This window comes from Populus nigra, chromosome 8 (genome assembly GCF_951802175.1).
Source record: "Populus nigra chromosome 8, ddPopNigr1.1, whole genome shotgun sequence".
Classification (NCBI taxonomy): Eukaryota; Viridiplantae; Streptophyta; class Magnoliopsida; order Malpighiales; family Salicaceae; genus Populus; species Populus nigra.
In genome coordinates, this window is record NC_084859.1 from 11,240,551 (window position 1) to 11,381,801 (window position 141,251).

At 33.0% G+C, this 141,251-nt stretch overlaps 14 protein-coding genes and 1 pseudogene across 27 annotated transcripts; 9 read left to right on the forward strand and 6 right to left on the reverse strand.

Annotated features, from left to right (window-relative positions):
- Window positions 1-2,489: 2,489 nt before the first annotated feature.
- Window positions 2,490-15,033, reverse strand: LOC133702156 (serine/threonine-protein kinase SRK2A-like). 3 transcript variants are annotated; one of them, XM_062126400.1, is made up of 10 exons: window positions 14,926-15,033; window positions 7,313-7,459; window positions 6,480-6,554; window positions 5,234-5,335; window positions 5,046-5,099; window positions 4,881-4,973; window positions 4,703-4,795; window positions 4,213-4,317; window positions 3,978-4,076; window positions 2,490-3,103 (listed from the first exon to the last, which is right to left on the reverse strand). In XM_062126400.1, the coding sequence occupies exons 2-10, from the start codon at window positions 7,433-7,435 to the stop codon at window positions 2,831-2,833; spliced, it is 1,017 nt and encodes a 338-aa protein (XP_061982384.1). In that variant the 5' UTR covers window positions 7,436-7,459; window positions 14,926-15,033; the 3' UTR covers window positions 2,490-2,830. The 3 variants fall into 3 exon arrangements, with proteins under 3 accessions (XP_061982384.1, XP_061982383.1, XP_061982382.1); XM_062126399.1 differs by lacking the exon at window positions 14,926-15,033 and adding an exon at window positions 14,780-14,919; XM_062126398.1 differs by lacking the exon at window positions 14,926-15,033 and having other exon boundaries at window positions 7,313-7,678.
- Window positions 15,034-27,542: 12,509 nt separating this feature from the next.
- On the forward strand, window positions 27,543-32,408 carry LOC133700477 (calcineurin B-like protein 9). Of its 4 annotated transcripts, none has more exons than XM_062124014.1 (9): window positions 27,550-27,767; window positions 28,335-28,518; window positions 28,996-29,078; window positions 29,830-29,889; window positions 30,252-30,360; window positions 30,487-30,539; window positions 31,389-31,469; window positions 31,865-31,977; window positions 32,079-32,408. In XM_062124014.1, exons 2-9 carry the CDS (start codon window positions 28,440-28,442, stop codon window positions 32,140-32,142), a joined length of 642 nt encoding a protein of 213 aa, XP_061979998.1. In that variant the 5' UTR covers window positions 27,550-27,767; window positions 28,335-28,439; the 3' UTR covers window positions 32,143-32,408. The 4 variants fall into 4 exon arrangements, with proteins under 4 accessions (XP_061979999.1, XP_061979998.1, XP_061979995.1 ...); XM_062124011.1 differs by having other exon boundaries at window positions 27,551-27,767; window positions 28,317-28,518; XM_062124012.1 differs by having other exon boundaries at window positions 27,551-27,767; window positions 28,367-28,518.
- A 205-nt stretch (window positions 32,409-32,613) lies between these two features.
- Window positions 32,614-35,954, forward strand: LOC133700475 (disease resistance protein RPV1-like; annotated as a pseudogene).
- Window positions 35,947-37,344, forward strand: LOC133700476 (disease resistance protein RPV1-like). Its single transcript, XM_062124010.1, has 2 exons — window positions 35,947-36,100; window positions 36,210-37,344. Exons 1-2 carry the CDS (start codon window positions 35,948-35,950, stop codon window positions 37,164-37,166), a joined length of 1,110 nt encoding a protein of 369 aa, XP_061979994.1. The 5' UTR covers window position 35,947; the 3' UTR covers window positions 37,167-37,344.
- A 3,586-nt stretch (window positions 37,345-40,930) lies between these two features.
- On the forward strand, window positions 40,931-43,933 carry LOC133700708 (pentatricopeptide repeat-containing protein At4g17616-like). Its single transcript, XM_062124335.1, has 2 exons — window positions 40,931-41,067; window positions 41,502-43,933. The coding sequence occupies exon 2, from the start codon at window positions 41,600-41,602 to the stop codon at window positions 43,703-43,705; it is 2,106 nt and encodes a 701-aa protein (XP_061980319.1). The 5' UTR covers window positions 40,931-41,067; window positions 41,502-41,599; the 3' UTR covers window positions 43,706-43,933.
- Window positions 43,934-44,457: 524 nt separating this feature from the next.
- LOC133701238 (uncharacterized) lies at window positions 44,458-51,142 on the reverse strand. 5 transcript variants are annotated; one of them, XM_062125084.1, is made up of 12 exons: window positions 50,965-51,142; window positions 50,318-50,833; window positions 48,973-50,154; window positions 47,807-48,212; window positions 46,875-47,263; window positions 46,495-46,770; window positions 46,303-46,410; window positions 45,644-46,220; window positions 45,484-45,520; window positions 45,337-45,394; window positions 45,033-45,169; window positions 44,458-44,943 (listed from the first exon to the last, which is right to left on the reverse strand). In XM_062125084.1, the coding sequence occupies exons 2-3, from the start codon at window positions 50,826-50,828 to the stop codon at window positions 49,112-49,114; spliced, it is 1,554 nt and encodes a 517-aa protein (XP_061981068.1). In that variant the 5' UTR covers window positions 50,829-50,833; window positions 50,965-51,142; the 3' UTR covers window positions 44,458-44,943; window positions 45,033-45,169; window positions 45,337-45,394; window positions 45,484-45,520; window positions 45,644-46,220; window positions 46,303-46,410; window positions 46,495-46,770; window positions 46,875-47,263; window positions 47,807-48,212; window positions 48,973-49,111. The 5 variants fall into 5 exon arrangements, with proteins under 5 accessions (XP_061981068.1, XP_061981065.1, XP_061981064.1 ...); XM_062125081.1 differs by having other exon boundaries at window positions 44,458-44,932; window positions 46,875-47,580; XM_062125080.1 differs by having other exon boundaries at window positions 46,875-47,580.
- A 5,742-nt stretch (window positions 51,143-56,884) lies between these two features.
- Window positions 56,885-60,147, forward strand: LOC133702059 (casein kinase II subunit beta-2-like). 4 transcript variants are annotated; one of them, XM_062126236.1, is made up of 6 exons: window positions 56,885-57,408; window positions 57,495-57,713; window positions 57,906-58,015; window positions 58,113-58,278; window positions 59,198-59,274; window positions 59,869-60,147. In XM_062126236.1, exons 1-6 carry the CDS (start codon window positions 57,192-57,194, stop codon window positions 59,923-59,925), a joined length of 846 nt encoding a protein of 281 aa, XP_061982220.1. In that variant the 5' UTR covers window positions 56,885-57,191; the 3' UTR covers window positions 59,926-60,147. The 4 variants fall into 4 exon arrangements, with proteins under 4 accessions (XP_061982220.1, XP_061982222.1, XP_061982221.1 ...); XM_062126238.1 differs by having other exon boundaries at window positions 57,921-58,015; XM_062126237.1 differs by lacking the exon at window positions 59,869-60,147 and having other exon boundaries at window positions 56,886-57,408; window positions 59,198-59,805.
- A 3,947-nt stretch (window positions 60,148-64,094) lies between these two features.
- On the forward strand, window positions 64,095-67,899 carry LOC133702058 (uncharacterized). The gene is made up of 3 exons (XM_062126235.1): window positions 64,095-65,452; window positions 66,237-66,495; window positions 67,303-67,899. Exons 1-3 carry the CDS (start codon window positions 64,611-64,613, stop codon window positions 67,477-67,479), a joined length of 1,278 nt encoding a protein of 425 aa, XP_061982219.1. The 5' UTR covers window positions 64,095-64,610; the 3' UTR covers window positions 67,480-67,899.
- Window positions 67,900-68,654: 755 nt separating this feature from the next.
- LOC133702060 (large ribosomal subunit protein eL43) lies at window positions 68,655-70,618 on the reverse strand. The gene is made up of 4 exons (XM_062126240.1): window positions 70,475-70,618; window positions 69,956-69,995; window positions 69,359-69,447; window positions 68,655-68,998 (listed from the first exon to the last, which is right to left on the reverse strand). Exons 1-4 carry the CDS (start codon window positions 70,475-70,477, stop codon window positions 68,852-68,854), a joined length of 279 nt encoding a protein of 92 aa, XP_061982224.1. The 5' UTR covers window positions 70,478-70,618; the 3' UTR covers window positions 68,655-68,851.
- A 3,415-nt stretch (window positions 70,619-74,033) lies between these two features.
- LOC133700339 (novel plant SNARE 11-like) lies at window positions 74,034-82,942 on the forward strand. Its single transcript, XM_062123837.1, has 10 exons — window positions 74,034-74,569; window positions 74,841-74,933; window positions 75,746-75,839; window positions 75,928-75,965; window positions 77,042-77,133; window positions 78,839-78,918; window positions 80,930-80,986; window positions 81,140-81,232; window positions 81,321-81,395; window positions 82,505-82,942. Exons 1-10 carry the CDS (start codon window positions 74,493-74,495, stop codon window positions 82,604-82,606), a joined length of 801 nt encoding a protein of 266 aa, XP_061979821.1. The 5' UTR covers window positions 74,034-74,492; the 3' UTR covers window positions 82,607-82,942.
- Window positions 82,943-90,876: 7,934 nt separating this feature from the next.
- Window positions 90,877-95,189, forward strand: LOC133700852 (probable serine/threonine-protein kinase PBL19). Its single transcript, XM_062124552.1, has 5 exons — window positions 90,877-91,791; window positions 92,755-93,015; window positions 93,818-93,940; window positions 94,383-94,814; window positions 94,904-95,189. The coding sequence occupies exons 1-5, from the start codon at window positions 91,444-91,446 to the stop codon at window positions 94,907-94,909; spliced, it is 1,170 nt and encodes a 389-aa protein (XP_061980536.1). The 5' UTR covers window positions 90,877-91,443; the 3' UTR covers window positions 94,910-95,189.
- Window positions 95,190-97,878: 2,689 nt separating this feature from the next.
- LOC133701801 (uncharacterized) lies at window positions 97,879-98,571 on the forward strand. Its single transcript, XM_062125894.1, has 2 exons — window positions 97,879-98,109; window positions 98,183-98,571. The coding sequence occupies exons 1-2, from the start codon at window positions 98,042-98,044 to the stop codon at window positions 98,304-98,306; spliced, it is 192 nt and encodes a 63-aa protein (XP_061981878.1). The 5' UTR covers window positions 97,879-98,041; the 3' UTR covers window positions 98,307-98,571.
- A 1,468-nt stretch (window positions 98,572-100,039) lies between these two features.
- Window positions 100,040-103,432, reverse strand: LOC133701800 (beta-amylase 3, chloroplastic-like). Its single transcript, XM_062125893.1, has 4 exons — window positions 102,824-103,432; window positions 102,285-102,495; window positions 101,331-101,441; window positions 100,040-101,104 (listed from the first exon to the last, which is right to left on the reverse strand). The coding sequence occupies exons 1-4, from the start codon at window positions 103,354-103,356 to the stop codon at window positions 100,313-100,315; spliced, it is 1,647 nt and encodes a 548-aa protein (XP_061981877.1). The 5' UTR covers window positions 103,357-103,432; the 3' UTR covers window positions 100,040-100,312.
- A 7,232-nt stretch (window positions 103,433-110,664) lies between these two features.
- Window positions 110,665-115,086, reverse strand: LOC133701668 (uncharacterized). Of its 2 annotated transcripts, XM_062125679.1 has the most exons (8): window positions 114,886-115,086; window positions 114,696-114,767; window positions 114,538-114,594; window positions 114,072-114,149; window positions 113,913-113,981; window positions 112,786-113,394; window positions 111,859-111,930; window positions 110,665-111,109 (listed from the first exon to the last, which is right to left on the reverse strand). In XM_062125679.1, exons 1-8 carry the CDS (start codon window positions 114,985-114,987, stop codon window positions 110,882-110,884), a joined length of 1,287 nt encoding a protein of 428 aa, XP_061981663.1. In that variant the 5' UTR covers window positions 114,988-115,086; the 3' UTR covers window positions 110,665-110,881. The 2 variants fall into 2 exon arrangements, with proteins under 2 accessions (XP_061981663.1, XP_061981664.1); XM_062125680.1 differs by lacking the exons at window positions 114,538-114,594; window positions 114,696-114,767; window positions 114,886-115,086 and having other exon boundaries at window positions 113,897-113,981; window positions 114,072-114,125.
- Window positions 115,087-121,090: 6,004 nt separating this feature from the next.
- LOC133700524 (FCS-Like Zinc finger 2-like) lies at window positions 121,091-122,499 on the reverse strand. Its single transcript, XM_062124088.1, has 2 exons — window positions 121,957-122,499; window positions 121,091-121,689 (listed from the first exon to the last, which is right to left on the reverse strand). Exons 1-2 carry the CDS (start codon window positions 122,241-122,243, stop codon window positions 121,503-121,505), a joined length of 474 nt encoding a protein of 157 aa, XP_061980072.1. The 5' UTR covers window positions 122,244-122,499; the 3' UTR covers window positions 121,091-121,502.
- Between the last annotated feature and the right edge of the window lie 18,752 nt (window positions 122,500-141,251).

Sequence of the window (141,251 nt, forward strand, 5' to 3'; positions counted from 1 at the left end):
GTGAGATCCATAATGTTCCATCTACATCTAGGTAAGATGACACCTACACTCTAGAACATAGATGTTCTTCTTGGCCTATTCCTTAATGGACTACATATGTTATCAGGGGGTCGATACACAAGGTAGAGTTATGCTTAGGTCTATTGGGATAATTCCTCCTTTATAATGAAATGACATGTCATCAAGTTAAAGTGGCTTGAGGATAGTTTTTCAACTCCATTACTTGATGATGTGAGTGAGGAGATATTGCATAGGTATGTTAGAGTGCACTTCTTATATATATTAAGTAGCATTCTTTTTACATGTTTAATTGGCAATGTAATGCTAGTGACATATTTGTCGTTAACCACCATTATAAGTTTCACAATGGTGTTAAGGTAAGAACCCTAAAAAAAATATTATTTGAATGCATTTACAATTGAAAAATAATTTTGCACAAGCACTCTACATTGCATTCCCAAATACACACTAGACTGAAGGGTTGTGGCCTAATTTTTCACTTTATGGGTTGCGATGTCAGAACAACAAAACCTATAAAGTATAGTTTTTTTCCTAAACTTTTTTTGACATGTATCATCTGAAAGATTTTAACGAAACAAATTTAATGATATCAAAAAAAGTGATAAACGGTTACAAGAGTGGGTAGCATGTGTTGTCCAAAAAATATTAATTTTTTTAAAAAAATCTTGAAATAGTGCTGTTGTGGAAAGAAAAGAAAAGAAAAAGTAAAAATGGTTTTTATATTTTGGATGGATATGGACTAGGTAATGTATTTATGCACAACTATAACTACAAGAATGAAATATGAAGAATTCTAAAAAATCAGTACCAAAATGTATATTTCCGTGCCCAAAATAGACAAGATTAGAATCCCACCCTTTTTTTTTTTTTTTTTTTTTTTACAAAGAACTCTTTTTTATCAGTCGATCACACTGTAATTTGCTTTTCTGAGTATTAAAATCAACGGTCTATGGTTTCCCAATTACCATATTCCAAAACAACGGCAGAGAAACGAGTAAAAATAAATAAAGTTTTGAAAAGCCTACGCCCACCTAACATGCCAAAACGCGCTCCTCCAAGAAAGGTAGAATTTCCACTGACAAGGAAGCTTCTTCAGCACACGTCCTTCATCTCTTTCTACAAATCAATCAAATTCAAAACGGTGGGCCCGATTAGATTATCTGTGCGGCCCAGCCATGCTTTTTAAATTATTTATAATAATTAAATTTTAAAATATTATAAAACAACATTTACTGCAACAACAAATATTATCTTAGATTGCAATGCATACCATTAAATTCTATTTATGAGATCATGATTATTTGATGATAATAAAATAAATATTTTTTTAATTTTTATATCATTTTATCAAATTAATTATTTTTTACACGCTCTTAAAAAATATTGAGTTATGATTTTTTTTATTAAAACTTTTTATTTATATATTTTTATTTAAACAACAATGTTTTTAATAAAAAAAATTATTTGTCAAAACAAAAGAAAGGAGGTTTTGGTGTAAAGGGTTACCTTTTTTTCCTCTTCAAATAATTTAAGTTTTTTAAAATATTTATTTTAATTATCTTTTATTTTTATTTGAAAAGTCACCGTGCCAATAAGAAAACATGTATATATATAATTCCATAAGTACATGAAAAAAACTGGAGTTTTTTTTATGATACTTTACTATTTATATGAAAAATAAAACAGCTTAATATATTTTCTTAATCAAATGATAACAAATCTACACCTTATCTCTACCGGTTGGCACGTGTGGAAGCCAAAGTTGATCAGCGCAATTCTTTTCACAAGTGTGTCAAACAAACACTTGACAACATGTCGTCTACACTCTTCATAGAAAAATGCTTTAGGGGGGACTTGGTCCTTTGCTGGCTTTTTTTTATTATTGTTTTTTTTTCTTTTTTTATTTAATTTTTTTTTACACTTCAAAAATATTTTATCATATTCATTTACTTTTCAGTTTTCACATCGTTCTTAAATATTGATCATTTTTTTCAATTATTATGTATGTAGTAATAATAATAATAATAATAATAATAATAATAAATTGTTAGATTAAAATAGGTTTTCTATTATTAAAATTTTTTTATAATTTTTTAACATAATTATATCACATTTATAATTATTTTAGTTTTCAATCAAAGAAAATATCAACATACTATTTTGATATTTTTTTTGTTAACTTACTTTTACAATCATAAAATATTTTTTTTAAAAAAAATAATTATTTCAATTAAAAATACTATGGTGTACATTTTAAAAAAAATTATCTAGATGAAAAAAAACCTTCAGAATGACATGTTTTTTTGACTTTAGGTTAACGGGAAGGCCTGTAACGAGCTTGCGAGGGAGGGAGGGGGCCACAGCTGATCGGCCGAAGAAAGTTCTCTATTGATTTATTTGCTAAGGTCCGAGGACGCCACACAAACAGGAAATAAAAAATGGCAACACGAAGAATCAACTAATGCATGTTTCCGGAACCAGAGCATGGTTTATAAAACCATATAGTCGTAGATCATCATCTTCATTTGTTTCGAGCAGGATAAACATTATAAGAATAAATATATGCATGATATGTGCTTGAAGGCAACTTCTTCAAATCCCTTAACTGGGAAATCTACAGGCGGTGCATGCTTCAAACAGTACGCGCTTCACCTCAAAACGCATTCCACATGTTTTAGCACTGCCCAGGTGACACTGGTTCAGGATAATTTACAGTGTAGATAACATGGCATGCATATGGAAATTCATGCCACCAAAATCACTAGAATCTGGATACGCACATTCTCTGTATGCAATTTGTGGGTGATGACTAGAAAGAGGGCATGATGTCGCCACTGACATCAACCTCAGAATCCAGATCAACATCCAAGTCATCAGAGGTTCCTGCAAAAGCATGCTCAGCAACTTTGCCACCTTCACCAGGCGCCTTCGCCTCTTGTATGATACTCATAATCTCCTCGACACTTTGGGCAGGTTGGTCACGTTCTGATTTTGTGAAGTTTGTTTTCTCAATTTCAACGAGCTCTTTAGACAAATTCTTAAGAAACCAAGGGTGCTGCTTAATCTCTGGAATGGTAATCCTCTTTGCCAAGGATCAGACAACATCAGAATAGGACCATTATATCATATGAAGGCGCATTGCACACCACTGAGAGCATTCATGAAAATGAAGAATATCTACTGCTCTAGATGAAAATACATTAGAATGTAATGAAAGGCCATCTCCTTAAATTTAAGTTGTGGCTATGTCAGATTCCCTTGTTTCCTAGAAAAACCTGGTTGTCGAATTCGAATTTCTAACTCGGGTTGTTGATTAATTCTGGGATGGGTAGGTAGCTTTTAGGGGCTCCTCACTTTGTATACAAATGCCTAGTTATCCTCCTAATAAACCTATACATACATATAACTTGTGTACATGCCTAGCCGATTATAACCCACAATACAAAGTTTTAATGAAAAGGGAAATTAAAAATAAAATTATCAAATTTCTTAAACTATGCTTCAAACTGTAGGTTCACACTGGACCCTTCAAGGCTCGCTGAATTAGCATAACCTTATTGTTTGTTTACTAATTTTGGTTGCATTATTATTATATTTAGAATCAATGAGAATTAAATCTCAGTTTATGGTTGAACTTTTGTTGTATCTTAGAACTGAGTCCATTTACTCTTGTTGGTTTAAATTTAGGAATCAATGTTCTTATGAGTGCTTACAGAGTTAAGAAACCATATGCATGCAGTCTTTCTCAGTAAACAATTAAACTTGATATAGATTTGCTTTTTAGAAGCTTTTAATTCACTTTGAGATTGAACAATAAAAGCATACGACCAAAGAGCATGATTTTTAAATGCTTTGTTAGATTGATGGACTATTAAAAAAGTGAGAGGTCAAAGAGGAGATATAGAGAAAATGTTGAAAGAAAGATAACATAACACAAATCATGAATAGGGCACTACCTTTGCGGGATTGGCAACAAAAATACGAGAAAGGAGATGCTTGCAATCTGCAGATACACGTACATAGTCTGGTATGGAGTACTGAACACTCATTATTCTCTGTGGAGAGTGAACAGTGGAGTTAACTTTGGTGATATGATTGTGAATTTAAGATAAAAGTTTAAGTATTTCAAAAAAAAAAACAATAGGACACTCTTCATCTAGCTATACTATTAAGTGTTTAGAAGAAACTCACACCAATGGTCTTGCGGAAATTTCTAGGATCTTCAGGATCCTCGAAGGGGTATGCTCCAACCAACATCACATATAGTGTTACACCACATGACCAAACATCTGAAATCTAAAAAAAAAACTATCAAATTAACAAGAAAACAGTAAGAGGTCTCCCCTTTTTCTACTTTTGATAGGTAACATCAGTTTTATTGCTTAATTAAAAAAGTGGCCAGGTAACGGAACGCACTACTGACTCAGGTATATGACACAAATCAAGACTATGAAAGACCCTACCAATGAACCTAGAGCAACTGAGATTTGATATACCTTCATTACTTTTTCCTGATGATTCAATTACCGAAAAACATCCAATCCACAGGCTTGATAAATACCAAGGTATATCTTCTGATTGGATGACAAAAATACTAAGTGATGCCCCATAAAAATAAGACAGCATAAGCTGAGGGTGTCCTTTCAGCTATGTTTGGTGAAAAATATAAAACACCAAGTACCTTGCCATCGTATTCCTTGCGTGACAGGACTTCTGGGGCAATATATGCTGGTGTTCCAACTGTTGATTTCGGTTGTGAGTGCAGTAGAGCAGACTGCAATTACAGAAAAAAAATCAGTAGGAAACACCTTAAGAACATCATCATAGAAGAAGAATTTGAAGAGCCAAGAAAAATTAACCTTGGAGTAACCAAAGTCACATATTTTAAGGCGTGGTGCGGGGCTTCCATCCAAAAGTGTGTTTTCAAGTTTCAGATCTCTGTGACAAATTTCCTGGAAAAAAAATTCATAAACAACAAAAGACAAGAGTGACAGAAATGAAAATTAAAAACGCAGATAACATACCATGGAATGACAGTAACTGACACCAGATATCAGCTGCTGGAAGAAAAATCTTGTCTGTGGTGGCATAAATTTGCAAAAAAATTAAATAATCACCAAGCAAAATACAGTTTATACAAGTACACATGCAATGATTATTGGAGGAAGATCACTCAAGGTGCCAACAGAATTACAAGCTACAGCTTGACAACCTCATCTTCGCTAAATCGACCAGCACTGCATATCCTTGCGAAAAGTTCACCACCTGCTGCATATTCCATGACAATTGCAAGATGTGTTGGAGTCAACAAGACCTACGAGAAAAAATAAGACATTACAGCATGCTTTGTTTTGGTACAACTCAAGAGAAAGCCTTGTCTGTTCCCTTTTATCTTGTTCTGAGGTTCACTGTTTAATTGTGAAGCAGGAAGAAAAGACATGAATGTTTAACTTGAGATTGCAGATATGCAAACACACCCACATAAGAGAAGCTTGGAAAGATTTGCCTAAAGCACTTGTGTGATGGGTCCAGGTTAAAAAAAGTTATGAATTTCACTGTTGGAAAACCAAGGAGAAAGCTGCTATGTTGCTGTAACTTGAGACTAATGTGTTCACCAGCTTAATGAATAAAAACATTGAAAACAGATGAGAAGACCACAATAATTGATGAGTTACGACTGTGCTAGAAAAGATAAAGGAAACAGAGAGTTTCAGATTGCCCTATACTTGTTGGGGAGCAGGCTATGGCGCCAAAATATAAAAGTCCAGAATCAGTCAGCTTGAAATCACTTTCTTTTTATAACAAGTCCCAGGTGCAAACAGGCTTTAAACATAGTAAGTTACTCGTAGAACTAAACTAAAAGACATTACTTGTAAGGCCAACCTACCAAGAGCTGCCACTGGTATGAGAATGATGCATAATTATTTTCGTATCGGAGGAGTAGCAGCTGATCTACCTCATGGCTGGCTAGATAAATGTTTGGATTTCTGCTATTATTTTTTAACAGGAGTTGCTGAATATCAAAAACTCATTACGCGAAATCCTATTTTTTTAGAACGCGTTGAAGGAATAGGTATTGTTAGTGCGGAGGAAGCAATAAATTGGGGTTTATCAGGACCAATGCTACGAGCTTCCAGAGTATGATGGGATCTTTGTAAAGTTGATCATTATGAGTGTTATGACGAATTTGATTGGGGAGTCCAGTGGCAAAAAGAAGGGGGTTCGTTAGCTCGTTATTTAGTCTGAATTGGTGAAATGACAGAATCTGTAAAAATTATTCAACAGGCTTTGGAAGGGATTCCAGGGGAGCCTTATGAAAATTTAGAAACTCGAAGTTTTGATAGAGAAAGGAATCGAGAACGGAATGATTTTGAATATCGATTTATTAGTAAAAAAACTTCACCCGCCCTTGAATTGCCGAAACAAGAACATAAGCATACAAGGAATTAGTCTCTTACCTCTTTGAACCTGACAATATTTGGATGCCTTAAAGACCTGTGATTGATGATCTCTCTCTGAACATTCTCATCAATCTGAAACCAGAAACAGGTTAGTGTAGCATAATCATTGGCTAAGGCGTATATCTATAGCTAACTCATAACTTGTCAAAGAGCTTTAGTACCATCACATCCAGTCACAACAAAAACCATGCTACCAAAAACAATAAGAACAGTGAATAGAAATAAAATGGAGAAATAAAATGGAAATTTATGGTGCTTGACTAGCAGTCATTGAGCAAATATATCTGCTCTGAGCATAGAACTGCTCTTAAGATGGTAAAGAAATGGTTAGGATAATATTAAATATCCTCGGTTAATTTACCCCTCTGCTTCTGGGAATGTGCCATCTAAAAGGTGTCTCCCCTAGAAATGCAAAAAAGAGCAACATGACTCTTCAAACTCCCCCATCAAATTATCTGAAAATCTTCCTTAACATTCAATTTACAATTCTTTCTTTCTAGGATTTAACAGAACAAATTAGCAACTTCGACTTTCCAAGAAATGTTGCCTGAAAAGGCAGTGGCAATAATTAACCATAAAAAAAAACGGAAATTAAACTAAGCCCAATCCACCTTTTTTCCCTTTTTTGTGTGTGTTTTTTGGACGACAGGCCAATCCATAATTCAAAAAGCTCCTTTGTAAATAAAATCGATTCTCAATATCAAGCTGTCCAAGAAGGCAAGCATGAGAAATGGAAAAGAGAAAAATTACCAGAAGTACTTTTTATCACTACTGCAAGGAGAAAGCAGAGATTACGATGCATGATTATGACATTTTTAAAGAAAGCTTACCTTCTTTCCTCTTTCAATGTATTTAACAGCAACAAGCTCCATTGTCTTTTTATCCCTGACTAGCCTTGCTACTCCAAAATTCCCTGAACCAATCTCCTTAATCGTCTCATACCTCTCCTCCATCCCTAACCGCCAAAAATTACACCACTACCGAAAGAAAGAAAAAGAAAACAAATTTAGAAATCACCACGTCCGAAAGTGAAAATGAAGAAGAAATATCAAGAGAATAAACACCCAGATGATGAACTTGAAAGTGAAAGGAAACCAAAGAGAGACAGACAGAGCCCCAAACCCAACAAACAAATATAGTAATTTTGAAATGAAATAAAATAAAAAGCAAAGAGCGACCCCGTACAAAGAACCACTTAGGGTGTGTTTGGGAAAGTGGTAGCTTTTGTGTTTGTGGTTGGTAAAAGTAGGTTTTGAAAAATCACTTTTTCTTGTGGTGTGTATATGAAAAGATGTGTTTGGTTAAAACTGTGGTTTAAAGTATTGTTGTCTAATAAGCAATTGATATGTGTTTGGTTAAGTTGCTTTTGAAAGTACTTTTGTTAATAAAATTACCAAGAAGGACATGTGTTAATTTGCAAGTTGTTAGTAGCATTTGTGAGCATTTTTTCATACATAAAGGAAACAAGAATGTTACATTATTGTTGTTCTTCAATCAGCTCATTAAACTATCTGTTATTCCATCACGGACATAATTCATTCGAGAAGATCGCTGGTTGCCTTGGCTTTGTGAACATGGAAAAACATCGGCTAAAATATCATCAGGAATAAAATTAGGATTGCGATCATATTCTGTAAATGCAAAATCTTCTTGTGACTTCCTCCTAATATAGTTATGTAGTGCCATTGATGCCACTACAATCTGCACTTGCGATTTGTATGGATATGCCGGCATGTTCTGTAAAATTCTCCACCTTTGTTTCCACACTCCAAATGCACGTTCAATGACATTGCGAAGTGACGAGTGTTCACGATTGAATCGCTCTTCTCGGCTGGTTGGTTGCCCTCGACGCCGAAACTCTTGGAAGTGATATCTCTCACCTTTATATGGACCGAGATATCCATACTCATTTGGGTACCCAGCATCAACTAAATAATATTTTCCTAATAACAAGGAAGAAAATTATAACAAATTTAATAACAAAAAATATAGAATACACATTTTAAATTTAATTAACAATTAATTATTTTAATATATTTACCTTCAGGAGGTTTTGGAAATTTGATATTTGGATTGTCAATAGCCTCCAGAAAAATACGAGTATCATGAGCGCTACCTTCCCATCCTGCCCAAACAAACGTGAATTGCATATCAAAACTACATGCGGCCATTACATTCTGTGTCGGCACACCTTTTCTACCAATGAAAGGCACTTGATTTTCCTGAGAAACAGAAGCACGAACATGTGTGCCGTCTATCGCACCAATGCAATTCTACAAAATATGACAAAACACAACATTAACCAACATGTCATAAATAATGACTAGCAAAATCTTAAATAATTTTTTTTTGTCATTGGTTGCAATAAACAACATCTGGCTCACCTTAAAATGAGGCATAAATCTCGGATTCATTGCAATTTCTCGTGGAGTGTTTAAAAATTCAGAGTCCTGTGGTTTAATTATATCTACCGCAAGCAAACAAATTATCTTCAACACCTCATTAAAATTTCGACTCACAGTTTCACCAGAATGTTGAAATCTTTCTTGTACTTGTCTATTTGTTGCACCTAATGCAATTGTGTACAAAAACATTGCAACCTTCTCAATAACACTTGTCCTTCTTGATGGTTTCAGCCCATACTGTGTTTCCAAGTCATAACAAAGGGTTTGTAACGTCGTTGCATCCATCCTAAACATGTTAACACATCTTTTCCGGTGTCCTCGTACGACTTCATTCAACCATCTCATCCCTGTGTTATATGAAACCATACAAGGTTCCTTATGCACATAAGTAACATAATACAAGTGTAAAGCACCAGCAGTGCATAACAATAGCTTTTTACGATCATTTTCTCGTAGCCAAAATGAATCACCCTCATCATCAGAACAATTTTCGTCTTCATTTTCATCACTATCATCATCACTGTCACCATCATTATCTGTTCCGTTCGAATCATCCCCATCATCCCCACCATCATTAACTCCACCATTACCACCACCATTATCATCGTTGGCAGCTCCACCACTACCACCGGTACCACTACCATGGTAATTAATACTATCAATTACATGATTCATAACGGTATCATAATTGTCGTCATAGTTAACACCAAACATAGCATCAACCCATTCATCTGCCATATCTACCTACACAAATTCAATTACAAACATTTGCCTTCATACCAATTCGTACCATAAATGAGTAACACGATATAATTACTATATCTTGATTAACAACAATTCAAATTTGTTTATTATTATAATATTATGGCATATGCCTGTTATGAATTGTACAAAAACAATGAGCGTGTTTGATTATTTGTTATAACACACATGGAGCAAAAGTTTTTTAAAATGCTACTTTGTTAAAGTGTAATAATCAAGTACAATCATATGAGGAAATGAAGAGGGAAGCAGCCTGGAAAAATTCATTGCATAATACCAGAAAGGAAGCAGCCTGGAAAAAAGTAACTGCACAATTCCAGGAAGAATTATTTGCCAAATTCTTGGCAAAAGCAACAGAAATGTTTACAGGTGAAACTTTCCACAAAAACACATCTAAGGGGTCATTTGAATATTCAGTAAATATTACACAAGGGATGTTGATTGAAAAAAATACACCTTGCTGTATGAGAGTTGTTAAAATAATTAATCTATTCAAAAAGTTGATTCAAATAAGAGTAACTTACTGCAAAGTGTGATTTTTTGTAGAAGCTCCCAAGACTGAATATTTTTCTTGCTGTAGTGTTTAAAGTTATGCCTCATATTGCACACAACATTATTATATAGGGGGCTACAAGTATTGTGGGACAAAAAACTAACCTCTATACACTCACCAGTTTGCTATACCAAACTGTAACAAGTTGACAGAATGCCCATACAATATGCCTGACATATTCTCTTCCAAACTGTAACAATATGCCTGACATATTCTCTTCCAAACTGTAACAATATGCCTGACATATTCTCTTCATGTTATGTTTTTCCTACTTTTCCTGCATTATATATACTGTGCAAGTGTCTTTATTGTGATGTTTTTATGTAGTTTGACTTGCTTTTCAGTTGTATGTACCCAATATCCTTTCAACCTGCAGCATTATATAATTATTATCAAGAAAACAAAAGCAACTAGAATAGTATTGTGCTGAACACTTACAAATATATAATTATATCTAACGTTGGGAGCCATAGCAATTGACAGTAATTATTTTGTTTGTTTCGGCCAACAAGAACACAGTTCATCTACCATTTTTGAATAATGCACACAATAAGGAAAAACAAAAGTCTGATATATGTTTCTCTTAAGATGTTGCAATCCGATTGGTCTAGGAAGAAAACTAACATAATATTCAGTAAATATAGCACAATTTTCTATATATTAACAGCAAACCAATTACCCAGGACAACAATTCACCATCAACATTTATAATAATTCACTATCAACATCACAATATAAATCACAAGAAGTTTACCAATATTTCATTACATGTAAAACATGTTACATTGGCAATCCATAAACACAATAAAGACCATTGATAATAATTATCCTTAAACATAACAGCAGACAACACAATAAGTGTTACCAATATTCCATTAAATTGTAAACAAGTTAGATTAGCAATCCGCAAACATAAATAAGAAAGGTTGTTCTCTACCAAAATCAGCACTACTCTTCATGCTTCAATACATCAGCCTTAAGAGTATATCCCATTATTGCAAACCTGCACATCATTTGGCAGCACAACAAAACTCTCATAACATGCAGTTGTATGTTGCAATTTATAGTAAGAATTTTAATTAACCGCTATATCATTCTTTAAGAAACAACAAAAACTGAAAGCATCATTAAAGCAATACTAACCTTCATTTAGTGCTTTTGACTTCTCTGATGCATTTTTTGCAGCCATTGGTACTTCCTATCAAGATCTCCTATTGCTGCCCACATCTCTCTTTTATTCCTCCTAGACAAGTACTCCGTAGCAAAGCAATATAAGTCATCACCAAAAATAATATCGGGTATGGAATGAATCTCTGTCATCACCTCACTAATGCTACACCCTATCTTATCCCTACTATCATTCCTTGTTGAAACATCATCAACTAGTTTATCCCAACGTGTAAGCATTTGAGCTCCAACTCCATGAGGTTTTTTGCTTTTCTTTGTACTTTGCCCACCGCATTGCTCTCTTGCTTTTCTCTTTCCACTGCTATTTGTGGTACTGCTATTTCCCATATTAACTCCAGCAACTAAATTGCAAACATCATCTGTGTAATTGGGAATGACATCCTCCTCGGAATCACCACTCCCTTCCTCTAGATTTTCTTCTTCATTAACATTAACATCCTGAGTGTTTTGATTCACAGTATCATCATCAAATAATACTCCGGAAGATGGAGCCCAAGCATAGTGTCCAGTCGCCACAACATTGCTGAACATTCTATCAAACTTACTGCAAAGTGAAGGTTCAATCCCAGCATGTCTAAACTTTTTAGACCCTCTGATTTCCTGTATGGAACAAATATGAAAGAGCACATGTATAAACCATATAAAATGTGCTCAATAGTTTAAGAAATAGGACAAGATAAAGAAAAATCCAGGAAACAAGGGTATCAATAACTAACCTGAGTTTTTTTATTCCACCACTCATCACTAGCACTAATAGTTCCAAGTTCATTATTCCATCCTACTCCTGTTTCAGAAATCAGTTTTTTCCAAATCCTCCACTCCTTTTTTGCACCATCCCATTTGTTTTTTAGTTGAGTCTTAGTAAAAGCAAGACCAGTTTTCTCTTTGAAGACAGCCATAACAAATTTCCATCCGGCCTTATCAAAATGAGTGCTTGGCCTCATTCCTTTCTCAATAGCGACAATACAAATATCACAAAATGTATGCAGCATCTCTTTACTCCAAGATGCTTTATCCGAGCTTTCAGCACCTTCCATTGAATGTTTTTTTCTAGCCAAATGTTATATGCATAGGAATTTCATCAAAATTGCAATTTTAAAAAATAGGAGCATGCTACCAGCAATGCAATTGATTCAAATAACTATCCGTATATTCATTGTACACAAGACATAACCACATCTTCAAATTCATACCTACTATATAATCAATAAACTGCAGTTCATTAATCAACAATAAAAAACACATAACCTATCCAGATATACCATACACTGACAAATTGAAAAGAACTTCATAAATAATGAAATATTATCATTAAAAATCTGAGTACAAGCTACTTGGTTATATGACAAAACAAGCACCAATTTTATTGTAAACAACATAGCTGAGCCAAGTAAATTAATAAATAAAACCATTGCCACTAATATCATTATAGTATAACAACAACTATTTACACAACAATGGGTGGTCTCATATCACTTGGTAACCTTATATTTTTTTGTTTCTTTTATACTTTTCTAACTACAAAACTTTTAGGCCTGCGACAAATAAGTAGAACATAACAAATAAGTAGAGAAAAGTACAAAGAACAGGGAGGGGGGGTTTACTCGAACTAAAATACGAGTTTGCAAGGGTACATGACAGTTTTGGCTGACCTACAATTTCTTTTCTGATCGTTTTGTAATTAACAAATAAGTGTTTTGAACCACAGTTTAAGTTCAAAAGAAAACTCTTATTAGCTTTACAATTTGGAACGTTGATTGATATAACATGGTGTTAAATAGTAAACAAAGCACACTAGTAGCAAATTCTCAATTCAACACCTCAAGACTCGCTTAAACAAAATTCCACACAACAACCAGTGTATTCTCAAAAATTGAAAATATGTCTCAGAAATGTAGAGTGAGCAGTAAAAATATACACATTCAACTTTATTGATCGAGTATCAACCTGAAACACACAAACACACAATTATACTGGGAAATGATTCTAATCCTTCACCCCCTTCACTCCCCCACCCCTCTCTTCCCCTTTCTCTCTTTTCAAAGTACCAGCATTGGAATCAGCATGAAGCCCACGTTTTTTATTTTAAAATACCAATTAATATCAGTTTTCTTTGATCCCTGAGAGCACTGAGATCTTATTCATGCAGGTGCTGAATTCTCCTCAAAAGACTAAGGCCACACAAGTCTCTTATTTAATCACATACATACTACTATTGGCATTTAGAAATATCTTCCTATATTTGTGATACCAATCTTAAAAACTCTTTGCTGCACAACCTTAGAGCAGCTAATTAAGCAAATAAAAAAAATGAGATCATGCTAATAAGCACAGTACAATGAACTAACAAATCACTGTAGTAATTTTTTAAATAACAATTAACAAACTGTTATCACAACTCACTTTTTATGCAAGGTAGAGGGGAAGAAGAAAAAACACGGTCCTCAAATGCTTAAGTGTGATATTAGTCGTTAGAGCTCAGGATATTTTTCAGGAGATTCATCCCCCAACGTAACCAAATAAAAAAAAAAAAAAAAAAAGAAAGCTTACCAGATCAGTCGTTATATGAAGGGGGTGTGAGATGGTGAGCAAACGGGAGTGAGCGAGCTTTTGGTACCAAAAATAGTAGGATCTGTTAATCTAGACAAAAGGCAACTAGATCTCTAAGGAGAGCTTAGCCTTAGAGATCTGTCGGCTATGATGAAGAAAAAAGGAAAGTGATGGCTTCTTGTTTGGCTCCATGATGGCTTAATGGTCTGGCACAGAAATGGGTTTTAGGGATCTGACTACAAACGTGGAGTAATAGCTTAGTAATCTTCTTGTGGCTTTTACAGATCTGGGGTATGGTGACAAAAATCTTTTGCGTTCTGGGTATTTGGATTTGGAGGAGTGATGACTTTTAGGGATTTTTCAGTCTCCAGTGAAGAAAAACAAAGTGAATCAAAATCTTTGGAGCAACGGTTACAGTGTTGTGTTTGTAAGGGGAGGATAATGTTGTCTAATTTTTTCAACGGTCTTAAGCACCACAACTTTGTCAAAATTTGATTGTTTGTTTACTGTCTTCAGACCAGCTTTTCACGTGAAAAGCTGGCTAAAACTACTTCATATTAACTGTGGTCATACCTCAAAAATTCATGTGGGGTCCACAGATTAATATCAGCTTCCTGTTGTTACCAAACAATAAAAACTTATGTTTGGACTAACCGTAAAAGCCACCACGGAGCCAAACACCATCTTAAAGAAAGATTGTTTAAAAGCAAGAAGACCACCTACCCCCCCAATCAACCCCACCACTCCTACCCCAAAAACAATATATATTATGCTTCTTCAAGGAAAGAAAGAAAGATAGAAAGAACAGTGTTTGTAACAAGATCAAATCAGAGGCTGACTTTTTAGTAGTATAAAGTAGAAACTAAAAAAACATGAACAACGGGCAAGGTTCACTGATAATGTCAATTCTTCTGCAAATCATTTATCTTCCCAAGCTTATCTAACTGGGCTGTTCATTCCTTTGCTGATATTTTTTTTTATGTACCTATTTTGATGGCCATTAATTGCATTGCATCCTGTATTATTATTATAAATAGTGCTTTAGATGAACCCTTTTGTTAAATACTTGACCATCTTGCACATCAATTTTCAACTTTAGCCAATTGGATACGTAACAAAACTCTAGACATTGCGGGTAAAATACTGTTGAAGAAAATTTTATACTGGTGATTTTTTTTATTTTGATCCTTCAATCTTTTTTTCATCAATTACATTTTTACGAGGCTAAATTAAAGCTTAATTGCTTTAAATTTACTGAGCAATGGCATGATTGAAAGCAGGGGAACAAAAGTGAAAAGAGTGGAGGAAATGGGCCGTAGTTTCAAAAGTCATGTAAAAAGTTCACTTTGGCCCTCATACTTTTTATTTTATAAACTTATGGTTCCTATAATTTTTGACAATTAAATTTTAATCCAAAAAATTATTTTTCTTATTTTTAAGTTCCTGGTTTGAGAAAGGGTAGATAAATTAGCTGAATTATGATGATAAAGAGAGAAAATCTCGGTTGACACTGATTATAAACACTAAAAGAGATGATTTTGATATAAATAGGTTTTATTCAATTAAAAGAGTTTATCTTAGATGTTATCTGCATTAAACTTTACTTGTAATTGTAAATACAAGCTCAATAATATTTTTTATTTCAAGTTGATTTTAGGTTTTTTGATGGATTTTCAAGTTGTTTTAGGTATATACAAGTTTATCAAGATTTTTAGGATATATTTTTAGATGTTTTGAGTCAAAACTAGGTTGAAATAAGTTTTTAGACAAAAAAAAAAACCTTAACTTTTCAGTCATCGTTATGATCGTAACCCAGAGAAATTATGTTATTAAATTAAATCAAGATTATAGTTATTGTTCTGAAATTATATTATTAAATAAAAAACATATAAATTTAGCTTTGCATTATTATATTTGATGGTGTAGAAATGCAAGAAAATGTAGAAACTTTTTATCTCCATGGAGGGTTAGATCTGTTTTACCTGGCTTGTTTGGGCATAAAAATACCTCATCCCTGGCTCGCCTGCGAAGACGAAGAGGTATAGTTGCTCGCCACTGCAAGGTGACAGTGCCGTTGTAGCTCCCCTCTGTAATTGTGACTGTCAGTCTTAGCTTTTTATACAAGTAATTTATGCGTTGAAGATTTACATATGAAACAAGGTCAGAACGATAGTGCACGCAGACACCCAAACGGCTGGAAAATTCCTCTTATATTATTTATTTATTTTCAATCTTGACGATAAAATTGGATTCAATTCAACTGCCTTAGCTTAAATCTTGATGACAACGACATCTTTAAAATCACCAGAAAGAGGTACTTAGTGCTATGCTACTGGTAGGGGATTGACGAAATATATATATATAAAAATATATCATTTTCTAGGGTTTTCTGATATATATATATATATATATATATATATTATATTATATTATGGTGCCGGGTGCTATGCTACTGGGCAGGGGATGTAAGAAAAAGGTAAAAGTGGAGAGGAGAGGATCTATTTGGCATGGAAAACAGGATTGAAGGACACGAATGATGTTAAGGTTTACTTCCAAGTGTCGCTTGTGCAGACGCTGACTAAAGACAACAGGCATTACGTGTTCTCATGTAATCCCACACGCGGTTTTTTTTTCTTTTTTCTTTTTTTTTTTCTTTTTTTTGTAAGGTGAGCGTTGGGCAACAGAAGTCAATGCTGGGGGCGCCCGACGAGTGGCTTTCACTTTTCCCTAAAAAATATATGGTCAGTTTAACTATTTATATAATTAATGAACCGACTAAATATATTATGTTAAATATTTACTTAATAGAAGTTCAATGGTTGGAGCGCACAAGTCTTAAGTTGAGGCCATGAGTTTGAATCCTAGTAGAGGTAATAAACTGTGTATTTGTTAATATAGTGAATAATATTTTTAAAAAAATATTTTTTAATTAAAAATATATTAAAAAAATATTTTATATATATATTTTTTTATTTCTGATATTAGCACATCAAGAAGCATCTCATACAAAAAGAAATTTGAAAAGCAGGTTAGACCATAAAAACAAGATATTAAATCCTTTTAGGCAACAAACGACTTGTTGTTCGTGTATTTTTTTAAAAAAATAGACAAACAATATGTTATTTGTTTTTTATAAAAATAAAAAATAAAAAATAGCTAGGCATGGAGACCTCTCTTAGCCAGGTGTTATTTGCCCTTTCTTTTTTAAAATAAAATAGAAAATAAAAATTGTAGACGACATGTTATTTACTTGCTAAATTGCAGCCATGAGGATGGTGACTTGAAAATTGTGTTATGATGTTTTAGATTCCAAAAACCATTTTCAATATATTCTTGCTTAAAAACATTTAAGAAACACCGTTTGAGTGTTAATAAACCATTTTCAACTCAAAAATATTTATAAAATCAATTTAAAAAATGTAATTAAATTGATAAAAAAATTCTTTTCTCAACTTTGATCCATGTTTCCCTGTAAGATGAGGGCTAAAAAAACACCTTAATATAACTCTTCTCGTTAAATGGAACTTATTGACACCATGAATGATTTTTTTTTGTTGTAGAAATATGATCAACTAATAATTTTATTTTTTTTCATTCTTTTTCTAATGAGTTCATCTCCTCTTGTATAAAAACTGAAAAATAAACAAAATAAAATTTTGATTCACAACTAAATTTTAGAAACTAAATGAATTGTAAAAGAAGAAAAAGAGAATTTCCACATGAATTAAAGTTTGGCAACGCGTTTTACTTGATTATTTGTTTAGTTTGGCCTTCTTGTGCCTTTTGTACTATAAATTCAAACTATATATTATTAAATTGACCTCCAGTCATGTTTTAGAATATAATAAAACCTTTAAATCTCTTAAAATACAAAGATAGGAGATTACAAACTCCCAGAACATCAACAACATCTCACCAAAGAATGCAATAAAAAATAATGACCAAAAAATATACATGAACTACTGTAATCCACAATGATGGAAGAACAATAAACGTTCACTGTAGAAAAATCATGTTTCTTTAATTTATGCTGTAACACTACCAAAAATAATTTTAAAAATATAACATTTTAATTTAAATCCCCCGATTTAGTCAACAGTCAATCGAATCAAGGCTTTAGTTGGTAGAGGGACTTTGGACCTAAATCAAGGATGCAATCAATTTGGGTTGAAATGAAAGGGAGATGGTCCCAGTCTAAGAAGGTTGATGGCGTCTTCCAAGAACGGTGGAACCTGGTAAAGTCACTGCTAAAGCCTAATCCGCTTTGGATGAAGGAAACCTCCTGGCTCGGGCCTTTACAAACTTCACTGCACCAGCAAAAACGAAAAAGACGATAGCCCAACCCAAGTGGTTGTCACCTGGTTTTGACTCGGCAAGCCTCTCTCCCGTCCAAATGGAGTTTATTGCAAAGAAGACCGTAAACAAAAAGTTTTTGAAATTACAGTAGTGTTGGTTTTCTAAAGTAATTTAATTTAAAAATATATTAAATTTTTATCGAAAATGGATATATAAGTGCTTTATTATACCAACAAAATATTATGGAATGAAACCATATAATCTCTCCTTTTTATTTGTTTTGTTTTTTTTATTTTTTAATTATTGTTTTTTTAATTTTATCCTTTTAAAATTATTTTATTTAGGATTGCGATCAGTAATTTATTTTGATTGGCTTGGCAAGGGTTTCTTGCAATGTTGAAAAAAATCATCGCATTAAATCGATATTCAATTTGATAAAATTAATTTTTTTTTATTAAACATAATTAAAACTCCTAAGATAAAAATTGACTCTAAAACAAATTCTCTCTCTTTTTTTTAATACTATAGATGAGGCGTCTTTTTAGCTTTTTAGATCCCAAAGTTTGTTTTCTAGATTTTTTCATTTTTAATCCCTGTTTATTGAAATTTTTATTTTTTTAATCTAGGACTTCATTTCTTTATATTTTAATCCTTGAATTGAAGAGAAGAGAGAGTGAAGAGAGGGAATTTAGAAACTAGAGAGGAGAGAAAAGGTGTTAGCTGGCCTAATTAGTGCACAATCCAAATTTTTAGTGTCAATTGATTACATTCGATGAGAAAAGTTTTATTAGAAATTTTTTGGCTGAATTATAAAATTTTAACTAGTCTCATAGGTCTCACATAACCCTACCAATCCAAGCCCTAGAAAGTTCCAAGTTGAAGAAAAATAAAAGGAGTGGCCTGGCTTGATCCAATCCAAAATTAGGGAAATTCAAGGTAAAATCTAACCCTCAACTCGTTGGTTTTTTTTATTAAAACAACTTTGTTTTGATTTTTTTTAAAAAAATCTAGATTAACCTTTCAGAGCCGTGACCCGGGTTGGGCTTTATAACCATGTTCTTTAACCTTTATATTGCTTACGAAAATAAATATGAGCTTGGAATGTTTTTGAAATTTAAGTTGATTTTTATTTTTAAATGATCTTTGATTAATGAGTTTATCTTAGTTTTTATGATGATTTTTTAGATGTTTTTGTGTTAAAAGATAGTTAAAAATAAAGTTTTTTTTAATCTTAAAAAATCAGAGATATTACTTTTCAATCACATGATATGATTAGAGATCGAACCAAAGATACATCGTCTAGTTGTTAAAAAGAACTCTAAAATAAATAAATAAAACAAAATAAAAAGACATGCACGCCTGCCCTTTTATTTTGGGTCAAGAGCAATTCTAGATCTCTAAGCTATTTTTAAAGGGATTTAATTGTTAAGATGATTTTTATTAAAATTTATTTAAATAAAATATCTAAATTTATTTTTCAGAAGATTATTCTATTAATACCACTTGACTTGAGTTTGTTTTCATACGATATTATGGATTATATATATATATATTAACAACTTATTATTTTTTTTATAAACAATCAAAGTTAATGATAATTGAATGAATGAAATTATGTTTGATATATTATTTAAATAGATATAAATCAATTCAACATTTATCTCAGAATGAAATTCTTGTCTTTTTCTTCCAATTTTTTTTTTTAGAAGACTTGAAATGATGATTTTCTGCATAATTTACCACAGAGCAGAGAATTGGGAGAGCAGTTTCGCATGAACTGATTGGCTGTGCTCTCGATCGGCGACCAAATGGCTCTAAATGTGCCTCGCGAAGTGGCTGTCGAAATGGCTTTCAACATGTCAAAAAGGGAGATTTAAGTGCAGAAAGGAAATGGCGGTAGTCAAAAGGTGGCGGCAGATGGCACGCAAGATACCTAAAGCACCACCCACTTTCAAGCAACCAGAAGAATCCTCAAATTATTTCGTGTTTGGTAAAGACTATTTCGTGTTCATTACTCTGTTGATCTCATCATCATCATCTAAAGACACCCAGAAGTTAGTATTATAAGGTGCCAAATCTATAACGTAATCTCTAAAATAACCTGATAAGATAGATTGATATCAAGCTTCACCCATTGCAACGAACATCATCCCGTTTGATTTTGTATTTTAAAAGTATTTTTTTTAATGATTCCAGATTGTTTTAATGTGTTAATGTAAAATAATATTATTTTGATATATTTCCAAGTAAAAAATATTTTAAAAAATAACCGTTATCATCAGGTAAGAGCGTGTTTGGCAGTGTGGTTGCGGGTGCTTTTCAAATAACTTTTCGTGTCAAAATACATGTCAATGATGTTTTTTCATTTTTTAAAAATTATTTTTGACATCAGCACATCAAAACGATCCGAAACATATAAATCATATTAAATTTTAACAAAAAAAAAGAATTCAAACTTTTAGAAACGCAGTCGCAACCGCTGAACGTTTATTCTATAACCAGTGTCAATTTTAATTTTTTTTTATTTTGAGTTGTCGTGTCAAAAATAATTTCAAACATTCGAGAAAAGGACAGAGGAAGAAGGGCATGGAAAATAAAAATAAATTATTTGATCATTCCACGATGACAAATTTATAATACTGGAGAATCCAAGATGTCAACCTCTCTCGTTCTGGTAATGCTAACCTTCTGTGGTTTTGCCTTGACATTTGTTCTTCTGAGCCAAGACTGCACATTTAAAACACCCTTCTTATCTAAAATGGACGAGGTCACTGCCAACATGTTGACTGGCAAAATATGAAACCGTGAATGAACAATATCATAACCTTATAATTTCTTTTTATTATATAGTATTATGTAATTTTACACCTTCATTTCGTATCTAAAACGTTGCATGCTCGTTTGATTTTGCGATAAGTTGTATTTTTTAAAATGTTTTTAAATCTAAAAACTATTAAATTGATAGTAATATTGAGATTTTTTTATGTCACTGAGGAAACTAACATTATTAGATTTCTATTCAACAAAAAAAATCAATTGAAGGCAAAACGAAAGGCAATACCTCTTCTGTATTATCTCTTCTTTTGTAAGCCAATAGATCCCAACATACAAATTCCACTAACAACTTTTTTTTTTGAAATAAAAAAAAAAGTAAAAGAAAATCAAAAGGTTTACGCAAGGCAATTTTTTATATACAAAACCAAAATAAAAATAAAAATGAGAGAGATAATATATATATATATATATATATATATATATATATATATATATAGTCAATTAACAGCAATCATTATACTTATGTTTGGTATTGCGATATAATAATTTTATTTAAAAATTTATTAAAATAAAATTTTTTATTTTTTTATTTTAAAATCATAAAAAAATCTAAAAAACTATCAATTAAATTTTTTTTAAAAATAAAAACATTTTAAAAGTATATCAAAACATAAAAACAAACACTCACACGGGACAATGCTTGTGCTTTGAGTGTTTCTCATAATATAGTGTCAAATTTAAAAAGAAAAAAAGAAAAATGGTTATCAACAAAAAAAAAAATAATTACTGGGCACAAAAAGTCAATGAACATATTGATGGACTGAAACATGGGATAAAGGGAATGGACTTCTTCAAATGAATGATGTTGCTACCACCACACTCTAAGAGTTTGAAAATTAATTATATTTTATTTTTTTCAGAAAAAAATAAGTTTTGGACACCAAGCACGTGTCTGTGTCGCCAAGTTAGTCGTTGACTCAAAAGTGTAGGATTCATTATTGTCTTTATTTTGTCCCGAACAATATCCGAATTCATAAATACTTTAAATAATTTAGTTTTATAAAAAATTTCAAAAAAAACCCTTGTTTCTCACCTATATATAGGTATATTTCATTAAATATATTTTACTATACCCCACTTGATATATTAAATTATAAAAATCATTTAAAACATTGCTGATTTTTTATCATATTATAGCTAACATTTATTTTATTATAGGAATATGAGAGAATTAACAATTATTAGTGTTGTATTTTAATCAAATATAATCACCAAACTGATATAAAAATAAATTAAAATAAGTATGATCATTCGTGTAATAGATTATCATAAAATCAATCTATTATTGGTATTAAAATTTGTACATTCTAAAAAATTACCAATATTAGAGCTTATATAGAAGACAATAAATTATTAATTGATTGTTTTTTTTCTTAGTATAATTAAACAATTATATTGGGACATTTGGATCCCAACTAACTTCATCAACTTCTATATTTTTATTTGTTTGATAAATCATTCGATTTAATTCTTGGACCTATGCCTAAACATAGCTTTAAAGATCGTATGCGAATGGCTCTGATCATATAAGCTTTTAGTGATCCTGAGATTTGTGAGACTCGAACTGATGATTTTTAAGGATCAAACTCAGTCCTGATCAATTAAGATACACCCCCTCAATATTATAATCAGGTGTTACTTCATTATTAATGAGTTTGCACAATCACTTCATCAAATTTAATTTCTACGTTATTCTAACAACCTCAACATTTATCATATAAAAAGCATGTTTTAATTTTTTATATAAAATTAGAATTGAATATCATTTGATTAGTTAAAATTATACCTACATATTTAATTTTATCTATAATGAATCCAATTAGATTGATATGTTAATTAAAATATAAATTTTTTATTTCTATATATAACTTTGGATTGTGCACTTATTTCATTTATTTTTAAGATGATAAATCATATGAGATAAAAAGAATTCAATACACGTACTTTATTAAAATTTGTAATCTTTATGTTTATGCCATATAGAATCAAATGTTAATAATAAAATAGACCTATTCAAAAACAAATTAATCATTAGTTTAGAAATTCAACCAATATTATCAAATATCCAAGTCTATATAAATTAAAAAAAAATTGTTCAAATAGATTCGATAAAATTTATATAAACCCAAACCCATCCATTATTTGATTCCACCCCATTATTGTACTCGAAAGGAAGATGACAAATTGGAAAAAAAAAAATGAAGGGGAAAAATTAGGATGATATTAATTTGTTGGTTTCTCAGAGACGGTGAATTCTATGCTATAAATGATCCCAACGTCTTCATGAAAGCCTTTGTACTCAAGTTGCCGAATCCATCGCCTTAATAATGCATTCACAGTGTTTTCATGTGCATTCCAAAAGATCTCCACAAGGGCATGTGATCAGCTGGATAGAACTAATTACAAGTATCATCCGCTGGAAATACCAGTAATTCCATAATAAATGCATGGCGACGAATCAGAATGCATGTAATAATGGTGCAAGAACATGTTGTCTAGGACAATTTGATGCAGTTGCCAAGCACTCAGTCCATGTTGTCTAGCTAAAAAACAAGTTGTCTAGCATTTGTCGGTGGTTAATTAACTGACTGAAATCGTAGCTAGCTATAATATGCTAGCATTATTCCAAAATATAAAAGAAGTTATAGGGACCATAATCAAAGATGAGATGCTTGCACCATCGACAGTGTGACTGTGATATGATCAAGTCTAGAATTCATTTTTTTGGGTGGAATAAAACAAGAAATAAATATTAGAGCCATATATATATATATGGTGTGACCCTTTTTTTTTTGGGTTTAAGGGGTTGGTGGTGTTTACATGTATGCGTGTGTGTGTCTATATATATATATATATATATTGGATTTCAGTGTTTAGATTTTGGAGCCATGAATTTATTAATTTTATTATGTATATCAAGTCAATACAGGAGGTGAGTATTTAAAATTGTTCAAATAAATACTAGTCTTGTTCAACGTATAAAATGGTCCGAAAATATTCTTTATCATAAAATTAAAAAAAAAATAAAGAAGATAAAACCGATATGTCATTATTCCACCATTTTCTTGTCACGAATTGTAATTACGAAGGCAACTTACACCTAACATTTACACATCTGATTCTTTTAATTTTTATTATCCATTCGTTATCCAAGAAGCAAAAATCATGGTTTAAATGCTATAAGAATATTTTCATTTAAGTCACCAAATCAAACACGAACTATTTCCAGATAACAACAAATAAATATATGTCCAGATTTGAATTTTGAGAGCCAAACCCTCATTCAAATTGCCAGAAAGGAAATGGTCCTCAATGAAAAGTAAAGCTCGTGTTCAAAATATATAGTAGTCTTCTTCCATCTGGGACCATTCACACCTCCACTTTCATATTATTAATCACTAAACCCATCCTTTGTGATCTTTAGAGAGAGGACAGGCGGAAAAAAAAACAATAATAGAAGAAAAAAGAACTGTTGACATCATGAGTGTTGCTCAATTTTACCATCCGTGTGTGACGAATTAACAAAACTTAATTTTCCTAGGAAAATCAGCTATTGATTTAATTACAATGTTGTCTGAAATAATATAATGTTATTTTTTCTTAGAAAAATCTTGCACTCACTTTCAAGGATATTAAAGTTTCTCCACGTGATTTATTTGTTATTTTTAAATTGACAAGGGTTAAATAAGTATTCTTTCATAAGGATTGCGTATAAATTTAAACATGGCGTCAAATGATATTTTTATAATTTTACAATGGTTTTTTTTTAATATTGCAATTTAAGCTAAAAGGCAATTTAGTATTTAATCAAACATAAAAAGATATTAACAAATAAAAATGCATAGTACAATGACGAGAATACCCTTAAAATAATAATAAAAAAAGCTTGAGGTTAATGAGTGTTTTTTTTTTGTAATTAGAAAATCAACTTAAAGACACTTTTATATTTAGCTAAATAAAAAAATAAAAAAGAGCATGAGCGTGAGCATGCGGCACAACCAAGGTTGTGTAGAGGCGTCCATACCTTTTAGGCGGCGTGTGCAGTGTCTCCTGACATCTAAAAATAAAAGTTTTATATTTTTTAATTTCATCATTCAATTTGCCTTAACCTTTTTGTAAAAGTTTTATTAGTTTTTAATTTCATCATTCAATTCAAATTGGTGATATTATGTTTTCTAATTTGATCCTTATTGTTTTGATTTTTATTTTTTTTTGTGGCGCTTTTGTAAAAGTTATTATTCTTTTCAATTCCACCCTTTAATTCTAACGTTGTTTTTTTATTTTTTATGTCAATTTTAAGCCTTATTCCTCTATTTTTTTTTGTCATTTTTCTAAATTGTTTTTTTTTCTCACACCCTTTAATTAATATAAAATTTATTTTGTATTTCAATTTTGATTCTCATTCTTTTAATTGCTATTTAAAAAAAAATTCAATTTCATCCTTCAATATATAATTAATTGAGAATTGGACTTTATGATTTTTTCAGATTAGGTGCTCCGGATTTAATGAATCAGGTTATGAGATTGAAAAGTTAATATGAGTTTTTTAGAAAAAAAAATAGCTTTATAATTCTTTTTATTTTTTAATTGGGTTATTTCAATCACATGATCTGGGTCGCGGGTTTGGTGTGATATCTCAGGTTCACTCAACCCTAATTAGCGTGGTTACAGGTTTGTCATGACAAGTTTTTATGTCATTTTTTTTATTTTTAAGAGAAATAAAATTATTTTACCGTGTTGTAAAAACTGAAATATCATAAAAGCCCTTAGACCCAAGCTAAATAATTGTTTGCTTTTAAAAGTAATTAAGTAATTATACTGTGTAAAAAATATGAAAAGATTAAGTTAATCCTGATCAATTCTATAATGACCAATAGATTTTATGAAAAGATAAAATTACCTAAATCATTCAAATTTTTTTTTATAAAGGTGAAATATTAATTTAAATTCACTATAAATAAAGGCATTTTTACAGTATTTTTTCCATGGGTTTTAGGTTTTTTTTAGGTTTTTTTTTGTTAATGTGGAACGTGCATCTAGGAATTTAGCTAGAATAAAACTTAACTTAAATGTGCTTGCATTAAAAAAAAAACGGTTTTCCATATAAAAGTTTCGGAAGCTAGCTTTTAAAGAAAAGCTCCACTTTGTGAATTTCTTTTCTTTATCATTTGCAACCTCTACTTCAACAAATATCCTAGCTAAAAACTTTTATATTAGCTAGAACTAGATCATTGGTGTGGGTTGACTGATAAATTTTGTTTTTTGAATGTATTATTTTTTAAAAAATTATATAGGGGTTGATTTGATATGCCATAGTTAATTTGACGAGTTTTAAGATATTTTAAATAATTAATAAAAATATAATCTGACTAAAAAAATCTTATTTTGAATTTTTTTTAATATTAAAATGATAATACATTGTTTTGACCCAAATAAATTATCAAATCATGACTTGTGTTATGAAACTTGGATAATATCATAGAAAATAAATTATAAAATTCAATGGTTAATATTAAAAAATAAAATTAAAAAAAACATTGTACATTGTAAAGAAATAAATAATGAATTCACCATCTTTTTCTAATTTTTAATTTTTGTTTAATTACAACTACAATTAAGATATGGACACCTATAACTATAGTCACAATGACAACGCAGCCTTTAAATTAATAAATCGAAGTTAGGATGCCTGCGGGGAAGAAAGATGGCCGGCGGCGGAGCACTTAAAATAAAAAGGTATATTTGGAGAATGATTATAGTTGTTTTTTATTTAAAAAAAAATATTAAAATAATAATTTTTATTTTTTAAAATTTATTTTTGATATCAGTTTATCAGAAAAAATAAAGAAAAAAATAAAAAAATTTAAAATTTTTTAAAAACTCTTTTAAAATATAAAAACAAACAGGAAATACAAAGAAAAGATAGAAATTCCAAAAAAAGAAACAGTTAATATGGAATCGAATATTCATGTGATCACCTTTCCTTTCCAAAGTGTTTAATCTATGAGATGAGAACATGATTAGGTCGGCAGGGAAGAATTCAACTAACCAACCAAAAGAAAAGTAGAATCCTAGAAAGCAAAGGAGTATATTCCTATGTTTTTTTTTATCTTTTTCATCGAAGCTCTCCTCTACCATGTGTCGTAATGGTTTGGTGTTTTTTAAATTGTTTTTTATTTAAAAATATATTAAAATAATATCTTTATATTTTTTAAATTTATTTTTAATACTAATATTTTTTAAAAATTTTATTGAAATTATTATTGCAGTGCGCAATCAAACACCCGGACACATTATTTGTTTGTTTTTATTTTTGTCAAAATTTCAAAATTCGCCGCATCGTTTTCTTTTCTTTTATTATTTTTAAATATTTTTGTTGAGAGTTGAGAGAGATAAAAAAGGTGAAAGAGAAAACAGGGGGAAATATTCACGGCGAGTTCTGTGATGAAGCGATAAGAGAAATCAAATCAATAGTAGCCGTCCGATTACGGTCTATATAGTACAGTTAGTAACACAGATTGTCACACCCCTCCACAATACGACTCTCTCTCTCTCTCTCTCTCTCTCTCTCTGTATAGTTGTTTTTCTCCAGCTAAGCTAATTTATATTTGCCTCTCCCTCTCCCTCTCCCTCCGTGGGGAGTTCCTTTGTCTCCCATTCTACTTCAAGATTTCATTTTTCTTCTTCTTGCTTCTGGTAAGTCTCCCTCCTCTGTCCTTTTATTAATCATGTCTAAATTGTGATTGCTTCTCTAATTTCTTCTTGTCTTGTAATTAATCAAGTGTAATTGTGATTTTTCTTTCTTTCTTTACTGACTTGTAGGTTTCTGGTGCTTTTTTTTTTTTTTTTGTATGTTTGTTTGTTCTCTTCTCTTTTCTTTTTGGTCCCAGAGAAATGCGAGGAAAAGAAGAGTTTTGTGTTTATATCGTTTCTTTTTTTGAAATGATTATTTTTTTTACGTTAATTGTGTTTTGTAAGTATTGAATTCTAGCCGGTGAAAGCTATATATAAATTGAGTCGAATAGTTTTGTTAATTACAGCGAGTGAAATCTAAGCTTTTTACTCTTCTTTTATTTTAATTCAATCAAGCATGATTGTGTTCGATGGAAATGATCGAAAAACAGAAATTGCTGACCTGGGTTTTTGTTTGTTTATCAAAGTGAATGAAAAATGGGCTCTTTTTACTCGGAGTTATTTGCATTACTAATTTTGTTCTGTGTGGGTGGCAATCTTTTCAACATGGAGGGTTTTGAAACTTGCAAGGTTAAAAAGATGATTTTGATGATGAATTGTAGTCAGTGAAGGCTAGGCTTTAAAAGTCTGGTATTTGGCTGCCGCCTCCCTGCTTCCCCCCTTTTCTGCCAGTAAATGGGCTGTTTTAGTTCTAAAGTAGCAAGACAGTTCCCTGGACACGAGGACCCTGTTGCCCTTGCCTCACAAACAGCTTGTAAGTTACCTTTCTTATTCTTTACTCTGTTCATTCATGGGGTTGCAAACTCATGGATCTAAATCATTTTTTTTTCAAGTTTTTGAGTGCTGTGAACTCAAAACAGTTCAGCTATAATTGCTGTATTGTCACATGTGTGGCCCTCTTTTGGCCATTGAGAAAACTTTCTTTTGTTTTGGAGATCATAAACCCCAATTATGTTGAATTGTGGTTCGTTTATTATCTAATTTTGTAATGTTTTTTTTTTTTTATATAAAAAAACTATTACTATATTCCGAATTATTATTTTTTATTTCTTGAAAGTCTTGGGTATGAAATTTCAGTGTCTCAAGTTAGCATGCTTTTCATTTCATTGTTTATTGCTGTGTCTGTGTGCGATTGAGACCCGTGCATTGACACATCTGTACGTTCTCCTTTGCATGCTTGTTAATTTGTAGGTGTAGTCTTTGATATGTATGCCATTTTTTGATCCTGCAGTTAGTGTGAGTGAAGTTGAAGCACTTTTTGAACTATACAAGAGCATTAGCAGTTCCGTGGTTGATGATGGGTTAATAAGCAAGGTATCATTAACGGTGTCTTGAACCCAAAACTCTTTTCTTCCTCATCTCCCATTACCTTTTCTTTTTCTGAAATTTTCTCTTCAGCAAAGACGGTCCATTTCTGTACATTTTCTTTTAAGGTTCTTTACGTGGCAGTCTCTGTTTGTGCTACTCCTGAGTGCTGTCTTTTCGACTTGAATAGTTCCAAGTGAAGGTTTGAATTGTTGTTTTAACCTGTGTTTTCACGGGATAAAAAACAGAAGAACTTAGAATTATATATTTGATAGTATTCAAGAAATGGAGTTTCTGAAGTTGGGTTCCGTTTCTGCTCACATAGTGTGATGTGAAGCTCATTTGAAGACATGTGGGCAGAACTGTTTAACCTAGAGGATGCTATGCACTGATTAATGCTACAATTGGTCACAGATGGTAGAATGTTTGATTTTAATACTAATCACGATGATGTAACTACTAATGATAGTGATCTTTAATGATTTTCAGCAGCACACTCTCTTATGTAAATAGTTTTCCTTTTTCAACCATATTAGGTTAATCTCTGTCACACATATAATATGTACACATGACCCAAATTATCTGTGCTTGCGTTCATCCAAATTATCCATATTTTCAACCATTCATTATAATACATATGCTTATGCATGATTAATATGACTGTGATGTTTGTTGGATGTTCATCTGACATTATCAGATCAAAGAGCGTGTGGAAATTATAATGCAAAATATGGCAGTGAGTATTTTCTTGTTTATGCAGGAAGAGTTTCAGTTGGCTCTTTTCAAAAACAGAAAGAAAGAGAATCTCTTTGCAAATAGGGTATCTATCTTATCTTCAGTTTCTCTATTGAGAAGAAACAATATTTGAACAGAGAAATAACCCAGTATAATGTTTAAAAAGTGATTTTTTTTCTTTTTTTCCTGACCTGCACTACAGTTTTTGTTATCTCAATTGTACATGGTGGACATGGCTCTGTCCTGAAATTATATATGGGCGAGCTACTTAACTTTTCTTTTTTTTCTCTATATTAATAATAAGACTATAAGAAGAACCAACTAATAATTGCAGTAAGTTAAAAACACCTTGTAAGATTTTTCGTCATAACCAGCATTATAAACAATGCCCTCATCTCATTTCATTCAGTTGGATAAGTTTTGATATTCAAACAACTCTGCATGCAGATTTTTGAGCTGTTTGATGTTAAGCACAAGGGAGTCATTGATTTCAGTGATTTTGTTAGATCACTCAATGTCTTCCATCCCAATGCCTCACAAGAAGACAAGATAGACTGTAAGTTGAATACATATTTGTGATGATTTTCAATTGAATAAACTGCAGTTGTCTTTGTATTCTGCATGACCTCGCTTCATTTCATTTTTCTGTCCACTAACTTCTACTGTTTGGAATTTCTTGCAGTCTCATTTAAACTATATGATTTGGATAACACAGGATTCATTGAGCGCCAAGAGGTATGAGAATGGTCATTTTTTGAATTTTATGAGTGAGATTTAGAATTCTTAGTTTACCTGTGCAATGAGAGAAATGCGCATGACTAGATACTGGCAAACAATCCCCCCCTGAGTGTCAGGGCAAACAGAAGTCCTATGCAAAGATGGTCCTTGACTATTATGTCTCTTTGTGTTGTTCTTTTGCCTGCCACTTTTGCTTCCATATCTGAACGTGCACAGCTGAAGATGTGTAGAGGATTTAGATTATCAGTAGAGGGTATGGTTCGGTCAGGGTTTGAGTTTATTCTAGGTTCAGTTCTTGACAACCTGGCTAGTTAAATGAGGCTTGGTGTTGATATTTTGCTGCATTGTGGCTAATTTCCTTGTTCACAGTAATTCATTTAGCATTTGCATCCACTTTGTGGCTGGGTGTATCTGAAAAGTTAAGAGTGTATTTTTGTATCTGATTTACCCATAAATTAGGAGGATGTGGTCTCTTTGTATGATATACAACTCAGGTAAATAATAACCTTCTATGCTTTTTGAATTGTCATTTTTACTATTCAATGGCACTAACTGTAGCTTAAATCATCAAAGAGGGACTAAAATTTGGTTCCTTAGTATGAATTCAATAACTCTTGCACTCTTCTGATTCTAAATAATTCTTTTTGTCATCTGGCCATGACATTTTTCTCAATTCGATGAGATTTCTCTATGGCTTTCCTTATCATTAAGTTAAATAATTATGTAAAAAATTCAAAGCTTATTGAAGAGAAAGCTCAACACATCTCCCAGACTTGTTACTTAATCTGATTATCCTTTTATTGAAACTACATGCCAGCCTGCTCATTGTTTGTAATTGTTTGACAGGTTAAGCAAATGTTGATTGCACTTCTCTGTGAATCAGAAATGAAGTTGGCTGATGAGACTGTTGAGATAATTCTTGATAAGGTGAATTATTGCTGGATTACTTTGGATTTTACATGTCTCTTTTAAGTTAACCGATTCACCTTCTCTCAGCATTTTGCTAGTTTGCTATTAATTTAGGATCAACAAACTGTTCATCTGTTTAGATTGGGATCCAGCGCTGCCATGTAGTAGCAAAATAGTATCAAATTTATGATCTTGTTTAACAATTTAAAATGCAATTGAAAAGTTCAAGTTGATTATGATAGAAAAAGAAACTGGAAAATCTCTCTAGGTCGGTTGGATCTGGGTCCACACCTGTTATACCTACCATAAAGCAAAAAGGTTGTCATGTCTTGTTGAGCTATGTTCAGTGCATGATGACATGTTTTTTTTTTGTTATGATATTCGAGCATTTGTTATCTTTTCCAATTTCACAGACTTTCTTGGACGCTGATGTAAATAGAGATGGGAAGATAGACAAATCTGAGTGGGAGAACTTTGTATGTAGAAACCCATCCTTATTAAAGATAATGACTCTCCCCTACTTGAGGTACAAAATAAGACATCTCTTAGACCCTTGTTATAATTTGCGGATTGTTATGGAGTTCTTCTCTCAGTTATTTTATTCTTTCTTTCTGGAAATTAATGCAGGGACATCACAACAACGTTTCCAAGTTTTGTCTTTAATTCTGAGGTGGATGAGATTGCTGCATAGAGGAGGGGGGGGGGGGGCAAGAAAAGAGTGACATAGGACATTACTGCAATTAGATTGAACAGTAGGTTTTGATTTTTGGGAAAAAGAGAATTGTGTTGGTCTGAGTTGCAAGCTTTCAACATTGATGAGTGAAATTAGTTTTTGAGGTTCTCATCTCAACCGCAAAGCGTCGTTTATCTAATCCATGTTGTAGTGAGTCAAACCTCTGCAGCAGTTATTAGAGTTGGATCACAGTTCTCTTTTGTTTGAATGCGGCTATTACTAAATCTGGTGTCCATGTAACCATGAGAAATTCATGCAAATATTATGACAAGAATCAAAAGCCTGTGTCTTGCGGAAAGGGCAACTTAACCTGGCGCTTAAGTTCTGGGAAAAAAAATAAAATAAAAGGGTCGATTGTTTTCTCTTGATTCGTTTATTCCAATAGCTATCGAAGCTTTCGCATCCCAAGCTGGTGAAGAAAGTGCACTCCCGGGACTAACTTTGATAAGAGGATGGATGGCAATCTGGAAACGCTGACAAGAAAAATATTGAATATTGCTCATTCTCGTTATGCATGGCAAATTAAATATGATAACCCAGCACTCCAACTTTGAAAGCGATACTCAATTTCAAAGTCAGCTGGTAAGGTTAAGAACCATAAGCAATTTCTCCATTAGACACCTACCTTCACCAATGAGTGCCCATTCTATGGCTACCAGGAAAAATTCAGACCCATCTTTCTCTTCATCATCATCGGCACCAAGATGGGAATATGATGTTTTCTTGTGCTTTAGAGGCGAAGATACCAGGAAGAATTTCACAGATCATCTTTGTACTGCTTTAATCCATGCAGGAATCCATACTTTCAGGGACAATGATGAGCTTCCTAGAGAAGAAGACATTTCTTCTATAATCTCGAGCAATTCAAGAATCAAGAATTGCTATTGTGGTCTTCTCAAAAGGCTATGCTTCCTCCACTTGGTGTCTCGGTGACTTTCAGAGATTCTAGCGTGCAAAAGTGCCATTGGTCAAATTGTTGTCCCCATCTTCTATGACATCGATCCCTCCGATGTTAGAAAACAGACAGAAAGTTTTGCAGAAGCTTTTAAGAGACATGAAGAACGGTTTAAGGAAAATATTGAGATAGTCAACAAGAGGAGAGAAGTTCTCGTGGAGGCTACAAATCTTTCTGGATGGCATCTCCAAGAAATGGAAAATGGGTACTTCTTTTCTTTCTATCATCCTTTACCGTTATTCTTTTCTCTTCGTTTTTCAATCCCTCTAAATTTTGCAAGATAATTGAGCACATATCACAAATGATTGCAAAATGCGTACTATCATCTATACCCCCATTTAATTTCACAACTTCTCGAGTCTCGTCGAATCACTGTTGTAGAATTATTCACTCAACAAGCCCTTCACATTTGCCTAAATAAAGGAGGCAGGAGCAAGAGTAAATAAAACCTGTAGCCTCATGCCCTGAACTGACTGAACTACTACTGGCAAGAGTAAATAAAACCTGTTAGTACAGTTCCCATCTGTATTGTAAAGAACTCGAACTGCCCGCAGTTACGAGATTGCTTTAGCTAGTAGAAAATGGTGGTGAGTCCAGAATAAGACTTCACTGGACAAGAAGAAAAGGCCATTTGATTTGTTCTTTTCGAATACAGAAGAGAAGACAAGAGAAGGGTATCATCATAGTCAATTATTCACAATGAACATGAAAAGTTATCAGCATCGCAATAGACTGCTTAAGCCCCTTATCCAACAATACACTAAGAAAACCGGTAGGAGGAGTGGAAAGATAAGTTCAACTATGTCTTGCTCCTCATTTTTAGCTGGTATATGAGCTTAGCTTGATATGGTTACTGAACACTATAGATTAGCTAGCATAATTTTATGAATTGTGTAACAATTTCACTTTGGTGTGCTTATCATGTCACTAGTGATTTCCTTTTTAATTTCTGTGAACAGACACGAAGCAAAGTTTATTGAAAAAATGGTTGAAGACGTTTTACATAAACTGAACTGCAAATACTTGACTGTTGCCTCATGCCCAGTAGGTATTGATTCTCGAGTTAAGGACGTGGTTTCCTTGTTAAGAATTTATACAGATGATGTCCGAACAGTGGGCATATATGGGATGGGAGGTATAGGGAAGACAACCATAGCAAAGGCCGTATTTAACCAACTTTGCAATGAATTCGAAGGAAGTTGTTGTCTTTTGAATATCAAAGAAATCTCAGAACAACCCAATGGTCTTGTTCAATTACAAGAACAACTCATTTCTGATCTCATACAATCAAAAACCTTTAAGATTAATAATGTTGATAGAGGAAGCGCTCTGATCAAAGAAAGACTATGTCACAAAAGAGTTCTTGTTGTTCTTGACGACTTGGATCAGTTGAAACAACTAGGTGCCCTGATGGGAGAGCGAAATTGGTTTGGCCTTGGAAGTAGAGTAATTATTACAACAGGAGACGAACATTTGCTAACTCAACTTCATGTGGACAATAACTATCTTGTTGAAGAATTGAATCATGACGAGTCCCTTCAGCTTTTCATTGCATATGCCTTCAAGGAGAATCGTCCAACAGAAGAATTTCTGGGGATTTCTAATGGTGTGGTTCAGTATGTTGGAGGACTTCCACGGGCTCTTGAAGTTTTGGGTTCTTATTTGTGCAAAAGAAGCATAGGTGAAAACAGAAGTGCTGTTAAGAAATTAAAAAAAATTCCACACCATCAAATTCAGAGAAAACTTCAATTAAGTTTCAATGCACTTGATGATGATGATATAAAGGGTATATTCCTTGATATCGCATGTTTCTTTATTGGTATGGACGTGGATTATGTTTCAACATTACTTGATGGCTGTGGTTTCCACTCTAGAATTGGTATTGAGGTTCTAATGCAGAGATCACTTATAACAGTTAACTGGTATAAAAAGTTAAGGATGCATGATCTATAACGAGATATGGGAAGGGAGATCATCCGTGAAATGTCACCTAACCATCCAGGAAAACGCAGCAGACTTTGGTTTCAGAAGGATGTGCTGGATGTACTCAGGAAAAAGATGGTAAGAACCAAATGCTATTGTGAACATAAGTTAACAAATGCATGAGAACAAGCACGGCTGCTCTAGCCATTACATGCATAAAGACTAGTGCTGTTATTTGAGAGCGTGTGCCTTTTCTTTTCAGTTTTCTTTTTATATTTTTTCATTACATAATTTTGTTATGCATTTTTTTCATATCTGCATTTTGCATAAATCTGGATTAATTGGAATTTCATTAATATTTTTTACTAATTTAATCACTTGTTTAATTCAGGATTTCGCCTCAGTTATTGAACATGTGCCGGTTGTTGCTATTAATTCTGAAAGCACATAGGTGATCTCTGATCATCTTTTTGAGTGATTGGCCAAAGTCTATTTCATTGACCAATTAATTATAGAAAAATCCATACAATGCATGACATATATAAAATTTAACACCAAGTTGTTGTACACATTGGGTTCTACTGTTTGAACTACATCTTCCCATACACTTACTTACATGAAGGCTACTTTCGTACTAGTTCCCAAACACACATCAGTTATCTAATATTTAGGAGGGAATTTAGAATTCTCCTAGGAATTTTTAATAAATACTTCTGTGTGGAATTACATCCACGCAATTATAGACTGCATTAACCAATCAACAGTTAGTGTTTGTAGGGAACAGAAGCAGCGGAAGGTATAACTCTTGATTTACAAGCATCAAAAGATGTAGTTTTGAGCACAGAATCATTTGCAGAGATGAGATGTTTAAGGTTGCTCCAATGAATGCAGCACATGTCACTGGATGCTATGAGCATTTTTCCAAAGAGTTGGCATCGATGCCCTTTGAAATCTTTACCGCGAGATTTCCAGCTAGACAATCTAGTAGTTCTTGATATGCAGCACAGCAACATCAGAGCAGTCTGGAAGGGGATCAAAGTATGAAATATACAATATGTTTTTGTTTCTTACCAATATAAATTCGAATTATTTAACTTGCTGGTTGTGTTTCATGTATATTGATCCCTTTTTCTCTCTTTCGAATCAGTTTCTCAACAGGCTGAAAATCCTCAACCTCAGCTATTCTGTGCACCTTTCTACAACACCGCACTTCATGGGACTCCCTTGTCTGGAGAGAATTATACTTGAAGGTTGCACAAGTTTAGTTGAGGTTCATCAATCTATTGGACATTTGGATAACCTGGCTTTGTTGAATTTGGAGGGATGCAAGAGTCTGAAGAATCTTCCAGAAAGCATTTGCTACTTGAAATGCCTTGAAACTCTAAACATTTCCAGGTGCATAAACCTTGAGAAATTGCCCGAGCAGTTGGGTGATATGGAGGCCTTAACCATACTTCTAGCAGATGGAACTGCAATTGAGCGACTACCATCTTCCATTGGACATTTGGAGAACCTCAGTAATTTATCGTTGGGTGGATTCAAATATGACTTATCATCGGTATCTTGGTTTTCACATATTTTACCTTGGCTTTCACCAAGAATTTCAAACCCCAGAGCTTTGCTTCCAACTTTTACTGGCTTAAACTCGTTGAGAAGACTAGATCCGAGTTACTGTGGTCTATCTGATGGTACAGATCTTGGGGGGTTATCCTCACTTCAAGAATTGAATTTCATAAGAAACAAGTTCAATAATCTGCCTAATGGCATAGATAGACTTCCCAATCTACAAGTATTGTGCCTGTACCATTGTGCAGATCTTCTATCAATCTCAGATCTTCCCTCAAGTTTGCACTCTTTGATGGTGTATCATTGCACATCCATGGAAAGATTATCTATTAAGTCGAAAAATGTCCCAGATATGTATCTAGTTAATTGCCAACAACTAGCTGATATTCAGGGTTTAGGAAGCGTGGGAAATAAACCCCTCATTTATGTTGACAACTGCAGAAAACTGGCAAATAATTTCAAGAAGAGTCTTCTTCAGGTACTATCCCCTATCTTTTGCTTTCAATCTTGCTCTTGCACTTGGATTTCTAAGCTTTAGAATCCGACAATCAAATAAACAAATAGTTCTCTCTCTAAAATCACACCGTTTAGAATCCGACAATCACGATCCATGTCGATCATCACTCGAAGCCAACAATTAACTCTCATCGCCGATCAAGTCACCTCCCATGGCAGCTCCTCCATCACTAGTTATCTTCCTCATCCAAACCCCAAGTTATTCCCTTCTCCTTGTCATGTTTAGCTCTCTCCCCCTCTTTATTGGCAACTAACAAACTAGCCATAATCACTTTCATCATCAACTTCAACGAACCAACAACAAAAGATAAAAAAATTAGTTAATTTTTTGTTGTTTGGGTATGCAGCCCAAAACGACAACACCTATATTGTTTGGGCCTTGCTCCAAATAACTACATCTAGTAAATTCCCACTTCTAGCCTACCCATTTTTTTTCAAGTCCCAAGGAGTCAAAACACGACGCCATGTACCATTTACACACAATATTTTTCATGATTAATTGACATTATTTATGCAAGTGCACACTTCTGTGCAAAATACCACCATTTCAAGCTAATGGTGACATCGCATCATTCTCTATATAAGACAAACATTTATTTCTTGACCAATAACTATTTTCTTCAATGTATCATTGACATTCAACAGTTGTTCAATCAATTATGGACATCAATATTTTCACCAATCAACATGGCACCATCCTCTACATTTATAATTATCTTAGATCACTAGGTAAACGAATGAAGGCTCTCATACTTGTCATTCTCTCTTCAACAATTTATTTTACATCTTTTTTTCTTTTAAACACTTAACGCTCATTTGTTTGCTGGAAAGTGAATTTCAGAAAAATAAATTATTTTTTGATGTTTGGTAGTGTAATGAAAAATAAGTTGGAAAATACTTTCTAGTGTTTGGTTATATCATGGAAAATGAGTTGAAAAATAACTTATTAATGTTTTATTTTTCTCAAGTTTATTAAAATGACGAAGAACAAATCTTACAAATTAAAAAGTTGAATGAAAATGAAATTAAAAAAATTATTTCATAAATTATTTCAAATAAAATAAATAATAATCAAAATAATAGAGATCAAATCTAAAAAATAAAAAAATAAAAGATGAAGAAATTAAAATAATAATAATTAACATTTCATAAATTATTTCAAATAAAATAAGTAACAATCAAAAGAATGAGGATCAAATTTTATAGATAAAACATTTTAATAAAAAAATGATAAAGAAAAAACAAATAATAATTATAAAAAGAAGGATCAAAGTTAATATAAAAATTAAATTTTAAGAGATGAAATTGAAAAATAAATATTCAAAATAAAATATATATAGCAATCAAAAGTTTGAGGATCAAATTTGATATAATCAACAAATAATATGACATTTCTAAATTTTTCATAACTTTTAGAAAGCGTTTTTCGCCTAAATTTTTCAGGAAAATACTTTCCTGGAAACCAAGCTAAATTTTTCTTTGACTGAAAAATATTTTCCGTTGACTAATTTTTCTAATGACAAACAAACACGGGAAAGTTTGGAAAGTAGTTTCTCGGAAACCACTTTCTGAGAAACAAACATAGCCTTAATAACATAATCATCACATAGCCTTAATAACATAATCATCAGAGTATTTCTTTTCACGAGGGTTTATTTTTTCAGGTGAATCTCTATCATTGGTCAAGCCCAACAACCAAGCCCACCCATGTTTCAAGCCCAAACCTAATTTCACAAAATATGAAAAGTTCAATTTATGTATAAAGTTTTTTTTTAAACTTCATCAATAAGTTCCTTTAACAATACATGAAAACTTTTAAAAGAAACAGGTGATAAAGAAAAGCTTTATATTCCACGTATCCTAGCTTTGTTAAGTATAGCAAATGCATATTAAATAATAATAGAGATGTGTAACATGGATTCCTCGATCACAAGATTCTTCGTAAACAGATTCAGAATCAAATGGAGTTTATTTTCATACTCTGAAGCATTTTGCATCATTCAAGTTGCTCGGGTGTTACAGGAAAGCTGACCCAAATCCTTTAGATCTTGTGGTCTCACCTGACCCAAAACAGATCTAAATCCTTGCGTTAAGATCCAAGGCTAATGAGTCATGTGTCCGGATCTAATTTTCATGAATCTTGCGTTAAGATCCAGGGCTAATGAGTCATGCGTTCAGACCTAATTTACTTGAGTTCTGCATCAGGATCGAATTTTCTTGGGTCCAACATGAGCACCCAAGGCTAATAGGTCTTACTTCAGGACCCAATTCTCTTGGGTCTGGCATGGGAATCCAAAGCTAATGAGTCCTGCATCAAAACCTAATTCTCTTGGGTCAGGCTTTAGGATCCATTTTTCTTGGGTTCAGCGTCAGGACCTAAGGTTATTGGATCTTAGGTTTCTAAATATAATTATTTGTGCTATAAATTTTATTATTTTTATTATAATTAAAAGTATTCATATCAAAAATATTATTATTTATATTATAAATATTATTATTTATATTATAATTAATATTATTAACAAAATAAGTAATAAATTTGAAAAAAATTATTATTAGTATTGAAAAACAATCATAGATTTGATTTAAAGGGTAAAATAAAAAATTATTATTATCATTTTTAAATTTGAAAAAAAAATATCATTGTTATTGAATAAAAACCATATATTTGATTTGAAAGGATTAAAAACTATGAGAACTTGAGTCAAACGAGTTTAATATTATTATTAATATTATTAAATTTGAAATAAATATTATTAATATAAAAAATATATAATTGATTTGAAGGGTAAAATCAATTACTATTATTATTTTCATTATTAACTCGGGTTAAACATCTCCTTCCAGATCCAAGAAACTTAGGGTTAGAAAGGGACGCCTCACCCAAGTTGCTTGGGTATGGCATGAGCACAGATCCAAATCTCTTGGGTCATGCAACCTCACTTGACCCAATACTATGTGTTCTCTATAAGAACCCACTTCTCATGAGTCACGTATGAAGATCCAATTCTTTTGGGTCAGTTTTCAGGACCCAAATCTCTTGAGTGTTGCAGCCTCGCCTGACCCAAGGCTAATAGGTCTCGTATAAGAACCCAATTCTCTTGGGTTCCATGTCCGGACCTAATTCTCTTGGGTAGTTCGTCAAGACCTAATGCACTTAAGTCTGTTGTCTAATGAGTCCTGACAACGGACCGAAGAGAATTGGGTCCTAACATGAATATACTAACTTTGAGACCTGAAGTCGGACCCAAGGGAATTGGGTCCCCTGTTATGCGTAAGGACCTAATGCACTTAGGTCCGTTGTCAGGATCCAAAGCTAACGAATCCTACGTCAGGACTTAAGACTAATGGGTCCTGCATCATGACTTAATTTTCTTGGATTCGGTGGCGGCACCTAAGGCTAATGAATCTTACTTCATTATCCAATTCTCCTGGGTCAGACGTCAGGACCCAAGGCTAATAAGTCCCTGGGTTGGTACCCAATTCTCTTGGTTCGGTTCGGTGGCAATACCTAATTTTCTTGGATCTTAGATTTTTATGATATTTTTTATGAAAATCAAAAGTGAGTCCGCGGCGTAATGTGGAACACCAAACTAGTAATATTCTAAGTCTTTTTGCACAGTAACCTTGCTAGTAGAATTATTATTATTATTATTATTATCTAATGTAATTGGCAATAAGAAAACAAATATTTTTTTGTTCTCGATGGAAAAGGAAGCCATTAGTCATGGGCTCTGGCTTTATAAGTCCACCAGAAAACAGATATCCAGCTCATTCCTCAAACATCTCATGGGCTATTATTCTCCTTAATACTTTGATTTGATGCGTTGCCAACTGCTAACCTCGTCTCTTCAACCGAGTTCTATTTCCGGTGGGTACAGGGAGGGAAGTAACTTCTTGTGTTGAGTTTGGTGATATTTGAGGTTGGTATTTCATTTCTTCTCTCTCTTTACCCATTCCATGTGCATTGAACTAACACAATCTCTCCTTTTTTTATTACATGTCTTGCATCTCGAATATCAGCAAAGATGATAAATTTATTTACATATTTAACTTGGTTTAGTGATGTTTCTCGGAAATTATGTATTTTTCTTTGTTACTTTCTGGGGAATTTTCTTTTCTAATTCGTTCACTTTTCTTTGATGATTTACTGGATTTAATTGAACTGTTGAACTTTAACTTAACCAGCTTTACTCATCAACAACTTCTATGTTTATCTGAATTTTCAATTTTATTGCCTAAATGTTAGTTTACTAGGACCTTTGTTTTTTTATCTGATGAACGTATTAGCTGGTTTTTGTATTTTGAATTTGTCACTATACAATATGTGTCTAATTTAGTCAAGTTCTTGAAACAGATGATCCATTTGAGCAGTTCTTTCTGGCTTGAGGGCTTCTTCTTTTTTATTGGAACTATTTTGATGTGAGACGCATTGCAGCTCAAATGGTAATATAGATGGCACTAATTTTTTCAAGAAAAATCCCATTGAGCTATGCATTTGGAGTCTTTGTGCCTTCAGCTATTCAGAAGACTGCCTTGATTGCAGATCACAGTGGAGAATTTTTTTCCAAAAGAGTCTTTGGACAATATCAGCTTGTAGCTCTCCAACATTTTTCGAGTGGTAGTGTTAGTCAGCCTGGAAGGATATGTTGGAGAGGTTCCTCTAATGTTGTTCTTTTGAGGAAGCTTGAAATTGCATTGCGGGAGCATCAAGTAGATGAAGCTTGGGTAACTTTTATTGACTTCAAGAAACTATATGGCTTTCCTGCGGGTTCCATGGTGAACATGTTAATTTCTCGACTTTCCTATTCATCAGACCACCACTGGTTGCAAAAAGCGTGTGATTTGGTCTTCTTAATATTGAAAGAAAAGCCTGGTTTGCTTCAGTTTCCAGTCCTGACAAAGCTCTCAATCTCCTTAGCTAGAGCACAGATGCCTGTTCCTGCCTCTATGATTCTAAGGGTGATGCTAGAGAGGGAGAATATGCCCCCACTAACTATACTATGGTCAGTGGTTTCACACATGGTGAAGACGGAGATTGGAGCATGTCTAGCATCAAATTTCTTGGTTCAGATGTGTGATTGTTTTCTACATTTAAGCGCAAAAGGAAGTGTTCGTGCCAAAGTGGTAAAACCTGATGCAATGATATTCAACCTTGTTCTTGATGCTTGTGTGAAGTTCAAATCATCTCTTAAAGGCCAAGAAATAGTTGAGTTGATGTCAAAGGTGGGTGTTATTGCTGATGCACACTCGGTCATTATTTTTTCCCAGATCCATGAAATGAATGGTCAAAGGGATGAGATCAAGAAATTGAAGGATCATGTTGATGAAGTGGGTTCTCCTTTTATTGGTTATTATTGTCAGTTCTACGATAGCTTGTTGAAATTGCACTTTAAATTCGATGACATCGATTCTGCTGCACAGCTTTTGTTGGATATGCATAAATTCCAGGAGTCTGTTCCCTATAAAAAACTTAGGATGGACCAAGAAAAGCGTCTCCTTGTTCCAATTGGATCTAGCAATCTCAAGACTGGCTTGAAGATACAGGTTATGCCAGAGTTATTGCAGAAGGATTCTATCCTCAGAGTGAAACATAAACAAGAGCTTGTAATGTTTAGGAGTGGAAAGCTTCTCCTTAGTAACAGAGCCCTGGCAAAGCTTGTAAATGGATACAGAAGACATGGGAGAACTACTGATCTTTCAAAGCTTTTACTTTGCATGCAACAGGACTTCCATGTGCTTGGCCAGTCCAATTTTTGCTCTGATGTGATTGATGCTTGCATTCGCTTAGGTTGGCTGGAAATGGCCCATGACATCTTGGATGACATGGATGCAGCTGGGGCTCCCATAGGCTCTACCCTGCATATGGCACTCTTAACAGCATATTATTGTAGAGAGATGTTCAAAGAAGCAAAGGCACTGCTACGAAAAATGAGGAAGGCTGGTTTTGTTGTAAATTTGTCTGATGAGATGGTTGTCACTGCTTGTCTTTCAGAAGCAGCTAATAATGCATCATCTTCGTCTAGTAAATCAGATCTGATAGACTTTTTAGTCCGAGAAATGAGAGAGGAAGAGAAGGCCATTCCTTCCGTGGTTTATGAATTAAATTCTTCCATTTACTACTTTTGCAAGGCCAAAATGATGGAGGATGCATTGAAGACGTATAAAAGAATGCAACACATGAAAATCCAACCAACAGTGCAAACTTTTTCTTATCTGATCGATGGGTTTTCTTCTTTGGGTATGTATCGAGATATCACAATCTTGTGGGGGGATATCAAGAGGAACGTGGGTAGCAAGGACTTAGAGGTGAGTAGGGATCTCTATGAGGTTTTGCATTTGAACTTTCTCCGAGGAGGTTATTTTGAGAGAGCAATGGAGGTCATTGGTTATATGAAAGAGCGTAATATGTACTGCGACAAGTGGATGTACAAAGATGAGTTCTTGAAGCTTCATAAGAATCTATATCGGAGTTTAAAAGCATCAGAGGCAAGAACAGAGGCTCAAAGCAAGAGGCTTGAGCATGTCAAGGCATTTAGGAAATGGGTTGGCATTGATTGATATCTATATTAAGTTTTCAAGTGCATAGGGCATCCATTAATCAATGTCTTTGGTTGGCCTTGCAAAGCTGAAGCTTTGTCTTGCATGAGTTTTGATCCATGGCAGCTGAATGTGAATGCTATTTGCATAAATGATGGCACTGCAAGTGAATTCTGGGTCTAATCGACCTGATGTTTTACACAAGTCATAATCCAAATTTTTTTTTAAAAAAAATTATATTTGTAGACCCTTCTAGTTGGATGTAACTCGGCATCATCTTGTCGCTAAAGAATCTTTTGATTCCAAATACTTTGTTAAGTTGGCTTACAAACCCAACTTGCATTCAAAAGAGTTTGGAAGGCTAAATTGATGCACATCGCGACGTTTTGCAGTATTATTGCTCTGTGCCTTCTTTAAGCTTCCTCTCTCTGCCCATCCAATCCAGTAGGGCTATTGATCCTTACTAAATCAACCACAATCAACATTTAAACCCCTTTTTTTTCCTTTTCCTGAGTCTTAACTTAATTTTTTTTCATCTAATTAAACAAAATTTGAGTTAATTCCAACTATTGTTAAACACTTCTCCGCTCATTAGAAAAAAAAACATGTCCAAGGAATATAAATACATGTACGGAATTGGATAAGGTAGGTTAATTGTAACTTCTTTGTGCTGCCAATGAAATTCTTCAGCCAACGCAGTTAGTAACAACTAAATTAAGCCACAAAACTTTGATGACAAAATGGTCAATGTGGAAGCATCTAGGAAGCTGAAACCATTCTCAAGACAGAAGAACCATCATTTTGATCATGAGTTGTAGAGAATTGGGGTAAAATATTTTGATTTCTCCGATAATACAGACTTCGGATTAGTAGTACTAATGACTGTAGTTTATGTTGCATAAAGACAACATGTTCAAGAATTAGGCTCAGAGAACCAACACAAATTAATGGTTCACGCTATAAGGCAGGCATTAGAGTGATGGCTTTAGCGTCATCTGTTTCAGCACCACCTCTTTTCCTTCCGTTCTTCTCCATCCTGCTTAGTGCACAGTGGAATCTCTTTGCAAGACGTTTCGGAGAACCTGTTTCGCGCTCGAATGCTCGAACCTCTTTTATATTAGAGGCTAGCTGATGGCTTCAAATTCCTGCGACTGGAACTCTCTCTTTCCTTTTTTCTCTTTGGGTCTACTCACCTCATTAACTTGAAAATATGTGCCATTGAGTGGAAAGCTTCCTTTCATAGCTATCCTGCATGGTATCTGAGCATGTGTTATTTTGCTTTAGTTTATAACATAATCTTCTACTTTCTGAGAATAAGAACATGCACATCGACACAGTTTTTACTTACCAAAATTGTTCCACGAACTATACCAGCCTTTTGTTCTCAAATACCTTCACAAGCAAAACATGTTCTCTGATCACAGAGTTGTGATCCTTGTGAGTTGCATAATTTCACAGGTGGCTGGCTTGAATTTGGAGTTTCACCTGGCATGAGGCATTAAGTCAGGTTTGATGAATTATCATTTAGTAAAAATGAACCAAGAAGTGTGAATTAAATCCATGATTTTATTCAACTTTTAAATATATTGTTGAACTACTTGGATTCATTAACCTATCTTTCAGAATTATATCTCATCTTATTAAAAGTGTACCTGCTTGCCATATAGAGAGAAGGAAGGGTACTGAATCATCCTTTTCTCTTTTGTCGAGCTGTTCAGACAAGTCAGTCAGAAATCGAGTTTAAGTAATCAGACACAATTTATTACATCACAAAGAAGTGACAGGGAGCTATAACTCACCCAAACCAGAAGGTCATGATTATCTGGAAGTTCATACCTGTAGATTAGAGTAAAAGAACAATTAAATATATAATAATTAAATCTAAACAATTTGTTCTATACTTGTATTCATAGAAAGATTTCACTAATTTATGGACATGAGTCAGAAATCTCTACTTACACTTGATGTTCAGTCCGCAAAGAGATCACACACTTCATTTTAGGTGCTGGCAATGGAGTAGCACCCACAGAAACTAAAGCTGGTGACGTATAACTGCTGTATGGAGTCTTTTGCCCATTTGGATTGAACTCTTCATGATTGAGTTTGATAGTGGGGATTTCTTCATCTTCAATACATTCATTCCACGAAAAATCTTCAATATCTTGTTCATGTAGTGGTGATTTTGGCTCTTCAACTATGGGTTTGCAAGTGTGACCGTTTGGACCAGATTCTGTAGTCCTGTTGCCATCTAAAAAGGTAACTGACATTGGATTTGTAACAACACAGTTGTTTCCAATGAACTAGAAGTTCCACTAGGCTTTCCAAAGGTTATCATATGATAGTGCAGCTCATAGCTGCCTTGGATAATATATGGAGTCAGCAATTGTTTCTTGGTTATGATGAAACAAATGTGAGAAGAAACAATTGTGAGACAAATAGTTAAAATGGAAAGAGTGGTCAGGATTACAGTGTTCTATGGTCAAGCACGCATAGTATGGGCCAGAGGTATTTCTGAATTTTATCCAATATCGGGAACCTGCACCAAAACAATATTTGATTTCACTTGGACTCCAAAAATTATCAGCCGGAAAGCTTAATTGTTGGCGCATGATACTTACTCTTCTATAAGGTGGAGCTGAAGGCTTCCAGGGAGAGGTTTCAGGGGGGCGGGGGGGGGGGGGGGGGGCACCTAAACGAACAACTGTCCGAGCAACATTTATATCAACCTTGTCAAAGAAAGAAAGAGATTTTTGCGTTTACGGCAAGTTTCATTGGAGACAAGAAAATGTTGTGTTAATTTTGTGACTTACTGGAAAGGCAACATGTTGAAGAGACAGAAGTCGTACACATTCCACGCTTTTCAAGCCCATTCCAGTGAACTCCAACAGGTAATCCCTACAAGTAGATGGCAACGTAGTGAAGAGATTTGGAAAACTTAACGAGAAAGCAAGTCATACCGAATCACTTGCTGGGCATCTTGTAAAAGATATCTATATCAGGACTTCCTTCACATCATCAGGTGGAGCATATCGTAACCATTCCAGATCTATGTTTTTATGCATCTTCACAACTCTATTTAGAAATCCCTGTGAAAATGATGGGGTTATTGTTATATTAAAAAGAAAATAACTGAATCAAGTGATGATAAATTCTGCCAAGAAAAAATAGTGCAAGTAGCAACTTCCAATACCTTGAGTCTCCCTGCTATAATAGTTTGCTGACCACGTGCTTCGATGATGTTTGCAATTTCACTAGTTTCTGCTTGTCTTACTGCCTCCCAATCCACGGAATCCATTTGATCCTTGCTTCTTGGTCTAGAATAGATCTTTCCTAAACTCCCCCTTTTCCTTCTACTGAGTACCATGTCTTTAACAATTTTATTCTTCCCTTAGAAGCTGCTTTCCCATTCTGGCTTCTGTTCTTTATTTCAGTTTCATCATTACCTTCTTTCCCGCTCTTTCTTTGCACCGGTTCACCTGGCGAGCATACAGGCTTTTCGACAGATGGTCTGCAACATTTTGGGTAAGGAGAACTCCTACCACCGACTCCACAACAGAACCATTCCACTGTTTGAACCTCCTATCACCCGAGAAGCATGCAATGTGTCCTTCAATCGTACAGTTAAATGTCTGTCTAAATTTAATACAGCAACATAAGCTATGACTAATCAGTTGAAAGTTCTTTCCGATTTTTGTTCTTAGAAATTGCAAAAACAGCATTGATTTATTAGCTCAGCTTCTAGATCTTTACGGGAAACGACATGAATGAACAACAGGACGGAAGATTAAAAATATTGTCAAGTGGACAGATGTCGGCGCATTCTCAGATTGTTCATCGAATTCATGATTCATTGATCAGGGATCAGCTTCCAAATTCAATAGATTATAGTCATATACCTACTAAGAAGGCAACAAATATTAAGATTAGATGAAGAACTTTTGAATTCACCAAATAAATAAAAGGATGACTTTGCTAGAAAAACTTGGAAAGTAAACGTATGGTATAAGGTATAATCTTTTGGAAGACTGATTTTTCCAAAAAAGAAAAAAGCCTCAGACAATTCTAAACTTAGCCATCCAAATTTTGAATGATGTAAAGTAACGGTAGCTAGTATGAAAGTACCTAGAACCTGATGCAACAGAGAAATAAATAGATCTATTCGTCCTTGGAAAGTTAATAGTTCTCTTCGCCACCATTGCTCCCTTTCCCCGTCTTCTTTTTCTTCATCCACTCCACTATATATTTTCAACAGTTGATTCCACTTTCTCAATGACTCTGGATCCAGATCAACTTCATGTTTTGCTCTGCCACGGCCCTGATAGGGAACTACAGCATGTATCTCACTGGTCTTTCTGCATGTTGTTCCATCGACCATATGTTCCGGTTTGCTTTTCCGTCTGCAAGGACCCAGCCAGCCAGTGTCGTTTGGTGCTTAATTTCTGTAGTTGATCGCCAAGTTTATTCATTACAGCACGATTAACTGTCTTGAGAAAAACACCACTTTCTTCTTCGAAAGCTTTCGGTCCAGCTGCAAAGTATTTAGAAGATAACGTTAAATAATAGAATTCGCAGCAAAAGAGCTCGAGGAAGCCATAGTGTAAAATTATGGACTACATTTATATATTTTGTGCATTCACAAGTGGAACGGGAGAAAACAGAAACACTTCGATAAAAGGCTCCATCAAATAACCCACAATATGTGCTCTATATATATTTTGGGAAGAAATTTTAATCACTGGGAAATTTAGAGATTTTACAAGTGAATGCACAAGTACTAGTTACCGAGAAAGAAATATTAAGTTCCTTGGCTTGGAATTTCATCACTTGCTGCTGATTCCTAGAGCAGCTTCATGGAATTATATTAGGTCAGTAATAAAAGTAAGATGTTGTATATTTTCATTAACTAACAAGAGTTCACCCACTACTATTGATAATTATGAAGAAAGGTCAGAAGATTAATTACTAATCAAAACTATCAACAGACAGTCCATGCTCTAGTTTTAGTTTAGATCCCACAAAACATTACTTTTATTATGTCTTGACTCTTGTTTCTCTTGTTAGCATCCTTTTCCATCTCATAAATAGAAATTTTCAGCATTCTCCACGCTTTTTCAGCACACTATTTGCTAGTTCCCTCTACAGAGGAAAATTGCTTTGATATGTCAATAAGCTTCGATTCTTGTCGATGACAGATTTTTACTTGCACAGAATCCTAAAACTTCTATGAACGGTTAAACAATTTACACTAGCATCACGCTAAAGATTTGAGGAGAGGGAAGAAAACGTACCTTTTATTGATTCGTCAGTGATTTGATTCATCATTTTTTACTCCCGTTGTTTGCTTTTACCATCCTGAAACTTTGGTTTTGCAGCATAGGGTACCATCTCAGGGGAGCTTTATGCTTTGGAATCCATTAAATTCACTGTTTAGAGCTTGTCAAGAGAAAGCCCAACCTCAATGCAGTCCTCTGTTAGACTTTCGAGGTTTTCTCCCTTTACTTTGTCTGTTATTTGAAGCTCCTGTTCTTCAAGAACAGCTATATGATCCCGAGGAGCTGTCACTAAAACTTCATCTATCTCTGCGAATCCTGCAATGAGAGAAGTGAAATCGACTCTTCGAGTAAACATCTCAGATCTTTTCTTTCTTACATGGCCCCTAAAGTGATCGGACGACCCTAAAGCACTGAACATGTTCAGTTTCCGCCTCCTCTTCATCCTTTTTTTCATGCATCTTTTAAGAACACTAGGCACAACCCTTCTGCTATTACTGAGACAGGAGTCTACTTTAAATATCCTTTTATAAGCCTGTAAAGAATTGTATTGATGACAACCAGGTTTCGGCCAATACTCTCCCACAGACCTCAATGCACGAACATTCCATCTTAGTTCATTCTGATTTGAATCGAACCCCAAGTCAAAACCATTCAACAAAACCATTGCTCCACTTTTTTTATCCATGCCATCTTGCATAGTTGAATCTAATCCCAATCTGTTGTCATCTTTCAACTCATGGTTGACATTACTAACCATAGCCATCTTGTTGTCATCTTTCAAGTCACGGTTGACATTACTAACCATAGCCATCCTTTTGTCATCAACTGGCAAATTTTCCGTCTTCGGTATTTCAGCAACTTCTTTATGATCCTCTGTCACTGAACTCTCTTGGCTTCTTCTGATAGGAAGAGTTTTTTTAACACACTTCCTCTTCTCGTTTGGAGTTGAAGGTTTTGTCATCTTTTTCGGAGTTCTTTTCGGTTTACCTTCAACAGCAACTTTGGCTCTATGCTTCTTCGTTTCGGGTTTCTTCGCTGGCTTTTTGTTCTTATCTATGCCATTGTTTGGTCTTTTGTTCCCACTTCTCTTCGGCAATGGAATCGAAATCATTACTGGCTCAACAGGCTTTGAGCACTCGATACGATCAAGCTTCTCATCATTCATGTGAGAGATTAAACCATGTTGTTTTTTATCATCTGCATTCAAATTCATCAGGTAAGTAACTACCATATTTTATTAGCCAAGTTATAACTAGTTCCTATACCAAAAAAAAAATATTTATATATATATAGTCCAAGAAAAAAACATTTACATGTGAGATAATAATCAAAAGAAAAGAAAAAAATGACAGAAGCATACAGGACCGGTCTTTGCTGTTTTCACTCTCCTCCAGGTCTGGAATGGACAAGAGATCATGGTTTACAGATTGAAAGCCTTCTTTAAAAAGACCTTCTCCTGAATCTCCAATTGCCTGAGAACCATGAACAGAAGCAGCAGAATTTTCGTCGAAGTCATAGATACTTTTGTTGGAATCTATCTGAAAAACATCAGCAGTGTGCAAATACTTGCAGTCATCCACTGGCATGCTTGAATTGTTGGAATCTCCATTCTTGGTTGTGAAAGTAGCGGCAGTAATAATTGCACAAATTGGGTCTCGAGCCTCTTCGGTTTCAATTCTGGCCTGAATAATTTCTGTATCATGTCCAGAGCGCCTTCTAACATAGACCAGCTGTGGCCTTGCTGGTAGAGGCGGAAGCTTTACAGGAGTTTCTGGAGCATGAACATTCCTTATACTAGGCTCCTTTTTCTCCATCGAACTGCCAAACTCTTTGCCTTTTTGTTCCCTCTGGTATACCTTTACTACTGACATGCTTACTGTACAATCCTAAAACCCATTAAGCCATTGTAGAAAACCCCCTTTTTACAGCAAGAGATAAAGAAAACTTCTTGAGACAAAAAAAAATTGGTAGAGAAAATTTTTTAAAAAAACAAGGAGTTAAAAATACCTGATATAGTTGCAACTGGAGATGGAAGAATATAATCCCTGAAAACACAGTGCTGCAGAAAACCAAGGCGAGTAAAGACAGGAAAGATCCAGAAATTTATGCAACGAAAACGTCAATATATTCTTTGCTGCGATCTCGGTCTGTGCTGTTACTACTATGGTAACGGGGGTACGGCGGGGGGGGGGGGGGGTGGTGTGGGTGGGTGGGTGTTAAGAACGGTACAATACAATATAATACCGGAGCTATTTGTTTGACAAACGGCACAAAGCTGCAAAAAAAACCATCTTGTTTTTAGGAGACAACTAGTGCTATAAGGAGTGTTTTGAGCCTTGACTGCTTATGCTATAATTAATTTAACTGTATTTTAGGAAGGAAAAAAAGTCTAAAAGAGAGTTTGTTAATATCTACTATGAAGATAAATATTTTTAGTATTTTGTTTGGTATTATAGTAGTGATTGTTTATAAAAATAATATTTTTTTTATTTTTAAAATTTATTTTTGACATCAAAACAATTTTAAAATAAAAAAATTGAACAAAAACGAATTTTTAAATTTTTTTTAAAATATATTTAAAACATAAAAATAAAATCTAAATAATATTAAAAGTAATAACCAAAAATTATATTTATTGCAGTCTACTATTCAGGTTTGATATATATTAATTTAACATTGTGGAATAAAAAAAATCAAGAGTAGAAGTTAAAAAAAAAAAAAGGCTATTCAAATCAAGGTGTCTTTACTATCCTATTTCAAATTTAAAAAAAAAAGACGGAAAAAAAAAAAGTCGAATAAAACTATGTGACGGTATAAGAGATAAAAATCCATAAAGAGTGAGATTCGATGAACATAACAGGAGGTTTAATAAAAGTTTCCCCTTCGAATTTGACCGAACTACTGATACTTTGTGTTGCTATCCTTTTATACTTCAAATTCATAAAACAAATCATAAAATCATTCATGAATTATGGGATTAAAATACATACATTTACATTAAAAAAAAAATTCAACTCCACAAAATAAAATATATTGAATGAATCGATTTATATATGGCCTGAAAAAACCGAATCAAAACAACCTAGTTAAACCCGATCAAAAATTAAAAATCATATAAAATTTCATACAATTATATTAAACTTTGATTTAATCAAATTAGTTTGCTGTGGAGCATTTTAAATCACTTGCATTGTGTATCTGGGAAAGTTAACTTCTTCTTCTTTCTTTTTTTTTGGCCTTTCTAGCCCACCAAGCAAATACTCACTTCTAATATCTGATTGGAGATATCGTAAACTTCCCAACAAGGTTGAATTGAATCAAAAGGGTCATATAGATTGTAGAAAACCCACTTAAGCACATCAGTCTTGGGGACATATCAGAAGGAAATTTGCAGTTTTACTCTCTTGAAAACCTGCTTCAACATGCTCCGTGCAGAGTGACAATGCCAAGTGGTTTGTGGTGGGTCTAATATTATTTAAATCTGCAAAGTCGCCTTGCCTCTTTTGCAGGGATGAAGCAGGCCGGCTTGTCCGCAACAACAAAGGAACAGTAAAAATGAAAAACTATTGGCAGGTTAATATTGGTGTCTGTAAATTGCTTCATGATTCCTAACAACTGCTTCTATTTAGCTTCTTGTTTTAGCTCTTCGTTAGGCTCATCATACTGGGGGGTCGTCGTCATCTCAACTAAAGAAAATGTATAGCCATCTTATATCTAAAGAAAGGGTTTGCATCTGTTAGTTTTCTTTCAGACTTTTCACAGGAAGCCTGTGAGCTTGCCAAGTCACACAGAGAATACATATCATCGACTCTGCTATTTTAAAATCCAAGTGCCCTTGTGTCTTGTCAAGATCTGTGCTCACCCTATTGTAGAACGGGGATATTGTTGGGGCGGGTCATCCTTGAGGATCATCCGAAGGGACCTAAGTATTATGAAAAGCAGAAATTTGCATGGCTTGTTGAGATAAAAGACACTGATGTCTGCAATCAAAAGAAAAGAACATTGTTCGGATACAATTATTGGGAAATCATGGTCGGTGTCACTGTTCTATTGACTTCTACAAAACTCCTTGGCAGGGAGGTGTGTGCCTAGCATTTGCGGACGAGGTATAATTATGCAGGCTTTATGGAACAGTCAAAGAAAGTGAGTTTTAACTTTTTGTTTGCTTTTGCCCTTACGAATGCTGAAAAAGCCTTTGTTTTACATTATAAGGGTTATATTTAATTTTTCTTTCTCTATTTCTGACGCTTAATGCGCTTACCTTTGGTTATGTGGCTTCAGACGAAGATTACATATTGCAGTTTGCTCCGCCGTTCACTAGTTTAGAGCTTCTACAAGCTCAATCTTTGCCCTGATGCGATCACCAACCATATTGAGCAACTGTAGAACAGCTGGGTACCCTCCAATACTGTTGTAATCTGCAATGCACAGTCTCAGCAGAAAAATCCTGTGCCCATCATAAAGTGAATTGGCTTTAGTTCAATGCAGGGGGCTTCGCCAGAAAAGATCATAGGCCATTGTAAATTCGATGCATTAATGAAGTGAAAAGATTGACTTATGGGTCCTCTCTTGAGCATTGCATCCCTTCTTACCATCAGATCCGATTTACTTCGGATAACCATGAAGGAGTTGATTGTCTTGTCCGTGAGCCGTGACTGTTTTATACTTTTATTCGGAAACTTCCAAAGCATATGGTTTAAATCTCTCGAGTCAACTTCTAGTGTAAACTGCGAAACCTCCGAGGATTGAGGGTTTCGTCAAATTATTTTCTAAACTATAATTTTTTTTAGACATACCCTGAGCATGAGATTTCAATTTGGCCTCTTTCGTCTATTTTTGAGTGATTATACCGTTTTAGAGGATGTCAAGATGAATGAAAAAAATACAGGAAGTTGTGGGAAAGTAATATTGCACCAGTTCATATGTTTTAAGTGTGTGTTTGTTAATATGGCAAAAAGTGTTCTTTCTGTTGTAAAAATTATTAAATTAATGCTTTTTTAAATAAAAAAATATTTGAAATACATTTACAAAAATACCATGACTACACAAAAAATTTTATGGTGGAGATGAGTAATTAGCAGCATCTATTAGTTTCTAGTTTCCCTGCATGGTTCATTTTGAAAAAAAAAAAAAAAAAAAAAAAACAGACACAAGACTAAAGTCCATTCATGGCAGGTTAATCTTTTGACATCGCATGGACACTACAATCGTTATTATTGGTGGCTAGAATTTGGCCATTTAATAACTTTCTTTCTTCTTTTCTTTTCTTTTCTTTTTTCAACGACTTGGCTCTTTTTTATTAGCTTTTACATACTAAAATATAATAAAAATCAATTTATAGATCAAAACATAAAATCTTAAGACAACAAGGACTACATAATGTGTAAATTTAAATTTTAGGGACCAAGATAAAGTTTTTCATATGAAAATGAAAAAGGTTTGGTTTTTTTTTTCTGTCCTTGTTCTTTCAAATTTTTTTAACCATGCGCTTAAATTCTATTTTATGAAATTGAACTTTAATTCATTGATATAATTTGCTGTTGCATTTTGAGTACCCGAGGGTAGAGTAGCATCTTCTAATACATAAAACAATGTGAACATAATTTCTGAGAATGAAATTAAAAAAAAATCAAAGTTAGAAGGAAAAAATATTTTTAAAAAATGACATTATTTCTTGAATAGTGTTCTCCTAACAAGAGTTTTCTGCTACACTAGAAAATGATATTCTTGTATAATTTATAATATGCTACTTATTATGGTACTATACTTTATTATTACATGTGCGGTTGAATTAATTTTTTTTTAGATGCAAGAAAAATAAAGGAAGGGCTTAAGGGAAACTTAGACAACCAGTAATAACATCCTTGACAAAGCTGCAACTCGAGTTATGTGCCTATGAAAACCATATATTATAAATAGAAGAAAAAAAATTCGTACAAAAAAGAACTAAAATATATTATAAAAACCACTTTAAAATAATTTGAATACATTTAAAAACAAATCAAGATGGTATCTTGTTTTAAAAACATATTGAGATGACAATATATTGGATCAACTAGGGTTTCGCAGTTTAACCGCCAAACTCGTGATTTAGATTATAAACTCTATTAGATTTAATAACGTTTTTTAAACTATATTTTACTTGATTATATAATAATAAAAAAAACTAAGTTCAATGATGAAATTAAAAACAAAAAAAAATAAAGAATAAAAACAAAAGGTCTAGGTGTGTGGGCTTGGCCTAGATGGCTTAGCATACTTGGGCCTTGTTGGTTTTCTTGTTTAAGGGGCGGGCAACTATTTCTTTGAAAAAAAAAAGTAAACGTTATGTTATATGCCTCTACCCATAATTTAGCAACCACTATATGATCGAAAAATCAAGCTTATAAATTTTACCTAGAAAAATTAATATTTCCACTCATTTTAACCTAAAAATACTTATCAAATATCATTAGGATCCAAAAAAACCACTTGAACAACCCAAAATACCAAAAAACAGTTTGGAAATACATAATAATCATCACAAAACTCTCATCCTCGAATGGAAACTATTAACATAAAAAAGGATGAGTTTTGTCACTAAAAAAATGAAGAATCAATGTTTTTCTCTCTCTTTGTCATTTTTAATGAATCTCTCTTTTCTATTTCTAACCTAATGACTAAATAATGAACAAAATTAATTTTGGGATTAAAATAAAAATTATTATGAATTTGAAGTAAGCCATATATTTTTTCTTTATTTTACTTTTGAGTTCTTTAACTTGTAATTTGGTATTGTATCCATAAATCCAAGTCTAATTCCATTTAATTAGGCTACAGAAGAGTTAAATTGAAAAAAAAAACTTCAAAAATTATCAAAAAAAAAAGTGTGATTATTAGGTGGTTTCCGAACTGCACCTCTTTTAGTTAAGGCTACGATTTTGTGTTTTGACTTCTACTTTGAATATAATATTTTTTTATCTTTTTTTTTTCTGATGATCCTTCGTTTATTACTCTATTTATTTCTTTACAGAGAGTTGGTCAATTGGCTCCCAAGTGGAGGGAATTGAGCAACACGAGCTGCTCAAAAAGTAAGCTTTGCCATGACGAATAAAAAAAAACCAAAGAAAACCTTTTTTGTTGCAGCACATGTCGCTTAAATACGTCGAAATGACTTACTCGCCGAGGCGTGCAACGCTAACACCAACAATTTTTATATATATATATATATATATTTATTAAAATATCAATTGCTCTCAAGACCACATGATAATCATTAAAAAAAAAAAAAAACTAGAAATGAAAGTAAAGATAAGCTGGTAGAGACAAGATAATGAAATTTTGATTTTAAAGGCATTAGAGTTATTTTAGTGAGTTGTACAAAGTAGAATTTTGAAAAAACTCCTAAACTCAAGTTAAATAATTGTTTTGCTTATAAGAGCAATTAAGTAATTATATTTTGTAAAAAAATTAGAAAAAATCTAAGCTGCCCTAGTCAGTTTTATAATGTCTAGTAGACCATGTGAAAATACCATAATAGCCTTCAGTGTCAAGCCATTGGGATTTTTTTAGGAGGAAAAAAACATCATTTCAGTGTTTCAATCAAACACTAAAGCACCCATATCTTCAATATTTTTCCTATATCCTTTAGGTTTTTGTTAATTTGTATTATTTTTTTTTGCCTCACAAACAGCCACATGAGCTTAAATAACAATATTTTGAGTTAGTGTGTATTTAATAATGCAATGCAAGATATTTTTTTAATTGAAAAATTATTAAAGTAATATTTTTTTTATTTTATTAAAATACAGTGAAAAATGATTTTCAGTTAATAATAATAATAATAATAATAAAACAATAAAAAATATCTTAAAAAATTAATTTAGTATTTTTTTAAAAAAATAAAAATAAAAAATAAAAATATAAGCACCCACGTAAACAAAGGAGTTGTGGGTGGAAGTCCGCAGCTACGCAAACGTTCACCAGTATTTTGCAGTGGTATGGGGTGTGCAGCCCCCACTTCTCTTCAATGTCTCTAAAAAACAAGAAGCTTAAATAAGACATACAGAGAGAGGAAGAGACACTTTGCGTCGAAAGAAAGCTCTGTTCTGTTGGATATTTTGGACGTCAAGGGACATATAAGTAATTTCAATAAACGCATCGCATCGCTGGTATCTCTCCCACTACTGAACTGAAGATCGATCGCTTTATCCATCGCCCCGCCCCGCCCGGCCAATCAAAAGAAAATAATCGTGATGTACAGAGAGCGAGGGATAGGCGGGTCCAAGGCGGAGGTGGATCATCGAAAGCATCGGATTAGCGATGTCCTCGATAAGCATCTCGACAGATCCACACCGTCCAGTTCCAGACCCACCAACGGCAAGGATTTGTTTCTTTTCATGAACAAGCAACAACCACCTGATTACAACAATACTGACCATCTCCTCTCTAAAGACAACAACGCCTCCGATGGTAATCATTTATTTTTAGAAATAATCTCGATCTCGATCTTCATAATGTCGGTGGTGTAATTGTTAAATATATATATTTGAGTGCAGTGGAATCTGAAACGGACAGTGAAGAGTCCGATGTGAGTGGGTCAGAAGGAGATGAGACGACGTGGATCTCATGGTTCTGTAATCTAAGAGGAAATGAATTCTTTTGTGAAGTGGATGATGATTACATACAAGATGACTTTAACCTCTGTGGGTTAAGCACTCAAGTTCCTTATTATGACTATGCTCTTGATTTGATTTTGGATGTCGAGTCTTCTCATGGTATGCTTTTTTGTCCTTACTCTGATTCCTTTTTTACTGCTGCTATATATTACTGCTTCTCTACTGTTTTGAGACTCTTTAATTCTCTCACTTCACATTACCCGGCCGGCCGGCCGGGTATTGATAGATAAAAGAGGATATGTTGTGGTCTTAGCCACTTGATTATTTCTGGTAATTGATTCGGATGGATAGGTGATATGTTCACAGAGGAACAAAATGAGTTGGTTGAATCTGCAGCAGAGATGCTTTATGGACTGATTCATGCTCGATACATATTGACCAGCAAGGGGATGGCAGCTATGGTGAGGTTTTTCTACTAGACATGGACATTTTCATGTTTTTCTTCTTTTTAATGTTTGGCCACTGGCTACAACAATGCCGCTTCTGCAATTTTTACAGCTGGACAAGTTCAAGAACTATGACTTTGGGAGATGCCCAAGAGTTCACTGCTGTGGACAACCTTGCCTTCCTGTTGGTCAATCAGACATTCCTCGGTCAAGCAATATTAAAATATGCTGCCCCAGGTGTGACGATATATACTACCCACGTTCCAAGTATCAAGGCAGTATCCTTATTTACATTCAATATTTCTCCTACTGCGTTTGACCTTGTTGGGCATTGGCATGCGGTTCTGTTAACAGGATGCTCTTAGGCAACATTAGTGGTTCTTTTGGCATATAGATTCACTGATATGTTTTTCAGGCTAGCATGAACTTTTCAATTTGATAGGAGTTGTGGCATGTATTTATAGGTCTGAGGGGTTCTTTTTTAGATCATTTCATTCATTGGTTCATGTTCATTCGTTTGCCTTTTCCCAGCCATCAATTAGAGGTCACCAAAGGGATGTCCCGGCCAGTAAAGACTTGGGGATTTTCCGCATGGATATCTTAGGTTCAAATCTTGGCAAGGGTGGGGTATGGTGGGAAATTTGGATTGGGGGAGGGGTGCACGCATTCTAGCCCAAGGCCTGTTCGGCAGTGGTGGAGGGTGAGTAAATTTGTTGGGCGGGGCAAGTTAGATATGATGAGACCTTAAAAGGAAAAAAAACATAATTTTTTGGAGGGGTCAAATTAGAGTATTACAAGGATCAATATGTAAGATAAACTGGTTATGGGGATTATATTGATTTTTTGAAGTTTTTGGGGTGGGAGGCCATGTCTCCCTCAAGCATGGCTTACATGCCACCCCTGTTGAACAAAAAAATATCCATCCATTAAAGGTCTTAGATTGTGATTTTGTGGTCATTATGTTTGGTGAATTTGTTCTTGAAAGGCAGTATTATATATTTGTCAGGATGGGTGGGTGGAGGATGTCTATTGTGTTCTATCCTGTTTTTTGTGAACTGCTTACATGCCACCCCTGTTTTTTGTGAACTGGTACTGTTTTGTGTTCCAGTCTCTCCATGTTTGCCATGTTTAAAGCCAACTCTACATGCTGTTTCTTTTGATCATCATTTTTTTACAAGTTTCCTTTACTCTATTTAGACATCGATGGAGCATATTTTGGGACGACATTTCCGCACCTGTTCTTAATGACTTATGGGCATCTCAAGCCACAAAAGGTAGTGCAGAGCTATGTTCCTAGAGTATTTGGGTTCAAGATACACAAACCATAATAACGGAAGTTGAAGCTTCTTTGGGTCACAAAGGCATGCTTTATTTTGACATGCTTTTGGAATTCACTTAGGCTGCTGGAGTTCTCCAAGTCTAACAAGGAAAGCTCTCCCTCTAAAAAACGGAGGGTAAAAGAAAAACCCTTGTACATCTGATGATGTATCACGAAGCAAGTCTGCTAATGTCAATGTAGTGATCTTCAATTTTAGCTGCCGATGCAATTATGCCCTCGCCCTCCTCCCTTCCCCTGGTTTTCAGTGCTCCAAATTTGCAGTTTTCTTTCTTGGTAGAGTAATTTCATAAATTGCCTTGCAATATCTTCTTTGCACTTAATTGATCAAGCACTAGAGAAAATTATTTGCGGGTATGCAAAGTTTGTTCTTGAAATTTAACAACATCGGGATGTATATTTTAGCTCATCTTCCACTCGTGTTTGAAGTGAGATTTTATGCTCGGATTTTAGAGGATTTTGTGTGATACATTGTGCTCTGTTTCTTACATCTATTTACTGCTGATGGTTAAGCTTTTGACAATCATGGTAGTTTTCACGCCTGGTTGAGCAGATGGAAGTTTCTGTGGCCCACAACGCATTAGTTTGAGTGACAGAGATTGATGAGTGGGCAACCTCTGGGTTCAATTTTACCAGGAAAGGAACAATACAATGAAAGATGAAGAAAATAAAAGATGGTGTTAGACCTGTAGCTTCATGATGGTGCCTCATCTAAAGCTATCCGCTATGGACATTGGTATGGAGGATTAGCATCTGCATTAGTGGCATGTATTTAGAACACTGAGAAAGAAAATCAGAATAAGTTTATATATCCCCGCATTTCTCCCCTTTAGGGTGTTGAGGATTTGATGTTCAACTACTTTCTCTTTTTCCCAAATCAAGCCAAGCTACAAGCTCTGGTTTATTCATTTATGAGCCTTATCCCCGTGTGCCAATTCTATTGAAGTATTGGGCTCGGCAAGGCATGGCAGTGTTACGAGTGTATCACGCCTCTCTCGAGCCATAGGCTCACACCCTTTGTCCCCATTGATTGGATTGGCTGGTGGCTCCATATGCATCTAACTCTCCGGGGGCGCTCATTTTACTGCTGATGTGCATAATGGGAAATAACCATTTCTAACACTTCTTTTGTTGCTTTTCTTTGTTCAAATGGCCAAGTTTACCTGGTAAAATCTCATCATTATATGGTTAGATGAGATTGATCTTAGGCAGGCTTACATGCTGAGAATATTTATCTGATGTCCGTTTTCACGAGGGAATTCAGCTGGGCCCATTGGATCCATATCTTCAGGCCCCTTTCATCCTTTCCTTTTCCAGTTATATAAGGCCCGTGTGTTGAAAGGTGCAAGGGCAAATATCTAAAAAAACAAAAAAATTACAAATACAATCATTATTGTTTAACAAAAATTAATTAATTAGTCTTTCTATTTCAAAAAAATATATTTAATCTCTATATTTTAAATTAGTTGATTATTTACTCCCCCGTCAATTTCATATTCTTTTCCAATTTATTTGTTTTTGTTTTTATTTTTGGAAACATAAAAAGGATAATAAATTAGAGAAAATATTTGGGAATGAATTTTTTATTGAAAAAAAAACTATTAAATTAAGGATAGTCAACGTTATTAAAAGATTATTTATCATTTATGATGCTATAGGGATTAGTTTGATAAATTCAAGGACCGGATTGTAATTAACTAGAGAGGAAAAGAATAGGCTTGAATGTAGGTGGGGCCCTCTCTCCTTGCTCCTTTGCACTTTCAAAAACACCTGTAGATTTTAAAACTGCTTTATTTGTTCTTTCAATATTTAAATTGTATTTGCATGTTACCGATTCTGATCATGAAATTAAAAGATTTCTGATTAAAACAGCTCAAGGTATTATTTATTTTTGTGTTTTTAAAATATTTTAAAAAAATTAAAAAATATTATTTTGATATATTTTTTAATAGAATTTTATTAATAGAATTCTATTAAAATATATTATTTTGATATATTTTTTTAACACAATTAATAGAATTCATAATTTTTTTTTGATAATTTTAGATCATTTTGATGCACTGATGTCAAAAATAATTTTAAAAAATAAAAAATATATTATTTTAATATATTTTTTAATGAAAAGTATTTTGAAAAACAATCACAATCACACTTTTAAATTAAACAACTCAAATATCGTTAAAAAAATATTTTTGTGCAAATTATTATAATACATGGTAAAGTAAAGTCAAAGTTCTTACGAGATTCTTTTAGGATTTTAGAATAGCTAAAATTATTGACTATTTCCTTGCTTTCAGTTTCCCTTTTTTTTTTTTTTGTTAACATAAAAAAAATATTTTGTCCATAAAATCTGAAGGTTGTTTTATATAGAACTACTTGAATAAATGCGTATCATATAGCAATGGTACGTAATTAATATAGTAGGCTAGATGTAACTTGCGGTAGAGAAGTAGCATGAGAGACAATGGAGAAGAGTTTTGTAAAGTAATAAAGGTAGAAGGTGGAGAGGATGTGGACTTGTGATGACCATCGCGAGGAGGTTGGGAAATATAGAAATTTGTGGAAAGAGAAGTTGACTTTTTTCATGGCTGGAAAAGAACTCTCATCAAATATATATAGCATGTATTGACAATTAAATCTTTTTTATTAACATTTGTTTGTAAGTGTTTTTTTATTTTTTAAAATTAGCGTATCAAAATGATTTAAAATATTAAAAAATATTAATTTAAAATAAAATTAAATGTTTTTAAAATCACTTTTAAAAGTAAAAACAAATAGGACAATTAGACAGTAAAGTTATGTCCTAAAAAATACAAGATTTGGAATAAAATTCTAATTTATATAAGCTATAAGGATGAAGAGGAGGAAAACATGGACAGCCAAAAACAAGGAATTTTTTTATAATCAAGCTCTTTTAAAAATAATTTAAAGAAGAGAGAGTTATTAGCTAGAATAGGGGTTAGTAGATGATTAATAACGTAGACAGCTGCGAGAAAGGCATTAAGCTAGAAATTATTTTTCTTGCCATCTGACCTAGATTGTATCTTCATATTCAGGGACTCCCTATTCAGGTTGAGCCTCCAGTGCTAAAGATGAAGGGAAAAACTGATGGCGGTGTACCTTCACAATCCTTTTAAAAGCGAAACCAAGTAAAAGGTTGTGTTTTTTTTTATTTACTGCAAGTATCAATGGACGGATCCCATTTCCATCCCTTTCTCACGTTCCTCTTTCTTCTTCGTTATCTCACTCAAAGAAAAGGAAGTTAGGCAGCATGTGTCTGGTTTGGTTCTACACACAATTATTTGGGACCAGAACTACAAGACATGAGGTTTGATGTATATTTTTGTGTCCTATTAAGGGGTTTTGAGACACTGGGGAGAGAGAGAGAGTGCTGATTCATGGGGCTATGCAAGGCCATGGAAAGAAGAGGCAGAGTTGGATAAGAACAGAGCACAGCGCGGCCACCCAATTGCAGAGTCATAGATGTGGAGGCTCCAGCCTCATTGTCTCCTGGGACTAATAAAATAGAGAAATAAAACATTAAATAGACAGATACTGGCTACCTCACAGCATTGAGTCAGCAGATTTGTTTCATTCAATCCACAGATAGATACATAACTTAATGGACGGCTGAAGTTACTCAAGTGTTCATGGCTTCTGCTTGTGTTTGTTTCTTCGTATGAAATTAATTTATCTTTTTTGTTGTTTATTTCTTGTTGTTTTTTTTTAATCTTAGCAGTGGTATGAACTACGAAATCTATGATTTAAGCACCGAGATTAAAGGTCTAGAGATTCATATGGAAGCATTCAGATAGCTAAACACAAGTATAATTAATTCCCATTAGCCAATTAAAGAATAATTGAAGGCACGATTTGCAGTTAGCCACTCTCAATCTGCTTTTTATGCTGGCGTTTAGAACAACGGTGTCACATGAAAAATTACAAAGGAAGACTTTTTTTTGTTTTTGAATAATTATAAGAAACAAATTGCCTTTTTAAACGTAAAAAATAAAGTAATTGAAATGTTATTTTCAATGTTCAATTCAGTTTAGCTTTTTAAATCAAACAAGTAAAACCACATCGGGATAAAAAAAAAATGATTAGTTTTATTTTCATGTTTGTTTAATGTTATGTTTATTACGTAAGGATTTGTTTTTCCATTATATAATACTTTCAAAATTGCTTTTAAAAAAAAAACTTTTAAAATAATGTTTTTTAAATGCTTTTCAATTATTTTAGTTTATTAGTATAAAAATAAATATTATTTTAATATATTTTTAATTAAAAAAACACACTCCACCATACTACTCATATCTTTTTACAAATTGCATTTGGACTCCACCATACTACTCATATCTTTTTACAAATTGCATTTGGACAAGGTGATTTCAGGGTTTTGACAATTTCTTCTCCTTTTCCTTTTATTTTTTTATAAAATAATATTAGTAGGTATTTAGATAAATTTATATATATTTTAACTAATTTTATAAACTCTGAAATTAATAATTATATAAATTTTCAGTATACCATTATACAAGCATAAAATTTGAATCTGAAAAAAAAAATTTAATATTAAATTATTATATTAGCAAGCATCATCTACTCACTTACTAGATGATGGTAATATTAGTTATTATTTTGGTTGGTTAAAGAAATGTAGATTGAGAGCAGAGAGAGAGAGAGAGAGAGTGGCATTTATGTAAATCGAGGAAAAGATGAGGGTCCTATAATGAAGAGCAGTGTCAACGAAATTAGGTAGTTTCTCCCCTGCTTCCCATCAACTTCCTGTTCTTCAGTTAGTTGTCAGCCAAAACCGGAAATGGCAATACAGTCTTGAATTTGAAGTTTTTGAACATTGCAGTGGGAGTATTAGTAATCAACAAATATGATCTCAAATGGCAGCACACTCTCTCTCTCTCTCTGACCGCATTTACCTATAAATGCATCAAAGAAATCTGAAACACTTTTTTATCACAAAACAAAGCAGAGGAAGAAGAGTTTTCAAACCTCCTTTACCTCTCTTTGATCCTTCAATCCATCAACTTGAAAAACAACAACAAATACGAAGACAAAAAGCAATCCGAACCAAACCCACAAAACCAACCTCTTCTTCAAATCCAAATCCCACCACCCACGCCACCAAACCCACCTCCACTGAACCACCAACCTTACTTTCAATCCTGCCATGAACAAGAACAAACCTTACCTTGTCAAATAATCCTTCAACAACCCAAAAACCACCTTATTTCAACACCTCACAAGCGACTAACAGTTATGGCTCAGTCACCACCTTCTTCTCTCTCTCACTCTCCTACGCTTTCCTCTCTCCATGGCAACCTTGACCAATCAGGTTTTCATAAAAAAACAATTTTGAATACTATTACCTCCCCATTTACTACTCAATTATCTATCAAGACTGTAGTTCACAGAGTCCTTTTCCATTTCAGCCATGCTCGTTTGCTTTGTGTGCATTTGAGAGTTTTGATTCTTTTAATTTTGCCTTCTCTTTACTTCTTTATATCAAATCATCATCGCTTGTTTATCATAAATTTGCTTTTCAGTATTGCTTTCTTAATTACCCTTTTAGTATGTCTCAATCTTGTGCTTCCTCGCTTGCCTTCAATTCGTTTACTTGTAACTCGTTCACTTCCAAACAAGCTCAAGTCAACACCTTTACCTACAGAAGCTTCAAATCCTGTGATTTGGTCAATTGGGTCTAAGCCAAAAAAAGAAAGCAAGCCATATTCAGGGTCATGGGTTCAGGTTTATAGTAATGGTGATGTTTATGAGGGTGAATTTCATGAAGGTAAGTGTTCAGGGAGTGGGGTTTATTACTATTACATGAGTGGGAGATATGAGGGTGATTGGGTGGATGAGAAGTATGATGGCTGTGGAGTGGAAACATGGGCTAAAGGGAGCAGGTATAGAGGGCAGTATAGGCAGGGTTTGAGGCATGGAATTGGGGTTTATAGGTTTTATACAGGTGATGTTTATGCTGGTGAGTGGTGTAATGGGCAATGCCACGGGTGTGGTGTTCATACTTGTGAGGATGGGAGTAAGTATGTCGGGGAGTTCAAGTGGGGTGTTAAGCATGGGCTTGGTCATTACCATTTCAGGTAAATTTGGATCTTTGAATCTGTGGATATCTTGATTTGATAGTTGACGTTGGATTTTTAAGCTTTATTCCCTTAATCCCTTCGGTATGTTGCCACTTGTCTATATTGAATTAAGCTGATTTAAATTGCATACATGCTAGGTGTTTACGTGGAATTTTAACTTTAAGCAAGCACATATTATTCGACTATTGTGTTGTTTTAGATTTGTCGGTTGTTTAATTGGCCATTTATTTTATTTTGCTGTTATAGAATTTGAAACTGGTTCTAAATTCTCCTTTTGGTCTTGTTTGGGGTGGTTGTATTTCTGCTTTTGGTTTTCTTAGACGCGGAATCTTTAGGCACTAGCAATTAGCTTTCGACATGTATTGGTGGGTGTATGGAGATAATAATAGTGTATATCTATTTAGATGATTCTGTTCTCGAAACCCATGGATATACTGAAGGATAATTTAGGTCAAAAGAACTTGTTTTGTTCAGGTCTGCAAAAGGAGGGCATGCCAGATCAATGAAATATTAGGATTGAGGGGTTCAATTCAAACATTAAAGTTTACAGAGAACAGAAAATAAATATTTTATTCAATTCAATTCCCAATACGTGGTCACAAATTCCTTTTTTCCTTAATCCAGTTCCTTAATTTAGTGATTAGTGTAATGCTTTGATCTGTAACTTTGTTCAATTGCTTACAATTGAACATAGAGCCACCGCTGTTATATTGTTTGACTGCAATCACTAATTTATATTTCAAAAATATAACAACCTGGCTTCACTGTTCTTTATATGCAGAAACGGGGACATGTATGCTGGGGAATATTTTGCAGATAAGATGCATGGTTTTGGAGTCTATCAGTTTGGAAATGGACATCGGTATGAAGGAGCATGGCATGAGGGAAGGAGGCAAGGGCTTGGTATGTACACTTTCAAAAATGGAGAAACACAATCTGGTCACTGGCAAAATGGGATTCTTGATGTTTCTACTGCAGAGAATGGCAACCCTGGATCTCCAAAGGCTACTAGTCATCCCAAAGTTCTTAGTGCTGTCCAGGTAACCAAATGGTTTTCCTTTTGGTCAAGGATGTTTTGTTAAGATTTTCTAGATGAATCGAAAACCAAATTAACAAAAAATATTCAGTTTAGAAAATGTATTGTTTGTAACTTGAGTTGACATTTGGAGTAAAATATCAGATACAATAAGCTATGTTAAGTTTTGACATCTATGCAAGTTATAATAGGATTTGCCATAACAAACAGCTTTTGAATCGTGGTCACTATCATCCCACAGGACCGGTCATATTGCAGGTCATATGTTATGGTATATTTGTGTCTTGTTTGAGACATGTAAGCCATTGAATTCTTCAAGATTTGAACCGTGTACAGGTTTTGCTTTTGATGAACCCTAACTAGTTTCCTTTTATGGCTTCCTTTAGGTAACAGATTGATTTGGTATTTCTTCAGAAAGTAACTTCCAAGATTTGTTGTGTGATTTAACTTATTGTATGTTTCTAAGGATAGTGCAGTAGCTCCAGCTGCAAGCACTCAGTGAGTCATGAGCCATAACCTGATAAGCGTATTTTGAGAATTTAGATACTAACAGTGTATTACTCCCACTCTCACATGGAAGTGGGACCCGCTATGTGAGTGGAAGTAAACTGCATCAGGATCTCTCACATATTTTTAGTTCCTTGTGGCTTTTGACCTCATTCTACCTGATGTTTTCTTCTTGGACACTGGTGCTTTTGTCTGAATTCTGCTGGATACTGAACAAATAAGTTTCATATGATGTGGCATGTACCATCTCTATCTTTGAACAAATCACTATCCTCTTTCTTACCTGTTACTTTGATAAATACAGGAAGCAAGGCGATCTGCTGAGAAAGCATATGATGTGGCAAGGATAGAAGAGAGAGTGAACAAAACTGTTAAATCTGCTAACAAGGCGGCCAATGCTGCAAGAGTTGCAGCTGTAAAGGCTGTCCAAAGACAAATGCACCACCAGAACAGTGATGATGTGCCATCTCCTTTTGTTTAAATCTTAAAGGACTTTGGGGCTTCTTCAGAATCCTGCATATGCTTTTAGTTAAAATCCAGAACAGGGGAATTGCTTCGAAAAGACATTTTTGCCATTCCTTCTGCAGTTACGTCAAATTTTGCGTGGGAATCATTTCAGTCTCGTTTAGATGTATGCTACAAGTGGTTGGTACCTACTTGGAACCGCAGTCTAGCCACCAAAAGAGATGGCTGATTGAGGAGCAAGATGGATCCCCCCACTCTCTGATGGCCTCGATAACTTGTATATACGTTGGTAAGGGGCTAATGAATGTTGTTTATTATGATTTAATATCCTGTATGATTTGGTGTTTATTATGATTTAATATCCTGTATGATTTGGTCCCGGCGCGGAGCAACAGTCAATAAACTAATGACTGATTGAACAAGATGATTTCAGCCATTTCTTATTGGCCTCGATAACATGTTCATAGGTTGAGTAGGAGGTTTGAGCTCAAAGGTTGTGTGGTAGAGACGTATATGTGAAGTTTGGCCACAATTTACAACAGGGTGCGCCTAAATCTTTCAACAACTTGTAAATGTAAGTGGTTGCATCTGCATTTCCTGCAAGGAAAAAAGCAGCAGTCAGTATTATGAGTGGTTTATACAAGAAGTTGAGGCACCCGTTTTCTCCATAATTTTTAATTTTTTTGCCCAGACCTTTTTCGCTTTATTTTTCCTGGCTGAAATCGGGTTTTAAGAGATGATAATTTAATCCAGATTTTGCCCAGATAATCACTAGAGATATTTGTAAAACTACGGAAACGGTTTCAGTTCTCCACTACAACTAATTGGCGGCTCATTTATCTCGAGAAGGATTTCACATTTCCAGCACCGTTAAATAGTGCAACAAAACGCTCTTGCTGGTTTGGACACACCTCCTACATCGCAAGTTGCAGATGAACAGTTTTTTTAAAATAATATTTTTTATTTTTTTAAAATTATTTTTAACATTAATACATCAAAATAATCTAAAACATCAAAAACATATTAATTTAAAACAAAAAAAAAAATCAATTGTCCGACTGGATGCCAAACACTGTCCTAAGATCATAATCGAAAAGCAGCTATAAGGTTGGGCTGTTTGTCTTGGAAAAAAGCAGGTTGAAAAACTAAGACCAACGGGCACTAAGCATGAGGCCAAAAACAATGCGCACGGATAAAAAAGTTCATAATAATGAAGCAAAAATCTTAACGGGAAAAATCCCAATGCCTAACCTGCAAACATGACTATTCCAGAGTAGGCGTGACGCAAATGGATCAAACATCCTCAAAAACATTTCCAACCAGTCTGTATCTAAAACAACAACAATACAAACACCCTAAAGACAATAGAGTAGGTTCTTAACATCAGCTTAGCTCTCAGTTTGCTCCCTAAGCCTGCGAATTGTGCTCCTCACTGTCACAGCACTGGCAGTGTTCAAAGTGTAGGCACCACCAGCTTTGACTTTCCCACAGTCCTTGCATCCCCAAATTCCAACAGCCTTCCTCTTCACAGCATACTGCCAGCAGCACATAAGATTAGAAGACTACCATCATGTAACGCAGAGCAAGAAGGGACAACAATCACAGATCCACACACAAACACAGATGCTAAGTGCCTGCATATTAAAGCCCGTTTGGGTTTGGTATTGTGATGGTGGTTGGTTTTCAAAGTGTTTTTCACTTGAAATTCATCAAAATAATATTTTTTTTATTTTTTAAAATTTTTTACAACAGCCCATTAAAACAATCTAAAAATACTAAAAAAAAATAATTTGAAGCAAAAAAAAAGAAAAAATTAAAAAAATTTCAAAAGCGCTTTTCCACATCAAAAACAAACAAGCTCTTAGATAGAAATGATATAATTACTAACAGCTTACCTTCCCACAGAATTCGCAGAAAAACTTGCTGTGCTGACTAACCTCCATCTTTTTTATCTGCTTACGCAGACTGGCACCATACCTGGTACCTGCATCAAGAAAAATATTAAAACTTTTAATTTTCAATCCAAGAACCTAAACTTTGAATCAGAGACAGGAAACTAAACTAAGAATCACATATATATTGAAGTGAGAAACGAAGTCAGACCCCGTTCAGTTATCAAAAAATTGAATTAACTTATAAAACAATTTAAACGAAACCCAAGTCAAAGATCCTCAATTCTATATAATATTAGAAACACCTGAACTTTGAATCAAGCACAAGACACTGCACTAAGAGTGAGATTTTTCAGCATAGAATCATTCCATTTACATAGTTGTCATTACAAAGGCAAACTAAATGAACAAGGAACAAATATGAAGTGGGAAAACAATGTCAGGCCACATAAAGTAATTAATATCTGAATGATATTGTAGACAGGTCAAAGCTTCTTGATTTCAGTAACAGGTAGCAAACAACAAGTTTCTAGATCGCAATTATGGACAATACAATGTGTATGAGTAATAGATTGTCCCAGGTGATTGATAGACACATACCATATTTTCCAACAATTCCAGCCTTCTTTGTTCTCTTGGTCTGCAATCAAAACAAAAGATGCACAGCTTAAAACATCTAAATCCAAAACGAAGTATCAAGTGCTAACTGCAAAAATCCTAACAGATTCAAGGTCCTTGAATCGGAAACTTCTTCTAAGCAGCAACCGAAATAGGCAACTCTTACAACCAACGAACCCAAGGACAAAAAAGAAGAATAATCTATGTAAGAGAAATTTTAATCACGTATGCTATTACAACAACCTAATATATGATGGTAACATGTCACTTCTAAATTCAGAAAATGAAGTAAATAAGAGATCATCAAAATCCAATCGTCCCAAATATCTCCGAAGGTTAGCACTTACTAAATCAAGCAAATCAAATTGCAGTACTCAAATACCAACCTATAAAATAGCTAAGACGATCTTTGCAAAGACAAGAAAAAACCTAGTTTTAGAAACTGTTTTCCATCAAAACATAAGAAAAATACACAAAAAGATGGAGAGATGGAGGGAGTACCATTGTGGTTGGTTGCCTTGACGGGTCTCTGCTTGTGGACTGAAGGAAAGCAGCGGCTGGAAATAAGAAACCCCTGGCTAGGGTTTCTTTTATTCCCCTTACAAAAGCTTCGACTTGTCGAATGGGCTGCTAATTTAAATCCCATCTGGGCCCATATCCGTTTATGCGGTGGGTTTTTCTTTTTAACAAGTTTTTCTAGACTATGTTTGTTTAGGTGATAGTTTTCATGTTTAAGTATTTTTTATCATTGTGATATGTTTAGCTAACTATAAACCATACATTTTCATAGTTATGACCCATAAAAACCTGCGTTCCAACCGCAAGCGTAGCAAAAGCAACTCACACTTGCTTTTGAGTGTGGCTGTTGTTTAAAAAATGTGGTTTTATTTGTTTTTTCTTTAAAATTCAAAATTAGCCTTTATTGGTCTTCTCCTCTCATCGATCTTTCTTTTTGTCTTTACTGTGCTTCCCTCTCTCAACCTAACATGGACCACAAACCGTCTCCTTTTTTTGTTAGCGATCGAAGATCCCGGACATCTTTAGGAATAGTTGATTTTGTGAACAGATTTGTTGTCTTCTCCTCTCATTGATCTTTCCCTACTCTCTCCACCGTGCTTCCCTCTCTCATGCCAAGCTCATACAAACCTCACACACTCACCTTATTTTGTAGCCGATTCCCTGCTCATGCCATTGTTTTTCCCTTTCTCATTCTAACCTTACACAGACCGCACCCAGTCACTATTTTTTGTAGCCGATTGGAGATCACGGCCATCTACTAACAAATTTGTTGTGTAAGATTCCGCATCAGAAGTGAGCGTCAAGATCCAGGGTCTTATAAGTGCATGGCCACCTTGACTAGTAAGACGCATTTTAGAGTTATGCGTGGCTGTCAAGAACAAAATCATGAGGGGAACCTGGGTGGAAGCCCTGGATTTGGGTGGACTGGGAGGTCCAAAGCGGACAACATCTTGCTAATGAGGTGGGGTGTTACATTTAGTATCAGAGCCGAGGACGGCTCGTCTTAAGGTGGGGGGATTGTAAGATCTTACATCAAAAGCGAGCATCCAAAGCCAAGGTTTTATAAGTGCATGCTCACCTTGACTAGTAAGACGCGTTTTGGGGTTATGTGTGGCTGCCAAGAACAAAACCGCGAGGGAAACCTGGGTGGAAGCCCTGGATTTAGGTGAACTGGGAAGCTCAAAGTGGACAATATCTTGCTAGTGAGGTGGAGTGTTACATGTTGCCTTCTTCAACTCTTTTTCGCTGTTATGGTGCTTCAATAACCCAAAAATGGTTAAATACACGCTAACGCTAACATTATTATGATCTCCAAGGTAAATTTCTTGTGAATTCTTTAAAAAAACTTTATGTAACATCAGATATGCTGCAATAACCATACCTTTCTTCTTTCTTTTGTATAATTTATCTTGTTCTGTTTTGATTTAGGAACCAATGAGTTGACATCGTTGTATATTGGGAAGAATAACAAACCCCCGATCTGTGTTAATAATTTGTTCTGTTTTCTATCCGGAACCAAAAAGGGCTTGCAAATTTGTCTCCTAAAAAGCACAACAAACACTCGATCTCTATTTCGGTTGATCTTACAAATCAAGGTCATTTCCTGTGTATGGTTATTGGTGGGCGGATTTTGATGGTAAAGGAAGAAAAACTTGATGATCACCAATTATAGCCACAAAAAAGGTTGATTTTGATGTCAATGGGTTCCATTTTATACGAGGAGTTTAGCTTAGGTGTTATTGCCTTTCACCTTGTTTGAGATGGTAAATTTGAGCTTAAAAAATCTTTTGGTTTATGGGTTTTGGATTTTTAGGCAGGGTTTTTGTTTGTTTAAGGTCATTGATAGGTCTATCAAGGTGTTAATAGTTTTTCTAAGTATTTTGGGTTAAAAAAAATGGGTTGAAAATTAATTTTTTAGACAAAAAACCTAAGGCTTGAGTTTTCAACAACATTAAGATTTCTAAAAACTAGGTCAACATATGACGTGTTAGCTGCGTTGTTTTTTTTTTTTACCTTTAAATTAAAGAGTAGATGGCGTGTTGTCTGCTATTTAATATAAACAAAATATTAAAGAGGGAAAACAATTGAAAAAAAGAGAGATATAGCACGCGGGAAATGCCTTTTTAATGGGTCTAGCGGTGAAGTCAGGCCTTTTATGGGCCAGGCACTTGGGTATAGGCCTACACGCCGGGTCTGTTTGAAAAAAAAATATTGTTTAATATAAAAAAAATCTTATACACTTGGTTGAGATATAATTAAATGAAAGATAATTTTAAAAATAAAAAAATTGTTAGATCCATTAGGATGCATGACTCATAGCTCGGGTTTAATATATTAACTCGAGTTAATTTGAGTTTTTTTTTCTTTTTAAAATTAAATAATTTTATTTTCAATTTCATCTTTTAATATGAAGTTGATTAAGAATTGAATATCTTAATTTATTCCAGTTTATTTTTTATGAAGTTATCACAATTTCAAGACTTGAGTTAGAGATTTGATCGATTAACTCAAGTTGATGTAAATCGATCCAATATACTAATGTTTCAATATTTTTTTAAAAAATACCATCTAATATGTGTTAGCTTTTGAATTCTTGGTAAGTTTATTTCTCTTACCTTGATCTTTTTTCTGCATTTTAAAAAAAGATTAATCCGATTCATTTTTTTTGTGTTTTTTTTAATGATTCAATACAAAATTAATTCTAATAAGCAAAGTTATTAAACACAACTAGGTTTATTATTTATATTGAGAGATCATATATCTAGATATATATTTATCTCTTAAATTTTTAATTTTGTTTTTAGTTATTCTAATGAATTTTCTTTTGTATTTCTTATTATAAATGATTCTCAGTTTATTAATTAAATTAATGTATAGGGTTCTTGATTTGTGTTTAGAATTTTCTTTTAGAATAAAAACCACATTGTAAATGCTGCGCATTTGTTTTTGCATTGAATTTTTTTTTTTTTATCATGGTTAAGCACGGCCCATATAATTAGTGAATTAACTATATAGTGTTCTAAACTATAAGACTAATTAACCAGTTTTTATAAATTATAGGGCTAAGTTATAACTTAATTTTTTTTAAATCTCATAGCCAAACACTCTTCGCCGAATAATAAATATGTTTTTGATATTATGATCAAATTATTTTATTATTTAAAAAAAAATTTAAATATTTTTTTTTATTTTTAAAACCAATACAATAAAATTACTTAAAAATACTAAAAAAACACTAATTTGATATTTTTAATGCAATATAAATTTTTAAAATGCATCTACACATAGTTTTAAATACAAAAATAAATTTTTTTAAACTCCATTTGATGTTTAACATTGCGGTCTAGCCATATTTTTAAAAATATTTGAATCTTTTTTAATTTGAAATTATTTTTTATAATATTTTTAAATTATTTTAATATATTAAAATTTAAAATAATTTTTTTTAAAAAAATATTATTTTATCATTTTTCGAAATAACAAATATATGAAAGACAATTTTTATTAGACTTGCAGACTGGAATTAAGAAGCCAACAACAACAACAATAATAAAAATTCATCGGATAAAAACAAAATACTAAAAAAACAACGCCAAAACAGAACATTAACGAGGAGACATTTTCATACTTGCATAATTGATTTAGTTTTTTTTTTTTCATCTTTAAGATCGAGAGAAACTGTAAAACCTTGGATCTTGGTCCTTGATCGATTCCATAACCTACATTGTACGGATCGGATCAGGATTTCAAATCGTTGAATTTCTTTGTTTTTTTTTTGTGAATTCAAAATTCGTAACCCAAATTATAAAGTTACCAATTGCAATCTTAGGCATTTGTGTGAAGAGATTCAATTGAATTTTTGGTACTATTTGTATTCTCTACGAGATGCATTAGTAAATTTAATAGGATTTGATTAGTTTTCGAGCTCATTTTGAGCTTGATTGTTTGAATTCTTTTTTTATTTATATGTGCATTGAGGATTATTGAATTATAGGCAGAGATGGATCCTTTATCGTCGATCAGTGAAGAGCTAGCAGAGATCAATGGACAGATCGCCGATATTTTTCGAGCTTTATCGTAATTCTTCCTTTCTTTACAGTGTCTTTCTTTCTAATGTAATTGAATCAAATTAATGAACGCTGAAATATAAGCTTTGCATGTTCGTTAATTGAATTGTATGTCATTTGAAGCTGGAGAGAGATTTGTTGAATTTTTTTTAAGAGTCAATGTTCTTGGTTTAGTTGGTTAATTGGTATGGGTTTTGTAGAAAATTGACAATACATCTGCAGTTGTTGGTGGGTTAGTATGAATTGATAGTGAATGCAACGTGTTTGTGTTATTGTTGCAGAAATGGGTTCCAGAAATTGGAGAAGATTAAGGATGTCAATAGACAGAGTAGGCAGCTGGAAGAACTTACGGGGAAGCTGCGGGAGTGTAAGAGGTATTTGCGAATTGCACCTTCTCTTTAAATATCCTTATATATGCATGTTATTAGTTTGTATTTAACAGTTCAACATTGGCTGAATACAATTCCCAATTCGATATTGAATGAAAATGCAATGTTGGGTCGATTGTTAATTATGCTGATTCTTGTTAGGGATGATCTAGAACCAGGATGCATCAAATGATGGAACTCACCTTAGCGCAAAACATTTACTTTATGAATGACCAATCATGAAATGTATATTTTCCTTTCATTGTTTAAGCAGTTATTTAACAAAACTTACCTTAGCACACAACATTCATCCTCTGTTTCTTGGAAAAAGAAAATCATGTTTTATACAGTGCTGTTATGATGTCGGTTGTACTATTTGTTTTCCTAGCTTCTGTGAGAATTAGATGGTATAATTTAAGGGGTCTGGGAGTCTTTGACCAAATACAGAATTTTATTTACTGGTGTTTCTTTTATCAGGTTTCCTATCCATGTATTTTCAACTTATTTCTTATTCGGAAACTCAAATTCTTCTATAGTCAACTCCATTTCTGTTATCACAGTTCCACATTATAGGATGAATATATTAAGAATGTAGATACAGCAATGATTGTAAACCCTAAGAACCGAGTTGCTAAGATTGGATACAATTGAGGATCTAAAAGTCTATAGAGGAGTGACAATCTGGACATCCCATACAATACTGTTAGGTTAATAGGACAAATATTGCTGACACTTTAATTTTACTTTTTTTCTGTCAGTTCTCTTTCATACTTACTCAATTAGAATTAGAATCAGAATAATGTCCTCTTGTTTTTCAGGCTTATCAAAGAGTTTGACAGAGAAATGAAGGATATGGAGAGTAGAAATGATCCAGACACCAACAAAATGCTGAATGAGAAAAAGCAGTCAATGGTGGGCTTTTGATTTATCAAGAGTCTAATATTTTTGTGTCTCTTTGTATGTCTAATGATTTCTGAATGTTGCTGTCTTTACCATGCAGATCAAAGAGTTGAATTCATATGTTGCTCTTAAAAAACAGTAAGTTTGTCATCAGTTTCTAAGTTTCCATCTATGTTTAGTATGGCACCAAGAGATATTATCATGAACAAACTATGACATATTGTTCTTACAATTAAAACATGTAAAGACAATCTGATGTCTTCTTTTCTCTACTGGGTGAAGTAGGGAATGATATAATTGTTCATTCCAGTTATAGGATTATGAATTTTTTTTTTCCAAACTAAACACTAACTTAATTTCACTTTCTGAAGTTCATATTTTCATTTTCAGTCACAGAGAAATCTTTGAAAAAATTTTGCCAGTTTTTTTTCGAAAAACTTTATGAGTAATTTATCTGTTGGGTTAATATTTCTTTCAAACCTGACACCCCTTCCAGCCCAAAAGAAGAAAAAGAAAAAAGCAAAAAGTTGAAATTTGTTGATGCTTGTGGTAAATTGGCAACATCATATGTCCTGATATACAATGCCTTTTCTTTGTTGGTAGTGTGCATTTGTGCCTTTTCCTTCCACATTTCTTTTTACAATCTTCAAATCTGATTGTTAGTTGATTTTGAAAAGTTGAGTTTTGGTCCGCGAGTCTTCACCATGGTATGTCAGTGGCTCTTTTTTCTGGTCCTTGTACTAGAAATAGACATTCCTTGACGAGATTTTGTTCGAAGTTGTTTAACTTTCTCTCAACTAGCAAATTATATCTGGATGGTTAACGATTTTGGCTTCAAATTGATCTAAACTAACCACTGTTTCAGTTACCTTCGGAATGACTGAAGAATATATGTTCTCAAATTCTTGGTGAATTCACTTATTTATCCTTAAAATGGAAGATCATGGGATTTTGTCTCAGAATTTTGAAGGATAGAACCCATACATGATTGTTTGGATTTTTCTGAATAAAATATGTTGGTGATTTGTCCTGTTAATGATTTTGTTCTCTGTACAAGAATACTTCTGTTGCCTAAAAATATCTGATTTCTTTTATCATGTGTGGTTAATTATTTTACACGTTACCTATAATAATTAACAACTGTTTAATAATCTTTTGCCGTGCTTCTAATCCTTTGTTTGCTCTGTTTCGACATTGTTATGATGGTGATACAGATATGCGACCAATCTTGAAAACAACAAGAGAGTTGATCTCTTTGATGGGCCCAATGAAGAGTTACATGATGACAATGTGTTGCTAGCTTCGTGTAAGTTATGACCTTTTCAGCTGTACATGAATCTTTTCTTTGATATATAAGGGTAATGCTAAAATCTTAAGTTTTGAATCTTGGTGCAAGTAATCGTGTTAACTAACATTATTTTCTATGTTAATATTAGCATGAAGCTGTGGCAATAAATATGCAAGTACATGCTCGCTCACCTATTCACCCACTCGATATTATGTATAGAAACACCACCGCTTATTTTTGGTCATCTTGTTCTAGGGAAGTAAGTAAAAACATGAAAGTGATCTTGTTCCTTCACTAGAACTTCTATTTGCCTCCAAATTGTTACTGCTTCATCCAGCAATCCTGATTCCTTTTACTTTGAGTTAGATGTTGTAGTTCTGATGTCTTTTTGCTTCAATGAGTAGAGTTTCTTGGGGAATGTGAAGGGATAGCTGAACTTAGAAAGGGGAAATGGACCAAGGAGAACATCCATGGAAGGATAAGTGTCTGATGCACTCTTTTCTCCCTCCTTTTGTTTCTTCTCTGTCGAAGAGATCCAAGTGTCAAAACTAAGGGTTTCATGTATGGCAACCTAGCAGGCCGTTGACAAAGGGTCAGTTCATGTTCAGTATTTGAAGGTGGAATGCATTCACTGCAATGCCTGATATAAGTGGCGATGTACACCGTACATGTTGTCATTTTGTATTTTTGGGAGGCCTCTCGGACCTTGGGCTGCACAAATTGGGGGGGGGGGGTGGTGGGGTGGGGTTAGCCCACCGCTGTTACATAATAATCAAATAAACTGTTGTCATTAGGACTCGATCTTGCTTCACCAAAGGAAGCTACCGAGTACACAACCACTAGGCTATGCCAGCTTGTGTTACATGTTGTCATTTGAGGAGATGAATATTAACTCTAGCTTTTTCACCTTGTCTTTAATTTCTGAGAGTAGGGTTGGATCCATCTTTGTTGGGACCATGATAATGATTGTGCTTCCCACCCTAACCTTTTGCAATACATCCATCCACCCCTGATTGCAATGGAAATGCATTATTGATCATTCATTTGGTTATAGCCTTTTGTGGATATGATGTTGAACTGGATTGGATATGCCAGAGATTCATATGTTTTACAGCATGTCATCCTAAGTTTGTTCACTCCAAGCTTGAGATTTTCTATCAATTGATGCCTTGCCCAGAATAGCTATCAATAAATCATTGGATCCTTTTTAAAATGGTTCTTAGAAAATCTATTTTACCTGAAGAATGTGTAACATGAAAATGGTGACTGCTTTTAGATGGAAGAGTTCCAGGTAAAATGTAATAGATGATTTAGCAGAAGGGTATGAATGAGTTTGGGGCTCTCCTTGGAGATGTGCAAACTTATTGAATTTGACAGTTATGAATTGCAGCTTTCTGGTTTGCTTCAGGATTTGGCATGTAGTTTTTTGCACTTGAGGGATGGAGGGTAAAGGAAAGAAACTTCTAATGACATGGCAAAAAAAAGGGCATGGAAGTCACCATCTTGCTGGCAAAGGGAGCTATCTATAATAGTCCTTACTAACTTGTTTCACAAATAAGGATTTTTTTCTCTTTTATGTTCCAATATACCAATTCATTCCCTTTCTTAATCCTGTCCTGCATTTGATACAGTTAAAGTGTTATGTTTAACTGAACAAAATAGCAGGCATTATAATTGTTTTTTTGTGGAATTGTTTGTAAAAAAAAGCTATATATTTTTGCAGCTATGACAAACCAACAGCTAGTGGATCATGGAAATCAGATGATGGATGAGACTGATCAGGCAATTGAGAGGGGAAAAAAGGTTAGTTTGTGTTATGTGACATGTTTTTTTTCTTCATGCAATTTATGCACTCTTCAATTCTAGCCTTTCAGGGTGAGGCTGACTAACGCTTTAGGCGCCTTGTTTGTTTAATGGAAAGCACTTTCCTTACTTTCTCATGTTTTGCTACGTGGTGGAAAACTGTCAACAAAATTCACTTTCTAGGTCGAAGGAAAACTTAAGCTTTATATGGAGAAAATTATTTTATGGTTTAAAAGATTGAAAAACACTTTCCATGAAGGACCTAAAAACTAAAGTGGTACAATACTTCATTATTCTTATATATATATATATATTAATAAAATAATTTAAATTGTAATATTATTAGAAAATAATAAATTACTAATATATTTATATAGGACATAATATATTAGGAAAGTGTTTTCCATGAAATAAGTTACTGATTTTCTAACTCATTTTTCATAGTATAGTCAAACACTAACAAGTGTTTTTCAATTTATTTTTCATGACACTGCCAAATATTGAAAAATAATCCACTTTTTAGGAATTTGTTTTCCAAACAAAATTACTTTCTAGCAAACAAACGAAGCCTAAAATTTAAAAAATTTCTCCAAGATACCTCACCTCTTTTCATTTTCTGTTTGTCAGATTTAGATGGCTTGCCATATAATTTTTCATCCACTGGAAAGTTATACACAATTCTCTCAAAGTACTGTCTTTCTTGCATTTTACTTTCAAGGTTTAGCATTGTATCTGGCCCCAAAGCTTGGATGGCAGTCCTACCTTTTAATGAGGATTGAAAGAAATAAGAAAAAGCCTCATCCCCAAAGAGACGTTCTCTCGTCTTACAATAGTAATAAGGGAACCTCTAGAAGAGAAAATTCAGGGAGAACTGATTGATAGACGTGGAGGAAATTTCTTCAGCTTGCAGCATGTGTTCTCAGTACAGTAGCTTGATTCCCATGAACTGGTTGTTATATGAGGCAGTGCAGAGTTCCTGCATCACTTCCTGATCGTGTATTCTTGGGTGTAGCCTTTGAAATAAGAATGGTTAAAGCAGTAGGCGGGAAGCAAAAAGGGCTAACTAACAATCTGTAACTTGGTGGTAAATATTTAGGTCTTCCACATATGAACAGTTGAGATAAAGTGATTCAATTACTGGAATCAAAAGGAAAAAAACAGAAATCTTTGTTCCTCTGAACCTTGAACTTGATTTAGAAGGGCAGGTGGTAAAAGTTTGACCCTATTAAACAATGATGGTGTTTCATATAGGTCTTCTACATACGGACATTGACATGGAGCTAAAGTGATTCAGTTACTCAAAATTCAAAGGAGAAAAATAAGCTTAGTAGCTTAAAAGCTCAAACTTGATGCAGAAGTGCTTGCTTTCCTGAAACCTATTGTATTCTTACTTTTGAACTCATTGTTTGTATGATTGCATAGAAGAAATGCTACTGAAAATGCTTGCTAATCTTATACCTGTTTCAAATCAAGTTTACATATTTCAAATTACCACAACACCTACCTCATTGCCTACCTATCAGAATCTAAAGTATGTCCAACCCCCTGCTGGCCAAAGGGACCTCAGCACCTCTGACCTAGACCTCTTTTAACTTATAAGCTCCAAACTTGCTATTGTTCCCAAATAAGGTAGAGTCTAGTCACTCACCTCTCTGGCTCTGTTATGGATTGCTTGCCTTATGATGAAGTTGGCTAGATTCTTTGCAGCTTTTATATTTCCTGTACTATGAGGACCAACATGTATAGAGATATGAGAAGCCAGTGTAGCATTTAATAGTTTTGCTAGGATAATAGCTGAACTTTCAGAAGCTTTTCTCTAACCTTTTGATAAGATGAAAGCTCAATACCTAATTTCTCCCTGGATTTTGTCCCTGAAAAATTCCAAAAATTCCAAAAGCTATTGATTACCACTCCCCATGAGCCCTGTGGAAATTAAAAGGAAATCGTAGAATGGTATCTCTTCTTTCTGAGTTTGACATTTGACTTCTATGTTTTTTCTATTTTATGCTAGGTTGTTCAAGACACCATCAATGTTGGAACAGAAACTGCAGCAGCTCTTAAGGCTCAGGTATATACTTTGACAGCATCCGAAAAGTTAACATAATTTTACTTTGTAATATCCTGGAATTGGTAGTTGCTTTTCCTTTCAATAGAAAAGGCAAACAAAAGTAAAATTTTGATATTGCAATGGCCTGTAAACTAAGACCATTTTTCTGTGCAGACTGAACAAATGAGTAGGATTGTTAATGAGCTCGACTCTATCCATTTCTCAATCAAGAAAGCTTCGCAAATGGTGAAGGAAATTGGTAGGCAGGTCAATTTCTAAAATATCCACTTCCTTTTCTTTCATATTCCAGGCCTAGGTATAACTTCTTTTTACTCACTCCTAGTTTTTCCACCAGGTTGCAACTGACAAGTGCATTATGGCATTACTCTTCCTTATTGTTGTTGGAGTCATAGCAATCATTATTGTGAAGGTATTCCACTTACTCGATTTCTTTTAAATTGAACTGTATTTTTTAACCAATGGAAGTTTGCTTTTGTTGTCTGCTCTTAAATTATGTTAATCTCTGATTTTTTCCCTAATCTAGACATAGAATCATGGACACACTCTTAACTGTTTGTTATTGGTGTCGGAGGTGTCTTAGCCTATTACCTTTTCCACATAACATCTTTTGCGGTTCAAAATAAGCAGCCTCCTGGTAATAAATTGAGCTTCCTTCTTAGATTTCGTATCTGTAAGAGCTGAAAAGAAATCTCAAAGAGTTGTTGTGTAGAACTAATCCACCTTTAAGATTGATGAAACCCCCCCCCCCCGTGGATACTAGCTCTGCTCTACAGACCCCAAAATATTGGGATCTTTACTGGGTAATGGCCTTTATATTCTAGGTATCACTTTGAGATTGCTGACAATCTCATATTTGCAATTCATGATGGACTTTTGCATTTTTTATTTAGGGTTGAAACATGTCCATGAACAGCGGTTTGAATTTATGGAGTTCATTTGTTAAGGAATTTTAATTATTGCTTGAAGTTTAGTTATCTCACTTATTTTCATGGGATATCTCGCGGATTGTGGAAGCTGCAGAGGTTTCATTTTCAGCCGTCGCTTCAGAAAATATAAAGTGTCTTACAATTAAGACCCTGAATCTAAGATCCTAATGTACATCTTTTAACCTCCATCACTGCAGTCACAACTCTGCAGATATAGGAATTTATACACGATCAAGTCAAAGGTTTTTTGTCATACACTATGAATTTGGATCCTGCAATTGGTTGAAGCAGTCTAAGTAATTGATTTTCAAATTATTTTAGTTGGGATCCATAACTACATTCAAGTTGTTATGGAATAATGTCTTAAATTACATTAGAGTTCAACTTGATTGAAGATTGATTTCGTGGTGAAAAGTGTCCTCTCTATGTGAAGACCCGGCTACGGTTTGACTAGATTGCTTATTACACGACAAATCTTGTGCTCTCTTCAAAACACTATTTGTGAAGCTGACTAGCTCACTTCAACTATCTGTTTGTGTCAATGTATTTTCTGTAAATATTCAATTATTTATCACTGCCCTTGATTTTTCAGCTCGTGAACCCAAGCAACAAGGACATTCGGGATATTCCAGGATTAGCCCCGCCTGCACCGTCTCGCAGATTACTTTGGAATCCTAATCAAGAAACAAGTTAGAAATGGGATTGTCAGGATCTACTGCAACCCAATCATTTTGGATACTGTTGGCAGCAACCAGTACTACAGAATTAGCCTGGTGGAGTGTACTCAGTGTGTTTTCCGGCTTAAATACCAATCTTCTGAGAGAAATTTATTGACTTGCATCAATTGGAAGATTTCTGCACAAATATCTTTCAACAGAGTGAAAGTAAGATTATCCGCATGCGAGAGCAACTTTTTTTGTATTTGAGATTGTAATGGTTCACGGATCTGTATAATCACCCTCGTATGATTGTAGTTTCATAAATTGTTTTATTTTTTTATTTTTTTATTTTAAATGGGGTTTCATTGAAATCAGTGTGGCGCCCGTCTTTCCCAGAGTGTTTGAATTTTTAGAACCTGTTGCTTTCCTCAGCCGTCACCCATGGAGGAACGAGGGGATCCTGAATTCGATGAGACACAGCACGTCTATATTCCCTGAAAGAGCGGAGACAATGCGAGGCATGATCACATTGAAATTTGAACTCGGAGGAGTCCCTTTCTCAGTGTTTCTCGTGCCTGCTTGTCAACGCTTGTTTTCTTTCTGGGCACTGTGGAAGGACGGTGGATTCCCTTTCTGTTGTTTTTTAAAAAGGTGCTGGACTCCCTTCATTTCACATTGAAAGTACAGGATCATATCCCACGTCATCAAAAGCACGCTGCCACCTCTAGCTTGCGTGTGTGCTTTTTATTTTTCAATTTTAATTTTATTGTTCAAAATTTTATTTATCAAAAAATAATTTTATTCTCCAACCGTTTGTGTTATAGTGTAAATTTCAAAAATATCTGAATAAAAATTTAAATTTTTATTTATTTATTTTTTGCTCTAAATTAATATTTTTTTATATTTTCAGATTATTTTGATGTGCTGTTATCAAAAATAATTTTTAAAAAATAAAAAAATAATTTTAATACATTTCCAACTAAAATATACTTTATAAAACAACACAGCTATATTTTCATTACCCAGAAACATGGAAAAGATATCATTTGATACCTTTAAGAAAGCTTGAGCACTTTGAGGAAATGATGGACCTCCTTTACTCACAGATAACAAATTATTGAATATTTGAAATTGAAATGCAGTGCTAAAAGTTGGGCAAAAATCACGACCGACTCAGCCCCCACGAGAACAGCGAAAAGAATTGAAGCTTTGCCTGCGTAGACGACACTTCAACAACCAACCTTGAATTCCCTTCACTTGAGAGCAACTCTATATGATTCTTGTTCCCGGAGACAAAGGGGATCAGAATTTTGATGATCCCTTGTGGCTCAGTGCTAGTAGGAACATGTCAGGTCAAAAGTCCTGGATGGTATTTCCTGCTGCTAACTAGGAATATGTCAGGTCCAAATCCGTGGATTATTTCATTGTAGGATTGTATCAGCCAGAAATTCCTGAATGACCCAACTCCCTTAGTTCAATCTAGGAGAAGAGAGCAGCACTATATTTTAGATTTTTTTCTCTTTAGAGGTTTAAAAATCCTCTAAAAATCCATATTAATATTATATAAAAAATAACATGTAAAATTTCTCAAATGATTTATTATATTTTCATCAATATTTAATATATATGTTAGGGATATTTCCATCGATATTAATATATATATATATATATGTTAGACATATTTTTTTTTTAATATTATCAGAGCAACTTTACATTTTAACTCTTACCTTACTCTCTTTTTAATATTATTGTATTTTCTCTCAAAAAATCACTGAATTTAATTATCAGAAGGTCTTTAAATTTACCAAAAAAAATCTTTTGCAAGTATCGACACCCGTCTCCAGCAATCTTAACTAAAAAACTTTAAAAAAATTATAAAAAAGTTAACCTCCAACTCCTTAAATTCCTGGGACATCATCGTATCATGACCTTTAACTACAATGAATTTTAGCATTGACACACACTTCCAAACCCATTGGTTTTTGTTATTTTATTCAAATTCAATGATCCTGATATTGTAATGGAATGATGCTTAAAATATAGCAGCATAAGCATTCTAGACTTCCCCCAATTAAAAACACAATAATCGACGGTGTAGAGATAACAATTGGTAAACGAATGGAGGAAGAAATTGCCTGACCGGCAAGGATTGAAGAAGCACCTTTCTCATTTGGCCGGTGGGGCTAGCGAGTATACATTCAGAATTCAATTATTGTTTTTTTCCCATAAAAATAATAATTCTTTCCCCTTCCTAGCTATAATCACAATACCCCACTCTAACGATTGACTATATATACATATATAGTGGCTTTGACAAAATAAAAAAAAAAATATTCTTCAACAGCAGAAAAATAATTTTTTTATTTGGGAAACAATAAAGCAAGAGGTTCGGTAATAAAGCTAAATTTTAGGTGGGATAGTCATCACCATTTGACAACTTTTATTGGTCGAATTTGTTTTTTAAAACATGGTTGATGATTATATATGAGTTTAAATTAAAAGATGTTTATTTATTTTTTGAGTTAAGATTTTGTTGAAAATTATTAAAATGTTTAAAATAAATTATAAAAAAATAAGAAATTTATTTTAAATATGGTATTTTTTTTTCACATTACAATATTATAAGATTTTCTTTAGCTTATATAGTGAAAAGTTAAAAACTTAAAACTAGGCTTGTAGTGCACCAAACTTTTTAAAATAAAAAGATATTAAGCTAAATTGGACTTTGAACTTTAATCACGCGTGTACTCACTTAAGTCGAAATTAACTGAATAATATATAAAAAGAGGGTTGAAGATGAGATGTTCTACGCACTAAGCAATATCTATTTTATCTTCTTCTTCTCTATTTGTACAGCCTTTTCTGCTATCTTCTTCTTCGATCATGCTAGAGATTGGGTTAAGTTTTTCATAGAAATATATATTTTTAGTCTGTTTTTTTGAAGTTTATAAACATTAATTAGCGGTACAACTAATTAAGATAAGGTTGTTGAAATTCTAAAAGATTATATTTAATCTGTTTGCATCAAATGACAAAAAATAAAACCTCAAAGATAAAAGATATACTCCTCGAGAAGAACATGATCTATATCATTTATACAATCTAAAGTGCTTTAACATTCTGTTTAAGATATTTTGTATACAATTCTTTCATGCATGTTTTGTCCATAAAATTATAGTTTTAATCTTTAAACTTATACAATTATTCTGCAATTTTATTTTTTTATGCTGAAATATACTTAAATTGCTTTATATTAAATTAATCTTTAAAAATTTTAACCAAAGTAATTTATAGTTAGATTGTTTTGTACAAAACTAACAAATTCAAGGTTATTTAATCTTTAATTCATACAAATTATATCCAGTTAAGCCAAACATACCAAAAAATTCAACATTTATTTGGTACTGTACCATTAAGTACTTCGCAAGGAATGGTAGCACAATTAATTATCAGCTTTGTTTTTTTCATCTAAAATGTGAAAGTCTAGAAATAGGTAGTGGTTATTTTGTAAAGTTATTTTTATTTAAAAATATATAAAAATAATATTTTTATTTATTTATTTATTAAATTTATTTTTGACATTAATATATTAAAACAATCCAAAACATTAAAAAATTAATTTAAAGTAAATAAAAATTATTTTTTTATCAGAAACAAACATACTATATAAAAAATTAATGAACACGAGAATTTAACCGTTGGCATGAGAATTAAAAAACATGAGGCTAAGAAAATAGAATCCGTATCTATAACAATTTTCAATTGGGGTGCAAGGCAATGTCAAAGAGGAGCAACGACGATGCTTCTTGCTATCTACTATGAACCGCACAGCTTTTAACTTTTAAACTGTCCCCTGGTCGAGTTAGGAAGCTGTTCAGGGAAAATGTACATTTCAGAAAAAATTTACCCAGGAAAAATTGAATTATTTTATGAGGGATTCCAGAGAAATGATGTGATTAAGGGATACAACTTCCAGCATACGTTTTATTCATTTGTCCACAATAATATCCTAGACTATATTATACACTAGATAAGTGCCCATGCTATGCCGTGAATCGATCCAAATTTTTTTTATTATAGAAAAAGATGCTAAGATAACGTAAGTATTCTCAAAGAAGCAAAAATAATCAAGACTCGGGTTATTGACTTAATTGAGTTTAATAAATTTGTATAATTTTAATAATATAAATAAAAAATACAACAATAAAAAAATAAGCAAAGAAATTTGGCAAAGAAAAAAAGGTAAAAAAACAACCCGAGCCCACCCTACTTACCATACCAAATTTACAATCTAGTTGTGATATCGGGATAACGACGTTAAAAGTAAATTGAATAAATTAATGAAGCTCAATTATCAAACAATTTAATGTCAAATGGCGAAATTGAAAAAAAAACAATGAGAAAAAGATATTCGAGTCAATCCGGGTTAACCCATTGACCTCACGATCATGGTCATAAAATTGAGATAACCTTTTATAAAAGAAAGAAAAAAAAGTGTGAATACCAATTATTAACAAATCAATCATTCAAGGATGGGGTTGGAAAGAAAATCAAATTTAATAAAGAGTATAAAAAAATTGAAGTTAACTCATGTTAATAATTGAAAATGTTCAAAGTCAGCTTATGTTAAAGAAAATCAAATTTAACATTCAAAACCATGATCTTAGCCGTGAGCCTAGTACTAACCCTATAGAAAACAAAACTTTAAAAATAACAAAGTAAAACTCTCAATCACAAAATAATAAGGGGTAAAATTAGGAGGGGAAAAGGTAATATAAAAAGGATTCACAACAAAACAAATAGTAATAAAAAGAAAGGGAACCAAATTTGATTAAAAAATATATCAAAATCAAATGTTAAGGGATGAAATTGAAAATAAAATTCAATTAGGAAAATGATAAAAAAAATAGCAATTAAGAGAATTAAGACCAAATTCGATGTAACAATTAAATAAAATCAAATGATAAGGGATGAAATTGAAAAAAATCTATAAAAGATTAAAAAAAAATACCAATAAAAAAATAAAAACCAAATTGTATACAAAAAACAAATGGAAGAAAACTTTTGTATTTTACCAAGGAGGAGAGAAAAGGAGGAAAAAGAGAAAAAAGTCAATAGGTACTACACTGCTGGTCCGCCGCTGAAACACTCCCCTCCACTAGCAAGATCTTGATGTGTCACTCCTGATGCTGCACATAAAAGGTGGTGTTTGATCGTCAAAGAAGTCCTCACATGCTACACGAGATGTAGGGGTTTCTCCAACTCGTTGGCATGTGCATGCCATATTTTCTTTTAAAATATATTTTATATATGTTAAAAGATTTAAGTGCTCTTGAATCTATTTTTTAATTGCAAAAAAAACCATATTGAAATATGAAAATACTCTTAGAAGCAAGTTCAAAGAAATAAGATTTCAAGTGTAGCTAGACAATTATACCATGCAAAAAAAGATGAAAAGTACAAAAGCCCCCATTTAATTGTTTTTTTTAGATTTTATTTTAAGAGTAATTAGTAATTCAAATGTGCAATAAAATTATGAAGAGATTGATTAACTCTATTTAACTTAGTAACACCAATTCAACTATGTGAAAAGAACATTTTATTTCATAACTTTTCTTTTATTGGTTTGCATTATGAATAGCAAAATCATCATTATATTATTTTATTATTATTTTTATGATAACTTGGATAAACCCATATCCCACAATGTTAATCAAACTATATTAATAGTTTGTAATTTATATGTCTACTTAGGTTTTTATTTTGGGGGAGAATAAAGCAATGATGCTAACCATATATTAATTGGAAATGCATTACTCCTGTAAATACGCAATTACTAACGTAAGATGCATCATCATTAAATCAAGCTGGCATGCAACGAAGACAACTTCTGCCCCTTAAACATCCATGCCGGAATTGGAAACGGTCAAGAAGACAAGACATGTCATGTAAAAACGAGAAATTAGCTCCCTTACCCCTTTATGATCATTCGATCACAGCTTTCCAACTTGCGTGTTGTAGGGTGGCGAAGCAAGGAGGGAAATTAAACACGAAAACGTTTTTTAAAGTATTTTTTTTTATTTTAAAAAATATTTTTTCAATTTTTAATATTAAAAAATTTAAAAACATAAGAAAATAATTTAAAAAAACTTCAAAAAACGATGAAATGATAATTTAACCGCCGCGCCAAACATTCCATTAACAAAATGCTATTTTTCTCTACCTTTCTAAATAATAAGTCAAAATAATTTTAAAATAAAAAAATAATTTAATAAAAAAACTTAAAAAAATAGCAAAACGTGATTCAACCGCTACGCCAAATATTCCACGGTTAACAAGATGCTATTTTTCTCAGCCTTTCTATTAGAATTTTTTTTTTTGATTCGAGAAAACCTTATTTTTTGAAAAGCGCACTTTATAGATCCAGGTAAGTGAGTAAAATCCCGACTGTCCCAGGCTCTTACAAGAGATGCATGTCCTGACTCGAACTCGAGACCTGCTGTGCAGATCTTAAATTCTTTGCCAACACGCTACGTCCCGGAGACTTTCTAATCGAATCCTCCACGTCAATGAATTTTCTTGTATTATCGGTTGCATGATCTGAGACTTAAATTCTTTTCAACTCCCAGTCTGCCCTGGAAATCATCTCAATATCTTCCAGACGGTCAATAACCCAGTAATTAATATGATTGACAAACTAATTGCTACTCACATTTTGACAAGGAAAAGTAAGCAAGCACCATTGAATACCCTAAGAAATGTCCTTAGGAAGGTCAGGTTGCCGAGCCCCACGTCTCCTCATTGGACCTATGTTTCTCCGACTTCAATTCTTTTGGCATTTTCGGTGGAGGCTGACTTAGAGAAGTCTCATGCAACTTGATATATTAATGCCTTAATGTACTGTTTTTTTTTTTACGTGTTAATTTACTCCCAAACTAAAACTTTCAGCTGAATTATACTATATTATATTATAAACAATATCTTGGAACACTCTTTGCGTATTTTAAGATTCAAATAATTAACTAGGTGGTGATCTAGGAATAAAAGCTTTGGACCAAGAGATTTACTTTCTCTGTGGTCTCAGGTTCGAGCCCTATAGTTGTTTATATGATGGTCACTGGAGGCTTTTATGGTCGTTAACTTCAGGGTCCGTGAAATTAGTCGATGTACGCACAAGCCGGCCCAGACACCCATGTTAAACTAAAAAAAAAATTCAAATAATTAAATAATATTTGCCTCAAAATGCACAGAATGTGAAGAGTGGCACTGGGCAGGTAACAGGGGATTGTAGAGCAAAGAAAATGGAAGAAGCACAAGCATGACAACTCACGTCCACACGCAAGGCCAAAACGACTGCGTACCGGGTGACGCAAATTATTGAAGTTGGCGGTACATAGCCATTTTCTCTTTTATATAAATTCTTGCTTCTTCTCTCTTAAAGTCGATTAATTAATTAATTAACTTTAGTTGGTCAAATGTCAAACATTAATTTAAAGTGACCCGGTGACGTGTCAAAGATCAAATATGAAACCCGTTTTTAAGGGAGAAATTATAAAGACCATTGGATTTTCTTTTTTTATTTTTTTTTCTACTTGAGGGTTACAATTTTTATTTTTATTTAAGCGTATATGTTTTTGTTTTTATTATTATGCGAGTGCTCATATTTTAAAGAGTTTATTAATTAAGTGTTTCTAATTTTAAAAGCTAAAAAATATTCATTTAGTATTTTTTCGTAAATTATATTTGAGAAAATTAAAAATTTTAAAAAATAATCTAAATAAAAAGTGTTTTCAGATCAAATTTTCTGATATTTAAAACCGAATTATCCCAAGTAAACATGATAAATATATATATATATATATATATATATATATATATATATATATATAAGCCGTTATGCATATAATTTTTTTTTAATGTTTAGGATTATCATTGATGATGATGGACGCCATGTATCGTAGTTGCAAAGCATTAGTTTTTAGATATTTTCTTTTTTCCAAAGTAAGCAGTTATCAATTACGGTATCTCATTGAAGATAAAGGGACTAACATGAATTGTCTTTTAAATTATGTTTTTAAAAATATAATTCTTTTATTTAAAATTGATTTTTATTTTTATTTTTATTATTTAATTGTTTTAATATATTGATATTCAAAATATTTTAAAAATAAAAATAAAAAAATTATATTTTAATAGATTTTTAAATAAAAAACAACCACAAAAAAAGCTTTCAAAAAACACATCCCGTCAGGGTACGAACGCGTAAGGAAATACAGCGACCCATTATAAAGATAACCATTAACCTGGAAGGTAAAGGTCTTCTTATAAGTCTTCGCTGATTTGATCATGTGGACTGTCCTCACTTCATTTCTTCTGGTCTAACACGCCACTCTCTGTATCTCTCTCTCAATTCCCTTTTATTTCTATGCGTGTATATTCTACTTTTCTTTCTCATCTTGTTACTTTCCCACCTGCATTGCTTGTTTATTTCCTGTTTCATGCTTCGGTTTTGAATCGTAATTATTTTTCTACCGACTCCATTATCTGCCCATTTATACCTGTCATTCTATTCTTGGTTGGTTTTCTGCTGCCATCACTTCTCTACAATATAATTCCTCCGATCAAAGTTCAATTCTTTCTTTGTTGTGTTTACACTTTGATTCAATCCTCAACTGGGTTTCTTAGTTTGCTTCTCTATCTATATAGTTTGCTAAGCTTGCTTTTTCCCTTCATTTCCTGCGGTTTTCATTTCTTCATCCTGCGTTTCTTTTTTGAGCCCTTTTAAGGCCCTCCTTCACTCTTGCGATTGCAACAATCTGAGACAATACGTGCTTGTGGCAAGTTTTAATATCGAAAGCTTAAGGGAAAAACCATGAAGTGTTTCTATATTTTTAAGGATAAATCTAAGAACATGAAAGGGAAAGCAAATTCAGCCCCAGAATTGGGAGGCCAGCGCAAATCAGATACTTCATCTTCGAGTCGTGCAGCGAAGTCCTTACCATGTCCAAGAAGCATACCTGAATTGTACAACGTGAGCGAGCACAATTTGCAAGTTTTCAGTTTTCAAGAGCTTAGAGAGGCTACAAATGGTTTTAACAGATTGCTTAAGATTGGAGAAGGTGGTTTTGGGAGCGTGTACAAGGGAACAATCAGACCTGCTGATGGTCAAGGGGATCCTATAGTGGTTGCCATAAAGAAGCTCAACAACCACGGCTTGCAGGTACAATCTCATTGTTTCTTTGTAATTGCTGTGCTTAGTTTATTTATTTTTCCAATTGCCTCTTGCATTCAGTAATGTATTTTGGTGAACTAACTGTTTGTATGGACATCTTGTTATAAATTGAAAAAATGTCATGTTTTGCTTTGCTCCTCAGTTAAATCAAGTTGAAAAGGTTAGCTGTTAAAAAACAAATTGACAAAGAAAGCGTCTTTTGGTGATTGACTGATTTACAAGCATATCCATTCCTGAAATGATCACAAAATAGTAATGTACTCATTTTGAGGCTTACAATCACTTTACATGTAATAATTTTCATTCGGTTGGGGGAGTTAATGTTGAAATCAAAATCTGACATGATCATGTGAAGAAATGTGGCTTACAAGTCACATAATCTCGACTCTGGGATACAGATTATGTCATTTTGCTGCCAACAATGTCTTTGGCCAAAGTAGCAAGACAATTCCATTTGGATATGCAGGGATCTTGAGTTTCATTCTTAATAATGATAGGATAATAATGTAGACAGTGGTAAGTTAGACTTTGCAAGTCATTTGGCGATTGCCAGGGGGAGACTATTGTGAATGAGCGGAGAGTAGGCATTATCACAAAATTTAGCAAGAGAAAAAAGAAGCTAACGGACAATAATATGCAATAGGCCAATAACTCTTGCATCTCTTAAACTTGAACTTTACGCTTAGAATCCCATTATAATAAGGAAAATGGAGTGTCTTTCTTGGAACAAAGCTCAAATTAACTGGATCCAAAAGTTAGTATTCGGTCCTTGGAATCTTCTCTGTAGTTCAAATTACACAAATTCATCAAAACTTAATTTTTTTTTTGGTAATATTGATGACTGTTGGCCTTCATTAACTGTTGTATGTTTTCTTTTATTTGTTGTTTATGTATCTCTTCATTTCATCAACTAAAACCTGTTTCTTTTGGTGATGTCCTTCTCTGATTTAGGGTCATAAACAATGGCTTGCAGAAGTTCAATTTCTTCGGGTTGTTAGTCACCCAAACCTAGTGAAACTTATAGGTTACTGCTCCGTAGATGGTGAAAGAGGGATCCAACGGCTACTGGTTTATGAATATATGCCTAACAGAAGCTTAGAAGATCATCTTTTCAACAGAGGTCTGCCCAATCTGCCATGGAGGAAAAGATTAGAGATAATCCTTGGTGCTGCTGAAGGATTGGCTTACTTGCATGGAGGAATGGAAGTCCAGGTAATTTTTACTATGACCTAGATGAACTGAATTAATGGCCCTGTTACGTAGACTGCACCAAGTCGAAATCTGTCTTGATCTAGGAATCTGGAGCGTCTTGCACTTTCGTGCTTTCAAGTTGTGGCTATGATGCTATTCTTAAGATGAGTGTGTGGACTCGTAAGGTATTGGCTGATTCATGTAAAACAAAATGTATTTGTGTGTAGGTCTTGAAGTCAGAACCTTCTAATATTAATGTAGATTAATTGGCCCATTCTGGACCATCATACTGGTAGAGTCATACATAATTTGAGCAACTGGTTTAGACAGGTAGTTGCTTCCTGTGAGAACATTTTATCCTGTCTCGCTATGATTTGACAAGTCTCCAGCCCAGGAAGATGATATGACCTGGCCACATTTGTCATTCTTTTCTGGTAGGGAATTTTACTGACTCATTAAACATACCTCATAGTTTCTGCAAAAGGCATTTGCTGAATCTACTGTTCAGATCTAGTGTTGGGCAGATGAGAAATTTCATCATTACCTAGTTTTACACTACAGGATATTATTGTGACATCTCACCATGGATGAAACCTTGGCAGAACTCATTTTCTGCATCCAAATTCTTATAATTTCTTTTCCTAAGGGTATCGGTTTTATGTGATGTGGAGAAGCTGTGAATTGGACAAACAGCATTGTGTATCTTATTTTGTTTATGAACGATCGTAATGTTCTTGGCTTCACATTGAAAGTTTTGGTACATTTTAAGACAGCCTCTTATTCAATTATTGAATTTTAATCCTTTTCTGTCTCAATTGCACAGGTAATTTATAGAGATTTCAAATCCTCGAATGTTCTTTTGGATGAGGACTTTAAGCCGAAGCTCTCAGATTTTGGGCTTGCTAGAGAAGGGCCGACTGGGGATCGGACTCATGTATCCACTGCGGTGAGTAGCTTTATGACATGTTTTAAACAAAACCATCTTCTAATATGCATTCTTCATTAGTTTGATGAACCAAAAAATGTAGCTGGTTAAGCTAATGACCTTTAACTTCCATACTAGAAGTGATGCAGCTCAGATTGTAGAAAATGTGTGTTTTAGAAACTGAAAAATCCCAGCATGTCATTGGTTATGTATGAATTATGCTGCAACTAGGAGGAAACAAATTAACCTCTTATCTTTCCCTTTCTTTTCTTTCTTCTTTACCGATATCTATCAAATCATTAACATGAATTTACCTGAAAAGTTACATTTTTAGATCTGGATAAGCCTGGTTATGCAGGATGCCTTTCCCTGGTCAATCATTAATACAAAGCTGCGTGATTGTATTTCAATATTGGTTTTTTGGCATTGCATGTTTTTGTGTTGATGTGTTTGCCGGTGTCAGGTGCTTGGTACATATGGGTATGCTGCTCCTGAATATGTTGAAACAGGCCACCTCACCAGCCAAAGTGATATATGGAGCTTCGGAGTGGTTCTCTACGAAATCCTTACTGGCAGGCGAACTGTGGAAAGAAACCGCCCTGCAGCGGAGCAGAAGCTTCTATATTGGGTGAAACAGTTCCCAGTTGACAGTAGCAGATTTAGCATGATTATTGATCCAAGACTGAGAAATGAGTACTCTATCAAAGCAGCAAGGCAAATTGCTAAGTTGGCAGATAGCTGCCTAAACAAGAACGCAAAAGAGCGGCCGGCAATGACTCAAGTGGTGGCGAGCCTGAAGCAAACAATACAAGATTTGGAAGGGGGAAGCACCTCCACAAATAAGAATATTGCCGAATCATCTCAATCTAGCTTGTTTAGGCGAAGACAGAACAAGGTTTGTCCATGTATAATCTTTAACAGTTTGGCAAGAGCCAAAACACTACCATACTTTTCTGATTGAACTACCTTTTGTAATTTTGACAGGTGTAAATGTTTGGATACTAAGCACAACGGATGGAACTATTAACAGTGCACCTGAAATTCACTCCAATGAAAAATAAATCCTAGAGTTACAAAAATTTTGTAAATGAGTTGATCCGATTCAGTGTCGGCTAAGCAATACCATTCTTTTCCGTTGCAAAGACCATAAATGGAGTGAGGCAGGCAATAACAAAGAGTGAATGTGCAGAATGGTCGTGAATCTTGATGCTAAACTTCTGTCTGATATGATTGCAATGATTAATGTAATATGGTTTCCATTATTTCTCAACTCTTGATCAACCTTTTGTACATATTTCTGCCTGTTAATTGGTTCAACGCCTCCTGTTGTTCGTCAAAGACGTTCTTATCTTTCCTTAACCAGTGGGTATTGTTAAAAAATTTCCTTTCATTCTAAAACTTTTGAGTTGCAAATCCTCCCCCTCCTCTCCAAAAAAAAAATTTCGACCTATTTTACAGAAACGAGAAGTTTTTATATTTTTATTGTATTAAAATAAAATATAGTGAATGATTTCTTTCCACTATCATTCAGCCTCTGTATCTTAATTTATCTTACTCCATGGTAGAGTAACATAGAATCCAGCATGAACTTGTGTTATGACGCGTAGTAATTTTTCTGGTTCTATTTTTTCATGAACCGTGGTGCTCCACGAGCAGCAATGGCATGCGGCTCGGATTGATGTGTTGATAATTGTCCGCATACAGGAGATATTTAAATAATATTTTTAATCAAGAGCGTGAAATAGCTGATCTATCTTTCCACGTGTTCCATATTCACCCTAAGAAATAAAAAATATATATATTTAAAGTATTTTTAATTTTGGTGGAGCAGGCGGAGGAAACCACACGTACGACCTCGACGAAACATATGATTATCTGTTTTTTTTCTACGAGGTATTAGAAAAGATTGTGAAGAATCAGGGCTCGTGTTTAAACATCCCCAACTTGCCAGTGAAATTACCATCACAAGCTGGCTGGTCGGCTGCCCGCACCATAGGCATAGATGAAAAGTTACTTCATAACGGGCTTGAATTCGAACTATTTCAATCATTTTTGGAATAATAAATTGTTTGAAGCACAGATAGAATTTTTTTCACGATGGATCAAATTCATTTCTTTTAAATTCACAAATTAATTTATGTGTGTGTCAGTGAAATATTTTATACTATAAACTAATTATATATATATAAAAAACTAAAATAAAGGCAAATTTAATATTTACAGCTACAGTGTGGTTAGCTTTAAAATAAAGTCAAATATCTTGATTTTTGGGTATTTCGATCTTTTCACATATTTTATTAGTCATTAACAAATTAAAAAAGATATTGAGATATAAATATTTTTTTTAATTATTTAAATATAGTAAAATAATTTAATTATCTTTAAAATAAAAAATTTAAAACTAGCATACATGATTATTTATATCTTTTCAGTTTTTTAAATATAGTTAAATGGCAAATTCATTATTTAAATAAAAAAAATTAAACTGTGCTTTTGAGGGGCTTTTGATGTTTTCATTTTGGTCTTATTCATTGAGAGCAATTTGATTTTTTTATACTGATTTTTTTTGTTTTAATGGAAAAGGAGGTTGGTGCATTGGAGGTATTCATGTTTTTCTAGCAATGCGTGTGACACATGCTAGTCGTAAAAAAAAATAAATTTTCATCATGTCATTAAAAACGTCACCGCGTCCTATTCCTATTGGTACAATATATGTTAGTGGTAACGATGTTATTTATCATCGATGGACCTTTTTTTCCCTTCTTTTCTTTCTCATCCCCTGAAAATCACAAGTTTGTCCTCTTTGTTGTTGATATTTCAACTTTAGCACTTATTATTTTATATTTTTTCTTAACTTTTTTTGTAAAAGTTTTAATTATTTTCAATTTCATTCTTTAATTCCAATTTATCATATATTATTATTTTTAATTTAATACTTATTCTTTTAATTTCTATTTTTTTCTTTTACTTTTTTGTAAAGATTTTATTGTTTTTTAATTTCATCATTCAATTCAAATTTATGGTATATTATTTTTTCATTTTGAACATCATTCTTTTGATTTTCTTGCCCTTTTGTTAAAGTTGTTTTTCTTTTTAATTTCACTCTCCAATAAAAAAATTGTAAATTCCCCTTTTTTAAAAAAAAAAATTATCCTTAATTTTTTAATTGCTTTTTTTTTATCCTTTTGTATGATTGCTTTTTTTCCCCCGATTTTATTTTTCAACATTTGATTTGTTAGGGGTTGGACTTTATGGTTTTTTCATGTACAGTGCTTGCAATCTAATGACCAAAGTCATAAATTTGACCAATTAATGAAGGTTCACTTCCTTTTTTAGCTTATTTTCTTTTTGAATTTTATCATTCAACATTAGTTTTTTTTTTTTAAAATAGATTTGTGGTTTTCTTTGATTTATTTTTATTGGATTATCCTAATCTCATAAGATGAGAAGCGGGTTTGGCAGGTTTGGCGGGTTAACTTGAGATGGGTTGCTCCAGATTGCCAAGTTACATGTCTCCTATGTTAATTCAAGTTGATTCACACTAGTTTTTTATCTATTTTTTACACAATTCTATCCTTTGAACATTATTTTATGACTTTTGAAAAAATATTTTTTTTCAAGTTATTGTGATTGTTTTTTTTTCTCATTTACTATTATTGTTTATATTTTTAATTAATTAAAATAAAAACTAACTTATTTAATCAACCGAGACTATATCCCAAGTTGAAGAATTTTCTTCTTGTTTTAAAATATATTTTGCAGCACCTAAACTACAAAATAATAATAATAATAATAACAACCCGCGATATACCATAGACACGCTTTTAGTGTCTATATATATAATATGATGTTAATGACACAATAGATAGAAAAGTGTAAAATAAAAAAAATAAAAATATAATGCATAAAGTTGATATTAAGATAAAAAAAAAATATAATACTTGAGATTTTTAAAGAGGAAGTTGCTTAAGAGAGTTTTGTAATCTCCCATGTATGGTTCAGGTGTAAAAGCATTACACTCCAGGCTTTAGTTATCGGAGCCCAGCCTTAGCCCACACTATACTCTTACTAACTCATTGACTAGAAATAGAACCGAAAACAAAACAGAATTGAAAAAGGAAAATGGGAAAATCATTCACACTAGTTCAAACAGTAACCACAGCCGGAGTTTTCTCTGCCGTTTCCTACTGGTATTCCTCAACTTTCTTATCGTCAGTCAATCAGCTTTTTTTTTTAATTTTATTTTATTTTTGGGGGTTGCAGGTATGGTTTCATGTTTGGAAGAGAATCAGCTCGGAAAGAGCTTGGAAACTTAATTGAAGATCTTCGCCGTGGAAATCCGAATTCAATTGAAGAGAATCAGCTCGGAAAGAGCTTGGAGACTTAATTGAAGATCTTCGCCGTGGAAATCCGAATTCAATTGAAGAGAATCAACTCGGAAAGAGCTTGGAGACTTAAGAGATCCTTGGGATTTTGACTTTTAACTCCTCCTCTTCTTCTGTGTTATAGTGAGTTAATTGTTTCCTGCCATAATTATTTTTTTTGCTCCTTTTATTTTTAAAGGAAAATCTGTGCATTGTGTAATATTGCTGCTGATCTTAACAAGCATTGGCCTAATGTTATTAATTAACGCGTAGCTTTTTTTTATTTAAGTATTTTGAATTTTGAATTTTGAATTTTGAATTTTGAATTTAGATTTACGGATCGCTTTGTCTTGGACGCCTTTTGATTATTATTATTATTATTATTTTTCATGAATGATTATTTGTTTTTTTTCATGAAAACCTGTTAGGCATGCAAGACATTCAAATGCTTCACATCGTTCATGCTAGCAGCCTATTATTGCCTTTTTGCGGTGGTAATTGATGTGTAAAGATTTATTAAAAGAATAGGTCCATACATTATATTTTATTAACAATAATCCGATCATAAAATGTTCCTAAGCTTAAGAGCTTTGAGGAATTTCGATGATAAAATGCTTAATAGTTTGTGTTGATTTTGGTATTAATAGGCCCTGATCCTAGAATCCTTGCAATAAATTAGAAGAGGTTGGGAAGAGTTCTTTTCGCATTTGAAGTGGGGTCGACTGTTTTTCTTATTTTGTATGAAAACTTAACATCCGAATATTCTTCTAGAGTCCTAATTTCTCCAATCTTTTTTTGACTTGGTTAGGGATAAGATAGATGTTATTTTTTTTTTTCATATCACTTATGATGCATGTTGAGGGTTGAAGATGAGGATGTGATGATATGGAGACTATATATGAACAGTAAATTTAGTTAAAATCTCCAGACAGCTTTGTGAAAGAATTGTGCATTGAGAGATTAGTGATTTCCCTTGGAGATCTATTTGGAAGATCAAAGTCCTCTCTACAGAGTGTCTTTTTTTTTTTTTTGAATGAGAGGTGGTTTGCATACGATTTGGCTGTTAATAATCCTACAGAAAAAGGGACGTGGTACTATCTTTGTGAGGGTGCAGCTGAATCTTTCAATCACTTGTTGTTTCACTGCTGGAGCCATTCGGAAGTTGGAGCACATCAGGCCCTGGGGATGTTGAGTTGAATGCTTGGATTTGTGGAGGTTTCTGTAGGCAGAAAAAAGGAGTTCTTAAGTAATGCGAAAAAACCAGGCGTGCAATAGAAAAGAGTCTTAGCCTTCTTATAGAAAATTTGATTACAAATTTAAATTCTGGCATGCAGAGGAACATTTTGCTAGTGTAAATGATGCTACTGAGTTTATTGGCTCATTGTTTTTGTGCAAGTTTTGTTCTCTGTAAATAGGATGGCACTCCCTTGATAAGTTTTCTTTTTCCACGAAAGAAAAGAGAAGAAAGATATTAGTAACATACAGAACACAATAGTATTCATAAAGTTAGGCACAAGTTTAATGTACACATTAGTTTAATAAAACTGACACCTGGGAGCTTAAGATTAGTTTCTGCAACTTAGATCTCTTCAAAAGCATGATTCCCTCTAGTCTATGTAGTAGCAAGGACAATTCAACAAACTTACTGGTTTCTAACACAAGACAATTCTTCTAACATGATTGTAAAATAAGGTCATCGTTTAACAAAATGCAATTCCTATACATTGGATACATGGTAGATGGACAGGGATGGAGATTGAATTTAAAAATGCATTCATTAAAAAATGTCAAGAGAAAGAAGGATGTTGATTGGATGTTGTGATGAATAAGATTGGCCGATCTCTTTGGCTCACCCAAAAATGACGAGTCGTCTTTTAGCTTTCTATAATCGTGGCCGATACAACATTAGCTTATAAGAATTTATTCTCCGCTAGTGGGCATGGAGATATACACAGATTTTGATTCTTCTACACAATCATCTGAGAGTTTGGCAGGTCATGCCAAAGGTATGGTGATTTTATTTCTACTTTTATGCCAGAGCAACTTCCGTAGTTTTCTGAACGCTCTTGTCTTTGATAAAGCCAACGTAAAGGTTAGTTCCACTGGAGTCACATTCTGATAGTTTTCCGTGGCGACCTCCCTCTGACATGCTTCTAACAAACTGCACTAAATGCAGCCAGTTGTCCCCTTCAAACAACCTCTTATTCATTCTTAGATATGTAAATGCAGTCAATCCATTGCCAGATTCTGATCTACTCGTTGCCATAACTTGTGAATATGCACCTGCATCATACCTCTCCAATGCATTCTCTCCTGCAAGTTCAGTCCTAGCAGTCCTTGTAGCCATCTTCACTTGCCGCACTAATCCTTCTGGAGAGCAATTTGCATGTTGTGGTTGCTCCCCATCTCTCATTTCCATGCAGGTGAAATTGAACACAACTCCATGTTTACTGAACATCCGTGCCATTGGTAGGTATCCATCATGATGTCTAGTATTATAGTATCCTGCAGTTAGTTCTGCTGCGTGAGACCTCGTTCCGTAATGCCAGTGAATTCCTGCTACTTTTCCCGATAATTTTGCTCCAGTTCCTCGAAATATTCCTTCTGCAGCTGCTAGGATTTTGTCACCATGCTCTAGTAGCTTCCCTGAGTACCATTCTAAGAAGAACTGTCCATATTCAGTGTTCCATGTTCCATCTCTCCTGAAAAATCCAGTTTCCTCAGGAAATTGATTATACTGGCCGGAATCATGGGGTCCACGTTGTCCCCAGGCTGTCTTTCCAACTGCTTCAGCTGAGGCTTCCAGTGAAGCTCTCATGTACTGTTCAACATAAAAGAGATGTTTTTAGGAATTAAAATTTCCAAAACCAAATAACTCGACCAAATATATTACAAGTTCTGTGGTTAATCTGATGATTTGATTCCATGTGCAACCACTGAATAAGATGTATGTGTTATAAATTGATGGAGCACTCAATCTGTGGATTGCTCAAATTAGCCGACTAGCATGCTAAAAAATCTGCAGTTTAGGATGCAGCCAAATTTACCTTGTCATAGCATTGGAATTCCCCAATTCCAGGAAAGTTCCATGTGCCCTTGCTTTCTGGATAAGCTGGATATCTCAGTTCTCCACATGGACCCATCCCCACTTGAATTTCCTGCAATAGAAACGGTCGGTTTTTTAAGCTTCAAGAAATAATATCCTACGTGCAGATAAGGAAGGGCTTGCTCTTGATTTTTTTCGAATCAGTTGTACAGTTTTAGTTCAGTTTCTATCCGGTAGTCTCAGTCAAATATGACCGAGTGAAACCTATGAATTTTTTTTTATTATTAATATGGGTGTCCGGACTAACTTACGCGCATCTCGACTAATTTCACGGGCCCTAAAATTACTGATCAAGTAACTCTTCAGTTGCTCTAAAAAAACTCAAACTCGTGATTATTAGAGAACAAATTCAAAACATGACCAGTTGAGTTGTCCCTTATACTCGAAACCTATGATCTTTGCATGGATGAGTGATGGGTCTGCCACTGGATTAGCCCTTCGGCATATATATAAACCAAACTTTAAGTGAAAAATGAAAGAAAATAAAGAAACGCTGTTCCTTAAGCTGATATGTAGTAATCAATGATGAGGTGGCATTGACCCATTTGCTTACAAGCTAGTTAGTCATGAGCTTGTGCTTAATCCTTGCTTCAAGCTCAGTAGTCTTTCGATGGAGGGATCATGTTTTTATTCATTTAACCCGTGAAAAATTTTCCATGTTAGCCTTCTGTCGATGCACTTTTCAAAATTCTTATTGCCAAAATAAATAAATAACAGAGATCTGATAAGCAAGAACGTGCCCTATGATGTCTACGTGAGAGAATAATAGTTCAAGTTTGTTACATGGTTTCATTTTGTGGAGTAAATTTGGTGATCATTTATGTGCCCAATTGATATGAAGTTCGTCTCTATGCCAAAAAACTAGAACCAAGAAGTGTCGTGTGCAGAAGCGTACCGTGATAACCTGTCCTAGGTGATCTTTGAATCTGTTGCGGAAGCTCCTCATGTAATCACTGTAGACCTGTATGGGTGTTCTTCCTCTTAGCAATGGCAATGAGTCACAGCCCAAGGAAATGTACTCAGGATTCCTCCGACCTGACTTGTCTGTGTAGACAAGATCAAGGTTTTTGCTCATCTCTTCAAGCACCCACGGAGGTAGGGGAATGCTAAAAGTTCAGGAGAAAGGACGGATGAGGCACTATTTAGAATATTTATCAAAGAAGATATTTTCCTGCGAAATATATAGTTGTTATAAAAAAACTAATACTTTACAAATAAAAAAGTTTACTGCTTGGAACTTTAAGTTGTAGTCAAGTCTGAAAAGGTCTTACTAGGTCTCAAGGAATCTGACAAATATTCTTACGAGTAATTCGTCTCTCAATCTTAAACTTAAAAGGGGAAAATATATCAAAGTAAGAATTCATTGCTTATTTGCTGTGACTATATATCATTTTAAACCCACCTACAACTAGAAAGGTTTAGGCTTTAAAGTACCTGCAAGAATCTCCAACATTTCCTCCACACTGATGAAAGGACATAACAACTTGAAGCTTTAGGCCATGCTTTTGCACCATCTGCACAAGCTCCGCATACCCTTCCCAGTTGTATTTTAAAGGTCCATCTTTCTCTACCAATCCCCACCAAGCATCCACCATTACTCCTTCGACTCCTGCACTTCTCAAGGCCATCAAACTAGCACTCATTGCTCTTGGCTTGTTCAAATTCCCTCCGATTGTTACTGTGTCAAGTGGCAGCATCACAAACACGGGCACTCTAGAGTTGCTGCTGCTATGATCAGGACCTGATATTGCATGTAGTTTCTCCCAATTCTTGCTCTTCCTTCCTTCTGTCACCAGGATATCATCTTGCGAAAGCTGTGCTTCTTGCTTTGAGTTCTTTGCTTGAAGACGGCATGATGGCTTGATTTGCGCAAAGCAAACAGTGCCGGAAAAACCATCAGGAGTTTTGAGGCTTCTGGTGTGTCTTAGACTGATAAAAGAAGTCGAAGATCGCAGCGTTATAGTCATGTTTCTCTATGGTTTTTAAAAAAACAGATGACGGAGAGAAGAAATGTAGGAATGAATGATCGTGCTGTGTGTTCATTTATAACAGAAACTCAGCCTCAGGTTTTTGAAGGACAAAATTTTGGTGGGCACTGTCTAAAAGAGAAAAGGTCCAAACAATCAAGAATAGTCATTTTTGGCATACGTGGTCGCACCTTTTCCCTATTTTTTTTACGCTTGAAATAATAATAAAAAAAAAGTTTCAGTTTTTATGGTCCACCCGTTGAATCGATCAAGGGTAAATCAGGCTCGATTGTTGGAAGCTGACTCAGGGGTCAATCTGTCATCTTATGGTTCAAAACGTGTTGTGTGTTTGCATGTTCTTTCCTGGAAAGGAGCTGCTGTTAAATATCAGGCCTGGACCCTCGTTTGCTTGACAACACGCAATTGAAATATCTAGAATGATGCATCTAATATTTTTAAACTATTTATTTATTTATTTATTTTTATTGCACCTGCCTAGTTGAAGGTTTAATCAGTTTACTACTAGCTTTACTTCCCACGCTACGCTATGTGTTAGATAAAAATTTTGTTGAATGTAAGAACATATTATCTTGGCCACAGGTTATGAAATTTTTTTACCTTGAAGGATTTTATTTTCCCTTTTCAATTCTTCTGTTTTCAGACTTCATCAAATATCTTGGATTGGTGAACAATGGGTGGTTTTCTTTTGCCACTGCCTGGCTAATTACCCCACAAAATATGCTTGCTTCCATTCGGCTTTATCTTCATTCCTACTTTTATGATTTTCTGTGGCAGATAAAATCTTGATTTTTTTTTCTTTTTTAATCTCTGCTCAGCTTCGGATAAGAGACTGGATTGATTGGGAAAACGTGTGGTAGCAACAAGTCTCTGTTTTCGTTGTTCTTGGAATTTACTTTCTGTATGCTTCAAGCCATTCATGCCCGGCTGCTTAGTTGAATTAACTTCACTGCCATGCAATTCTTCAGCAATGAGATTGAAATTGCATTTATCTTGCATGAAGTTGTTCCATATTTTGCCAGTAGTGTTGAGAAATATGGACATCTTTAGAAGCAATATTCATGGAAAATACCCTAGGGCTGGCTTAACCATGTTTTACTGTCTCTCTACCTGAGCATTTTGGCATCAGTGCTTGGTATATATGAGATGGATTTCGACACCGAGCATAACTAGAGAAACAAATCAAGATTTAAAATTTAACACTGATGATACTTAATCTGTGATCCATAAAGACAAGCGAATTTTCATGTGCGTTAGAAGAAGCTTTTAGCTGGTTTTATTGTATTGATGAATTAATTTATTCTCCGTATCTGTCTTATTATTTTGTATAGGTTTACCTTTTCCCAGTGATCCGGACCATTCTGTTTTCACTACATAATCTTCTACGCAATTTTTTTTTATGGCACTTCTGAATTTGTTGCACCATTTAACACTATGAAAACGAACCTCATGAAATTTAAGCTTCCTCACTCTCTAATTTCACACGCGGACACAGTGATTGCCTGTAGAGGAATGCATTTTTGAAATTACACAAGCAAGTATAGTAAATCATTCTAATACCCTTTGCTCTTTCTGCCCTTTTCATAATTTTCAAAGCTTTTCTTCACAGTTGATGATGACGATATGCATGCACACATGTATAATTAACGGAGCTGGGCAATATTAATCACTGCAGTAACTTTAATACGTGCCTGATGGCTCCTAACATCCCTATTTCAAGACAAACTGAGAAATGAGGATGATGTATTGGTAAATTAAGTGCTTTGATAGGCGTAGAGGAAGCATACAAGTTTTGATCATGGATATAGTTAAGCCTCGTCGATGGAAAAGATCATCACGAATCTTCGCACCTTGACATAGATACAATGGTCTTTATTGAAGCAACGATCTTTTGAGCTTAGCTGTATATATGCTGCCCTAGTGGTCAGCCTTCATTACAATTGGTGGAGGATATGAAAATCTTACCTCTTCCTCTCTCTCTCTCTCTCTCTCTCTCTCGCACAAATTAACAAGACCTGTGAATGAAAAGACAAGGGTCAAAGGAAAAATTAGAAAGAAAAGGGGAAAATGAAAGAGGTGGAAAGGGAATTTGTGCAGACCAATCTTGTGGGAAACTAACCATGTAGTGAAAATCAGACACGAGGACATGATCTCCGAAGCTGAAAACATATATGTCGTTTTCGGGCACAAATTGACAATAGCAGTGTATGTTTACTATTCGTATGGTCTGCATTTAATCTAGTTATTTGATTATTCGTATATAATCAGTTATTTAGTAATTTAATTATGTTATCATAATTTTATTTATTCATTATCATATATAATCGTTATAATTATGTATTTGAATAAAAATATCAGTAGATCTCATATATACATGTAAAAATGTTTAACTTAATTTTTACATAATTTTTATAGTGTTTTATTTTTTTCCTAACTTGGTATTAGTTTTAAAATTTCTTTTTATTGATTAAAGTTGAATTCAGAAAAATTTTATCTTTAAACTAAATCATAATTAAGGTAATAATTTTTAAAAATATATATAATATTGTTTTTTACGTATTTCGAATTTTTAATCATTCTATATTTTTTTAAGAAATAGTATTATATCATTTAATTTTGTAATTTTGTCAAGAAAAAAAGCTTAATTAAAAAATAACAGGGAATTAGATAATATATAGGTGAGTACTCGTGTACTATTGTAAACTTTTGAACAACTTGAAGAATTTTAACATGGGTTAATCTAATATACAAGATATCTCTTGTTTTTCTTATTCAACACTATACTTTTAACTAGAAGCATTGTTTTTATTTTTTATCTTTAAAATTAATAATTGTTAAGTAAATTAATAAAAAATATCAAAATAACATGTCTATATTTTATATGATTGAAAGCTGAAAAAATCATAAATATATCTATTTAGATATTTTAATGATAAACAATTAGTTTTTCAAAAGAATTTAGTATTAGTAGTTATTTTCAAACACATAATAATTGAAAAGAAATTATTAAAATAAAAAGTTATAATGATATTTAAGAATAATTATATAAAAAATAAATAGTAAGTGAATTTGATAAATTATTTTTAAAATGTAAAAAAAAAGAAGAAGAAAACAGCAAAGAGCCAGTCACATCGCCTAGGCCTCCTGGTTTTGTTTTATTTTCTTGCTTATTAAGAAAGCAAATAGCATGTCGACCAGCCTTTTATTTTTTATATTTTAAAAAAAATCACAAATGATAATACACGTCACATTTAAGAAAATAGGTATGCCTCCTAGCACTCAAATCCATAACCTCTAGGTTGTCAGCACGCTACTGTTACCTGGATTTGTTATTATAAAACCATTAAAAAAATACTAAGCAACGGTCCCAGGTGTACGTTGGCTACTGAGAAAACAGTGCATCATGAAGTTTGTAATTTTGTGACAATCATCTATGGGGGAATTCCTCATTTCTGTTCTTGGGTTGAGCATAACTTCATGTGCAGGCTCTTGTATGATATGCCTGTTCTTGGGTTAAACATTTAGCGGGGATGCATTTTCCAGGTAGAAACTCCGGCAACTCGTCATTTTCCGTCAGGGTAAATTTGATTTCACTTTAAAATCTACAATCCCGAAAGGAATGCATGTGGTTTCATTCTGAAGTCCACAACGCCAAAAGAGAAGGGAATGTTGTTTCTCTATGTATCTAAATCTAGTGGAAAAATCTAAATGCAGGAGAAAATAAAGATCAACTTCGTTTGGTTGATTTTGTCTCTCTCTGCAAATACAAATTTGAAATTGACAGGGGAGAGATGGGATTAACTTTCATTAATTGCCCGGTGTCGGTGTTTCTCTCTCTCATTGAGAATCAAGTTTCAATATCATCTCGAGAATAACAGGATCTTGCTATATTTTTCTTTGGAGATGGATTAAGACTGACTTTGGACGGGAGGAATAGGCCCCTTTAATTTGCTAACTTCTTCCGCACTGAAACATTGAAGCTACTGTTGTCATCTTGCATGGCAATTGGCTCAATGCCCCCCCCCCCACCCCCCCGGGGGCAAATGTTCAAAGTTCACATGCTCTTTTTTCTTGGTTCTCCATTGCATGAGCTGTATCCATTGATGATAACCCGTGGCAATGCTAGCAATATAACGAGCTTTATTTTAAGAGAGACAAACTTTTCCGTTTTATTTGTTATGCTTATTTATTTTCAGTGATATTCAAGTATATTTTCCTCGCTCATTGTTCCCTGGGTTTTTTTTTTTTTTCCATGCCCGCTTCAATTAAGAGATTTTTTCAATTAATCGTAGAGTTGTTCTTGATTTGAAAGAATATATTTTTATATTAATCGTTGAGCTGTTACAAGTTGTACATCAAAGCATAACCAAGTCTCTGAGCAAAATAGATCCTTAAGCCCTTTTTCTATTGTCAAAAAATAAGTCATCCAAAACTGGACCGGTACACAATCAATCATTCCCCGTTTAAGGTTTTTCCATAAACAAATAGATATTTTGTTGGAATTTTATTTAAAACCATGGTTAATGGCCAAAAGTCGAATTAAAAATGGAGTACTTCTCTTATTATCGGGTTAGAATTTTAATGGGATTTAATCTCCTAAATAATTTTTTTAATATAGAACATTAATATAATTTAAATAAATTATAGGTAAATAAAAAATTAATTTAAAAAAACTATTAATTGCATGTTTTAAAGAAACTCAAAATGCTCTAAAAACTATATTTTACATGGAAAAGAAACAGTTTTTCTAATAATTTATTTAGTGAGAATGGAAAAGATTAGAATTGGTTTAAATGGCACTCAAATATTAATAAAAATCTTAAGTTAAATAAGTGTTTAGCGTGCGCAACTCAACTCAGATCTAGATTTAAAATAATATTTTAAACTATAAAAAATTATTTTTTTCCAATTTGATTTGCTTTTAAATTTGGTTCATCCTTGTTTTATCCAACCTATAAATGTAAGAATCTTATTAAGTTTTCTAGAATAGTTTAATCAGAACTTGAACAAATTTTTCATCTTAAAAACATTAGATTTAAAACCAAAATATTTAGATTTAATTATGGTTTTATAGAAAGTAATGAAAGCTAATAATGGAGGTAATTTATTCTAGTAATTACCAGAATGAATTTTATATCAGTTTTGGTTCTAAAATCATCTATGAAACAGGCTGAAGAACAATGTTTCAGGTTGGTTTTTATGTATAAATTCTACAGAATTTTTAACACTTTTAATCCCCTAGTTTTCCAGCTTAGTCTATTCATTTTATATTTTAGCTTTCCTTGTTATTTTTTCATTCTAATTTAGAGTTTAGATTCATTTCTAGTAGAGAGATGATTAAGTATACTTTTTTTAGTTTATTGAATTTTTTGAAATATATCTAAATAAGATGGTGTTAATTTTTAAATTGTGACAATCTTATTAAATTTAGGCTTTTTTGCATAAAGCGAAAACAATAAAACCTTAAGTCTAAAGTCCTGTTTGATCAATTATGGTTGATTATTATCAAATATGGTCGATATTGTTTAAAAAACAAAAAACTTATTAATATACCCGACCTCATCTTGAACGTAGTTTTGTCCATCTAATTCATAATTAAATAAATAACGCTCCATGTCAGTTTAATTTACAGGCTTCTAAAATAGAAAGCTAAACCAGTTCAGGGACTTCATAAGTCTTTTCGATAATTAAGTTAGCATTTGATTAAGAAATATTTATATATTTTATTCAGTAAAGACAAAATGTGTGATGTGCTATACTTTTTTTCTTTCATATAATCCCTTTTCTTTTCTTATTCCCCAAATTCCTACCTTTGCCCTCCAGCAAGAGTGTTCTGGTTCATGTAGGTGTAATGGCACGGTGTCCCTGTACCAATACACCATAGATACGCAGCTGGGATTTTAATTTTTGATCACGTCTGCTTGTAGGAAGGAAATCAGGCCTGTCTGTCAAGGACAGAGCCGTCCTGCAAGCGAAAACTAGAGAGATTCATCCATTTCCTGTAAGGTCATGCCCAGGTACACCATGCTCCTTCATCGGGTCATACATTTCGGCTGGGGAACATGAATTTGAATGCATCTGTGATTATATTATGCTGTTAATGGCCCCCATTATCAATTTTTGTGTCGTGCTTAATTTTATTGATATTTTAGGAATATCGCCTGGGATACAGTAGGTGACTCCACCACAAGAAAAATAAAATAAAATCTTCCTGGACACCTCCTACAAGATATTTCATGGGTGCATCAGAACTTTTCCCATTATTGAGGTCCCTGCTTGCTGATATTTTCTAATCCAGAGCCCTCTTTCGCAAACACGTGTATGTCCTTTTCAGACGTCTATTCCCAACTTCAAAAGTCTGCGAGCCACTTCACCGACTCAAATTTGAAATATCAGGAAGAAAAAATCTATCAAAATAAAAAAACAGAGGAGGGTCTTTCTGCAACAAGGTTTCCTTCCTGTGTGTTTCAAACAGAAGTAGTAATGAAAAAGAAGCACTTGTATGTTTGTATTTAAGGAATGTCATCGTATTGGAAACTGGAAAATGAGATGTTTTGGGAAATCAACATTTATACCCATGATCCGGAGTTACATTCATGTTAGATTTGAATCTTGAAAACAGTGCGTGCTCGCCACCATTCATTTATATTTGGCCAGCTTATATCTACTATAACTAACTTTTAAATTTATTAAACACTTTACAAACCCAGTAAATAAATAAGAAATTGTAAGTATTCAGGGATGCACGTTAAGATCTAAACCCAGATGCAGAAGCAAGAAAACATTGTAAACACCGTTGGGCACAAGCCTCGGTGTCAATTTGTCTCTTTTTAATAGTACTAAGTGTGTTGTTATTGGTAGAGTTACTATGGATTCGTCTCCTTCTGATAGTATTAAATATGTTATTATCGGAATTACAGTGTTCTCGACATCTCATTATTTCCTCTCTTTTTTCTTTTCTTTTTTTTATGCCGTGATTTGGTTATTGTGTCCGAATTTTCTTTTTCCTTCTTCCTTCCTCGATTTTTATATTTAGTTAATTTTAATTTTATTATTATTTTATTGATTAAACTTGCTTGTATTTAAATTGGGTGAAAAATAACTATTTTCTTAGCATTACTATTAACTTTAGTTAATAAATATTGCACAAAAACAAAAGATGAAATAAGAACTAAAATCAAGTAAATAATGGATAAGTTAAAAACCCATAATGGATTGACATATGGTAAAAATCAGTATAAAGAACATTATAAATAAATGTGAAAGCATCCAAGAATATTTGAACCTGCATTTGTAACACTAGAACACATCATGGTTGAATCTGAAAGCCATGTTAAGTACAATCCTGTCTGTAATTATTCCAGTTTTTTACATGGCAGTAGGTGTCTTCACGTTTTTTTATTAGAGACAATTGGACTACTTAAAAACTGGTTTCCATCATACAATTTTTTCATAAGAATTTTCGGGCACATTCATGTAGCCTACTTCGAGAAATCTAAATTCAACGCTACGCTACGGGAAACACAGACCCAATTCTATCTCCGAAGCGGTAGCATTTGATGTTAACAGGATAAGGTCCCAGCTCCACGTAATTATCTTCTCCACCCACGTAGAAACAGAGAGTATACAACGCGATTTCAAACTCTGGACTCACTCCAAGTAAGGTGCTTGACACAGATTTCAGAACTCCATTCCATTCAAACTGGATTGTAAGCACCTGGCTCTCTGAGTCAGGCTGCGGAATGGAAATAATCAAGGTCAGATTTTATACAAGGTGCAACAGCAATTCAATGCAGAACAAGCATTCATCTGCAACATTTGGATTCCATAATAGTCGAGCAGAGCAATAGTGCGATAAACCCCAAATTGGAAATGGGGATAAAAAACTGTTTCTTTGATGACTTTCTACATCAACTATTATGACCGACAGCATGTATCTTGATTAATATTGTCCTATAGGTACAACAAGATGAACTTGGAAGTAGGTCGACATTAATTGCAGCCATAAAAACCAGGACTTAAATGCCAACAACTGAATGCTTCCCTCTATACACAGTCTACCCCTTATTAGGTAAGGCACATGAGTTTGGGCTCAAGAAATAAACATGTCAAAGCGAGAAATTTTATATAAAATCATTATTAGGCTTATGATAAGAACTTGGACGGTCATTAAATTGCATCTTCCACATGTGGCAACTAGATAGATTATACCAAACTGGTGGGCTTAGCTGAGTTGAGTTAAAACGAGGCAGAGTAAACCGTAGAGAAAGCGGAGTCTCATTCAGTGACAAACAGAAGGCATCCCTATTAATACAGGAATATCAGGAATCATGGCAAAGTAGGGATAAATAGCATAAATGCAGATGACACATAATAAAGGTACTATTTACTGCGAGGATTTTCTTTTCTCCTCTGAAATTGAAGTTCATTACCATCTGCATCTCAGCATTCTACTGGAACAAAAGTTAGAATAAGAACACTTACAATCTGTCCACCTCTCCGAGGAGAAATATAACCTTGATAATCAACAGCCCCCTTCGCTTCTTCCAGGTAGAACTGATTGAGTGAAAAAGAAAGCATTAAATCAGACATACAACTCCTGAGCATTTCTCAACAAAAGATGAAAGCAAACCATATAAGAAGGGGAAAACAAGAAAGAAAGGGAGAGAGAAGAAACGGGGAAAACTATCCACAAGAGTATTTGTTTAAGCACTCAACATGCAGAATCATCATACAATCTAATCCCTTTCTGGGTTCTAGAATGCAAACTTAATAACATGTGTTAGAGTAAGATTCCAGGAAAATATTGAAACTACTGATGAATCAGCTGATTTTAGGTTGATGATGAATGACCAGCTTTCTGCATGTTATCTAACCAGTTGCTCAAATAAGTAAGACCTTGAATTTACAAAATTAGATCAAAAGGAAACAGTATCCAGTGTTGTTGTTTACTGATATTTCTCTGATTTACTAAAAGTGGAAAAAAAGAAAGTCATAAAATCTTTAAAGATGTTAACCCTTCTTTTTGGCTATCACTGATTTGTTCTTGAATCTTTCCAGTGAAGGCAAAGGCAAGGTTAGATATCTTATAAATAATAATCATCATAAATAATCAACATACTTTAGGTGCATTTTATGAAAAAGTTTTAACTATGGATAGACTTGAGGCGAGGTTAGATATCAATCATCCTTGATGATAACAGTTTCCTTATTACTCATGTCAGGATTACAATTTCTCCATTGAGCGAGTCAGTTCAATAAAAGACACTAAAGGAGCCCGAGCATGCAAGAATAAGACACGCTTTAAACAAGAGAAGCCACCATAGGCAGAGAAACAACATTCAAATAAAAATTATAAATAAAATATAAATAATATAAGAGAAAATTTAGAAAGATAAACTCTAGGCATACCTGAAGCCAGTTATGAAAGCCAGAAACTTCTTGTTCCCCACGTTGCTTAATTTCTCCCACAAAAACATGCTCAAAAGCAGAAGAGCAGCTGGATGTACCACCTCGACCATATAAATCAAACCAGAGACTAGTCAATATTCTTTTAAAATCTTGGTAATTTTCAGATACAATGCCTTTGGATGCAAGATACATGTGAAGATACTTAATCGGTGCAGTTCTACTAATTTCTTCTATAAAAGCAGCTTGCTCTTGCCTCTCTTCAGATGTAATAACTTCTTTGCTCCCTTGATTTGGATTATAATTGTCCAGAAGTGAACAGAAACGAGAAAAAGTTGGCCTCCTAAGTACATCATCACTCAGCCAGCTAAATAAGCTTTCTTGTGCCATATCTTCTTTCTCATAGACCTTCTTCCCCTCCCCACAATCAATCCGATAATCCTTGCCAGGAGCCAAACGGTTTCTGTCAAGTTCCCAGAGCCTGTTGCAAGCTTGTGACAAGTCAGCGAGCTCCTCTTTTGTAGGTCCTATTCCTGCACTCTCTTCAACCTCATTAGAGTATTCTTGTTCACTCGGTGGTCTTTTGTATCCATTCCATTGATCCATCTGGATCTGTCAAATATAATAATAAAAAACCAGCTGTTAAGTCTTAGGAGAAGAAAAGGTAACAAGTTTTTCGTACAATATCACAAATCATCAAGCATATTTGTGACTAGGAAAAATCATCTTTGAATACACATATTTCAGACTCTTTTAAGATTCTGCAATCCAATAAGCAGGGCGACAAAGCAATAACTAACAACTCTAATACAAGTACATATTTTAAGTTATTCAAGAAAATCAATTATAGACATTGCAACTTGTATTTAGCATCACTATAGCTGATTAATATCACACGCCCTTCCGTGACCCAGCTTTCAACAAAGTGGCCAAATTTAGGTCTCTTGGACCGCAGGATTTTTTTGCCAAATCAAAGCTAAAAATCTTAAATTGCCAGCAACAAACATTAATTATATGCCAAAAGGTACATTGCAATATACTTTATAGAAATACATCATATTCCCTACCGGTCTTTACGTTCCAAAACATTGCTAACAATTACATCGCCGTGTACCTTATAAAAGAAATACCTTGTGTGGTCGTTGAGGATGTTTTTTCCCCACGGTCTCCCAACCATCATTACTCTCTCCTCCATCCTCCTGTGTGAGAAATTTAAAGATGAGAAAATAATGGTTTAATCATGATATTAGAGTAAATCAAAGCATGCATCGCAAAATCCAGTAACCAACCTTCCTATTCCAATGGTTCGGGCCATAATCATGTTGCTCTTCTACACCTTCATTTCTTCCATACCCTTCATTCATGGCCTATAAAATATTTGGTATTTTGATGAATACATATAAGCATTGAGCACAGAAACATGGAATCCAATGAAACAAAAGGGCAGATTAACCGCATAATGCTATGCTTTCCTGTAACATCAAGGTTGTTTTTACTTTTTATAGGCACAATTCCTTTAACGTCACTGTATGAAAAAGGCAGATCATCATCCTCTGATTAATCTTTTCCGCGTAGATAGATTGTTGTTGTTGTTGTTGTTGTTGTTGTTGTTGTTGTTGTTATTCCTCCTCTTTAATTAAAAATCCACCATCGTTCTCATGTTTGGTATTGAGGGTAAGTGACCTAACATTCTAAATGATCCTCTTGAAACTTAAAAATATGAAATTATAGAAAAATAAAATAAAAAGAAAGAACCTTTTGGGGTCGTCTCGAACCCTCGGTCTCCCACCCCTCTTTTCTTCTTCCTTCGTTCTGCCAATAGTGAAGAAGAAAAACTAATAAACCAAACCCAATGCGCAATTTCAATTTCAAAATTCAATCAATAAGAGAATAAAATATAAAGAAAAAACCACCTGTGATTCCCACTGATTGTTCCGATTATACGCTTGACTTTGCCGATCGTCCTGCTCCTCGCCGGATACCACCTGCACATTTTAGCAACAAAACATACATGCATACATACATACATACTTATACATACATTAAAACAAGAGAACGAAGGACATGCAGTCGACAGAGAAAGACATAGGGTGTGGTTATAACCTCAGCCCAGGATGATCTGGAGCGTTCATCGCGGGATTCATCGTCTTTTTGACCGAGGTGGTCGAGCGCCACGTCCATGAGGCCCTTGATCAGACCGTCCATTTTCTGTGTCTCTGTGCTGTGTTTTTCTTAGATTTGTGACTGGCAGGAGGAGAGAGAGAGTGAGATCTGTAACTGTTAGTTATGGATAATAAGGCAGTTTAATCATGTCTGTCTCTGTCAGAAAAGGTATTCATGATGGCGGGTAATGGCATTCTCTGTAATTTTTATTTTCTTCTTTCTTTTTTTTATATTTTTCTTGCCGACAGATCCAAAGGTTACACTACAACACATAAATTAGTTTTCTTTTTGAACTGAGATAAAATCAAAATCCTACTTTACATGATATTTGATTTGACTTTAATCAAATGTTAACACAGTCCGTCTTTTATTATTTTTTAGTGAGCAACGATGAATTGAAAAATAACTATCCGTGTACCCGCGCTAAGTTGCGGAGTGTTTTTCTTAAAAATAAATAAATAAAATATTCAGATATCATAAAAAGAATGAGAAAAAATTATAACTTAAATCATAAACAGGATTAAATCAAATAAATTGATTTTGTTTTAATTAATTAAAATAATAATAATAAAAACAAATGGATCATATTAAAAAAATAATAATAACATGAAGAAAAATAACTTTGTAAACAATGACAAATCATGTAGTTTAATTTTCAAATATAAAAATACAAAATTGGATGAAGAAAAAGGATAAAAAAACAGTTCGAGCCAATTCAAATTAGCAAGAAAAACATGTAACTCAGGAAATAAAGGACGAGTCCATCTGAGTTTACTTGCCAAACGCGAAACACGGGTCATTAGATAAAAATAACTCAATAAAAAAACATAAACAATCACACAGTTTAGAAGAAAATAAGAAGAAGAAAAATGTCAACTTGTATTAATTTTTCAAACCTGTGAACCAGGATATTATATTGGAAACACACTATTTGAAAAGGAATATCAATTACACAAAAGAATCCAAAACAAAAAAATAATGGTCAAAATTAAAATACAAAATAAATCTTATTTTTTACTAAAGATGAAATTGAAAATAAAAATTAATTGAACAAATGGATCAAAAAATAATCAAAAGAATAAAAATCAAGATTGAAATAAAAAAATAAAAACAATTTTTTAATTGAAGGGTGAAATTGAAAAGATAAATTAATTTAACAAGAGCTTAAAAAATAATTAAAATAATGAAGACTAAATTGAATATATATATATATATATATATATATATATATATATATCAAATTAGCATGAAATGATGAAACCGAGAACAAATAAAACTTTCATAAAAAGACCAAAAATAAAAATTATAAATAAAAAAAATAAGGACTGAAGTTGAAATACTAATAACAAATAGAGCCAAGTTATAATTCTCATGGGGAAAGAGAGTAAAAAAAAAGAAAAAAAAAACTCAATAACAACAAATCAAACTACCACCATCGACATGTGTTACACCATTAGGGAGAGGATGTTGTGGCTCCTCCAACAACATGATGAAAGATCATTTTTAAATACCGACAGGAGTTGCACTCGTTATTTAAAGGGCATGGACACTTCCCAAAGTGTTTTTTAATTGCCTTATTTAAAAAAAAAATATTTGACCAATAACAAATTATTCATGATGTAACTTGATAGTAACTAAAAAGATATTGTGAAAATATAAAAAAGTCTCTTGATACTAATTTTAAAGTTTTTACTTTTAAATATTTTTTTGTTGTTTCATTGTGTTTTTTAATTTTTTATTATTTTTTATATTTCATTAAATATCAAATTGTTCCTATGACATGACAATAACAAAAAAAATTATGAAATTATAAACAATAAATGGGGTTTTGCTTTTATTAATAACAACATTATTATTATTATTATTATTATTATTATTATTATTATTATATAATAGCAACAACAATAAACACGAGTGAAATACGTGGACGAGCTCACCAACTTCAACCAGGCCCGGCCTTTCACGAATATCTTAGCCACCGTTGTGTTTTAATCTTAACGAGCCCACCTAATTGACATAATGTTTTTAACCAAATCAATCTAAGTTGATAACAGCCATCGATCAATTTGCGTCAAATCATTTTTCTATATTCTCTACCATTAAGTTATTTAGTTACTTAATTTATTCGATCTCTCTATTTATTTAATATTTTTCATGAGAATCAAGAGCACAAATTCGTAGAGTTGAGATTGAATGGTATAAGAGGATAAATAAAACTTTTAAAAAATAAATTAACATAGCTCATATTTAAAAATAATAAAAAAAATATTAAAAAAATTGATCAAACGAGTTACCATTACTCAATTGACTCGATTTATTTAACTTAAACCATCTTTAGATCAACCCTAATTGGTCCTCTATCATGACTCACATTTAACTCTTTCTTGGTGTAATGTTTTTTATAATGTATTTCACTTTTTTTTTTTAAATGCCTATTTTGGTAAATACAAGTCAAGGCACTTGTCAAAGGGTAATGTGAATATTAGATTAAATAAATTAACATGGAATGTAATAAATCACGTGTTTAATGGTGAATTGCTTGATAGCCTATTCATAAATGTGATTGCGGTTGTTTTTTAAAATGTTTTTTTTTTAATATATTAATATAATATTTTTTTAAAAAAATTAGTTTTGACATTAACGCATCAAAATAATCTAAAAATATAAAAAAATAAAAATTTGAAGTAAAAAAATAAAATAAATTTAAATTTTTTTTAAAATATTTTTAAAACATAAAAATAATCAAAGCCTGAAGGCTAAAGAACTCGACTCTAATAATTAAGATCAAATACTGAATTATTTACAAAGGATAATATTAATATTTAAAAGGAAAGAAAGGAAAACTTTGTCACCTTAAAGTAAAAAAAAGTAAGTAGAAATGTCATTAGCAACAATAAGAATGATAGTAACAACACCGATGACATGTCACCACTAGAGTTAGAAGGAAGATTCCTATTGGCTTGCTTCTTGTGGAGACACAGCACAGCTGAAATTTGAGTGTGAAGAAATCAAATTATCTATCAATGGTAAGCTTTTTGGTTTTTAGATCCGGTATTCCACTGGACGCGGTCGTAGAGGGGCCACATAATTTATTTTATTTTATTTTTTATTTTTAAAATAATGTTTTGATGTTGTATGCACTTCTTCTTAACGAACGAAAAATATCATTCTGCTATAAAGTCATCTGGATTAAATATGTTCGATTTTATTTATAATTAGATGAAAAAAAAACAGCAATGATGGCAAATTTATCAGAATTTTAAAAAGTTGGGGGTTTTCAAAAAGATAAAAACAATGTGGTTTAATTTTTAGATAATTAAATATAGAAAGATGAAATTGAATTTAAAAAAAAAATATGAGTTAATCCGAATTATTATGACAAACATGAACTCGGGTAATGAGGGGCAAGTTAACTCGAGTTAACTCGTTAAACTCATGACTCAAGTCATGATATTAGAATAACTTGATAGAAAATAAATCGAAAAAAATTTCAAAACCTATTTTAAAAAAAAACCAACGTTGAACAAAAGAGAAAATAAGTGAAAAAATAAGGATGTCAACCCGTTTGAACAATTCAAACTTGTAACCCAGATCATTAGACTGAAAACATCATACATGAAAAAACTGTGAAACTCAATCCTCAACGAATCAAATGTTAATGGATGAAATTGGAGGGATTATACAAAAAGATACAAAGCCAAAAATAAAAATTAAAAGAATAAGAATAAAAATTGAGATAATAAACAAAGAAGAGGATAAAATCAAAAAGAAAAATCACTTTAATAAAATGATAACAAAAAAATTCAAATTAAAAAAAATTATAAATTTAAATTAAAAAATAAAATAGATATCCAATAAAACTAGTGAAAAACAGCCACCCTGTAACGCCCCTAGCTAACAGTCAGCGCAAAGAACCGCGGGCAACTTCGAAAATTCTTGTGCATTTCTCACTCAAATTGCATTAAATCTAAAACTGTTTTTATTAATGATTTTAGCTTTCTTTCTTTTTCCGGCTTTGCCTCTTTAGTTACTTGAGCCATTCTGCAATGGCCGTCCATATTGCTGTAATCCTCTCCCTATTAGACATATACATTTAAGCCATGGGCATCCCCAAATTTATTGGTTCAGGTCTAGTACTGAATCACGGGTCTGATTTAGTCAAACCCCAACTTCTACTTGGAAACAAAATTAACATTATCATTAAAAAAATTATATATATATATATATATATATATATATATATATATAAAGTTGCAGGGTTTTTTTTTTTACCCCTCCTCACATAACATTCTTGAATAATATTTTTTATTTTACTTTCTTTGGTTTTTTTTCTAATCTATATATTTTTTTAATTTAAATTTTATCTTTTAATAATAGATTTTGTGAGGATTAAGTTACATAATTTTTTATAATTTACTTGTTACAAGGTTTATTGGAGATCATAGATTTGACGAATTAACTCGATTGATTTTAGTTTTTTTTCTTATAATTTCATCTTTTAAAATTGAATTGATAAGGAATTAGAGTTCATGATTTTATTTTGATTTGTTTTCTATGATGTTATCTTCATCTCAGGACTCGGGTCATGGGTTTGGCGGGTTGACCCAAGTTTTTTTTGCTCTTTTTTTAGTTGTTTTTTTTAATTTCATCTTTAATATTGGGATGATGAAGAATTGAGTTTCATAATTTATTTTAATTTACTTTTCAATGAGTTATCTCAGTTTTATGACTCGATTCTCGAGTTTAGAAGGTTAACTCGAGATGACTCGAGTTATTTATATGAATATTTTTTTAATTGATTTTTTTTTCAGCCTCATATTTCAATATTTATTGGAAATTGAGCTTTTTAATTTGTCTTGATTTGATTTATATGGGGTTATCATAATCTTACAACTTGTATGCGGATTAATCCAAATCGGTCCAATATATTATTTTTTAAATATTTATTAAAAAAATTAATCCTAAATATTTATTTTTCACTGATTATCCAGTTTGTCTTTGAAACCAAGTCACATCGAATCAATTCTCATATAGTTTATTTTGTTCTAACTTACATGTAGATTGATTTTTCTAACTTACATGTGGATTGATAGATTAACTCGACCTGACATGAATCGATTCAATATGTTATTATCTTAATGATTATTAAAAAATTAATCTTGTATATTTATTTTGAGTTAAATTACCGATTATCTTGGTTGTTTTTTAAATACAACTAAACAACTGAGTAATATTATATTAATTTTTACATTGTTTAAATTTTTTTATTGAAAAAATATTAACAATACCAAGATATATTTTTACATTAAAAAAAATTAATTCAACATAGAACAATCCTTGAACTCTTTTAAGTAGTCAAGTATTCTCGTAACTCCTTTCGAATAGGGACGTGGCCTCACAAGGGAAATGTTGCGTTGAAGATGGTCTACACAAATGCTTATGGGCATTTCAACCATCCAACAACCATCCCTTGCACTAAAAGTAAGAATCTAATTCCTGAGTTGGCTGATTGTATTTTTATATTTATTTGGGTGTTTAGAAAATATTAAATTAATATTCTTTATGTTTTCATAATTTTATATGATGGTATAAAAAAATTAAAAATATATTTTTAAGAACATTTGATGGTGTAAGATGCGTCACCTGCATTTCACAATTTCAGCTACTTCATTTATTTATTTTAAGAAAAAGAGACATTGGTCCAAAGTTTTATTTTATGAATAACCTTGTCGGGTAGCAAGCGTCTTCTCTCTCCAATTATATAGAGGTCCCGATCGCTGATTAATAGTGTCCCCGTCGACAATCACAGTGGCCGTAATCGGCGGGGAAAAGAACAATCACAAGGGCATGGCAAACAGCAACTGCCCAAGTGGGGTGGGGGACCTGAGAAAACCTCCACATTGAGCAAATTACTGACAAAAGCTCTTATAAATTCCGTGGAAGGAAAAGCTGCTTTTGATATTACCCGAAAAACACCTTTTCTTTTTGAAACCCCACCAGGCCACTTCCAGCTCCGGCTCTTACCAGGAAAGCAACTTCTCTCTCTTGTAAACTTCCATGACCATAAAAAGAAACAAGAACCAGCTCTCATAAAAGCAACAAAGAATCACTAAAAAATAAAAAATCTAAAGGAGACAGGGTGACGGAGAGAACTGAAAAGGAGATGTACTTGTCATCATCATTCTTCGCTGATCAAGCGTTACCACATTTGCGTTAAAAGATAACAAAAGAGAAGGCAATACACAAGGCCAGATCAGGATCTAACAGGCCATAACACCCTTTCTCACATAGTAGTAATTCACAGTTATATGTTAGAAATAAAAAGAGAAGAAAAATAAAAAAGTCCTCAAAATTGTTCCTTTCCTCTATGTCCTCGGACATGAGCCATCTTCAAACCATACATACAAGCTCCTTCTCTTTCAGGGCTCTTCATCTATGGACAAAAACCACCATCAAACCATAGTAGTATTTTGTATTTTGCTTTTCTTTTTTATGTAGAGGAAATATATACTTCTTTTAGGTTAAAATAAACTCCTTTTTCTTTTGCTATTTCATTTTTAACCCGCAGCAACAGTGCCCGCACGAGAAGAGTAGTCCTGAGCTTTAGTAGGGGACGTGGATTTCTTCTGGTCATTTTTCCTTAATGCTTTCATAGATGAAGAGAGATTCCAGTTCTTCTCTTTGGCTTCATCTATATCTATTTGCTCTTGTCTACACTCTTCACTACAGAACGGCATGTCTCCTCTGAAAAAGATCATAAACACCCATCAGAATCCAACTCTTAACCTCTAGCTCCACGATATGTTAGAGATTACAAGGAAAAACCGAAATCAAAATTTAGCCACCTCTAATTAACCCCAGATGATGTTCATGTACCAAAATAGAGTTTTTCTACGAATAACTTGCATGTCACCCAATAATTGACAGACGGTCTTGCAGGTTATATTAGATTCAAACTAAAAGTTCTTTTTTTTAAATCAACAGTGACTATAAGTGAAAAAAGTTCCTAACCTGTACATGAAGATGTCTCTGTTGTCACCAAGTGGCTTCTTACAAAGGAAACAAGCTTCCAAGAAGTGGGGTTGGTGATCGTCAAATCTAGAGTCACAAAACCTTGCCGACCTTGGAGAAGGCACCAGAGATGACAGGTTCCTGAAACTACATCTTCTCGCATAACAAAGAGACCTGGAAAAGAATGGGTGATGGTTCCCTGAAAACCCAGCACCCATATCTGCAAGAGAGGCTAAGCCATCATCTTCCTCTGTGAAACAAGGCCTTTTAGAAGATTGAAAAACCATGAGTACTATTGGTATTGAAATAATAATATTGTTCCAAGGTAATTTGCTGCTTTGGGTTTTCTCCTCCTATTGTTCAAGTTTCTCGAGAGAGAGAGAGGGGGAGACGAGCGAGTGAAGGAAGGAAGGAAGGAAGCAGTGGCTTTATTAGATGAGTGGGTGAAGGGGAATGGCCAGTTTTTTAAAGCATAGGAGAGAAGGGGTGAGGTATAAACAACGGCAGGCGGAAAAGAATCCGTGCAAATGAATCTATTGGCTCGAAAATACCTGCATCTCCAAGTACAGTTGATTTTTTTATTTTTTAGTTACAAAACCTATGGATCAATTGGCCCTGTTTGATCACTTAATTACGAAAGTGTTATTTTCTCTAACTTGCTGGTATATTGAACAACCGGTGGTTTTGTAATTTTCATCAAGATGAAGGGGAAAAGCTCTTTGGGGCCCTAAAAAAGCCCTCCCACGGAACCCCATCAGCGACCAACGTTGTAACGCCAATATTTGAGACAGCAACGCTCATGCATTGCGCGTTAACGTAACGTTCACAGTCTCCTCAGTCAAGGGCTTGTTCTTTGTATGGACTTCATTGTTGAATCAAAGAAAGCATGAATTTTGACTGAAAGCATTGAATTATTTTAACTACCTCTATGCATGTGATGGTTAACTTTTGTAACCATGAAGTTCTGATTCTCTGTGTTTCTCTTTTTGTTTATTATTTTGGAAATTGAATTAGCATATGAAAGGTATCATCAAATGAAGTCCAATTGTGATCTTTCGATAAATATATTTCAAGATTTCCGTGGTTTAATTCATTGTTCGCGGGCATTTTTTTAATACAAAAAATTAAGTGTTTTAATATTTTTTTTAATAGAAAAGAAATCTTAATTATGAATTCTAGATATAATGCATATTAGATAATATTTTTATTAAACATTGATATTATGACATATTAGATGATATTTTTTAAAAAATATTAAAACGACGACATATTGGATTGACTTGGGTTAACTTAATAAATTTGTAACCCGGATTGCTAGACCGTGATAACCGTATAAAAAGTAATCTAATATAAATTATAAAGATCAATTTCTAATCAATTCAATATTGAATTTTAAAAAATATAAAAAAATACCATAGTCAACTCATGTTAACCTATCAAAACTTTACGAAGTCTAATTTCCAACCCCCGATGTTAAATGATGAAATAAAAAAAAAAACAAATAGTATCTTTTAAAAAAAAACAAAGAAACTCAAGTCAAGTTGGGCTAATCTATTAAACTTGTGTCCGAGTCATGAGATTAATATGACTTCATAAAAAGTAAATAAAAAATTATAAAACTCAATTTTTAATAGATTCAATGTTAAACTTAAAATTAAGAAGAAGAAAAACTAAATCAACGAGACCATGATTACTTCACATAAATTAAATTAAGAAAATTAAGAATTCTAATTCCCAAACAACCTCATATTCGTTGATGAAATTAAAAAGAAAAAAACACTAAATAAAAAAGAAGAATATTGAGTTGTTGAAAAGTGAAATTGAAAAACAAATATTCAATTAAGAAATGACATCTCGGGTGGATTGTGGTTGTTTTTGTTGTCTTTTTTTTAATTATTTTTTTTATTTTATCATTCAACATTTGACTGCTTAAAAATCAAACTTTGTAGTTTTTCTTGATTTTCTTTGTATGGACTTATTTCAATCTCATTATCTAAGTTGCGAGTTTACACGAGTTGTCTCAAGTAGTATTTTTTTCTTTTTTAATTTAATATATTTTTTTATTTTCATCATTTAATATTGAGTTCATTTGAAATTGGTCTCATAATTTATTTTGATTTTCTTTCTATAGGGTTATCACGATATCATGACATGGGTTGCAAATTTGACTAGTTAGCAAGGATGGATCCAATATATCATCGTCTCAATACTTTTTAAAAAATATCTTTTAATATGTCATTGTGTCAATATTTTTTAATATATATATTGAGTTCATGAATAAAAAAAAAATTATTAGAAAACATGTTAGCAATGCTTGCATATTTTTTCTTATATTAAAATGATTAATTTGACTCGCAACATAGTACACGATCATTCTAGTGTATTTCTAAGGTTTGTGTTGGTTTTCATAGCTACAAGCTTTAGTTACACCCTGAGGATTATAAAAAATGTAAAAAATAAATAAGATTTGTTCTATGCTCTTGTTCTTGTTTGAAATCATAATTCAAATAGAATGGATTGATTTTTTATTATGTGTGTATATCATAGTTATTAAACCCGACTTGAAGATCGATCCAACCAAGTGGTCGGATCTCAAATGGCACGGGTCAACCTGAAAAAATTAAAAAAATATATATCTTGGGTTCTAATATCACACAAGGAAAAGTTAAGAAACAATCCGTGTAGATTTAAGTTATAAAACAAAATCCAAGGCATGAAATGTAATATTGTTATCCAACATCGAAAAGTTAATAAACAATTCACGTGGATATATGCTATTAAAAATGTGAGGCATGAGGTGTAGTATAATTATCTTATATTCAGAAATTAATAAACAATTCATGTGGATATATGTTATTAAAAATGCGAGGCATGAAATGTAGTATATTTATCTTATATCGAAAAGTTAATAAACAATTCATATGGATATAGACTATATATATTTATCTTATATTAAAAAATTAAAAAACAATTTATGTGGATATAGGTTATAAAATAATGTGAGGCACGGGGTGCAGTATAGTTATCTTATATTAAAAAATTAAGAAACAATTTATATGGAGGTGCAATATAAAAAAGAAATGTGAGACATGAAGTGTAATATAATTATCTCATATCAAAAAGTTAATAAACAATCAATGTTGATATATGTTATATATAGTTATCTCATACCGAGAAATTAAAAAATAATTAATATAGATATAGACTATATAAAAAAGAAATGTGAGACACCATGTATAATATAGTTATCTCATGTCAAAAAGTTAATAAAAATCCACGTGGATGTAAACTATATGGAGTTACTCCACATTGAAAAAATAAAAAAAATCAATGTGAATATATAAGATGTGAAATATATTATAATTATTTTATATTAAAAAGTTATTAAATAATCTATATGAATCTAGGTTATAAAAAAAATATGGGATAAAACAGCTATCCCACGTAAAAAAAAATAGAAGTTAAAAAACAATTTATTTAAATATACACTATATATATATATAATTATATCTCAAGTTTGGAGTGGACCAGGTACATCACCTTATTTTGTCCAATTGCACCTTAAGGGTTTTTATGGTATGAGATCAGGCCAAGTCCTCCAGTCGTCCGGGTCAACTCGCCGTCTGGCCAGGTTTCATAATTATGGTGCCTCGTAGTAGATTCCGTGGCTTTCCACGCGCTAGGGGGTGCAAGTACGAGGAGCCATGGTCAAGTGCCACAAATAAGACGTTGTACACTTGTGTCGTACTCCCATCACCTCTTCCAAAACCCACGGTTTCATACCACCCACCTTCCCTTCCGCTCACATCACCTGCTCTTGCTCTGGCCCCACCTATTCTTTTGTCCTTTTCATCCTCCTCTTCTTTTCACAAACCCCGGGACCCACTAAAGACCCCTCCCTAAACCATCAACGGTGGATCCCACACCCACCCATGCTTTTCCATGATGATGGTGTTGGTTAGACGAGAGAGAGAGAGAGAGCGCCCTTTCTGGCCTTTTGTGTTGAAGACAAAGGTGAAACGGGAGTTCACCGAATGAAAAAAATATCTTTAGCCCAACCATCCCACGTCCCTATTTAAGTTATTACTTTTGTAAAAATAAATTAAAACAAAAAGTGAAAGATAACTCTCTTTTCAACTCAATGTTTTTTTTTTAAATTAATAGTAAATACTCAAGTTTATATATACTTTAATTAATCTAATAAGTTTTTTAATTAACTTAATAAATTTTAAAATTAACAATAATATAAGTAGTTAATAACTCTAAAATAACTCAAACTTATAATAAAAAATTTAAAATTTAACTAGTTAACTACTGCTTCTCAGTATTTTCAACTCAATTTTTTTTGTATGCATTTTAAATGTATTCACAAGAGAGCACATCAAGGAAAGAAAAGTATTTCGTTAATTCATTTTTGAAATGCTAATTTAATTAATTGTCATATCTTATTTAGAGGATGCATAATTAAACAATACTTGCAAACATACCATTTGCATTAATTCTGCCATAATATAATACCCAATTACCCATTATAATAATCCTGTACAACACCATAGAATCTTTCACATGCAGTCTTCTTCCCTCGATGATGATCAAGATCCTCGCATATTAAACTAGTACAATGGATTAAAAAAATAATTATATTTCGTATATACGTGCGTGGCAAATTATTGTGGAGGACAAGATGCCAGTACGTGTTAGGAAATGAAGGACCTTCCTTTTCTTGACTCTTCTAGTAAAGGCGCAAAAGGACAAAATAAGCTAGAGCTCAGATCGAGTATTATAGGACACTGCACATGCTACAGAAATCAATATATTAACGCGAACGGCTCGTATTACGAGGTTTTTGTTTCCCCAACCACGGGCCCCTGCCCTTGAATCACGGGAAACCAGCCACTCTGCCCGTATTTTGGTGAATAGCTGTACACTATACACGTGTGGTGTGGTGCACGGCACCACCGTGGCCCCTAGGTGCATTGCCGTCGTGCCACGAGATAGCTACATCGCGTAATTAATCCAGGGCGATACCTCCGGTTGTTTTTATCAAGAGGTGTTCGGAGTACTTATTTATTGAAATAGTTGAAAATATATTAAAATAATTTATTTTTCATATTATAACACCAAACTAATAAAAGAAAAATAATTTAAAATAAAAAAACTCCAATTTTCTGAAAAAATCCAATTGAAACGGGCCAACAACTCTTACTGTGTTAGGAAGACTGTACGTGTGTACTCTTGATGCCTTATACTGTACTACCGCTGCCGGCCTAGGCACGAGGCCCTTGCTAGGAGGGTGACTAGCGAAAAAGTTTTTTAGGGTCTGATTCTTCTTGCCACGTCCTTCACTCGTTTGTAATTGGAGCAAGGGCGTCCGGCTAGCTGTTTGGTCGCCAGGAGAAAAAAAATATCTCATATATTAGATAAAATAAAATAGAATAAAATAAAAGGAATAAATCTCGATTTATTCTTCAAACTTTAACTTTAATTTTAACTTGATACAGTTGCAGTGATTTTGAAAGTATAGCAATAATTATTTTTTTTATTTGAAATATATTAAAAATATATATTTTTTAAAAAATATTTTTATATCAACACATTAAAATAATCTAAATAAAATAAAAAAAATTTAAGTAAAAAAAATTTTAAAAATCAATTTTTTAAAATATAAAAATAAACACACTCTCAAACTAGCTGGAAGTTTAGCCAAATAAAAAGAATGCATAAAATTTCGGGTATGGACGCCTTTTATTTGTTTGAATGATTTGAATAAGAGCCCTTTTTCTTTATGAAGAAGAACAGAAACTCTTTAAATTGGCGCGGCAGACCATGTCAGGGGGGAGACGTACCATCGTTTTTTTTTTAAGTTTATCATGCATGTCTCCGGACCACCAACTCGAACATATCTCAATTATTTTTATAAATTTTAAAGTTAATAATTATATAAATTTCCAATAGCCATCATATAAATAACTATAAAATTCGAATCTGAAACCATAAATAAAACAAACATTTTAATTCCAAATTTTTACCACTTAACCACCACATGAAGGATTAATTGTATTGCAAATTAAGTGGCCATTTGGTGTAGGGTGTAAGAAAATTTTAATTTTTTAATTTTAAATTAATTTTTTCTAGTATTTTTTAAATTGTTTTAATATATTAATATTAAAAATAAAAAATATTATTTTAATATATTTTAAATAAAAAACATTTTAAAACTATTATTCAGGGTAGTTCAACGGACCCGCATCGATAAAGTAACCAACATTTCCCTAATGTCAAATGTCAACATTCCCAACCATTTATTGCAGCTGCGGCACCACAATATATGATATTTTTGTTTAAAAATATATTAAATAATTTAATTCAATTATTTTTACATTAATATATTAGAATCATTAAAAAAATCACTTTAATATTTTTTTTACTGTATATGTAATTGACCGGGATATTTCATTTCTATACACTAAATGATCATTTGATTAATTCTCGAGAAAAATATAATTTTCAGAATGCTATTCTTTATCTTTAGAAGAATTGCTACAGTGAAATATATAAAGTGTGGTGGTATTCATGGTGGTACGAGATATAATTTGCTCTGAATTGCTATATTAAAATTACTTTTTTATTTTTGAATGAAAAAAAAAACCTTTGAGAGTAGGGTATTATGATATTTTCCATTTGTTCCCTGGTTATTAAAAGATTGTTATGGTATGTTAATTTTTTAAAAAAATCTTGTATGATAAAAATACAATTTTATCCTTGATGTCAATAAAATTTAGAGTTGTTGATAAATATTTTTTTAAAAAACTTTTATAGGCTTTTAAATAGTAAAAAAATTCATGCTGTTTGCTAAGGGTTTTTGTAGTGGTCCTGATTTTTTCTGTAACAATTTATTTTCAATTCAATCAGTCGATCAAATTGACGGGGCCCAATAATTTGGTTGACTAGTTCCTCCAGTAGTTTTAAAATTTCTCTTATTGGACAATTAAATGATCGACCGGTTCCATCGACCAATCGAGACAATAGCAATTTTAATTGTTCATTTCATTAACCAATTGACTGCATCAATCGGCAAATCCAACCGGTTTACCAACCGAAATAGAACTGGTTCCATCGACTAATTGAGACAATAACGATTTTAACTGTTCATTTCATTAACCAATCGACCGAATCAATTGGCAAACCCAATCAGTCGATGGGCTGAAGCATAATTATAATTCACATCATTGTCCATAGTTCAACTATCTTAGACTTTATCTCACAGTATCATTGTAACAATAATTTCATGTCGGCTCAATATAACATCTAATTAAATATATAACATATTAATTACAGGGAATAGGAGTTGATATATAACCTATCATGTATAAATAAAAGTGAATTTATCTATAAACAAAAGTTAAGAGTTCATGTTTACATTCATTAAACAAAATAATATTATCTTTTGAAATGCAAATAATAAACCAACTGTGTATGATCAAAAGGTAAAGTAAGTTTATAGGACCTAGTGTGAATGTGATGACCTAAAAGGTGAAACATTCAATGCATTATCTAAGGAATAACTAATGAATAGTTCACAACATTATATAATATAATTAAATTTTCTTTTTTGTTTCGTGATCATTCTTATTCTGATATTTACATTAAATACCATAATATATTTAATTACCTGTGACCCAGGCCTACTAAACGAGGTTGATATCAATTCGAAATTGATATTATTAATCATTACCTTTATCATGATTAAATGGGCATGCTAATATCAATCCATCAAGTGTCATTAGTTACCAGTTCATTAGATAATTAATTGAATTTCAGGTAAATACCAATACCAATGATTATTATTGATATCATTAATCTCTCATGCAAGAAACAACAAATCAATTAAGGTTAATGTTGATGCCAATGATCCTTATTGACATTATTAGTTTCTCATTTTGAAAATAACTAATCAAGTTCAGGTAAATGCCGATATCAATGATTCTCATTGATATCATTAGTCTTCTATACCGGGAATGACTAATCAAGTTCATATAAATATCAATATTAATAATTTTTATTGGTATCATTAATCTCTTATATTGAGAACAACTAATCAAATTCTTAATTCTTTTATTTCTTTCTCCACCAAGTTACTTATTTCATGATGCCACTTTAGTAGACATTTTTTTGTCGCACATGATATCTCATCTTTTGCTATGGACTGTGGTATGATTGTAGTAGTATTCATTATCAACACATGATAATTCATCTTCATTAATTGTTTTTTTCAAAGTCTTTGAAACCCCCTGTATATATTTTGTTTCTTGTTTCATTCTTAATCCTCTTATAAAATTTATTATATGTTCGGCTTTACATAATTTTTTTTAAGATGTGGGTTTATTCAATCAGTTTCATTTGTATTTGTGTTTCTATTATATTTTATTGATTTGAATAAATAAGTTTAGTAAACACAATCGAGTAAAAATCTTAGTTTGTATAATTGAATATCTTAATTTATATTTATCTCTTAATTTTTTGAATTTTTCTTTTAGTTATTGTTAGTGATTTTTTTTTGTTTATTTATATAGATTGTTATCGATACTTGTATAGATTTTTAATTTACACTTTATATTTTTTTATGTAAAAAATATATAAAGACAACCTACATACCCAGCATTTTTTCTTAATTTTTTTTTATAATCTGTGATAAAATACGGATTAAATAGCTTTTTGTGTATAAAAATTTAGTATATATAAAGTAAATCATTCGTGATTCTTGTTGTTCTGTCTGCGTTGTTCATTGATTGAGAGAATAATTGGTAAAAAATCAGTAAATATATTTGACTGATTGCCCAACGATGTGAGCGTCGATCCTTATTCATATTAAAAAATCATCTTAACCAAGTAATTTAATTTAAATTGCGATGCTGCAACTAAAAGGTGTTGGAGGCTTGGAGCTGAGTTCTGGCTTTGAGAATTTGTCGAGCTGAGTTCACTGCTGGCTAACGGGAGTGGTGGTTGAACAGCCAGAATACAGAGCAGGGTCACAGTCAAGCTGTAGGCCTAAAGGAGGCAGCAGTAGCGTAGACATGTAAGTATTGCTTTTAAAGTATGTCTCGTGGGATTTTTGCAAAATAAGGAACCCGAACGCTCGCCCTGCTCCCAAATCTAGGAGCCATGCACTGTCCCACGCTGTGTACCGCCCTCACATGGGACGAATCATGTGTTCATGCTAGTGAAAGCTAGCACCATGATTAGTCTTTGTATGATAAATATAATATATATACATTTCAGAGATTTTTTAAGCACAGAAAGATACATATATGTAGAGGTTTTTAAAGTGCGATTTGATTCTCCGGAAATAATTGTACTTCCAAGCGACAATGACTACACTTTAAAATCATGATTTGATTCTTTGGAAATAATTATGCTTTGAACCTACACTCTCCATTTTTTATTAAAAGAACTTTAATCGCATGCTTAACAATCGTGTGTGTGACCCTCCAGTTAAATCAGGTGTGCCTGGGCCGTCTAATCTCATCACTTGATTGATTGTATGCACTCGGTGATAAATATTTCCTGTTTTTGTTGAAAGAATATCAGGAAATTATTGGAATTTGTTTTAATATAAACCATGGTGAATATACACATTCCAGGTTAAATTTAAAGTGTGATCTAATCATTTTTAGGGTTAAAATTTTATTACAAATTGTTCACTAACAAAAATTCATTAATATAAAATATTAAAATAAGTAAAATAAATTATGGGTGAAAAAAATAGATATTAAAGAAACCTGAATTTACATATTCATATAAAACCTTATACCCTATATTTCATATGAAAAAAAAATAAAAAAATTTTTCTTATAATTTATATCATAAGAAGTTGAATAGTTATAAATAAACTGAAAAAAGTAGTATGAGTTTAATCCATGCACATGCCTCGAGCTAATGCATGAGCATGGGCTAAAGTCTTAGGCCTTAGGCTTCAAGTTCTAGGTCTTGGGACATAAGCTCGATTTTAGTTTTTAATTTATTTTAGATTTAGATTTGATTTTATTATAAAATAATTTTTTTGTCCTCTAAAAAGTTTTTTTTTACCAGATCATGAATAAAAAATCGAATTAAAAGTCAGAACAATTGGTCGTTTACACCTTGATAAACAATTTTCAAAGGATGGTTTTAGAAGCTTAAAACTATCAGGTTTTTATTTCTTTTTATGGCTGGTGATTAAGTTAAAATGATGGAAGTTAATCCTGGTAATTAGGAGTGGAAAGTGAGATATTTGCACACTCTGTAAGCATCTCTAGTATTCCTCTATTCTTTTCAACTTATTTTTCCTCGAGTTTCTCTTAGCTTTTTGTTATTTTTTTACTCTATTCTAAAGCTTAAGTTTTAGGTTTTTTTTTTTAAAGAGAGGTTTTAGGTTTTTTTTTATAAGAGATGTTTTTTGATACCAACAATTTTTTTTTGATTTATAGGATTAAAATTTTAAAATATTATTATTATTATTATTATATTAAAATTAGTGTTCGAACTAACTTGAATGTATCTCAATAAATCTTAAAAGGTTTTAAAATTAGTAACCATACAAGTTTCCAGAAATTCCAAGAAAGGTCCTGATATTTGTGAAAAATCTCTAAAATTTATGAAAGTAATTCTAAAATTTATAAAATTCCATTGTATAATCTTTAATAAGTAAAATAATATTTCACTAGTTGAACTACACTTTTTGAGTTTTTAAAATAATTTTTATTTTTGATTTACGTGAATGTCCGGGGCAGCTTGCGCACACAACGACTAATCCCACGACCTACTGAACACTTTGCAAACTCAGTGAGTATATAAGACACCGCAGGAGTGACAGACATACATATAAGAACTCAAACCCAGAAGCAATGGAAAAAAACAAGTCCCTCCCACCGCGAGGCCAATGTTGATTGTTACACTTGTTTGCACGAAGTCACGGGAATAAAATTTCAAAAACAAGTGACATATGACAGCATATTACTAGCTTTACAATAATTATACTCTGGTTTGATATTATATTTTTCTATATGATAGTATGTAGGGGTGTTCAAAACCCAGTTGAGTATGGTTTGGGCCAAAAGATCCAACCGAATAAGGTCTTCTAATTTCTAAAAGATTTGTCTCGGACCGAACCGACTAGGTTCGGTTCAGGCCGGTCCTTCCACTTTGAAATCCGAAAAACCCAAAACCATCTTCATTGTCGACATCAACAACCATCCTTCACTTCCACTCCTTTCACAACAGCCAAACCAGAATCAACCACCCGCTACACCAGGCTGTGACAACCTCTATTCTCCTCCACATGCTACAAACACAAACCACTTCACCACTACCATCGTCTCCCACCACTACAACCTTCATCACCGTTGATCGCTATCATAACCATTACCTCCCTCATCCTCTCTCCTCCATACCCGAACCAGTCACTCACACCCACAGCTCCATCTACCACCGAAACAAGCTCCAGTAGCACTACAAGAGGCGATAACATAAAAGCTGGCCAGCAGCCCCTCTACAATAGATGCTATCAGAACACCCTCAACATGGCCAGCCTTTGGATTCTCTCAACCAAAAAGCTCGTACCAGCCCCCCCAATCACACCAAAAGCTAACCTAAATATATATATATATATATATATATATATATATATATATATATATATATATATGAAAACTAGATCTATATTCGAAAAAGGAGGAAAAAGAGAAGAAGAAACAATAGGAAAAAAGGAAAAAACAAGTTAAGATATTATGGGTTTCCTGCCGGCCATATTTGACTGATGGCACACAGTGGGGAGAAAAATGTGTTCTTTTGTTTTGTTTTCTTGCTTTCTATAGAGAGGCTAGAACTTCTCTCTCTAAAAAACCAGATTTTTAAGCTTTTATTTATCAAGCTTTCTTTTCAAATTTCTCAGTTCGGGTTTTTTTTTTTTTTATATAGATGGTTTAATTGCAGTTGAACTGGTTCACTTGGTTTCAACTTTCCAGAACCAGAACTGAATCGAACTGATTTGTCTTGTTTTTAATTCAGCTTTTTTTCTGGTTAATTAGTTTTTTTAACACCCCTAATAATATGCGTGTGTGTTAGGATTCAAGCATGCAATTTTGCTTTAAATGCCTGAAATTTACGTTAAGTTTCTCATTTAATTTTATTATAAGATTATCTTAATTATACACAATTACATGATATATAAACTAAACAATTGTGATCTCCAAGTATAGTCTATAGCTCTCAAATTAACAAAGAATAAGTTAAAGGTAGCACCTAACTAGTGATAATGGATGGGCAGAAATTGGGTGTGGTAACTAGAGATATTATGTTCAAGTTACAATTACTAATATTTATTTTTCGTCATAAGCAAGGGAAAACCCCTAAATGATTTTAATTTATTTGAAATAAAATGATTTATTTTATTAATATAGATGTTTGAATCAGTTTATACATATTTTAATTAATTTTATGAGTAAATAATTATGATATTTGTAACCATAATGTTATAACTTAAAACTAAAGAAAAAGAAAAAAAATGATTTTCTTTCTACTTTCGTTGCAAAAGCTAAGATGCTCGTTGTTATGGAGTGACGTGGCATGTTTAGACTCTAAGAGCAAAATCCATAGAAATTACTTTTGCTTGCTTAAAACCATGGAAGAAGGAGAGCATCTTTCTAATGAAGAAAGTTGAGAATCGTAAAGGAATTCTGTGAATGCCGTGAAAAGAATAACGATCCCTTTCAATAAACAAAATGGGGAGGAAAGAAATTATTGAACACTACCTGCCCTGGACACAGTGCCTACTGCGTGCTTCCCATCTCTCAAAGCTTTTATTTTATATTTTTTTTTCTGATATTCACACGTCAAAAATAAAATAAAAAGAAATGGGCTTATCGGGATCGTCTCAAGCTTCCACTAAACTAATTCCACGTATTCTTTTATTATATTATTTGGGAGCGATTTCTAATAATATTAAAAAAATCAATTTGATGCTGTGATTTTACACCTTTTGATGGGTGTTCGGTTGCTGTTATTCCACGTGGCATGTAAGGCAGTGCTGGCCTCCTGCCGATTTATTTTCTTTTCTCAGAGGGCGGTGAAGATACGGTTCCAAATAAGAACGAAATACGAGGCAGCTTTGCACGTGGAGTTGATTTACCCTCCCACGTGTGTCTCCTGGGAACCGAGCATGTCTTAGAACGTGAAGCCTCTCCACTTTCAGAAATTCTTTAACTCCATTGTTTTCCTTTTCCCTTTCCATTTTTTTAATGATTCAACTTTTATTATTTGACATTTCAAATAAAATAAAATAAAATAATATTCCTTTCTTGATTACGTTTTTTCTTAGGCTTGTAGTCATAATCATAACTATTTAAGAATACTTTTTCTACATAAATAATAAAAATTTGAATTCATGTCACAGGTCAATAAAATAAAATCTAAGAATTATATTTTTAATTATTGATCCCAATTCAAAGCCAAGGGAGGCAATCGAACCTCTATATGAGAAAGGAGTTGAATATGTTAATAGATAATATATTATTCCCTCTACATTGAAATATTGGTCTTGCATCGGAAACAATAAAAATTTATTTTTGAATTTGAATTTGAAAAAAAAAACTAGAATCTGGTTGCTTGTTCATGAAGATGAATAATATGATAACTTTTATTTGATTAAATATATCAATTAAAGTTTTTATCATTTTGTGTACTGAATTAATATTATAAGTGTTAAAGTTCAAGTACTCTGCTTCAAACGATTTAATTACGTAATTTTGTTTTAAAAGAACTTTTGAATACAACATAATATATATATATATATTAACGTTGATGTCCAGGTTAGTTTGTATGTACTTTGACTAATTTCATAAGTCTTGAAATTAATAACCATGTAAATCTTCAATGACCATAAAATTTATAAAACTTGAATTAATAATCACTTAGAAATAAATTTAGAGCTTGATCAATCCCTCAATGTCATAAAATTCTACTCAGACTTACACAACTAATATAAAGGCTTTATAATTATTGAATAAGCTTTTCGTGTGATAGTTATTTTTTAGCTCGACTCAAAATTTAATTATAAATATGTTTAGTTAGATTTTTTTATTTTAATAAAAAAATTATTTAAAATCAAGGAAAAAATTTAAATTAATTAAAAATAAAACCTATAAACTTCCATCTCATGGCTTCCACTTATACCATCTCTTTTCATTTAAAAAAGCAGCACATTTCTATCATAAGTTTTTTTTAAATTAAAAATAACTTTTAAATATGGATCAAAGTAAAAAATATTTATTTTGTAAGAAAAAGAAAACCTAGAATTTTCCAATCATCAAGGACAACTTCCATCAAAGGCTTGGTCTGGCTCGTGCTAGGAACAATAAACTTCGTGGGAAAAATTATTTTCTCTTGATCACTTAACGAGAATGAACATAAAGGCAACATCATTGCATTGGGCCTACTTTGCCGAATCCCCTCGTCATGCAACCCCTAGGCCACAATCTCGTCATGCAGTCCGTCAGGCCGTATGTATAAAAGCCTAGATTCGGCCTAAGGTTTAGCCCGAGGATAGGCTGTGTGGACGGTGTGGTCCTGATCAGAAAAATTTAGCCTCAATGGGATCCGTGGAGCCCAACTTACGAGCATGTCTACTGTGAAGCTCGAGTTCGCAGCCACCGCAGTAGATACTGGCGAGATGGTTATTGACTTTAAACTTGCACGTAGTACCGAAGTCTCAAAAATACCATATTATTGTTTTTCAAGTAGAATGAATATTATTAATTTGTCACAGAAAAATCCTTGTTTTAAGGCAGAGATTAAGGTTGACGCAGCAAATCGAATATGAGATATTGAAAGGTAATTTCTTCATTATCATTCATGTTATTTTGTTTATTAGTCTCACCTGTTTTCTTGGTACAGACATGGCACGTGAAAGGAAAATCATGGAAGGTGGTGATCGAGCTTCAATTATTTTCATTATTAATATTTTGAAAGCAAATTCAGAGGCTCCCCCCCAATCCATGACAGTGAGGGATGGCCCCTAGCTCGTGGTGCTTAACCTACCAGCCGAGGGGACATCATTTAACTTGTTGCTGAATCCATTGGGCATGTTCAAGAAAGAAACAAATAAGATGTTACCACCTAACATGAAATAAAGAAGAAATATGTCATCCAGCTTGCCAGTTGCTAGTGATCAAAGGATTGTTAGCATGATGAATCACGCTGGTTTTGCAATTCTTTTGTATGGTCAAGCTGGAACTGTCCCAGGCATCATGTCGAGGGCCCTTTTCCTTTCATCCCTCGAACAATAGCCATTTTTCTTACATGCATGTGAAGGAACTACCGAGTGTACCTCTGGTCCCAATCGTATAATTGTGAAAGCGTCAGGACCTTGTTATTCTAAGTGTTGAGAGGGTTACACAGTGTAATTACAGAATGGAAAACACATACTCAAATGTCTGAACCACCATTAGACTTCCAAGTGTTTTCAAGAGATTTTCGCACTTTTTTTTCTTATATCTTTCAGTTTCTTTCAATGTATACATCTTTCAGTTTCTTCCTCTGTAATAGTAGTTTTGGACTTGGCCTTTGCCATGATCGGCGGACAGTACAACCTCACTTTAATTAAATCCAACATTATGATCCCCTCTCATATATTTATTTATTGAACTTTGACTTAATCATAAATTGCCCTACACTACTCCACTCGGAAATACGAAGATGAATATTGCATTCTTATCTTTGATTATGACATTTGAATTTTGATAATAGATCATATAATCCATCTTCGTCAAGCTGTGATCGTCTGATGGCACCAAATAAACACTGATTTCGAAGGAGTTGGACAGCTGATGCTACAGCTGATTGAGCTGGCAATTTCATGTCTTAATAACCTTTCTAAATGTCGATGGGAACAAGACAATTTGCTAAAAATAACGGGCCTTTAATTAGCATAGCTCGTGATATAGAGGTTTCCTTCTGACTTGTGTCCACCACATTTCTTTTCATTGATGCCTCTTGGTGAAAGTCTTTTGTGATTGAGTTTGGGAAAAATAATGGAGTATGGAAAGGACACAACGATGGAAACTTCCTAGCGACTATCTTAAATTCCTTAGTCTACGAAAATTTGTCTTTTACATGCATGGTTTTAGCTAATTCATTTGATTTTAATGTTAATGGAAATATCCATGCGCGATGAATAAATTTATTTTAAAATTAACTATGGATAATATATAATACATCCATCTTTTCAGTCGGACTAGAGACAAATTATTTATACAGAAGATAACAAGTGTAGTAAATAGATCATTTCCACCCAGCTGTACCATGTAATGTAATAACTCAATATGTACGATCACAATAATCGTCGTAGTGATGATGACAGAGATGGCAATGACCGATCGAACACGTTATACATTTGATTGTATTTGCTTTTGTTGTAAGAAAACTCGACTCTATATATAAAGGCTGTTGCCAAAAGTTGAGGTGGCCATAACTGGTGGAAGCAGATATGTTTTGGATTTCTTTTGAACCGAGCCTGAACGAGACAGTCTTGCACCTTATAATGGAGTTGGGTTTACCTTAGCCTGCTAGTAGTGGAGATAATGGCCAGCATTGGTCCCATCAGATCGATAAGCGTCGTCCATTACGGAGTGATACAAGCCCTCTGAAAACTCCAGCTTTGTATGATTCCAAACAGAGAGAGGCCATTTATCCCATGATTGTTTACACGAGGCACTCCAGTAGATGCTAAAGCTTTAGATACAACTACAATGGCATGAGCTCACCTGCCATTCACTACGATGAGTGAATGATTGTTTTTATGCTCTAATTTGTTTTTTTAAGTGGTGTAAAGATAGTAATTTAATTTCTATCAATTTCACATTAACAAAATTATTGTCTTTCTTTGACATTAGCTCATGTGCTCGTAAAAGGGGGTAAATTATATTACATGGTCCCTCTAGTATTGGAAATTGGTCATATTAGCTCTTGTAGTTCAATGTTGGTTATGTAGAACCTTAAATATTTTTAATTATAGGTGATGCATTGTCCTTACATCCATGTTTGTCACTAATAGTGTGAGAATTAAAGGCTGAGGATGTTGGGGAAATAAAAGAAAAGAGGAAAAAATAATTCATAAACCAAAATTGAGTTTTCACTCGAAAAATTAATATGTAGCTTGGAGTTCAATGTTGGTTATGTAGAACCTTACATATTTTTTTATAAATCTTTGCTTATATATTTGATTTATAGCTTGGAGATGAATGTGCTGGCCTTGCTTGATTTTTAAAAGGTAGAAGATGAAGGGCATTTTAGGTTTTCGTTGAAGAATGGATCTAGCATTTTTATTTATGAGTGACTGTTACAATTATTGATGACAATTTAAGAGCGGAGTGAATTGCTATAGAAAAAGTAAAGGAAGATAAAGGGAGATAGATTCGTTTTAGATCATAACTAGAAAGGTGCCCAGTATTATTATTACGTCGGTCGGATTAAGTTTTTTTTAATATAAAAAAATAATGATAAGATAGAGCAAATATTAAAAAAAAAATAAAAAAAATAAGACTCAAGTTATTGACTTGAATACATTCATTAAGTTTAGATAATTTAATAATATAATAAAAAAATATCGATAGTAAATTAAGTAATAATTATTATAAAAAAAAGATTTACTAATATCATACTTGGGAGGGGAAAAAAAATTAGTTAAAGACTTACACCTTCACTCTATCATGAACACCACCCCACCACAATAAGAAACTCACAGAAATGATTCTATAGCAAACGTGAAAGGTTGCACGACGACACCAAAAAATATCACAAGCGCTGTCAGAATAACGATTTGAAAAGTAAACCAAACAAAATATTATGACGTGACCATTTCATGTTTATATTCAATATTTAATTTAATTTAATTCAAAAAAGTTTTTTTTAGAGTTAACCCATGCCATTTTCAAAATCAGTGAAAAATCCTATAGAAAGAAAGTAAAAAAACAATGGAGCCCAATCTCTAATTAAATAAATTTTCAAGGATGAAATTGAAAAAAATATGAGTTTTGAAAAGAAAAAAAAATAAGGAAATCCGGGCAAATCTCCTAAACTTAGGTTAATCTTCCAAACTTGCAACCTGTTAAATTCTAGACTCAGGCTCAATAAAGAAGCTCAATTATCAACAAATTTAATATTAAAAGATGAAACTAGAAAAAATATCAATTTAAAAATTTCTCCAAAGTTAAAAAAAAATAGCAATCAAAAGAATGATGATCAAATTTGATAGGTAAAAAAATTAAAGTAGAATGATAAAAAAAATAAATTTTAAAATGATCTCAAATAAAACAAATAACAATCAAAATAATGAGAACCAAATATGACATATGAAAAATTTAAAGAGGATGAAATTAAAAAAAAACTCTAATTTTATAAATTATTTCATATAAAATAAATAGTAATTAAAAGAACAAGGACTAATGCTTAAGGAAAAACAAATTGAAGTGCTGGTTTGAAAATTTAGAGGATTAGATGCAGAAATTAAGGAGGAGAGAGAAAAAATAAATAAAAAAATGATCATCAGCGCCAAATTAGAGATTTATTGACCACACACATTGTCTAGGCATGAAGGTGGCACCAAGACGATTTGAATGCCATCCTAAAAGCTAGTGTTTGGCCACCGGTCGATGCAGCATACGTTGCTTAAAAAGCAAAATGACTATCTACGATATGACATGATGTGTCAATCATTTTTTTAATAATATTTATATTTATTAAATTACCAAATAGCTTTTAAGTGAATTTGATTAAAACAAAAAAACCATAATAAAAAGATGAGAACACTCTTGGAGGCAGGTTAAATAATCTTTACTTTTAAGGATAATTGAGGTAAAAGAATGATGTTATTGATAAAAATATAGGTTGTAATTGTATAAATTTATTCTACTACAAACTTGAATTTTTTTGAATCTAAATCCCGGTTTTTAAAAGCCCTTTGGATCTTGACTAATTTGATCAAGCCGGGTTGATCCAATAAGAGATAAAGTTCTCCCTGCAATTATGTGCTCTATGCATACATAAAGCTCAAACTTAAAACCTTATCTAAGAGGAGGAACAAGTATCGAACCATTTAAATCAACCAGCCACTTGAACCAACTACAGTTGTTCGAACAAACTTGAACTGCATAGAAGAATGTAACTAACAAGTAAAAAATTTTAATAAATTTTATCAGTTACACACAAAATCCAAGCTCTTAACAAATTAATCTTTTCAACGTTATTGTGATGGACTCACTCCA

What these genes read in the sequence shown, in the direction of transcription:
- LOC133700852 (XM_062124552.1), top strand. Translation starts at nt 91,444, where the DNA reads ATGAAGTGTTTCTATATTTTTAAGGATAAATCTAAGAACATGAAAGGG. An exon ending in ATGGAGGAATGGAAGTCCAG is followed by an intron (nt 93,016 to 93,817) that starts GTAATTTTTACT and finishes TCAATTGCACAG; the next exon opens with GTAATTTATAGAGATTTCAA. An exon ending in GGACTCATGTATCCACTGCG is followed by an intron (nt 93,941 to 94,382) that starts GTGAGTAGCTTT and finishes TGCCGGTGTCAG; the next exon opens with GTGCTTGGTACATATGGGTA.
- LOC133700524 (XM_062124088.1), bottom strand. Translation starts at nt 122,243, where the DNA reads ATGGTTTTTCAATCTTCTAAAAGGCCTTGTTTCACAGAGGAAGATGAT. An exon ending in AGAGACATCTTCATGTACAG is followed by an intron (nt 121,690 to 121,956) that starts GTTAGGAACTTT and finishes GATCTTTTTCAG; the next exon opens with AGGAGACATGCCGTTCTGTA.
- LOC133701801 (XM_062125894.1), top strand. Translation starts at nt 98,042, where the DNA reads ATGGGAAAATCATTCACACTAGTTCAAACAGTAACCACAGCCGGAGTT. An exon ending in TTCTCTGCCGTTTCCTACTG is followed by an intron (nt 98,110 to 98,182) that starts GTATTCCTCAAC and finishes TGGGGGTTGCAG; the next exon opens with GTATGGTTTCATGTTTGGAA.
- LOC133702060 (XM_062126240.1), bottom strand. An exon ending in TGGAATTGTTGGAAAATATG is followed by an intron (nt 69,448 to 69,955) that starts GTATGTGTCTAT and finishes TTCTTGATGCAG; the next exon opens with GTACCAGGTATGGTGCCAGT. An exon ending in TCTGCGAATTCTGTGGGAAG is followed by an intron (nt 68,999 to 69,358) that starts GTAAGCTGTTAG and finishes TGCTGCTGGCAG; the next exon opens with TATGCTGTGAAGAGGAAGGC.
- LOC133701800 (XM_062125893.1), bottom strand. Translation starts at nt 103,356, where the DNA reads ATGACTATAACGCTGCGATCTTCGACTTCTTTTATCAGTCTAAGACAC. An exon ending in AATGTTGGAGATTCTTGCAG is followed by an intron (nt 102,496 to 102,823) that starts GTACTTTAAAGC and finishes CTGAACTTTTAG; the next exon opens with CATTCCCCTACCTCCGTGGG. An exon ending in AATTCCAATGCTATGACAAG is followed by an intron (nt 101,105 to 101,330) that starts GTAAATTTGGCT and finishes TATGTTGAACAG; the next exon opens with TACATGAGAGCTTCACTGGA.
- LOC133701668 (XM_062125679.1), bottom strand. Translation starts at nt 114,987, where the DNA reads ATGGACGGTCTGATCAAGGGCCTCATGGACGTGGCGCTCGACCACCTC. An exon ending in GCTTTCATAACTGGCTTCAG is followed by an intron (nt 111,931 to 112,785) that starts GTATGCCTAGAG and finishes TCACTCAATCAG; the next exon opens with TTCTACCTGGAAGAAGCGAA. An exon ending in CTCGGAGAGGTGGACAGATT is followed by an intron (nt 111,110 to 111,858) that starts GTAAGTGTTCTT and finishes TCCATTCCGCAG; the next exon opens with CCTGACTCAGAGAGCCAGGT.
- LOC133700708 (XM_062124335.1), top strand. Translation starts at nt 41,600, where the DNA reads ATGGCACTAATTTTTTCAAGAAAAATCCCATTGAGCTATGCATTTGGA.
- LOC133702059 (XM_062126236.1), top strand. Translation starts at nt 57,192, where the DNA reads ATGTACAGAGAGCGAGGGATAGGCGGGTCCAAGGCGGAGGTGGATCAT. An exon ending in AGACAACAACGCCTCCGATG is followed by an intron (nt 57,409 to 57,494) that starts GTAATCATTTAT and finishes ATTTGAGTGCAG; the next exon opens with TGGAATCTGAAACGGACAGT. An exon ending in GGCATCTCAAGCCACAAAAG is followed by an intron (nt 59,275 to 59,868) that starts GTAGTGCAGAGC and finishes CAATCATGGTAG; the next exon opens with TTTTCACGCCTGGTTGAGCA.
- LOC133700339 (XM_062123837.1), top strand. Translation starts at nt 74,493, where the DNA reads ATGGATCCTTTATCGTCGATCAGTGAAGAGCTAGCAGAGATCAATGGA. An exon ending in GATATTTTTCGAGCTTTATC is followed by an intron (nt 74,570 to 74,840) that starts GTAATTCTTCCT and finishes TTATTGTTGCAG; the next exon opens with AAATGGGTTCCAGAAATTGG. An exon ending in TAGCAATCATTATTGTGAAG is followed by an intron (nt 81,396 to 82,504) that starts GTATTCCACTTA and finishes TTGATTTTTCAG; the next exon opens with CTCGTGAACCCAAGCAACAA.
- LOC133701238 (XM_062125084.1), bottom strand. Translation starts at nt 50,828, where the DNA reads ATGTCAGTAGTAAAGGTATACCAGAGGGAACAAAAAGGCAAAGAGTTT. An exon ending in AAACAGCAAAGACCGGTCCT is followed by an intron (nt 50,155 to 50,317) that starts GTATGCTTCTGT and finishes ATTTGAATGCAG; the next exon opens with ATGATAAAAAACAACATGGT.
- LOC133700476 (XM_062124010.1), top strand. Translation starts at nt 35,948, where the DNA reads ATGCAGCACATGTCACTGGATGCTATGAGCATTTTTCCAAAGAGTTGG. An exon ending in CAGTCTGGAAGGGGATCAAA is followed by an intron (nt 36,101 to 36,209) that starts GTATGAAATATA and finishes CTTTCGAATCAG; the next exon opens with TTTCTCAACAGGCTGAAAAT.
- LOC133702156 (XM_062126400.1), bottom strand. Translation starts at nt 7,435, where the DNA reads ATGGAGGAGAGGTATGAGACGATTAAGGAGATTGGTTCAGGGAATTTT. An exon ending in ATATTGTCAGGTTCAAAGAG is followed by an intron (nt 5,336 to 6,479) that starts GTAAGAGACTAA and finishes TTTTTCTCGTAG; the next exon opens with GTCTTGTTGACTCCAACACA. An exon ending in TCAGTTACTGTCATTCCATG is followed by an intron (nt 4,974 to 5,045) that starts GTATGTTATCTG and finishes TTTTTTTTCCAG; the next exon opens with GAAATTTGTCACAGAGATCT.
- LOC133700477 (XM_062124014.1), top strand. Translation starts at nt 28,440, where the DNA reads ATGGGCTGTTTTAGTTCTAAAGTAGCAAGACAGTTCCCTGGACACGAG. An exon ending in ATGATGGGTTAATAAGCAAG is followed by an intron (nt 29,079 to 29,829) that starts GTATCATTAACG and finishes TTGTTTATGCAG; the next exon opens with GAAGAGTTTCAGTTGGCTCT. An exon ending in ACAAGAAGACAAGATAGACT is followed by an intron (nt 30,361 to 30,486) that starts GTAAGTTGAATA and finishes AATTTCTTGCAG; the next exon opens with TCTCATTTAAACTATATGAT.
- LOC133702058 (XM_062126235.1), top strand. Translation starts at nt 64,611, where the DNA reads ATGGCTCAGTCACCACCTTCTTCTCTCTCTCACTCTCCTACGCTTTCC. An exon ending in CTTGGTCATTACCATTTCAG is followed by an intron (nt 65,453 to 66,236) that starts GTAAATTTGGAT and finishes CTTTATATGCAG; the next exon opens with AAACGGGGACATGTATGCTG. An exon ending in AAGTTCTTAGTGCTGTCCAG is followed by an intron (nt 66,496 to 67,302) that starts GTAACCAAATGG and finishes TGATAAATACAG; the next exon opens with GAAGCAAGGCGATCTGCTGA.